We start from the raw sequence: 134907 nt of genomic DNA, 5'->3' as shown, positions 1-134907 counted from the left end.
TCTTCTCCAGATTGACTTTTAATTTAATTTAATGTTTAATCTTTTATCTTTAACCTACAGTCTTTAATCTATAGTACTTCATACGTAATCGTTAATCGGTAATTTTAAAAATCGAATCATTAATCTTTCATATGTAATCTTAACTCGTTAACCTTCAATCTATAATATTTCATATTTCATGTTTAATCGTTTTTCTTTAAACTTTAATCTTTCGTATTTAATCTAAATCTTTTATATAAATCCGTCATCTTTAAACTTTAACCTTCAATGTTTAATCTTGAATCTAACATATTATATAATTAATCGTCACTCATCAATCTTTAGCCTTAATCATTTAATCTTTTATATCTAATATTATATCTTTAAATTTTAAATCTGTCATATTATATGTTTAATCGTCAATCGTTAATCATTGAACATCATTAACTTTTTCCATCTTCAACCTTCAATCAATTATCTTTCATATTTAATCATTAATCTTTTTACTTTTATCTTTAATCATTTACATTTAACATTAAATCTTTAAGCATTCATATGTAATTGCTAGTTAATCGTTAATATTTAATCTTAATCTTTAACTCTCAGTCTTTAATCTTTAACTTATAACCTTTCATTTTTATTCAGTAATCTCTAAATTTTAATATTTATTATTGAGTCATTTATCTTCTTTTACGATTTAATCTTTAACGTATTTGTCATCATGAAACTGCCCTTCATGATGTGATAAGTGTAATGGAAAAATCCCTACTTTACAAACAATACAGCATGACTTTTCTTCATTTTTTGATATAGAGAAGTCTTTAATAATATAGAAGTAAGCTTGATCATTAATTCTCTGACACATGGCGGCTTAAACGACACGGTGTGCAGATGGATACAATCAATGCTTAAGACGGTGCTGCAACACAAAGAAGTTATGTGAGTAGAGTGACTCCTCTCCCCGCTTCTATGGGTTGTAACGCTGAACAAAATACTACTCCAACTAAACGGAAAGAATACAAAAAGCTTATAAGGCCAACTGCACTTGCAGGAGAATCGTTAGCAGAAATTAGGGCCTTAAACCTAGTAAAATCATGTGAATGTATACGGCTGTCATTAGACCTATGCTTACATATGGAGCACTGATATGGTGGCCAACGCTAAAGAAACAAAACAACATTAGAAAATTAAATGGATTACAAAGAGCAGCTAGTGCAGGTGTTACTGGTGCAAACAAGTCATGTCTGACGCGCTTAATTTGATCCTACATCAACTACCCATAGACATCATATTCCCAAAATAGCAGCATGTTCTGCAATAAGAATAAAAGAATTGGGTGGTTGGAATCAGACGAACTATGGACATAGTGATATCCTAAATCAACTCAGTGTAAACGTCTATAAATCAGACTACATTCTCCCAATGCTGGATTTCGATAGATATTTTCTGGTAAGGATACATTCTAGACGAGAATGGAGGAGGGGTATTAATAGCGAAGGAAGATACCTTATCAGTCTATACCGATGGGTCCAAAATGGACTGCGGAGTAGGCAAGGGAGTATATTCCGATGATCTGGACATTTCTCTCTATATTCGTCTACGGAACTCGGGTAATATCTTCCAGCGGAAGTACAGGCCATAGAGAAGACCTACGAAGCTCTATTGAATAACTATGAAAGGATACATAAAGCAACAATACATACAGATAACCAGACGTCTCTCCTAGCCTTGCCGTCGCCCATGACTAATTCTAGCATAGTTCTTAACTGCAAGAAGGCACTGAATTCATTAGAAGAAAAGCTGAACCTAGACTTCATTTGGGTTCCCGGTCACAGGAATATTTTCGGTAACGAAAAAGCAAACGAGTTGGCAAAGGCAATAGCTTTCCCAAACGAATCCGAGGCAGAGTTAATACCAAACCCGCTAAGATCGATCAGCAGAGAGCTCAATATACAATTTCAACAAGTAGCAAATAACAGATGGAAAAATATAACTGAATAGATATGGCCAATATTTGAAAAGAAAAGAACTAACGACTTATTTAACAGGTTCAGGAAAAGTATCTACAGAATAACTGCTACCGTAACAGGGCATTGGACATTTGGAGAATATGTCTCCAAACAACATCTGCCGAGGCTGTGAACTATTAGGGAATAAGGAAACAATTTTCCACTTTCTCTGTGAATGCCCAGCCCTATCGCAGATCCGACACAGAATACATAGAATCCATGAAGTACCAAACCTTGAATGAATGTGTACAAAAAGCATAACGGACATTAGTAGCTTCATCGAAACCACAAAATGGTTTGAGCGGAAAGATGAAACATGATAAGCAGTAATAAAAAGGTCTGCGATTAGTGCATCACCTATCACACCTGGCACACCTAGTACTAATTGAGCCGGAAATCCAAAAGAGCTGCACTTCTACCTACCTACCTATTATCATGAAAGTTCTTTAAGCTTTGTCTGTCCTTTAAATTGATTATTTCGTATAATTTCTATTATTTGGTATAATTTAAAAAAAAAAAAAAGATTAAAGATTGTTTTGTGATGACTTAATGATTAAAACAATGCATACCAACAAAGTTCTTTATGAATTTATCCGATAACTGGGAATATTATGTATTATTAAAAAAAAAAAAACAAACAAAAACAAATTAAAATGATTTTAAAACAAACCATTCAAACGGTATTCCTTATAGAAATCGCCTCACTGCCTGCGCCTTTGCAGCATAAAGCAATGAGCTTGCAACAAGTGCAACTAAGCATAATTCTGTAATTTCGCTATTATTGTTATTGTTGTTCGAAATACAGATGCCGCACAGACGGTAATGCAACCGCTTTAAATGCCCTCAAATTATATACATTTTAGGCAAATTATTACCGCTATTAGCATATTTAAGCTCATTGAAGTGTGAAAGTTGCAAGACAAGCGAGCGGGCGATGCCACAAGTGTAATGACTGCATTCCAGAGGCCAGAGGGCGAGGTGGAAGAGCGCAGTGCGCATTTAACTGAGTTAAGTAAGTAGATAAGTATGCAAGCATAAGCGTTTAAGCAAGCACACACATAACAGTAAATTAAGCAAATGTGTGTGCGTGTGTGTAACTACCAAAACAATATCGCATAGCCACATAGTTGTATGTGTGTGTGTGCGAAAAGTCAATTTGTGTGAATTTAGAAGCAGATGTCTGCATGAGTGTGTGTGTGTGTGCATTAACATGCGTATTAATAAATCGTGCCATGAATTATGACTGACTAACTGACGTGAGCACACAGCTGTCACCAGAGCGCGAAGCAAGCAAGGCTCAACTGCTTAGTTGGCTCTTTGACAACTCAGCAGGCACACTTGTGTGTGTGTGTGTATGTGCGATGCCTAGTTATGCATGCGTAAGTTCCGGAAATGTGTCAATTTGTACATAATTTGCTGTTTATGATTCGCCGCCTGTCAAGTGCAGCCACTGAGCGGTGTCGCTTCGCCCGACGGGTGGTGCAGTGCGCCAAGAGGTGCCACATTAACAGACGGTCTAGGGGCGGCAGCTGCAGCGGTGTCAGTCATGCATGCAGCGTGACAATTGCAAGCTGTTATACACACACACACATCGGTTGGCTACACGCATCTCAAGTCCCGCGAATTTTTAGTGTTTCGCGGAAGCCTTCCTTCAGCCCCTCCCTCCAGCCGGTCGCGCCGCTAGCACCGGCTCATTAAGTGACTAATAAACTTTTGCATGCCACGTCGTGCAACAGAGCGTCCCGCCTCCCCAAGTGGCGCTTGTGTGCCTTGATTTGTCTGCGTTTGCATGCTCGTGCGCTGGGAGCTTCCGCTACGCGACACTTTGTGTTTGTTCGTTTTGTTTGCATTCGCCGTATTTCCAGCACTCAGTCGCAATTTGAATTATTCGCGAAGTTTTCGCTTCAAAATATTTATGTATTTGCTTATCACACCTCGTAAACACTAAGTGAGCATGCGAGGCTTCGCCACAAATATATTTAACGGTGAAATAAGTTTATTTGTCCTTGCCACTCGGTGGATAAATAAACGAGAGAATGCGTTTTGTTGCGAAGCGAAATATACAGGGTGCGCTAAATTTGATATCGATGAGCAATCAGTGAACAACTTTGAAAAAACAAAAACATCCTATATTTGAGATATTTGTACCGTAAACAGGGTATATTAAGTTTGCCACTAAGTTTGTACAACACAGAAGGAAACATTGGAGACCCTGAAAACGCTTCCGTTCTGGAAATTTCGATGTGAAAGATACACCTCACTCTGGTCGACCTATCATTGAAAAGAAATTGACCAGAACCGTCACATAAGCAGCCATGACTTGACTGAGGAACTTAACATTCTTCATCAAACGGTTTTGAACTATTTATAAAAGACTGACTACTACGCTGTTTTGGGAACCACATGAATTGTCTGTGAAAAATTTAATGGACCGAATTAACATCTGCGATTCTTTGCTGAAACGAAATGAAATCGAACCATTTCTGAAGCGAATGGTAACAGGAGACAAAAAGTGGATCAAATACGACAATAATGTGCGAAAAAGATCATGGTCCGCCCAAGCGTGGTGAAACTCAACAAATGGTCGCAAAGCCAGGATTGACGCCTCGAAAGGTTATGCTGAGTGTTTGATGGGATTGGAAAGGAATCATCCTTTATGAGCTGATCCAGCCTGATCGAACGATTGATTCCATTTTACTGTCAACAACTGATGAGATTAAAGCAAAGAATCGAAAAAAACGGCCAGAACTGATCAACAGGAAGGGCTCGTCTTCCACCAGGACAACGCTAGACCACACACATCTTTGATGACTCGTCAAAAACTGGGAGAGCTTGGCCGGGAAGTTTTGATGCATCCACCTTATAGCCTTGACCTTGCACCATCGGACTGCGATGTTTTGGTCAATGCATATAACTCCCTTAATGGAGTAAAGTTGGCAACAAGAAAAGCCTGTGAAAACGACTTTTCGCAGTTTTTCGCCGAGAAACCAGAAAAGTTTAACACTGCTGGAATAATGTCTCTAGCGGGAAAATGGCAAAAAGTGGTTGACCAAAATTGTACATATTTGGTTCATTATAAATATAAAAAAAAATAAGTTGAAGTTTGATTATAAATACGAAAATACTTTTTCGACTAGCCAATATATTATCTTTATAAAATATAAATACTTTTTCAGTTCGATTTAAAACTTGTTTCTATCATACAATATGGTTAGAGAGAACCAAAACCGTTAACCGTTAGATAGTTGGTCGGTTACGATTTCAAATTTAGTTATACAGTTATAGTTGCTATAAGAAATAAACCAGTGAAGAATATTATAGCTTCGGTGCAGTAGAAGTTGACGTTTTTCTTGTTTTTTTAATTTTACCTTATACAGTTTTTCTTTACTCTTTCGAGCATCTCTGTCGGTATAGCAAAAAGTTTGGCATGAACACAGATTGCTAGCACACATAGGAGTTTTCAAAAAACTTAAAAAATTTAAGTCAGTCGAAGAGAAATCTGGAGATGTTGGTAACCAAGTGTCTCGTTGAAGTTGACTAATTTCAGTGAAAAGTGGCGCAATTTCGGGCATTGTTTTGGAGACAAATGTGGTTAAAAATCTGTTGATTTGAGATTTCCGAAAAACATAAGTCTAAGGTTTAAAATTGTATTTAACATAGAAGAATGCACACCCTTCGAAAATAACACGTAACAGAAATTAGTTTTTTTATAATTGATATAAGTTTTATATTAAGTTATTTGCACTACTAAAAGCAAGTCGATAAAAAACCACTCAATTTCACACTTCACTCACTTTTTTCACTGTTTGATTAACCACACATAAATAATTATTCTGGTTAATATCTCGTTTTCCATTAAAATCCTACAACTTCGACGACACTTTCAATACGCGAACTGGAGTAAAAGATAGTCCGCATTATATATACTCGCAGTGTCGTCGATTCGAACATTTTTAATTTGTGTAAATGCTAATTTCGAAATTTTAATTTATCGAACTATTGAAATTGCACCAATAAAAATTTTGTGCGTCACTTCGTCATGTTGAAAGTACAGCGCGAGAATGAGCCACTATTCCACAATATTCAAATTATATTTAATTAGTTTAATTCACTTAATTTTCACGGCGACTTTTATGGCCCAAATCCTTTCGGTGCCCTTAATTGCTTAATGCCCGTAAATATTTGTTGTATTTTGGTGTAATCAATAAATAGCATAACAGAAGGTATATGTGCGTGTGTTTGTAGGTACGTATGTGTGCTGAAATATTTCCCTGAAGGAAGCGCGACTTTCGAAGTCACCAACTTTGTGAGTTATATTGGCCACTTTGTCAATAAAATGTCTATAATTTCATACTTTCGTACTTTAGTGAAATATTGTAGTTCAAATCATATATAATTTAAAACAAGTAAGGAAGGGCTAGGTGCAAGTACAATCGAATATTTCACGTTTTTGGAACTTGCAAGCATCAAACCCAGAGAAATACCTTTATGTATTGGCAAAACGTCATATTAAACAAGTAAGAAAAGGCTAAGTTCGCGTGCAATCGAACATTTTGTACTCTTGCAACGTGCAAGGATAAAAGCCAGGGAAATATTTTAAGGTATAAAACCAATCATTTAGAGTAAAGTCAGCCGGATGTTCGAAAATCCTGATATTAGTTATATAGGGGCTAGGTCAAGTTTTCGCTCGAATTTATCTATTTTAGGCACAAAGATATACTATTATGAGTAAAACACACTCTCTCATTTTCATTGAGATAACTCACATATTGGCCGATATATGCGGTACAAAGTCACCCGGAAGTTCGAAAATCTTTATATTAGACATAAGGGAAGTATTGGTCCGATTCAACTCATTTTGTTTGCACAGTTTTGGTTAGATTTGAACAATTTTTTGTCATCAAGTGGCATCATTCGTGCACAGTTTCATACCGTTATATTCAGAATCAGTGGAATTTATAATTCTGCTATACGGAAAGTAGGCGTGGGCCGTTTGCATCCATTTTCATACTGTGACATACAAATAACTGTATAAGAAGAGTTCCACGTACTGAATTTTGTCGAAATCGATTGGTCGGCGGTGCCACGCTTATCGTCCAATTTTCCTACCGGCTCCCAGAAAGCCCTCTCATACCATCTCGGAGGTTAATTTTAATGTCTCTGGCATATTGACTTATTCATTTATTGCGCTTTTCGTAGTTTTTAATAGCACCGTTATTTGGGGAGTGAGCGGGGTTATCTTCCGATTTCATCCATTTTCACACGGTCGGTAAGACTGCCTATAATATTTGAGCTGAGAGAGGTTGTTTGCTTAACTTTAGTCGTTTAGGAGATATTTACATTAAACTTATTATATGGCGAGACAAGCCCACTTTTACCAAAATTTTTGCCGATAGGTGCTCCTTGTTACTAATCACGTTTGTTAATGGCGATTTGTAGGCCAGTGGTCCGATTTTTTGTACTAAGGAACCCACATACCAAGTTTTATCTACACAACTTAATTTTTAGTCAAGTTAAAGCCTGCATTGGCGGACGGACGGACAGACAGATTTCAATTTTTCTCATCTTGTAAAAGTTCCAGAGTTATTTATGATCATTAATCATTTTTTTAAAAAACCTCTTAAGAGCAAAACCTTCAATAGTTTTAGAGGTATTATGAACTATTACCTGTCTTCAGCGAGCAATCTAAACAGGGTACAAAGGCTCAGTAATGCTGACGATAACTTCAATGGAAAATCGGTTCGGGTTTACTATGGAAAAGATTCTAATAATTGTAAATACAGTGAAATCTCCCATAGATCATTTAATATTATATTAAGGACATGAAGATACTGTAAAAGTTTCAAGAAAACACCATTTATGATCATTACTGAAGGAAAATATTACATCAAAATTGTCATTAATTTAAAAAATGAAAAAAGTTAAATAGCAAAACCTAATCTATTTATTTATTAGAGAACAATAGAAACTTCTCTTATGAATCTTCTCAATACATTATGGTTAATGTTGTGGGGATGAAGCGTGCCATTGCTAGAGTTGTACCAATAGGCCTGAATCTTCCGCAATAATTTTTTTTTTATAAATATGAAGTTGAAACTATCGATCTGCAAAAATAAGCAGAAACCAAAAAAACCAAAATTCGCTGAAGGCCATGCCTGCGGGGGCTTTTCAGAAATGTATGGCAAATTGGTTTAAGCATTTCTCAGGAGCCTAGTCTGAAGACTATAATAAAAATTTGTATTAAAATACGTAAAAATGTTGTCTTCGATGTCTGTTCGGATCAAATTTATAGTTTTTATTTTGATAATTAGTCAAAATAGATGATTTTTAAGTTAATTCATGCATGCAATTTTTTATGTTTTTTTGGCATTAATTTGTATTTGTCTTGGAAATTATAATTAAGTACCGCATAGTTGTTTACTCGTTCATCAGCAATTGCACTTATACACAACAACAACATAGTAAATATTTGCAAAACACTTCGTTCGCTCACTTAAGCCCAAATCACCAACGTCTCGCCTCCTTCCGCTCCTCTACCTCCCGTGCTCATCTCTCTTCCTTAGCAGCACACATACAGACTGTCGCAGTCGTAAATTTGTATATGTATGCTTGTCAGCAATGAAATTCCGAAGTTATCCGTTGTCGCTGCGTCTGCTGCTGCTGCAGTCATTACTGCGAATGTGTCCGCTTATCGCTGCTGCCGCTGCCGCTGCTGCTGCTATTGCTGTTTATCGCACTCCCAGCGACGTTCTCCTAAGTGATTATGGGTTTATTGAACAGCATTGGCAACATTTGTATTCAGTAATCGATGTAAATGACGCTTAGCCAGCCAAGCGGTGGGCGGATAACGATAAGTGGCACTGATGAGTTGCAATGAAGCTAGAAGTGGCGCGCAACAGTGTAACGGTTATGGGAAACGTTTGCACATCTCGACACTTGTGTGCATTGCTGGTTTAGTTGTCTTAAAAGCTATAGATGCTGCAGTTATGGGAAGATTCTCAAGCGAGTTGTTTGAATTGAAATATTGGGATTTTGTGAATTCTCGCTTCAAATGCTCAGTAAAATAAAACTGAATGATTTCAAGTCAATATTGATTTTTCTCATTCATATGTATGTATATATAAATATGTATGCATGTACACAACAGTGAAATTGTTTTTATTTTTTGAAGCTTAACCCAGCAGTTGCAAATTAAAGTTATTTTTTTGATTTCGAAAATTATGAAGATTTTTTGATTACTTTTCCAAAAAAATGTAATCTTTTTGGTATGCTTTACAATTAGAGTTAGAACGAGAAAAAGTGTTAATTTCGGCTGCATCGTACGTAGAATACCCTTTACAAATACAAAACTTTCCATAAAAGAAATTAACTTTGCTCGATCGGTTTGTATGACAGCTACATGTTATAGTGATCCGATATGAACACTTTGTTCAGATATTATTGCTTGTCTTTGGACATTAATCTGTGCAAAATTTCGTGGTCATAACTTTGTCATATAAAAAGTTTTTCATACAAGGACTTGATTCCAATCGTTCAGTTTGTTTGGCAGCTATATGTTATACTTGTCCGATTTAAGCAATTTCTTCGGAGATGGTAGCGATGCTATGAAAAATTAGCCATGCCAAATTTTGTGAAGAGATTTTGCCGAATAAAGAAGTTCTTCATACAAGGGCTTGATTCCGATGGTTCAGTTCGTACGGCAGCTATAAGCTATAGTGGTCCGATATCGGCGGTTCCGACAAATAAGAAGCTTCTATCTCTAAAATTGAGGGATTAGTTCGCATTTACACAGTCGAATAGACGGGCAAGGCTAAATATTGGTTTAAAACTAGCGCAGTGCTACACGGCGTATGAGTAACATTTCTGTATTAGCTGGCTCTACGCTTTGTATATTATTTATACAACAGCGCTGATTGTTAACCCTCAAGAAACATCTAAGCTGAGCTTAAACAAATATCTCAAATCATAAAAAAATCTCTTTTCAGTAAGAGATCGCTCTCTTCTGGAGAGTTTAGTGCGATATTAGAAGAAACTTCCCTTTCTATAAAGGCACATATAACATACAAGTGTATGTATAATTTCAGAAAGCGAACAACTCGGCGCACTCCATTGCAACTGAGCATCATTATTCTCTTTCGTTCGATTAGTTTTCAATGAGTTTTCAATTGAGTGCATCGCAGCGGAGGAGTCGAGTGCCTGCGAAGGACCTGCGAATAATTCCACTGCGTTCGATTGCACATAAACTTCCGCTGCAAACACGAAACGTATATTGGAAAACATGAGATCATGAAATAGTAAAAATTGTGCAGCGTAAAAAAGGACGAGACAATATTGCCGAAATTCGCAAAGCTGTGCGCTTCAAAAATCGAACCGAGACTGGCTGAGCTGCCTGCCAAGATCTGCGCAGCGTGCGACTGCTTCAATTTCACTACTAATACATATGTACTTAAGCATAATAAAATTTCTGCCACAGCGCAGGCGACTCAATAAAAACACATCGCATTTGTTGTCAATGCTGCTCGAGTTTTTGTTGTACAAGTGCTCATTATTCATAATCCGCGTGCAAAGTGTGCGAGTTAGAGTGGAAATAGATGAAGCGCAGAGGATAAAGGAACGGATGAACCGCATCGATGGCACTGAAAAAGATGTAAATAAAAAGACGTTGTGGCATCTTAAGGTCCTTCGAAAGGCGGAGCGGATAGCAGGCACTCGAAGAGCGCAGCAGCGTGGAGTTGAACGCATTCGTCGACACTTGGCTTGCTGCTACAAGTGCAAAGGCATAAAAAGGAGCTGTTCGCCGTTTCGACTCATTCACTTCAAGCGCTGCAGCACTGACTTCTCAAGCTTCAAGCGCAAGCAGCACTTCTCGGCAGTGCACGAGTGCGGATGTGTGAGCGGCTTGCTTGTGTGCTCGCTTGTAATTTTCTATGCTTACTTAAGCTTTTTGAAGATTTATGCAAATCGATTACTTCTTGTTGCTGCAACATCGATACTTGAAATTACATTTAAGGACACTAGTCCATGCCATTGACTTGCTCTCTCGCCCGTTTTGCGTCGACTTGACTCGGCTCACAAATTGTGGGCTTCATTGTGCCATGAAAGTGACATTGTTATTGTTGTTGCGCTAGTGCATACATTTACAGTTGTCGTTGTCGTTGCAATTATTGCTGTTGTTGTCGCTGCTGCCGGGTGTGAAGTGCACATATTGGAAATTAATTACATTGAAAATTTATGTAAAATGGCTGACACAGCATGCTGAAGCTGATAAACTGCTCTGGAATCACTTAAAATGTACATATTTAATCGTAATTTCGTATTATCGGCCAATTGCAATTTGCCGTAATTTTGCGACAATTTGGTCATGCGAGTATTGGAATTGCTGAAATTAGGTGACATTTAAGACTTCATTGGAATTTAATTTCCACAGCAATAATCACACATTTTGTATATTACTCTATTTTTGGTTCACATTGAGAAGTGTGAAGGCGAGTTTTGCTTCTTAGAAGGTGCTTAGCTTCCATTGAATTGCAATTTAGAAAATAAGAAGATTTATTTAACGAAACGGCTGTATATGTTTCCGCCCACTTCTAGTGATCTTAAATATGTGATGTAGGGATATGTTGCTTCTTTGTGTCCGTATTTTCTGTTCTCTTCTGCTTCTGTATAAATTATTATGTAAAAGTTTGCTGTTCAGATAGTTTTTTACCCTACTTTCAGTATTTTAACTGTTTAATGGCATAGGGAATCGAGCTAGTAATTCACATGACCTCTTGCACTCCAATTCTGAACTTATGGTCCTCCAGTGAGCCCGACAAGCCGTAGTCAAAAATCACACTAGGTGTAGCTGTGAGATCTGTTCTGCCAAAGGTGAACCGTAAGAGGCTTTCTGAACTCGTTGCTTTCAGCGATTTCAGAAGTTTTGACTGAACACTATCCAATAGGCTTAAACGCTGGGTGGCTAAACAAAGCTGTATGGAGAAAGGCAAGGTGAAATCACTTAAATACTGTCTCCTCTACAACCCACCTTTGGTCAGACTGACAGTGAAACTTCTCGGTAGACACATTCTCGGCGAACATAATGAAATGGCTGCGGTTGATTTTAATAGCTGAGATAAAATCTCCCAAGCGTAACTTCTGCTTAAAATAAATGTCTTTGGCTCCTAACCCAATCTAACCGTCATGAAGTAATATATTTGAAGCAAAACAGAGAGTCCTGCAGTGATACCACTTCGGCTATTTGGCCGAATTTCTTCACTTAGTAAAGAATACTCTTGTAGAACCACTAGATGTGATCTGGTCACTGATGCTCAGAGCATACTAAAATTATGGAGTGAACACTTCTGCAGCCTGCTGAACGGCAGTGAAAGCATAACGAAAGGAGAAGACGAACCCGATTCCCCAATCGACGACAATAGAGCAGATCGAGCTGCAGAGTTGAATCGAGAAGTCACACTCGTTTATAAAGGTGTACAGCCTCTGGCGTAAGCTGATGATATTGGTAGCATTAGCCTCTACAACCGCGCCGTTAGTTCTGCTTTCTCCAGACTAGGTTAGGAAGCCAAGCAAATGGGTCTGGTAGTGAACGAGGGCAAGACGAAATATCTCCTGTCATCAAACAAACAGTCGTCGCACTCGCGGCTTGGCTCCCACGTAACTATTGACAGTCATAACTACGAAGTCGTAGATAATTTCGTCTATCTTGGAACCAGTATTAATACCAACAACAAGGCGAGTTTCGAAATCCAACACAGAATAACTCTTGCCAACAGGTGCTACTTTGGACTAAGTAGGCAATTGAGAAGTAGAGTCCTCTCTTGACGAACAAAAACCAAACTCTCTAAGTCATTCATTATTCGCGTCCTGCTATATGGTGCAGAGGCGTGGACGATGACAACATCTGATGAGTCGATATTACGAGTGGTCGAGAGAAAGGTTTATAGTTTTTTGAGCGTTGGCCATGGCAAATACCGCAATCGATGGAACGATGAGCTGTACGATGACATTGACATAGTTCAGCGAATTAAAAGACAGCAGTCACGCTGGCTAGGTTATGTCATTCGAATGGATGAAAACACCCCAGCTCTGAAAGTATTCGACGCAGTATCCGCCGATGGAAGCAGAGGAAGATCTCCACTCCATTTGATATCAGTTGGAGCGGGACCTGGCTGCACTCGGTATCTCCAATTGGCGCCAAATAAAAGAAAAAACGATTCGCGCACTGTTGTTAACTCGGCTATAACGGCGTAAGCGGTTTCTACGCAAGTAAAGAAGAAGAAGAACCACCAATCTTAACAGCCGACAATTGAAACTGCCGTTTCTATTTCATATTAGTAGTTATTTTCCCTTCAAAGTTACCTTAACTTAAGCTCAATCAATCAAACCAGTAATTTCGAATAAAGTAGTGATAATAGATATTTGAAAGAAATCATATTTAACCTTTAATTTTCAGGAAAAAACTAATTTTCCCAAAATTTGCTTAATTTGCCTGTTTAAATTGAAAATTTTCATACCAAATAGTATCAATGGTAAACAATTAAAAGCAATTAACTCAATTAAGCAAAAATCAAAAAAGGAATAATAAATCAAATTTAATTGTAGATATTAGGCATCTGTCATTTTTTTTTTAATTTAAAAGTGTAAAGTTGAAATTCAGTTTCTAAGCAAAGAAAAAATTGCTAAATTAAATGCAATTATATAAAGTTTTCAAAGAACTCGCAGCAAATGTGTGCGAACATAATACCTTTCCATTTTAACCTAACAATTACTCAGCGAAAAGCAGGACAAAACATAAGTCAACACCAATATATAGTGGTGCACACATATTTATGCATAAAAAATGTAAATGCTCGAAAATGATACCCTTCAGGCATTAAAATACAAAAAAATGGATTTCACAAATATTCCACACTGAATGAGACAGTTTTAAGACAATTAAACACACGTCACGTAACTACCGGCGAGTTTTTGGGCACTGAATATATCTGCTCAGAATATTTAATTTTGGGTGATAGTGGATTTTTTGTGAGCTTAAATTAAATTTCAGTGGAGTTTAAACTTAGAATAAGCCTCAACCAACACAGAGGAAAATTTTGTATAGTTTTCGAAAACAGAAAACAAATTGTAAACTTAGCCATAAGTTGGTTCTGAGAAGCCTAACAGTTACCTTAAAAGAAGTGCATGCTTTTTGCATACTCTCAACTCGCTATAATGTCCTACAGGGCGTATACTCCACAAGCTACAAACTACTATATTAGGATAATTAAATCATCTCTTCCACAGCAACCGCTCAATTACACGAAAACATAAGCAGATACGCACAGGTAGATATGTGTAGTATGTAGATTCCAGTATTGTCTGTATTAAAATTGATTTATGGTTTTTGCACCGGATTTTATTAATTTACTGCCTTTTTTGTGTAATAAATAGTAATTTAATTTAAGTAATTGCCCTTTTTTGCAGGTTCATAAACTATTTTTTCTTTTTTGTTAATTTTTGCGTTTCTTACCGCTAATAATAATTACCATTTTATATGAAAAAACAGTAGTTATATACATTTTGCTTGATTAAAAGGCAGACTTAAAAAAGGGATTGAAGCTGGCTGTGAGTAAATATTTCGCAGTTTTTGTAAAAATAAATAAAATTAATAATAATTAATGAATTGCGTGAGTTTGACGCAAAATTCTTAAAGTGACGCAGTAAAGATTAATATGTGTAAAATATTTTTATCTTAACTGCGCTTATTTGGGTCGTGAATATTTTATGCTAGAAACCATGATGTATGCGGACTTGACCCACGGGCAGTTTCAGAATAATTCTTGAAGAGTTTATTTAAAAATCGTTTATTTATATTGAGAATAGGCTTTATTCGAAAGAATGTAACTACCACTATGTCAAATACGTATACCTATAGATAGAGAATAAGCAGAGCGACTTAAAATGAAATTACGTCTAATTGTGAGCATTATTTAGTGAGCTGAATTAAAATCACGTAATAAACCTCGTTTGGTATCGAACGGCTCCAAGCTTCACACAATACGTTCGATAGAACCTTATACGCGGTGTTAAGGAGACTTATCCCACGGTAGTTGGCGCAGATTGTGGGGTCTCCCTTTTTGTGGATTGGGCAGAGCACACTTAAATTTCAATCGTTGGGAATGCTTTCGTCCGACCATATTCTACAAAGAAGCTGATGCATGCTCCTTACCAGTTCTTCGCCGCTGTGTTTGAATAGCTCGGCCGGCAATCCATCGGCTCCCGCCGCTTTGTTGTTCTTCAGACGCGTAATTGCTATTCGAGCTTCTTCATGGTCGGGCAATGGAACGTCTGCTCTTTCGTATTCGATTGGGGAATCGCGTTCGCCTTCTTCTGGCGTTATATTTTCACTGCAGGCTGGAGACGTGTTCCCTCCATAATTTTAGTATGCTCTGTGTATCAGTCACTAGATCACTTCTGGGGTTATATAAGAGTATGCTCCGGTCTTGAAACCTTCTGGTAGTCGCCGCATCTTTTCGTAGAATTTTCGAGCTTAACCCTGTCAGGCAGCTTATCAAGCTCTTCATACTCACGTATTTCGGCTTCATCCTTTTCTGTCTGAAAATGCGTCTCGCTTCCCTCTTCAACACTCGGTATCTATCCCAACCCGCCAGTGTAGTGGTCGATCGTAACGTTGCGAGATAGGCAGTCTGCATTCTCTCCACTTCGACACGACACTCCTCATCGTACCAGCTATTCTTTGGGATTATCTGAAATTCAATGGTCTCGTTTGAATTCGAGTAGAAAATCGTTCAGCTGTCTGTTTTGATTGAATCTTTTAGACAACGAACTGTCCTTGTGTTTTGCTGCACAGAGGTGGGTGCGAATCTTGGCTGCAACAAGATAGTGCTCCGAGTCGATGTTAGGACCTCGGAGGGTACGCACGTCTAAAACCCTGGAGACGTGTTTTCCCTCTTTCACAACATGATCGATCTGGTTGGTAGCTTTTCGATCCGGAGTCAGCCACACAGCTTGATGTCGCCAAGCACAATTTTGACATCGTGGCGGGGGCAACTCTCATACGTACACTCCAAGCGGTCATAGAAGGCATCCTTGGTCACATTGTCCTTCACTTCCGTCGGGACGTGGGCGCAATGTTGAAGAACTTCGCTTTGATGCCGATTGTGGCCAGACGTTTATCCACCGGGGTGAATGCCAGTACTCGACGACGGAGTCTCTCTCCCACCGCGAATCCAACACCGAATTTGCGCTTCTTTGTATGGCCACTGTAGCAAATGCCACAAGGACCTACTCGCCTCAGTCCTTGTCCCGTTCATTGCATTTCTTGGACGATGCAGCTGGGCAGCGGTACCTTTCCAATGAAGGCACCGGACATTCCAGGTGCATGCCCTTAAATCGTTATCCTTACTGCGTTTGCTATGGTTTCTCTTCCGAGGCTGAATTTTACTTTTCATTGGGTGCCCAGCGCACAACCCTGGGGAGGGGATGTTTCGTCTTCGCACTTTAGCTCGCCTTCAAACGGATGTTCTTTGGCTACCCAGAGGACACTTGATCTAGGACCGGAAGTTGTATATGTAAAATAATCGTTTCTGGCCACTCCCAAGTGAATGGCGGTCAGAGAACTTTCTTCACTTGCGTGTATTTCTATTCAATAATAATATAATATATTTTTATAATTTCTGAGTCTGATCTTTCTAGCTTATCAGGAATAATTTTATTGTGCAATATAAGCACTGTTCGTCTCAAAAATAAAAAGGTTGGCTTAGACGAAATGAAAGCCACGTCAAAGAGGCCGCAATAGAAATCCGAACTGCACCGTTCTCTCACTTTCCATTGCATGCAGCGTTATTGCGCTGACATTCCACCAAAATCAGGTTGGGTTGATTTGCAAATCCGACATGGAAATAATAATCAAGCGTCGGCAAATAAGGGGTTCTGCAGCAGTCACGATGCAACATACAAACACGCTGCCATAACAGTGCTGTATGCAATATCGAAGTAGGTAGTCATGGTCAAATGCCGATTGCTTGCTGTTGACTACCGACTGCCGCCAAATCCGAAATGCTTTATGTCAAACTCAATGACATCTTTGTGCCACGGATGAGCTGGAGTCGATTATGCGCCTACACACACACACACATACCGTGGCATTCGCAAATACACATTTCTTGACGCACACGTACCGTTATGCTCGGTGTATTCAAATGATTGCCCCGTGTGTGTGCGAGTGTGTGCGTTGCAAATCGAGTGCGAGTCCTGATTTGACTTTCATGGCTGCGAATAGAGCCAAGCAGCGCTGGTAATGCGTGCAACATTGCTGCAACAACTGAGCAACCGAGTGTGTGCATGCAGTTGTCGGCTTTTGTTGCTGGCAAAGACGGACATCGAACCAGCAAATCCATTCGTGCAATATTTTGATTGAAGGTGGTGCGGTTGCAGCTGCACACGTACAATAATGATGCACTGAAGGCAATCAATATACCGTTATATGCGGCAGCATATCGAAAGCTAAGGCCGATAAGACATTGAAAGGTGGCCGAGGGATCGGTCGGTCGGCGGTGGCGGCGGAGTCAGATGAGGTGTCATGATCTGAATAAAAGAGCTGCTGCTCGCATTAATGTTGAACGTGTTGAAAATCACGAAAACGAATGTGCAATGAACATGCAAAATGTTATAGAAAATATAATCCAACCGCAGACGGCAGCTCCATTGTGAGTTGCGCAACAGGCTTCTGGCATTCACTGATTGGTTGCGATGGGAACGTGTGAAAATTGCAAGTATCATGTTGGCAGGTCGGGGCAGTTGTGAAATCTGCAATGAGATTGCTTGAGTCGAAGACTTTTTCATTAATTTTGGCTTTGCATACATGTGACTCGATTGGGTTTCATGCTATTTCATGCAATTTCGTCAAACTATATTTGAATAGTTCTTTGATAAATGCGCCGAAATGTAGGCTTCTTTTTCGAATAAGCTATTTTTTTTGGAAATAAAGAGGAGTCCATGACTCTGGCAGAATAGAATTTGGAGAAAAACTCTATAGTTTCTTCACATCAGCCAGATACAGACAGATTTTTTTTGTTTTCAATTTAAAGAATGTTTTTAGCTTCATATTTCATCCAAATATAAATTCCCCATTTCAATTGCGTGTTTCCTCAACTTTGACTTCCGTCTGAGAAGCGTGTGGTATATATGGAGCTAATGAAAGCCACAACCGAACAACCAATATTATTAGAGTTAACTTCTAACTGAATTTCACTTCAGTTGCATTGCATGCTTTAAGGCGGACAGCCATGTCCAAGCGATTATAAGCATAAAAAGTTCGAATCGGATACCTACACATACACATTTATATAAGAAATAAAGAAGAACAATAAAAACAATGATGCTTTGTTTTCGAGGTAGCGAAAAGTATGAAACGCGCATTGCATGCTTACAGACGCTTTTAAAATTTATTTACTAAACGCCCTTTGAATGCAGCAACCGCGGCGCGCTTTACACCCAACAACCGCTTTCTTGTAGTTTCGTGTATTATTTGCCACATTTGATGCTTTAAATGCGCTTGTAAGTACCGTTGCTGCAGTTGCTCGATCCGCCGGCTATTACCGTTGTTTTAACTGCCGTCCATAAATCGTATTCTCGCTGTAATTTTTGCTCATTCAACATCTGCCTGCCATCGTCCGGTGGCTCCGCTTCACTGCAACCGACTTTGAAGTCGTCGTGGCGATGAGAAAGGCCGGAAGTAGTGAGGCGAAAGTGGTTTGCGGGTGAGCGGTGGGGGGAGGTTGCTGTTTAGTGGATGTGTCTCGGCTGGCTGGCTTTGTTGCCAATTCAATAAACGTATTTATTAGCTAAGCACCTTGTGCTAGCAACAATATTTGTGTTGTTATGGTTCTCCCCAGTGGCTTTCAGGGTTCTCCCTTTTTAGTTTCGTCTTTATATGTCAGACTGAGTGGCTGGAAGTTTTGCATTGTTTTGTCTGCGAGAGATTTCCATAAGCTTTATAGTAGGAGACACGCTCAGTAAGAAAGGTGAGATATTTTATTCTGTACTTGGGATTTCTGAAGGGCATAAGCTCCCGACTTCCAGATATACTCAAATAGAAAGAGCCAAAGTATTGACTTAAAACCTACTAAACAAGTTCTCAAGCCAAAAGATTCAATGGATTGTAACATGTTCACCAAACTGGGATTTCAATAAATCGATTGTGACATGTGGTATGCGGCTTGTGGCGCCGTCCTATTGGAACCACATACTATCAAGTCCATATCATCCAATTCGGGCCAAAAATATTCGGTTATCATTGAGACGTTGCGATTCCCATTCACAGTAACGTGCTGGTCTTGATCATCACCGAAGAAGTACGGCTCAATGACGCCGCCGGTCCATAAACCGCACCAAACCGTACTTTTTTCGGGATGCAATGGTGACTCATGGAGTACGTGTGGATTGATGCCTGACCAATAATGCATATTTTTCATATTGACGAAGCCATTCAGCCAGAAATAAGCCTCATCGCTGAAGATGTTTTTCCGATGAAAATTCGGATAATTTTCTAGTTGTTGCTCAGCCCAATTCACGAACATTCGACGATTCTGGTGGTCAAGTGGCTTTAGTTCTTGCGTCATTTTGAGCTTATAAGGATTTAGGCCGAGATTCGCAAAATTCGCCCCAACGAGGTTACAGAGATGCCTAACGCTTGAGAACGACGTGTGAGAGACTGATTTGCGTCTTCCTCAATTGAGGGTCAAAAAGTTGAAGCCCTGATTACGAATTTCGGTAGCAATAATTTCGACTAATTGTTGGAGCGTATATAGTAAATATGGCGTCGTTTGTTGCTCTTATCAATCCCTTTTGAAAACCTGATATGTGGCATAAATTTAACCGATTGGTCTTAGATGTATTCACTATAAGATGTACAAAACTTCGTCGACAATCACTTTTAACTAAATTTGGCACCTGCATGCAGGTGCAAATTTATACCGTTATTTATTTCCACATCTAAAATGTTATAGAGAACCGTTATGTGAATAAATTTAGACTTTTTCTTCCTTTATCTAGTAAATATTTCCGGCTGGGTTGCTATCAAATATTTATGTAAATAATTTAGAAATTTAATAGTGCATACTTTTAGGAGCAATGTATGTGCACATTGTGTGCAACCTTAAAGCGAGGAAAACTGAAAACTAAAAATATATGTGCGAGCATGATTTGGTATATTAAATTCAATGCAAGGATGGAAATATTAGTAGTTGGCTTTACTGCTTAAAGCGTAAGCTCTCAGGCGCCTAAAAGCCGACAGCGCGCCGTTTTCAAATATGAAACCCCACACGCACACATAAAGCGTGAAACATTTACCTTGCCTGACCTGCGTAGACCTCAGGCCATAAATTCTTTTCTCACCATATTAACATTTCTTTGTCATGCTGCTTCCGCTTTCACAGTCCGGTTTCACAGTTTCGGTTTCGGTATCACTCCGCTTTTGTCTGCTAAAATAACATTTCGCCAAGCGCGTCTGATGCGCCTGCAAAAAAGCGTCTAAAAAGTGGCAGCCGCTTTGTAGTGGACGCAATGGAGATAACAAATTTTCGCCGGCACACATTCAACCGAAAAACATAAAGCATATTTTTGGGCGTGCGGTCTCGAGCGCCGCTGCGCCTCGTCTCGCTTTTCAGAGCCACTTGCTGCAGCTGTCATTTGGCGTTGGGGCTTCAATTGTTATGGCATTATTACGGCTTTGTTGTTTTGCTTTGACTTTTTGTTGTTGGCATTAACAATTTGGCGCCATTAGTTGATGTCTTAAAAAATTCAAAAATGATAATAAAATATTCATGGTAATCTGGGATTATGCTGTCCATAATACAAAGAGGAGACCGGGTGTTGGAGCAGAAAGTGAGTTTAAGCTGCGGAGGGCGTGAAGCGTGCGTTTTTGTTGTTGTTATGGCTGACCTACGGCTTGCGCAGCACAAAATAAGAGGATAGAGGAGAACGTGTACAAATTGACTGTGTATTTGTGAGTGTGTGGGCCAACGAAGGCGATGTAATGCATTTGAATAGATGGATATCAGCGCACTCGTCAGTCAGCGCCTTCAGTGGCCGCGGGCCATTCACATTTTATTTTATGCCCACATTTGCCTTGATGTTGGCGTTCGCCTGCTGCTGACAGCCGTAACGGAAATGAAAATGGGAAGTGTGAGCCATTGGGCTTATAGTGGCAGGGAGCACGGGTGTGTGCAAGTGGGGAATGAATTCACACACCTTCGATCGTACATATGGCGATACGCCCTCACTGAATTGCCGTTGTTCACTCCCGTCACGCAGGTTTTTTATGCCTTGGTTCGTTCGGCCGTGTGGTGCAATCAGTGGCATGCGGCTTGTTAGTTCTTGCAACAAATGCAGATGTCTGCTAGGCAATCGACTTCTTATTACTGTATGTGGAAATATTGGTTTATTCGGCAGCCATTCTAGATTATGTTGTTATGACTGCAGCTTTAAGGAACACGAAGGCAAAATTTAAAATTTTGTATTAAAGTGTTTTATAATCGAAAAAAGAGTATCAATTTATCGGGTGTAGAGTTGGTTTAAACTCTTAATTTAATTCCATTCTACATTTTATGTATTACAAAGTAAAGTTTACCTTCAAGTTCAGAGCAATGACTTCTGGGAATCGAAAAAATATTTGATATTTTGCCTCAGTTGCTTTAAGTCAGTTTATCTGCTTAAAATTTGTACTTTCTGTTACTCTTTATATAATTTATACTTTGAATTGGTTGCAGTTCATATTAACGTCCACAGCACTACTTGTTGGTAGCTTTTGCTATTCTTCCGTTTTGAATCTTTCGATCTCTAGTATTTCCAGCTGAAAGAACAATGATCCACATCAAAGCGCCCCAAAAACAACACTCACGGAGAATAACTAAATTCAACGTTCTGGGATTGACAGACCCTAGTTTGAAAAGGCGCGTGATAGCTGAGGCCGAACGCTTTCCAAAGATCATGTGCTCATATTCTGTATGGTATATTGGGTATGAGAAAGCTGACAGCGCCATAAGTGAAGCAATTGCTTACTTTGAACGCCAAGTGCACTAGAAAAATACTTCATAGCAGTTTTTGTCATTGTTTGTGGGCAATCCAAAAGAGGACTTCAACTCATGATCCCGCTTCGAGTAAGGCAAACGCTGTTCTAAGTATTAAGTTCTCAAGTTCATCTTAGTAATAGCTTCAGAGGTTAAGTTAGTTGCGCGCTCAAGGTCAGCTTGTTTTCGAAACTGTGCTTTTAAAATCTTATTGAAATTATACAGAGATCTTCGAGATATAATTTACAAGGCCTTCAACGAAGGATCTTCTCTTCTTCAAGTATAATTATTTAAAAAACAAATACGTCAAGCAATTTTAATTTTTTTGTAAAAACATCTGCCAAAAGTACTTATTTCCACTTTTTTGTATTTTCCTTGCTCCAATACCTAGTTTATGGTTTTAAAAAAAGCACGTTATTTTCTTTTTACAGAGATATTTTTTTTCGAGGAACTGTCGAAAAAGACGCAGTTATGGCCGAGTTTTGAATATTTTCCTTTCAAAATTTCACAAAATCTTTGTAAAATATGTACATTGTATGACCATTCAGTTTAATCAAAGACATAAGCTAACGAATGGTACAAAGCCTTTAAAGACGGTTGAGAGCTCGTTGAAAGCATGCCTCTTTCTGGATGACCTTTGACCTCTTCAACGGATGAAAATATTAAATAAGTGAAGGATATGGTGCTTGAAGATCGTTAGGCAATGTTTCACGGGTCCGTTCGAATGATTTTGGTGAATATTTTGGGTATTAAATGCGTTCTTAATCGACTAGTCGCGATAAAGCTGAATTTTTTTCAAAAACTAAACTGGTACATTTGGACATGCTTAATCGTGCGAGTTCCGATCCTATATAAATTTTAAGCATTATAACTGCCGATGAGACATAGGTTTATGAGTTTGACATCCAAACAAGTCCACAAGCATCGGAGTGGAGAGAAAAACGAGCCGAAAATCAAGGTGATGTTCATTAATTTTTTCAATATTCGTGGTATGATGCATCATGAATTTGTTCCAAAGGAACAGATGGTCAATAAGGAATTTCATGTGGCCGCACTGAGGCATTTGCGTGAGAACATCCATCGAAAACGGCCAAAATTATGGGAAAACAATTCACGGACTCTTCTTCTTTACTGGCGCAGAAACCGCCTACGTGGTTATAGCCGAGTTAACAATAGCGCTCCAGTCGTTTCTTCTTTCTGCAAGTTGACGCCAATTGCAGATTCCAAGCGAAGCCAGGTCCTTCTCCACCTGATCTTTCCAATGGAGTGGAGGTCTTCCTCTTCCTCTGCTTCCCCCGGTGGGTACTGCGTCGAATACTTTCAGAGCTGGAGTATATTCATCCATTCGGAAGGCAAGACCTAGCCAGCGTAGCCGCTATCTTTGAATTTGCTGAACTATGTCAATGTCGTCGTATATCTCATACAGCTATCGAATGTGATATTCGCCGTGACCAATGCGCAAAGGACCATCATTTTTTCGCAGAACCTTTTTCTCGAAAACTCGTAATGTCGACTCATCAGATGTTGTCATCGTCCATGCCTCTTCATCATAGAGCTGGACGCGAATAGTGAGTAACTTATAGACTTTGGTTTTTGTTCGTCGAGAGAGGACTCTACTTCTCAATTTCCTACGTAGTCCGAAGTAGCACCTCTTGGCAAGAGTTATTCTGCGTTGGATTTCCAGCTGACGTTGTAGTTGATGTTATTGCTGGTTCCAAGATAGACGAATTTATCTACAACTTCGAAGTTATGACTGTCAACAGTGACGTGGAAACCAAGCCAAGTATCCTCTGGGAAGCTAAAGAACATCCATTCGAAGGCGAAAGATCCCCTCCACAGGGTTGTGCGCTGATTTTGGAACCCGCCACGTAAAAAACGGCCCTAATGAAAACTAAACTAATAGCATATTTTCATAAAGACTGGCAACGAAGTTCCCAATAAGAGCTTTAAGAGAATTTATGCACGTCTAATCGGCAACTGCATTTGTTAATATGTTGGCTGCAGTGCTTTTGATGCAAAAAACTCCATGCGCTTTCAGCGAGGCGATGACTGACCTATGGCTGTAATTTTCTTTTGAAGTAAATGCCAATTATCGGCCGACTCAAATGGCTTTCAATGCGGACATTTAAAACTTTTTGCGATTTAATTACTTACCTATTTATTATCACAGCATTATGCTCCCACCTTCCACCATAATTTGTATGTTGAGAGATAAAATATCAAATAATGAGCGAAAAAGGGCTTCCATTTACAAACACTTCACAAAGCCGCGTTAATGCCGGGTGTACGATTTCGCAAAAGCCGCACACATTTAAAAAAAAATATTGGAAATTAATTAACAACACTTTGCGCTTTGCACGTTGCGGCATAAAGGCTGAATTCCGAGCAGGCCGCGCTTTGTGAATTCGAGAGCTGAACGTTTCTCACATACCAAATGTACATATGTGCGCATGTATGTGTGCTGGTGCGCTGCGCCACCTCATTAAAGCTTCATAACTCCGTGCATAATACAATAAATATTTCGCAGCCGATTATTTTATGCGCGAATCGCGGATTAACGCCTTCACTTCACGTGCATTTTAATTAGTCGCAAACGCGCTGCGGCTGTGTGCGCGCTCGTGCCGTGTGTGCGTGAGTGGACAGCGGACGGCGGCGCTGGAAACCTACAGTACGCGACATGAAGCATATGACATGCAACACATGTATGCGCAAGAGAAGTATCATGTTGCAGCCACATGTAGCGCCTGCAGTGGCATTCCGCTCCAGCTCGAGTTGGTCGTGCGGCGGTGCGCTTTTGGCGGCGCATTTGGCGTGCTTTCAACATGAACCAGGCGTGGTCCGCCGCCATTTTCACGCGCCGCTGGCCAAAGGCATTGTTTCTGAGTGGCACACACACAACTATGCGTATATATGAAAGCCCACACTCATACACATACAAAAGTGCGTTGTATGCGGCACTCCGCAAATTTATTTGTGCAAGAGTTTATTTTCATGTATTATTGCGGTTTTGCGGCCAAATAACGCATCGGAAAACAAATGAAATTTCGCTTTTATGACAGGCACACAGGCACACATGCACACACAGACATAAATTAGCATGCGCACACATGTTGCATGGTGCTTAGCGTCATGCGCTCAATTTGAAACCAATTACATAATTTAATAGACATGACACTCGCTCTGTCACGCCAGCCAAATGTTTTCCAAAAACTATTCGCCAAGGTAACACTACTATTATAACCACGCTGCACGCGGTGCATTTAGGCGTAAAAGCACACTCACACACAAACACTGACACAATGCGTGCGCGTTCATTAGGTTCGGCTGACTGAACTTTGCGCTTATCCGTTGGCTTGACGTTCTGCAGTTGAGCTGAAAATTGATGCATACTTTTGTGCGTTCGCACTGAGACCAACAATTGCCATAGTCCAATTTTAGGTGTTTAGCCTATAAACCGTTGTTGTTTACTTTGTTTCGTCATTATTGTATTGAACTCTGGCAGCTAAAAAAATTAACAATGATGCATGTCCACGTCAGCGGCTTTAGTGTTGTTGTAAAACAATTGAAATTCAATTTAAGCTTATGAAAAATCATTAGATGGAACCGTGGTTTATTAAAATGTTTATCTTTTAAGATTTAAGATTTTAAGAGAAGATGTAAACATTTTTCAAAAATAATGGTATGAAGTTACATTAGAGGGGAGAACGGGGTCATGTGTAGAGGTTCTCGCAAGTGAGGAAAGTTCACTGAGCTTATTTCACTTGCGAATGGCTAGAAGCGATTCTTTTACAATTGGCTCAAGCAGCTCACGACTTACGGTCTTAGACCAAGTATCCATTGGGTAACCAAAAAACTTCCGTTTAAAGGCTAAAGAGAGAAGAGATGTTTCCTCTCCTCCTCAGGGTTGTGAACGGCAAGTTTTATGCGGAAGTCTTCAAAAGACTCAAACAGAGGCTCAATCGGGTCCGACAAGACATCGCAGCCGATTGGAAGTTGCACCACGACAAACGCCCCGGCTCACACCGCCTTCTTGTGAACAGCTACCTAACCAAAGCCAGCATCCCAACACTTTCGCAGACGTCCTACAGTCCACATGTAGCTCCTCGAGACTTTTTTGTTTCCTTGCCTGAAAAGGCGGATGAAAGGCAAGCATTTTGAGACGACAGAGGAGATCCAAGCAGCATGCGCCTCGGCTCTCAAGGCTATTCCGGAAAATGCTGAAAACACTGAAAGCGATGCATCGGCGCCGAAGACCCTATTTTGAAAGTTTTTAAATAATTGTAACGATTGGTTCAATATTTTTTTTTTTAATCGATTCGGTCCTATTACTTTCCGGACAAACCCTGTATACAAGTAAAAATGTTTTTAGTTCACTGAATTCCATTTTAAATGCTAATTAGTTATTTTAAATGACAATGGGCTTGGACACACAAACACCGAGAACGAAAAATAAACACACTCACTAATACTTTGAAGGTTTTACCCAAATAGTGTAAAATTCGGCGCCCAAAGTACATGTAAAGTGGTCTCGGCATCAACCAAAATAAAACCGAGATGGTTTTATTCACTACAAGATAAGAGATCCGGGAGGCACCGCTGCCGCTAATGGGAGACATTCCCGTGCAACCGGCAGACACAATGAAATTTCAAGGGCTCATCGTGGATAAGAAGAGGAAGAAAGGCATCGATTGCCCTATACTGCTGTAGAGGAGCCGTTGGCAAGAGTTGGGGCCTCTCACCGAAAGTAGTCTTCTGGCTCTATGACAGCATAGTTAAGCCCTATCTATGGTCTATGTCTATGGAGTGCATGTGTAGTGCACTAAGGTCCACTCAAACCATGGCACTTAATGCCATTTTGAACATAATGCCCGTGGACATTGCCGGAAGGTGTATGGCTGGGAAAGTAGCCATTAGACTCAGAGAACCTGGGTCCTAAAACGACGCGTAATTGAACACTCGGATATCCTCACACACTTTGACTGCATACCGGAATATCTAGATCATGGAGTTGCCAAACCGAACTCTGCCGGCACCTTTTCTGCCCATATACCGAAGAGGGAGCTAGTGGTAGGAAGAAGCCGTTGGAGGAGAGGGGCAGTGAGCTTCTTCACGGATAGGTAAAAGCTTGGGGGAAGGCTGATGGAGGGGTTTACTGTCGGAAGCTCTCGTTCAACTCCAGCTTCAGACTGACCATTCACTCAGATAGCAGAGCGGCGATACTAGCTTTGAATTCATTAACAGTGCGTTCAGGGTTGGTAGAAGAGTGCCTAACCTTGCTGTCAATAGCATTGAGTGTCTTTGTGATAAGACTGGTATGGTTGCCGGGCCATAGCGGAATCGCAGGAAATTGCAAAGCTCATGAGCTAGCAAGGAAAGGCAGTTTGCTCGAAGCCAAAACCTTTTTAGCAGTTCTTTTATCCTCACGATTTTCTCTACCAATTACAAGAGAGAGAGCATCCTGTGGGGTATATGAACAAATCCGAAGATAACAGTTTTTTTTAGAACTTTCGAAACTAACAGTAAACACATTTTGGCTAAATAGTCGCTCAAATGAGAGGATTCTCTACCCTCTCACCAGTTCGGCATTGCGTTGGCAATTTTAATTTGTAATTAGTTTTTGAGCAAATAACCGCAAAGAGATTTTTCACGCCAATTTTAATTTGTGCAATTGAAAATCAACAGAAATTACCAAATGTTATGCAGCTGTTTGTCGGAGAGACGGGGTAAAACGCACGTTACATAACGGTCAATGGCTGTCTCTGCAAGAGTCTGTGGTGCGGTGCGTATCCGTTCAAAACGCGTAAGCGAGTGTGCTGTGTGCGCTGTGCGGGGGTACGCAGGAAATGAAAATGGCGCTGAAATGCGGAGGCTGAGGGGCTCTTACAATTTACTAACGGAAATTACAATTGCATATTTTAACGGTTTTAGGCCAAATATTTGGTGGGTGTGGCGAATGTTTGATGATTTCCAATGATAGCGTGCAAATGACGGGAGGTGAGTGAGAACGGGCGGGAGCAGGGATGTTTACAGACGAGGGAAGCGCAGCGGATGCGGCGTGTGTCTGGCGGATATGTTGATTAATTAATGGCATTGCATAGTATTTGTATTTTAAATGCATTCCATGATTATATTTCGCAAAGTGCTTGAACCCCCCAAAGCTCATTGGTAAATTGACTAAAAGTCAAATAAAAATTTACTATAATATTTGTGTAATCAGTGTGAAATGTTGCCCTTCCATTTATTTTTGGCTGAAATTTTAAGTGCTGTTTGTTTTATGGAAATATTTTCAATAAATGTGAATACTAAAAGGAGTTACTTTAGTACATTTAAGGGTTAGAAAATAAAGTAGTAGGTCGATGGTCATCAGATTCAGTAACAAAATTATATGAGAGCTCTAGATTATAATTATGAGCACTCTTTTACAGACATCAAGGAGTTCACTGAGTCAACGAGGCTGTTAGAAATCGTAAAGGAACAGATTTAGTTGTGAGGTTAGTTGAGGTTAGCTTCAAAACACCAAAGCGAAAAATGTTGGGCAAGGATCAAAGATGGTCATATCAGCTTCCGATTCAGTCAACACTTGAAAAGTGCAGTAATTTGCACTTCTGTCATCAAACAAACAGTCACTTTCGACAATCATAATTTGGAAGTTGTAGATAGTTAATTTCGTCTATCTTGGAACCAGCATCAACACCAACAACAACATCAGCTGCAAAATCCAAAGCAGGATAACTCTTGCCAACAGGTGCTACTTTGGACTGAGTAGGCAATTGAGAAGTAAAGTCCTCTCTCTACAAACAAAGACCGAACTCTATAAGTCACTCATTATTCTCGTCATGCCTCTGCTCCATAGGCATGGGGGATGACAATATGTAATGAGTCGACGTTACGAGTTTTCAAGGGAAAGATTCTGCGGAAGAATTATAGTCCTTTGTGTGTTGTCCACGGCGAATATCGCATTCGATAGAACGATGAGCTGTATGAGATATACGGGGATATTAACATTGTTCAGTGAATTAAAAGACAGCGGCTACGCTGGCTAGGTCTTGTCTTCCGAATGGATGAATATACTCCAGCTCTGAAATTATTCGACGCAGTACCCACCAGGGGAAGCAGAGGAATAGGAAGACCTCCACTCAATTGGAAAGACCAGGTGGAGAAGGAATCACCAATTGGCGCCACATTGCGAAAAGAAAAAACGACTTTTGCGCTCTTGTTAACTCGGCTGAAACCGCGTAATCGGTGTCTACGCGAGTAAAGAAGAAGAAGAGTATCCGGGAAAGAAATCCAAGTTTTTGCTTCAACTGTATTTTTGCCCTTCAAAAACCAATATTTTATCAACAGCCGAAATTACTTTTTAATACTTTGTTTTCTAGTTTTAGTAGCGCTATGTATGTGTCAAGCCGGGGACTTTTCAATCGAAAGCAATCAGAGTATAATTTTTATATTAGAAAGATGAGAACTATATATAATGAAAATTGAGAGTTTTTCTTATTAACAAGTGATAGTCAAATGTTTAGTCGAATATAACCCAGATTTCCTGTGAGGTATACTTCCATAGTTGCTCATTGACACCTTAAAATTACTTCTAGCTCTAGAGCTACGATCGAAAAATACTTGTCTTTGTGGAAAAGTCGGCAATTTAGTTTTTAGTTCGAACCGTTTGTTTATTCCAGTCACTTCTAGAGACCAAACTCACCTGAAAGCAGCCATTGCAGTCCAAAATAGTGAGAAAGTAATCTGATTGCGCATACAGATATCTATCATATTCGAATCAGAATCACTTTGTAAGCTTCACATACTTTAACATTTTCTTCAGGATGCTGAAATATAACAAAACAATAAAATACGCTCAAGCCATTTGATATAATTTTAGTTTTTATTCTTTTCTCGTTTCGTTTTCGCTATGTTGCAGTTGACGTTTTGTGTTTGCAGCGTTTTACTGCCATTACTTTGGCTATAAACCCATCAACTCATTGCATATATAACTTTACATTCAGTTTCCTTCCTTATTTCATAAATATTTAACTTTTAGTTTTTGTCTGCTTCATTTGTTAGCGGTAAATATCAACTTATTAATTAATTAATTTACTTATACGCCATAACTAACGGAATAATCTTAACTTTTTGCACAGAAATAATTAATGCATTGCACATTTTTACAAGTGTCTAATAACTCATTACAAATGTACGCACCTCCAGTACATTATTAATCATATTTGCCTCGCAATTATATATTTAATGACTGATTTTTACATTAATTCATACACACATATTACACAGTTATGAGTTATTCGTATGCGAAATTAACCAACAAACACTTAAATAATGACTTCCTTGTGTCGCTTTGTTTACTTTGTATTTTGATTACTACTTTCCGATATTAAATATTTTCAACTGAATTGCACACATTTACTAACATTTTGCAGCCTTTGCACTACACTCTAGGTTCTTTAGTCACTAACGTACTTATCAGCTAATTACTAGGCGTTTTAACTTAAAACAAATTGCGGCCGCCTATTTTACTCACTGGGATTAATCTCTAATGGTTAGCGCCTACTGAGAGCAACACAATTCACTCCTCCTTTAAATACTTGTCTAATTTGCTTTTTTATTTAATTTACAGTTTCTATGTTAACATGAATTTTTACCGTTATAATATGCTATGCTGAAGGACAAAACAACAGTTTGGCGTGTATGATAATTGCTGAGGTTATGGATGGGCTTCAGAAAGGCCCTTAATACAGTATACATCCAATAAATAAAATATTGTCAATGAATTATATATTTATAAATTTTTCGAATTAAGGGGTATGCGAACAAGCACTTCGCCTAGTTGCGACATTTTTTGGAATACCATAGAACTTAATTGAAGTTTGCACCGCAACCTCGCCGTGTTCTCTTCTCTATCACATAACGGGTGATCCATCTACAGGAACTTTTTTCAATAGCCTTTTTTGACAGATCACGCGTGAGTCGTGTCAAGCAGTCATGTTATCTTGGTTCACTCTTGTATAGCACTTCTTCGCGGAAAGCCTTACGCCTGAACAACGCTTACAAATCATTCAACTTTATTTCGAAAATTCTTGTTCTGTGAAGAATGTGTTTTGCACGCTTGGCTCAACTAATGGTGAACATAATCGATCTACTGAGCGTACTATTCGCAACACCATCGCCCATCTTGAGACCCACCATTTACTATTGGATAATATTCGACCGAATAGATCACATCCAGCTCGCAGTGAAGAAAATACGGCAGTCGTTGCTGAGAGTGTACAAGAAGACCGAAGACCGTGGAGAGTTAATTCGGAGTCGTTCGCAGCATCTTTGACCGACGTGTGGAATGACTTGAATGAATTTGCGTCGAGATCTTAAATTGGAAAACGTACAAAATACAGCTTGTGCAGGAACTGAAGTCGCTCTACCTTTCCAAGCGACATTAGATTTGTTCTGTGGGCTTGTGAAAAGTTCCAAGAATATCCGAAGTTTTCGAGCCAAATTTTGTTCAGCGATTTGGTGTGGTTTATGGGTCAGTGGGATCATTGGTACATATTTCTACTAAACTGATGCGGGTGAGAACGTAACCATCAATGCCGACTGTTATCGCGCTATGATAACCAAATATTTTATGTCAAAAATTCAAGGTTGTGATCTCGGCGACCTTTGGTTTCAACAAAACGGCGGCACTTCCCACACATCACATCAATCAATGGATTTATTGAGAGAATACTTCAGTGAGCAAATAATTTCACGTTTTGTGGCGGTCGATCACCAGTCGAAATGTTCGAGCGAGCTGCTGGTAGGTAGCCGCTGCCAACATTTGAAAGCGATAATCTTCAAAAATTAATGCCAAAGAATGTTCTCCAGCTTCAAAATGGATCACCCTTTATATGCACAATGGCCTAGCACTCTGATGAATTCCAGGAACTTTCTGTGCGCTATGAGATGATGTGATCCTTATCCAGATAAATGAATTCAAAGACTTTGAGCCTGCATCTACATAATACTGTACAACCCTTTATGCAGATGCTCAGTAGTTTGTGGTTTCATGTCGCAAAACTGGCATTTTTCACAAAAGACCATGCCTATATTGGACAAGTGCTTTTTGAGCCTGCAGTTTCATGTATAGAATGCGATTAGTAGACGAAATTTGTCTCCGGGTCTCTCCTCCATGCGGAGCAGCTTCTTTATGTTGTTGGAGCCCACCTCAATTCTGTTCCTATCATCTTAGAAGTCGCCGATATTTTTGAGAAGTTTAAGGTTCATTACTATAAACCTCTAAAATTAATAGGAACTATCAGCTTGCTTTAAAGTAAATACTTTTTCTCTAAGTTAAGGGTTGAATTTCAACAAACATCTTGAGAATAGAATTTGAGTTCTTTCGTGGAAAAATCTGTATTCGGGAATACAATAAATTTGAGAATTTAAACCTTTTGCATGGGAATATGTTAGATGAGACAAAGTTTTTGCTATTATACAGTACTAATCCGCTAGGAAGCTTTACGAAGAAAATTAGAAAGTCACCAGGAAATATCTTCTGTATTCGATTCGAATACTGCAGGAGAATCGAATAACTTTTCAAATTTGAGTTTACAAATCGAACGTCCGTTAAAGTGACAGTAATATAGAACCAAAATATACTAAAGCAAGTCTACATAGCAACAACATCATGACACTAACTTTTGAAATATGCGTTCTGCTTGGCTACTTTTAATAGAGAAAACTGGTTAGCGGTTAGAGTGAAGAATGGTTCCATCATCTTGAAAATATTTACATTTAGCCTGCAGTTATCGATGATGTAGAGAATGCTGTGACATAGCACACTTCTGATTTTTAGTCACTGAATTCTCGAGCTGTCGCTGTCTAACTATCTGAATCCCGCAATGAAGAACTCGTTTGGATTTTCGCGGATATTTTTTTTCGCCAGCGCTTTTATGTTGTTCTAAAAGAGAAATAAAGCAGCTTACGAAATAACGGTAACACTACTCACAAACTAGTTACATTAGGGCTATAAAATTGATACATTACTTCATGCTTTACCTTGCATTATCGTTGCTGTATGGGTGATAGTGAGTATGAGTCAAGCAGAAGCGGTTAATTATACATAATTATAGTTCTGACTAATGAGTAGATTTATTGAGTATATAAGTATGCGTAGAGTTCGGTTTGCTGGAGAGTTTTTATTTGGTTTGGTTTGCTTTGTTTGCTTATACTTCGTAAGTAACTATATATGCACGTGTGTATGTATATGTATTTACGGTGTCCATTAATTAATTTTTGCTAGTTATTTTGTAGTTATTGTCCGCCCATACAGTTTGCATATTAATTCATTATTATGAGTTCTATTTAGCTACAATTATTGTATATTTTCTGTGTTGGAGTATAGGTGTACCCATACAATGGCTCAAAGGCGCACACACATGCGCACAACTGTTGCTGGGTATGCAGATAAACCGTTAGTATTGATTCATTTGCATTTCGTTCGCACATTAAATGCATGAAGCTTTCGAGTTGCGCGTAGTATACCTGATGCCACACATTTTCGTATGTATGTATGTATGTAATTTGTTAATTATTTTATTTTTTTTACATAGTGTTGCCAAACTGAATCGAATTACAATTTAATTTAATAACGAAAAGCAGCGAATATTTTAAATATGCTCCACACGAGGCATGCACCACACACACGCCGCTCACAAAAATGCATGTATGTAGGAGTGTGTGCATGCGCAAAGAATTGCATTTGTGTGCGTATCGGCATAATAATGACAAATGTGCGAAATTAAGCGTGGAAAAGCGCGAAGTTGGAGCGCGCGCTGGGCAGCGCTGAAATTGGCAGCAACAGTTGCAGCTGCCGCATTGGCGCATTCGCCGCGGCACTGCGGCTATCTTCGCGATTGCCGCGCCCCGCACGGTGGCCGTTATAACGAATTCGATTATTATCGCGCACATTTATTGCTGCACGCAAATTGCCGACACTCGCCGCAGCGCTCGAGCATATTGCTGTTGTTTGTCGTGTGCCATTGTTGCCACAATTAAAGTTGTCACTTGTTGCCGTGTTGCTGGTGTTGTTGCAGCTGCAATTCTGACCACAAATGCTGCGTTCATAATTATTCGGCATACAACGGCAATCTCTCAGCGCCCCAATGCTGATGCCGCTGTTGGTGTTGTTGTTGTTGTTATTTTCACAGTTACTGCTGTTGTTGTACGCATGCGTGTCGTAGTGTTTATTACCGTTGCCTTTACACTTATCGCAAATGTAGTGTATGCGCATGTCACCAATACTATTACAGTTACTAACGTTATGATTACCATTACCATTACCAGTATTGTTATTATTATTAATATTATTGTAATTTATTTGCATGTGCCCTGTGTTGGGTCAACGAATCAATAAGCCGGTGTCCGGTGACCAGCGATTCGCTCGGTAATACATGTCCTTGTACATGGTCGGACACGAGTTTTGATTCTGCAAAGAGTGGCAAGTAGATTGTGGCGGTTGCATTAATGTTTCATTACAATTTTTCTTTAAATTTGCTTATCGCAATATTTGTGTGTTGATTTGTTGTTGTCTTACTCACCTTATTACGCTTAAAGTCTATATTTGTCCTTACGGTTCTATGGTGTAGTCCCTGCACGGGACGCGCATTATTGCCTAGTGGCGCTTTCGGTGTACTCTCGGAGCCTTGCATCAGTCGTCGGAGTTGGTACAACTGCAATCAAGAGGAAGAAGTGTGATTAGCATTTACTTTTGAAAACAATTCTCATGGTTCAATTTCTAAGAGAGAGCAATTTCGTTGCTAAATTTTTCTTTCAAAAATAAAAAAGCAGAAGAAAAGGCGTGGAAATCTTCTTCCTCTGGGAAATTAATCGATTATCGACAATATATCTTTGATCCATTATAATGTGGTAGGTACCGATAGAATACCTGTTGCTCAAAGTGCGTATGATTTTACGATTAATAAATTTGAGATAAGAATATAGAAGTATGCTTCCAAAAGCTTAAGATATGGCCAGCTTAGTTCCAGTCCTTATCCCAGCTTTGTTCCCATGCAGACTTTTCCAAGGCCACTAATAGGCTATCTGACTTTCTTAACTTATACCAAAAATCTCACCATGTCTATACAGACTTAGTAATCGATTTGTAAGAGTAATCTTTAAAGATTTTAATCGAATTATTCTTTCTAAGGTAAAAATTGGTCTGATTTAGAACTAAACAGAACTAACGGATTTTTCAATAGGGATGCTACAAAAGTAGACCGATAAGGACAGCAAACGACGTCATACTTTTTCCGTTCTTTTGACATTTCTCTTTAGTAATGTTTGTAATTTTATCATGGAAAGATATACGATCGAAATTATTAAAATTTACCACCGAAATTCGGAGTCAGTGGCCTCAATTTTAAGACCGCTATGCCAAATTTATGGTCGGTCAGATCAACGATTGGCGTCTCTCGTGCCACTGAGAGTGCCCGTAGTGTCGATAACATTGCTGCAGCTAGCGCATCAATTGAGGAAGACCCAAATCAGTCTCTCACACGTCGTACTCAAGCGTTGGCCATTTCTGTGATGTCGTTGTGGCGAACTTTGCGAAAAGATCTTGGCCTACGACCTTACAAGATCAAATTGACGCAAGAACTGAAGCCGCTTGACCACCAGAATCGTCGTATGTTTGTGAATTGGGTTGAGCAACAACTTGAAATGAACCGGATATTCGCAGAAAAATCATCTTCAGCGATGAGGCTCATTTCTGGATGAATGGCTTCGTTAATAAGCCGTGCGTTATTGGTCAAGCATCAATCCACTTACTTCATGAGTCACCATTGTATTTCGATAAAATTACGGTTATGGGCCGGCGGCCTCATTGGGCCATATTTCTTCCGTGATGATCAAGACCAGCACTTTACTGCGAGTGTCGCTATCACCAATGATAACCCAATGTTTTTGAACCATTAATGGTCATAATATTCGTTTTCAGAATCAAATGAAATATCTTGGAGTAACCTGTACCAACTTATTTAAATTCTATTTTCATGCTAACGACATGGTGAAATTTGATTTTCATGCCTTATCAATGATAATGAAAAATACAAGTTTAAGCACAAGAACCAAAATTTTGAATTATAAAGTGGCTCTCCGTCCAGTCTTAATGTACGCTTTGCCGAAAGTCTGGTTTCATTTTTCGCCTTCTTTGATGGAAAAAATTGAAATATTTGAACGTAAAATTATAAGATTTTGTTTAAACAAAAACTTCATTCACTTTAAAAAGAGATACTCAAATAAATATATCTACTCAAATTCTAAAGTACTCCCTTTTAATAAATATGCAATAAGAGTAATATTAAGGTTTTTTGACCATGTTCGGAATTGTGACAATCCATTGATTGCCGATGGTATCATGTCGCAGTCGAGTCATACTTGGGTCAACAGCAGGTATTTATCTCCACTTGGTATTAGTAAAGAAAATATAATAAATGATGTTAATCATCCAGAAGCCTTCTGCTCATACTTTTATGTAAAATCAACACCTGGTTCGCACAGGGGCTAGTTTAAGCATAAGCTTTATTTGCTATTATAGCTTGTAAGATTTCTTTTTTAATTAGTTTTAAGTTTTAAGTTAGTTTTAAGACTGAGTCGTAGCCCTCAGAATACATTTGAAAATGTCGGGAGCAAGCATTTATTGTAATTTTTTCTTTTTTTCCTTTAGATTAAGATCTGTTTTCGGAAACGTTTGTTTAAGATAAAATATGTATAGTCTTAAGTTATATAACTTTCTACTTTTGTAAATAATTTGTATTTTTGTTTCTTTTTGGTCTCAATAAATGAAATTTGAATTTGAATTTGTTTTTGAACCGAATTGGATGTTATGCACTTGGACAATATGTGGTTCCAACAGGGCGGCGCCACAAGCCACACAGCGAATGTCCCAATCGATTTCTTGAAAACCAAGTTTAGTGAACGTTTTATTTCACGAAATGGCCCAGTCAATTGGTCGCCTCGGTGATGCGATTTGACGCCCAGACTATTTTCTGTGAAGCTACGCCAGTATATAGCCTATGCGAACAAGCCAGCGACGATTGATGAACTTCGTACGAATATCAAAGGTGAAACAGCCGCAGTATCGGCCGATTTACGCTTGAAAACCGTCGAGAATTGAGTTCAGCGTCTGGATTTCTCCAAGCGGGCCTGTGGTGGCTATGCAAAAGAAATCGAGTTCCATACATAATGGCATCGAACTTTCACAGGAATAAAGAATTTCATTGATATCCCAAGCCGTTTTTATTTTATTTAAAAATACTTTTGTAGTGCTCTTATTAAAAAAGCCGTTAGAAATTTCAAAATGTCGGCTACAATTAATCTCTTTATAGGACACGCATGAATAAAAGGCACAATTTGTTCACGTAATAAAAAGCAAAGTGCCAGTAGCCACATGTTCTTAGCGATTAATTGCGGATTCACTGCCACTATTTTTCGAGATGATCTCTAACCGAAACTATTACAGCATTGTAATGAGCGTCCTCTAGCGAATAGGCTTTCAAATGGGATAAGGAACTCGGCAAAGCTTCTGCCAGAGATATGAACGCCAATGCCTTTAATAGTTGGTGGGCTCACATCTTAAGTTACTTATACTCAAATGATCTTTATCTTACAGCTAGAGTATAGCAATCGTCAGAAAACAATTAGCAATTTGCTTAGACAGCACTTTTAAATAAATTAAAGTTTAAAGTAGTGTTGCAAGCATTTAAGTCAACTTAAAAGTGAATTATGTGGCACACATATACATACATACATATCGGTTTTTAAAGCAAATAATGCTCACACGCAATTATTTAAATTTTTTATTGCTTCGTTAGGCGCATAATTTATTCATTACGATGGTTTTTTTCGAGCCGCCCGAATCACTTCCGAGAGTGTAAATATTTAATTTTGAGCTTTTATCGGCCTATACTCAACAGCAACTTTTTGCCAATAACTTAATTTGCATTTAAACACGCGTGTGTGTGCGCATTGGGCAGTATTTTTGAATAAGCATGTGCATGTGTGAGTGTGTGTTTTGCTGATTGTAAACATTATTGAAATTGTAATTGTTGTGTGAAAGTATGAAAAAATCCCCAATAAAACGCTTTAAACAAATTACAAGCACTTAACACGTAATTACGTTTATATTAAGCGCCAGCGATGTGGTGAAAGTGAGCACACTGCACCACACACCACCACACATACACTACAGGCTACCACTTGGGTTGGCCTCGAACAAGAACGGTCGCAACTGTTCCATTAACCGCCTGCATTCGCATCTCTTATTCATCGCAAAAATGTTTGCTTGCACATTGTCGAAAAAGCCAGATGACCAGAACGTTTCAATTAAATACCACTTTACAGTTATGTACATTAAAAATACATATCAACGTACAGTTACGGATTTATTGGAGCACGAAATTTTCGGTTGAAAGGGAAAATACTTCGATGATATTTTTTAGATTTATTGTCAGAATGGTAAAAAGGTGATAAAAAATATTGTGTATATCCTCAAAACTTTCTTGACTGAGCTTTCAAGTAGTCCTATCGAACTTTGACTAGAATAGAGTTTGTGTAAAAAGGTAATATTTATTAGTGCTGACTCCGACTGTACAGTAAGGTTACATCTTAGCAATATAATTTAATAACTAGATGCGGCGACTAACAGAAGGTTTCAAGACCGGAGCATATTCTTGAAGAACCCCTAGAGGTGATATAGTGCCCAGAGCATATTAAAATTATTGAGGGAACACTGATCCAGCATGTTGAGTGACAGTGAAAGCAGAACACCAGGAGAAGGTGACCTCGTTTCCTCAATCAATGACGAAGGAGCACACGTTCCATTGTACGACCATGAATAGGTTCGAATAGCAATTACCCGGCTGAAGAACAACAAAGCGGCGGGGGTCGATGGATTGCCGGCCGAGCTAAGAAGCCAAGAACTGATAAGAAGCATGCATCAGCTTCTTTGTAGAAAATGGTCGGACGAAAAAATGCTCAACGATTGAAATTTAAGTGTGATCTGCCCACTCGACAAAAAGGGAGACTCCACGATCTGGGCGCCAATTATCGTGAGATAAGTTTCCTCAACATCGCGGATAAGGAGCGTATTGTGTGAAAGATTAAAGCCCAAAGCTAACAAACAGGCTTTAGACCTGGAAAATCAACAACTGGCCGGGATATTCACCATGCGCCAAGTCTTGGAAAAGACTCGTGAAAAGAGAATCGACACTCACCACATCTTCGTCGATTTCAAAACGCTTTTGACAGCACGAAAAGGTGGAGCTGCCTTTATGCCGCCATGTCTGAATTTGATATCCCCGCAAAACTTGTACGGCTGAGTAAACTGACGTTGAGCAATACCAAAAGCTCGGTCAGGATCGGGAAGGACCTCTCCGAGCCGTTCGATAGCAAACGAGGTTTCAGACAAAACGACTTCCTATCGTGCGACTTCTTCAATCTGCTCTTGGAGAAAATAATTCTAGCTGCAGAGTTGAAGCGAGAAGGCTAAATCTTTTATAAGAGTGTACAGCTGCTGACGTACGCCGATGATATTGTAATCATTGGCCTCGACAACCGCGCCGTTAGTTCTGCTTTCTTCAGAACGGATAAAGAATCGAAGCAAATGGATCTTATGCCGAACGAGAGCAAGACAAAATATCTCCTGTCAACATATAAACAACCGTCGCACTCCCGACTAGGCTCCCACGTCACTGTTTACAATCTTCGAAGTCGTAGATGGTTTCGTCTATCTTGGAACCAGTATAAACACCAGCAACAATGTCAGCCTCGAAATCCAACGCAGAAGAACTCTTGCCAATAGGTGTTACTTCGGACTGAGTAGGAAATTGAGAAGTAACTCTATAAGTTACTCATTATTCCCATCCTGCTATATGGTGCGGAGGCATAGACGATGACAGCAACTGATGGAAGTTGGGAGTTTTCGAGAGGAAGATTCTGCGAAAGATTTGTGGTTCTTTTCGTGTTGGTCACGGCGAATATCGCATTCGATGGATTAAGATTAATAAATGAAGAAGTCACCGCGACCTTAGGTCTGTTGCGCATTCGATGGAACAATGAGCTGTTTGAGATATACGACGATATTGACATGGTTCAACGAATTAAGAGACAGCGGCCAAGCTGCCTAGGTCAGGTTGTTGGAATGGTCGAAAACACTCTAGCTCTGAAAGTATTCGACGCAGTAACCACCAGAGGAAGCAGAGGAAAAGAAAGACCTCCACTCCGTTGGAAAGACCAAGTGGGGAAGGACCTGGCTTCGCTTCGAATCACCAGTTGGCGCCACATTGTGAAAAGAAGAAACAACTGGAGCGCTGTTATTAACTCCAGTAAAGAAGAAGTCTTCGATCATTGCATTTATTCTTTGTAATAGTCACTTATTTTGGTTTTGGATATGAGACAATTTAAGCAGAAAAATCTTTCTCACCGCCTGGTACCGTTTTTCGGAGATCCCCCAGGAGATCGGCCACAGGATCAAAGGAATAAAATATTTTCACACTTGAAACTGGAAGTAATACTGACCCTTTAAGATGAAAAGAGCAGCCTTTGTTTAATACTTGACTGATTATATGACAGTAGCCAAAGCAGTCGATTAATCGGCTTCTGGAGGCTGAAAATAGTTCATGAATAGACCTCTATACAAAAGAACAGTATACGAAGAGTGTAGCTTGGTTACCTTCAGCAAGCTTAAAAAACAATTAATTTATTGAACCTGATTTGTATTAAATAAATTATATAATATTAAGTATGATACGAAATAACTGCAATTATTCGATTAATATCGCCACTAACACGTACATAAGTGCATACACACGCAGTGGCAAGTTCGTAGTTGCATTTATAGCCTATTTATTTCTGCATTTATTCCTGCGCGACAATTAAAATTATACGCAGAATTCAATTTGTAATTTAACCACCGAAATAAACAAATTCGCTGATGCGGTTAATTAAGTTCAATTAGGTTGTAATTATGCCTTCATTGCGCTTTTACGCACTCACTCACACACATACACACGCATGTGATTATTTTTATTGGCCGCTTGGTTTTGCCAAGGCTTACGTCAAAATGATTAAATTTAGCGTAAATTTGATACATATTTAGTTAATTATCGCACCAGTGTAGTTTCAGTGTGGTCAAAGGCAATGCTCACCTCTTGCTTTGTGATATAAATGGGTTTGTTTGCAATTATCCAAACGGTGCTCTCCCAGCAGCCAGGATGCGTTGTGGATCCTTCGTAGGTGATGTAGTGATCCGTATTTGGCAACAGTGATCGCACTGATATGTGCCTGATGGGTGTGGAAAACCCTAAAAATTAATTAAATTTATGGTTATTGAGAAAGAAAATGTTATATATTGGTTATCATTTCGTTATAAAATGGTTATGTATTGGTTATTATATCTGACAGCGATTTTCGATTTTTTTTGATGATGCGCTGTTTTGCATTTTACGTGGCGATATATATTATGACTGAATTAGATATCAAGACGACGAGAAGAATTGTTTTCAGCTTTGTGAAAAATTTACTAGGTGGTGAATCACAGATCTTTTATAAACCCTCCAAAGATCAAAACCTACAGATCTCGATATGCTGAAGAAGCGATTTGAGTCTTTTACTAAACTATTGCTCGGTCGATTTCAAAATCTGTCTAGAAGTTTACTGCAGGTAACATATCAAAGTTGTTTCAACCTTATTCTAGGGAAGGCTGTACAGTCTAGTAGAAAAGTCTTAAAATATTTCTATCTCCACTGAAAATTGGCGTCTGTCAAATTTTCAGGCCCATCTTATGTATGATCATTGGACAACGTACGGTTAAAACACCTGCTAGTAGAGTTGGATTAACCTTGATAACGGTAAGTAGTTCAGTGGACCTCTGTCGCCCTATTCTAAGGTTCGAAAGTGTAAGTGTTGACCAGCGCTCTCAAGAGGACTTTCCAACGCGTTCTCGGTTTGGTTATAACGGGTGACATCACGCATGAGTCGTACGAAGCTGTCAAGTTATTTTTCTTTACTTTTTGTTCCGTTACACTTTTTCCTGTGGGCATATGTACAGTATAAAGTCTATGCGGACAATCCCGCTTTGATTAAGGCCTTGAAGCAAAACATCACGCGTGTCATTCGCCAATTACCAGACGAAGTGCTTGACCGAGTCATCGAAACTTGGACTCAACGGATAGACCATCTAAGACGTACATTTGAAAACGGTAGATCGGAAGTACACAAAGTTCCTATTGACACTCGATAGAAGAGACTATAGGAACATGATCGGAATACTAACTGGTCACTGCCTTGTGGCGACAAATGCCCACAGAATGGTGCTGACAGATCGAAAAGACTGCAGGAAGTGTTTAGAGCAGGTCACCAGGGAAACAGTGGAGCATATCTTGTCCACTTGCCCCGCATCGGCAAGACTACACTATAAGCCTACCTGAATAATCTAATCTAACCTTATCGGGTAACACATGTTCTTTGGCGAAGTAGTTTCAAAAAGACAAATAGAGAGTAAGCGAGCTCAAAACCGGTATTAACGTTCAGGTATCACAGTGAATATTCACATTTCTGCCGGCGAGTCAACTCCACTTCAATGTCAGATCAGTCTTCTGGAGATCTCGCGACTACTTAAGTCACTTTAACCACCTCAAGTTATTGCCGTGCTCAGTTTTTTAAAAGGTAGCGGTAAATTATCGTCCACATACACTATCGCTATTTGGCCTTTATTTTTTCTAATCATATTCCCATTTTTAGTTTCGGTTCCTATTTTCTATTTATTTGCCCATTTTTACACTTGTAACCGCGGTTTCTTCGGAGCGCTATTTTCTCTGCACTTTCACCGGCCATGCGATTGCACCTTGAAGGGGCCTGCCGTGACGGTACTGCAGGATTGGTGTTATGGAAAAATTTAACTGCCACTTTACGTTTTGCATTTGTTGCACGCCCAACAACAACACACAACAGGAGGCCGACTATTACCACTGATTGGCTTTTCTCACTTCTTCCTTTTTACTTTCCACTTTATTGCGCTGAGGCAACGCTAGCACCTTCAAATGACGGGAGGCGTCGGGCAACCAGCTGGACGCCGCGCACTTGCTGGCCATTTGTGTGGCGAAATGCACAGCGGAAGGCCGAGTGGCAATTGCAATTGTTGCTGCCCTGTTATTATATTATGAGCGGGCGTTTTTATTGCATTTGGCAGCGCATAATTTTGCGCCGACTCGAAGGTGGTAAGCGAGTATTAAGACGGTCGTCGACGAGACGAAAGCTTTGAGCGCGCGTGCGACACGCTTGTTGCTGCTATTATTGTGGGTGCTTTGAACCGCGAAAAGGGCAAATGCACACGTGCAAACATGCATAGAATTGTTGCTTTAATTTGTTTTTACTATTTTATTTCCTTTAAAAGCCGGCTTGTTTGCTTGCACGCTGCCGGTCGCCAACATTGAGACGCGGCTCTTTTACGGTTTGTAATGGCTGTCGTTCTGTACGGTAGAGGCTCGCCATATTGATGATTTAAGCGACGAGAAATAGGAAAGTAAAACGGGCTGCAGAAATAATAACTGCTACCGGCCGGCCTATATTTGGCGCCGACCTCCGCACACCCACGCCCTCCGCTGTTCTCTAGACTCGCTTGCGGTCGCTGCAGGGCGAATGCTTGCACTCGTTCGCACTCGTATTTGAATTCGCCTTTGCACTTTGTTGACCGGAAATAACTTCCATGTCTTGTTAATTTCTTTTTCGCCACGCACACACACACACACACACACAACTGAGCTTGGAATCGCATTTGAAGTGCATGTCGTTGACATTTGAAATCCCAACACACACTGCAGCACCCCCGCTGTGTGATTATGCAACACAAACACAAATTCAACACACTTACCTCGGTACAAAACCTTGTTGAAAGTGGTGGTAATAATTCGCAGTTCGGGGTTTGGCGTGTCCCCAATTTGCACCATGAGCGAGAGCGCCACAATGCCCTGTGACTTGTGCTGCGCCTCGGACATATTGTGATAGAGTTCCTTGTTGAAGCCGTAGATTTGTATCTGTGGAAGCAGAAAGAGAGTGCGCATGGATTAGCGGTAAAGTGAAAAATGCTTGCTTTAGCCAACAAGTTGTCACTAGTCAACTGTCAACTGTCAGTAGTTGTCGGGTGTCTCATTTACATATATGTATTTGTGTACTTACCTCGCCGGGGAAACTGTAACCCTGTATGTAGTGCTCTGACCCCCGACTGTTCTCAGTGCCGTAGTGTATGTAAATCTCCTCGAATTGATAGCGATAGGCAAGTGGGCCGCCAGTGATGTTCACCGGCTGCTTTGTGTCCTTGTCGACGCGGAAGACGAGCGATTGACCTGTGTTGTGTAGTGTACCGGAAACCTGTGCGATAACAGCCAACCAACGAACCGACGAGCCAAGACCACCAGCAGCCGGTTAGCCAAACAAACAGTCAGTCCGAAGAGTCAACCAGCGAATCAGTCAACAAAGTAAAGCGTTCAAACAATCAGCCAGTCGAGCGAGCAGGCAGACAGCAAGCGATGTGACGAAAATTTAAAAAAAAAGAAAGAAGAAGTCTGTTAGATATTGATTGTACACATGGTTTTTGAACGATTAGTGGGTTGTGTGTCTGTTTGTGGACAGTACGTCTTTCACTTTGTGGAAAAAGACCAAAATGGAAATGATATCACAATGTTTATGCTTCAAATGTGTTCTTGTGTTGTACTTGTAAGGAGTGTTACTAACAGAATTTAAAAGATAGCATAAATGTTATATAACTTAACCTAACTATAAAAGTCTGCATATTTTGGTGCAAACACATTTTTTTTTGGTATTGATGGAAAAGCAACCCTGTTTTACAAATAAGTGACACCATGTGCATTATGGCAAATCAACCACGTTGCGAGGGGGAACTACAACTAGTTCTAAATATGCCCCTGAATATATTTACGATTTTCAATATCAATAAAAATGATCTTACCTTGTGCTTATCGATGTGCAATGGCCGCAAATATGGATCGAAGAGTAATTTGTCGGGCACTATGTCTATTGGTGACTGGCGTCGACCTTTGTTGCACATATTCCATTGCGGATTGATAAGGCCCCAAAAACTTGGTCCTATTAAATTGAAATAATAATAAAAATAATTTAGTTATTCATTTTTATCATTACAAATAAATAAATTGACTGAGTTTTTTATATTCTTGGTTTTTCGAACCGCATATAATCACTAATCTAGTTGCGGAAATCACTTGTAGTAGAAAGAAGATAAAGGTGATTAGAAGAGTTATAAATGGAATTTGAAATGCTGGAAACATGTTGTGACTTAGGGAAGTTTCTGAGATTAATATGCGCTATTGTTTCGAAATTGGTTTAACAGGCATTAAGAAATTTTACAAACAAGTACAAATCAAAGGGGAAGTCGATTCGTGAACAAAAATATTTAGGGTGATCCATTTCGAGGTTCCCTGCTTTAAAAAAAACATGGAAACTTCAAATTTAATGGAGAAAACCCGTTGTTTTTTCTGGATGAAATGAGAACTCTTAAATCTCTTCAGGTTGCTCTTCGTCCCAAATGCGACAATTTTGCTTGTTTACAAACCCGGTGTGCCAGAAATAGGCCACATCGCTGAGAAAAATTTGTCACGTCGGATCTTCTTGGAACTTTTTAAGAATCCATAGAGCGAACGATGTCGCTTGGGAAGGTCAAGCGGCTTCAGTTCTTGCACAAGCTGTATTTTGTATGCTTTCAGTTTAAGATCTCGACGTAAAATGCGCCAAGTCGTTCGTCAACGTCATTCCGAGTTGCTGCAAACGGCGCCGAATTGACTCTCCACGGTCTTCGTGTACACTCTCAGCTACAGCTGCTATATTTTCATCACTGCGTGCTGGATTTGGTTTATTCGGTCGATAATGGTCCAATAATGAATGTTGGGTCTGAAGGTGGGTGTTGCGAATTATACGCTCAATAGGCCGATAATGTTGATCATAAGTTGTGCGAAGCTCGCGAAACACATTTTTTATAGAACGTAAATTTTCATACTAAAGTTGAATGAAAAAAGACTATTGAAAAAACGTACTTCTACTTGGACCACCCGGATCATTTCCAGGTGAGGATATCTTCTAGACGAGAATGGAGAAGGGGCATAATAGAGGAGGAAGAAACCATCTCAGTCTATACCGAAGGTGCCAAAGGACTGCGGAGTAGGCACAAAAATATATTCCGATGATCTGGACATTTCTCTCTCTATCCGTCTACCGAACTCGGCTAGCATTTTCCAAGCGGAAGTACTGGGCATATGGAAGGCCTACGAAGCTGTATTGAATAACTATAAGAGCTTGCCGTCGCCCATGACTAATTCCAGCCTAGTCCTTAATTGCAAGAAGGCATTGAGCTCACTAGAAGACAAGCTCCACCTAGACTTGATCTAGGTTCCCAGCCAAAGAAACATTTTCGGTAATGTAAAGGCAGACGCGTTGGCAAAGGCAGGAGCTTTCCTAAACGAATACGAGGCAGAGTTAATACCAAGCCCGCTAGGATGGAACAGGAGAAATTCAACAATCAGCAAACAGCAGATGCAAACATACAACAAAATGAAATATAACTAAATATGGTCAAAATATGACAAAAAAGAACTAGCGACTTATTAAATAGTTCCAGGAAAAGTATTTTTATACTAACTGCTACCATAACAGGGCATTGGCCATTTGGAGAATATGCGTTCAAAATGGATATGCCCTACAATAACATCTGTCGACGCTGCGAACTAGTAGGGAATAAGGAAACAACTTTCTACTTTCTCTGTGAATACCCAGCCCTATCGCAGATCCGACACAGAACACTTGGAATCCATCAAGCGTCAAACCTTGAATGGATGTCCACAAAAAGCATATCGGACATTAGTAGCCTCATCGAAACCAGAAGGTCCACGACTAGTGCATCAAAATGGTACAGCTAGTGCTAATTGAGCCCGAAATATAACAGGGCTGCACTCCTACCTATCTCTTTCACCGTTGAAATACCTCTCGATAGAAAAAATAAAATAAATTTATGTGTTAGACGTGCCTACTATCGAAGAGCTTAGCTACGATTTGGATAATTTCTCTACAAAGTTCCCACTGCTACAGCCAAAAATGAAGTGCCGACTGGTGTGCTATTGTGAACTCGCACAAAATGTCTTGGTCAGTTTAGAAAAGAGAGATATTTCCAATGCTAAAAATGGTATATAAAGTGTGAGCCCCTAAATGTATATTATTTATACGAGTATTCAAAATATTTCGAAAGAAATGCTCTCTTCTACACTATACTTCAATAACCCATTTTAAGCGAAACTCTCATATCTTTAACAACAGCTTCATTTTACATACTATATACTCGTATACTAATGAATATATCATATGCATAAAATACAAAGATCCTATAAAAGAGCCATATTTTACATGTTTTATCAAAGTGAATTGAATCGGCGCCTTTAAATAACCACTTTTAATTACTTCCAGTTTAAATGCAGTCAATGGCAAATTCAATGGCGCACATGTCAAGGCGGCAATGTGAAAGTCAGTCACTCACTGTGCGGAAGTTTATCCAATGTCAGTTGCCGGATTTGCAGGCCACGAACCGCAAATTGCTAGCAGCACCGCTAACTCCCAACTTCGGTGACAACAGTTAGGTGAATGAAAAGCGCTGCTGTATTTTATCCGATGCCATCAAAGTCAACGCGCGCGCAAATGGAAAGCTACGAGTGGAGTAGTGCGAATGCTTGCCGCTATAATGCATATACATAGTTGAGTGCAACTCGGCCAAATAGGGTTCTGCGAATGGGATGGGTTGGTCTTCTACATTTGCGATGGCTTTTTGTGCCATTACTAATATTTGCTTATCAACTTTCAACTATCTGGAAGACACATTGGTATTAGTTCCTAAGGGAGACAGTAGACCAAACACATTGTAAGTCTCCTTCACTCAGTGGTTGGTCTTGTTAGGTGTTTTCTTGTGACGATGTCGATCAAAGCTTGTCAGGTGACAAATAATTTTTAAATTTGCTGGTTTCAAATATTTAAATCTCGAGCTCAAGTGTGGCCTCTCAAGCTATCGGAAGATCCCTTTTCGAAAACCCTTTCATATATATACGAAACATTAGCCGGCCTTTCACTGAATTTCCACAAATGCATTTTTGTACTTTTATAGCGGAAATATAAATTTTTTTATTCATTGCACGCATATCCAGCTGTCATTTCTATACGATTCAGCCGACGTTTGTCGCTCATATTTTCGTCACTCGCTGCATTCTCCTCCCACATGGCCCACCTGTCGTGCTGTGTTGGTTTTTCCCGTATACACATACACACATACACAAATAAGTAAACAAATAATTTTTGTCTGCACGCAAACTTCCCGACAGGTCACATGTCACTCACGTCAATTTAGTTGCGGCTTAGCTCAATTGTGGCAAATGCAACTACAAACACACCCACCAGCTCCATGCATACACGTGTTTACCTACATACACACAAACAAACTTACGCATACATACACATGCTTATAGGTGTGCAAGCACTCACAAATAGTCACTTGTATTTGCAACCAAAGGGGGGTGAGGGCAGCTGTAGTGACTTGTCAAAATGCGGTTGAGTCAGTCGCTTAGAATACCGTTATGCTGCACATAGCGCGGGCGGAATGTCGCAATGGGCGGCGTTTGTGGTGCATGCAACAATCTTGTATGCAACAATTTCAAGTTTCCGCGCTTATTACTTCACTTTGACTTCTGCCGCGGGCTTTAAATTTACAGGCAGTCCCCTGTGGCCTACAATAAATTCTACTTTTTATGGCAAAAGTGCTGGCTCTCTTAAAGTTTATATTATTTCTGAGTTTATACCTTTTTCACTTAGTTGTAATCTAAATCTGGTATATATATTGAGTATAAGAAAAATTTATTCATGGCTTTCTTAGTTTGGACGCCATCAGCCGAGTGGTGTCTTAGCACGTATATCGAAATTAGATCTTTGTTAACGATTTCTTCAAAATGATTTCTTATTAGGACTGTATAGTTAGACGCATTTGTCTAATGTATAGGGTGATTCATTTCGCGGTACCCTACTTTTTAAAGAAAAAACGCAGAAACTTCAAATTTAAAGGGGAATGTTTATTATCATTCGAAAGAACATTCTTTGGCACTTATTTTTTGAAGATTATCATTTTCAAACGTTGGCCGCTGCTACGTCCCAGACGATATGCCAAACAATACGGAACAAAAATAAAATGACACCTTGACCCGATTCCCCTGTGATCTGTCAAAGGAAAGCTATTGAAAAAAGTACTTCAACTTGGATCACTCTTTATATCTGTTTATAGATAATCAACGTGACGAGCTGAGTCGATTTAGCCATGTCCGCCAGTCTGTCAGTTTGTCTGTCCGTTCGTCACTTTATAAACCAACTACATAGTTTCTCAGATTTTGAGATATTGAACTGAAATTTTGCACCCGGCCTTTTCTTACCAAGATGCTACTCATTTTCCGAAACAGACCAGATATCAGACAACTGTAGCATACATATTGAACGAGCAGAATGAAGTGCTTGTATGGCAATGTTTTTCATTTGAGAAAATATCTAGGAAAACTTGACATGGTTATAATCAAAGTCATTGCTATAATCTCTGAAAAAATTTTGCAGATCGGATCACTATAAGATACTGCTTTACAAACTAACCGATTAAAGTTATTACAAAGAATATTTTGTATTTGTGAAGGATATTATAGCTTCAGTGTAAACGAAGTTAACACTTTTTCTTGATTTAATTTTTATTGGAGAAGTATGTGTGAGACAATACAGGAATGCTATTATTTATATTTTCTCACCATTAAATATTGTGTATTTTTTTTACTTAATAAATGATTTTGGTTATTAATTGCTTGTTTAGCAACCAGTAACCTGTTTTTTTAATCAATAATTGAAATAAGTGGGTAGCTATACCTCATTCATACCCATAATGTTGGCTGGGTTGTACGAGCAGCTAATGTTCGGCGCGCGTTTTCGCGTTGTCCCGTTTGATTGGTAATTTATGTTGCCGCACGTGCAGGTTATGATTATTCTCAATAACTGTCGCTTTGGATTGATGTTAATTGATTTTATGAAATGTGCGCGAACGCAAGCGATATCGAGTTCGCCAAATAGTCACATATTTGTATATACAGCTATATACTTATGGAAATCTGTAGATACAACAAGGTAATGAAAGCACCAAAGTGCAATGGACTTTGGACATATTGACACGCCTAATTGATTGAATTGCACGATTGTTTGTATATTTTGCATAAATACATATATACAAATACGTATACTTGTATGTTGTTAATTGAGTTGTTGAGATAGAAAAATAGTTTTCATATTTGCATGTGTTGGAATAAATTTACTTTTCGATCAGTTAACTAATATTACTCCACATAACTTTATTTAAATGTGTTGCGGATTTACATAGCTTTAATTTAGGGCGAGTTATATGAGTAATATTCTCTCAATTACTTTTTCTTGAATTGAGTTCACATGTTTTACTTAAATTTCATGTCTAAAGCAAACGTTTTTGAATTTCTCACATGGTAGTTCAAAAAGCTCTCATTTTCAGCTCAGAAGTGCTTTTAAAAACTATATTTTATATGCTTTCTTAAGTTATTTTTAACCTTACTTACCGGATATGCCATCATATGTCCACCATTCCTCCCAACTGGCTTTGATTCCTGCAAAGTAAAGGGTAGGAATTACAATTAAAAAAGTAAATTTTTTGCCTTAAACTTTTTCGGTTTGAATTTAAAACTTTGAGGTGGTAAAATACTTTGATTCTAAAGTAGAAGAAGATATAATATGAATGCTATTCGAATATGATTTAATATCAAAAAGCGCCACAGCGAATATCCTAGAGTGGTCAACTTCTTTTCAAAGTATTTCAGGATCAGTATTAAAAGTAAAGTATAATATAACTATATATGTATATTAGGGTGTTTTTTTTTTTGAACTATTAATTTTTTTCAGTCCCGTCACGAAATTTTCTTGGAAATACCTTTAAAAAATTCTCTGAAAATTGTAGCCCTTAATATTAACATTAAGAACTGGACCAAGGACTGTAAAAATTTTACATAGAAAATACACAACAATCGTGAGTTTTTATCTTTAAATTCCTACAGATCAGAGGTATTTTATGGCATCGCTTTGACTTTAGACGCATATTTCTCAGAATTGTTCACTCTACAAAAGTGCTCAGTACAACAAAGTCGTAACTCACACCGGCGAGGTAGTAGGAGGGTCTAAACCTGATTTTCCCATGAAATTCGCATTTTTTTGTATTTATCTCGTAAATGACAAGAGCTACAGAAAAAATTTTCATAACAAATTTGTAGGAAATTTTATTTGCTATAAAAAATGTCCGAGGTCAAAATCGCTATCATTAATACTTCTAGAGATATTAAGCTTTTTTATTGTATGCATTTTCATTTTTTTATACTTCGCAACAAAGTTGCTAAGGAGAGTATTATAGTTTTGTTCACATAACGGTTGTTTGTAAGTCTATTCAGATATATGGTTATATGTATATACCAAAGTGATTTTATTTTATTATTTTTTTTATTCTCAAGTGATCTTTCAAAATAAAAATTTCGCAGAACGTTCTGATATTCCAACTATGCCAGTAAAATCCCTGATTGTTAATCGTCGATAATTTTACATACGAACTAGAGTTGCTGTGACATATCTCGGAAAACAAGCAGAAGGCATTTCTAATACAGTTCGGAAGAAATCGGATAATAAGCAACTCCTTTATTTTATTGACGTGCCAATCATCAGTTGATGGCCGTCATGGATGTGGTACCAATCAAAAATATTTGCTCGCTACAAACAATTATCACCGAAAGCCGTTTCCAACATTCGGCTTCAGCATCAGAAATTTAAGTCCACACAAAAAATTGAATGGAACTTCTTTGGTGAATAATTTCACTCTTTGTAAAATTCGCCGAATATACTTTACGTATTTCAAAACGACAAGCGTATAAATTAATGATTATTTTAAGGGGAATCCAGCTTCGGCTCAACCAAAGTTAAGAATTTTTCTTGTTTGCTTTCTATGTTGCTTCATTTTAACCCACAAATTCGTTAGTTTACCTTTTGGATCACCCTAATGCACATTTGAATTCACATCAATAAATTCTTCGAATTAATAAACTTCAACTCGAAAACATTGAGATATTTGTATCCGCAATTTCCTTGATCTTCTTCTCTTATTACAAACTTATTACAAATAAGCGGACTTCCCACAAGGCATAATAAAAGCATATCCTGCTGTACACAGTCATAGTAAAGAAATGCATTTAAAATTGATGCCGTGCTTTCCCTGCTGCACTTCATTTACACACAAGAATGTCAACATGATCATTAATGAAGTACTTCACTGTACAGTGTTGTGCGCAGAGTTCATGAATGCACTTCATAAAAATTTAAATGAAATGAGGAAAAAATGTTAATAATAAATCCGAACGCGAAAGCGACTTCGGCAAAAGCCAATTACAATAACCGCCGAGCATTTCTGTCACATGGCGATAAAGTAAGAAATAAATATTGCGCCATTTTTTTTCATTAATTTACAAAACTCATTTCAGCACTCGTGCTTTTCAACGCTTTTAATCACAAAATTTACATGTGTGTGCGTGAGCAGTATTTATTTGTGCGCTTTTGCCGGCTGTGATTGCAAGCGATATTGCCGGCGGTTGGCGGCAGCAGTGCGCTGTGCCTGAATTGCAAAAGCGAAAGTAATCACAAGTACTTCTGTGTATGTGTGTGGGTGTCTCACTTGTGAAGGCGAACAGAAGGCAGCTGGCGCTGGCAGCGCTGCAGTGCAGCTTAACTTTAATGCTGAAATGAATTGCGCGAAATTATTTTTACAAGTATTTTTGTTTTTTTTTTTGCGGACTTAACAAGTTTGTGTGTGTAATTTGTCATGTTTACCGCGCTAAATATAATTTATGGCAGCTTTTTGCAGCGTGTCGTAATGTAATAGCTTAAAGCTTACGCAATAAAAAGCTTCGAAGTGTCACCGTGAGTGCCAGTTGACCACGCAGATAAAAAACGCGCATAAAAACTAAGCATTTTTTCGAATTGATTAAAAACAATTTTCGTAAAAAATCTGTTGACAGGCAGCGCGCCAAAAAAGTGTGTTCGTGTTTTTTTTCGGAAATCATTTATTATTTCATTAATTATTAAATATTTGCATGTAAATAAGTAATATGTAACTTTAAACTCGATTTTCTATCTTCTCGTGCCACCGACGTTAGCGCTTTAATGCCATGCAAACGCGCGCTGAGTGACACCGTGGCGTATGAGTGACGCGCGCCGCGCCAACACTGGCGAAAAACACACACACGCGCATGCATGGCGAACTTTGCGGCAAAATTTGCATTCTTTGTTTGTGCAATTCTGCTTTGTTGATGCAAATGGAGTCGATTGTGAAACCAAATATTTGCACAGATTTTGTGAAAATTCAACTGCATGTAATTCATAGTGCAAAGCCAATAAAAAACCCGCTTCATTTCATTGTCTGTCGAGTTCGTGCGCGTTCGTGTGTGTGCGTGTGTGTGTGCTTGTGAGTTTTACACATGAGTTTGCAATTTAAATAATCCATTTTTGTGAATTTTTTCGCTTTTGTGCTGCTAATTGTTTTTGTTGTGCTGACGTCCCAAAATCAAAGCGAAATTAATATTTTATAATTTCTGTGAATTGACATTGAATGCGGCAATGAAAGTGTTTACATACTCATAAACGACACTAACAACGACAAAGTCGCCATTGTGGATTAAAGAGTTTTATTTGAGTCGTGTGTTAGAAAAAGTGTTGCTGTTGTTTTCATAGCAACATCAGCTGCATTTCAAATTAAAGCTAATGGCGCTTCAGAGTCCAGTGGACAATTAAAGCTCAAATTTCAATGACAACTTGTTACTTTGAAAAGCGCTCTCACACAAAGGTTGACAAGAGTTCACAAAACTTGAAATGAAAATATTTTAAAATAATATAAAAATAATGCTGAATTGAAGCTCTGCATATTTTTTGCACTAAAGTGTTGCATAAATATTTTAAAGCATTTTTGTTGCATTAAAGAGTTGTGTGGAAAATATAATTTGAAAATTTTTATAGGGTGCAGGGTCAACTTTTAAGCCGGTATGTGCAATACCTTTAACGTTTTTCAGCCCCTTGCGTTATTTAAATGTGATTATGGAACTTCAACTCAGTGCAATTATGGACATAAATCGTTACAGATGGAAGCAGCGCGCCAAAATAGTCTCCTTTTAGAAGGAAAACAGTCGTTGAAACAAGCAATTTTCAGACAAAAATAGGATAATTTTATGACACAAGTTCCGTTCTACTATATTTGGGAACGTTCATAAGTTATATTTTGGGAATTTTTCATTTGAAATTCGTGAATCAGCGTCTATGACATATTTCTTTTTTAAACAAAATATTCAAATGAGCATTTTTATATCACAAAATGATACGTATATATGGCGGCTATATCCCATAGTGGTTCGATATGCGACAAATGAGCAGCTTCTTAGAGAGAAAAAGACATATGTAATATTTTAGGTTGGCGGATGAAGTCATGTGTAGAAGTTCACGCAAGTGAGGAAAGTTCTCTGAGCACCACTTACTTGGGAGTGGCCAGAAACTTTTATTTTGCATATGACTCAAGCAGCCCACGGCTTCTGGTCTTAGACCAAGTATCCTCTGGATAGCCAAAGAACATCCATTTGAAGCGAGTTAAAGTGGGAAGGCGAGTAGATCCTTGTGGCATTTACTACAGAAGCGCAAATTCGGTGTGGAATTCGTGGTGGGAGAGAGACTGCCGAGTACTGTCACTGACCCCGCATTAAAGCGAAGTTCTTCAACATATCGCTGATTTGTGGCCCAGCCCCGACGATGGAGAAGGACGATGTTACCAAAGATATGTCCTTTGAGCACTTGGAGCGCACTTATGAGAGCTGCCTCCGCCACTACGGCAAAATCGTGCTTGGCGACTTTAATGCCAGGGTGGGCAAAGATATCTTCTTTGGTACAACGGTTGATAAATTCAGCCTCAATGATGAAACATCCTCAAATGTGTCGAGGCTGATCGAATTCGCCGGGGCCCGAAATATGGTTATCTGTAATACCAAATTGAATCAGCTCTTTGTAGAATATGGTCGGACGAAATCATGCCCAACGATTGGGATTTAAGTGTGCTCTGCTCTATCCACAAAAAGGGAGACCCCACAATCTACGCCAACTACCGTGAGATATGTCTACTCAACGTCGCGTATTGTGTGAAGGATTGGAGCCCACCGTCAACAAACTGATTGGACCTTATCTGTGTGTAAAGAAATTTGAAATTGCGGCAATTTTAATCTTGCGTTAATTTTGGGACACCCTGTATTTAATTTCAATCTTGCCGTAATTTTAGAACACACTTTATTTTTAAATATACATAAAGGCGATTAATCAGTTTTCATTGTTATTCAATATTTATACATATGTCGACATAAAATACGACGCACCCTGTATATATTTGCATTTATAGTGCGGAATTGTTTTAATTCCAAACTTACAACCGACTAATCCCTCATCTTTATAAATATGTGTGCATTTTGGCAAACCACATGCTTTCTATTTACTTATTCTTGTGTTCTCATCAGTTGATCGGCACTAAATGTTTCTTCAGTGCTTTCCATCAGCTCTGACTCAGTGGCAATAGTAATGCATGAATTATTAGTTCTCAGAAGCAAAAACAAAAACAAAATATGAACTAACTGCACTAAAAGTAAGAACTGTATTATTTACGCTGATGACAACAATCGTCAAAAAACCGTTAGGCAGCCAGCCATCCAGCCAGCCAAAGAAAGTCAGAATTGCACATCCATTCATTGTGAACTTGGCAACAACAAACGAAGAAGTCTGAAAATACAACGAGAACTTAACTTCGCAAATAAAAAAAAAACATAATAAATAGGAAAAACAATCAATTTCAGGAAGATGTTGCCGAAGAGAGCCCGGCAGCATGGCAGCTCAGCGACCTGACGCGTCAGAAAGTCTGGCGCCACGAAGTTTTTAAGTTCCTCCACAAAGCCAATCGACAGCGAAGGGGAGACACAATTGCGGCAATAATACAAAAGCACTTCAAGACACAAACAAAATGTGTACATAATCCTGCAGCAAAAATTGTAATGCTTTTGAAGGACGGGTACTTTGCTTCGCCCTGCCGGAAGCTGGTGGTGGCTTGTCGAACATAAATATGTAGCGACTACGCGTTTTGTTATAACTGTATTGAAGTAGAGTATTCTAATCTTAGTTTTGCCTTATTGAGATTTAAATTTTCTTGCGTAGAAAAGTTAATAAGGATATATGAATTCGAAATATATTTATAGAATATACTTGTATATACATATATATGTATATGGTCTACGGAAAGGGGACTTAGGTGTCAAAAAAAGGAGAACAATTAATGAGATAACGAGAAACTGACGATTATTTTTAACAGCTTTTCCCAGAAAACTAGTTTTCGCACGTTAGCTCCGTTTTCGTAGACCAGGTCATATATATGTATATTTATTTAACGGTTAATCACTTACAGATGGTTGATGACAGAGGTTAGTGTTGGAACTATCCTTACTTTGTTAGACAGACCAAGAAAACAGGAAAGTTCTATAAATTGTGTACAAATGTAGTCACTTATGATTATTTACTCTCCCGTGACCTCAAAATGCCAAATAGATTCCTGAGCCTCTGTAGAGAAATCAAGGTGAATACACCTCATTAGTCGAAGAGTTCGTTGAGCAGTTTCTTCATCATATCCATAATCCCACATCATGAGAGCCGCGATTAATTAGTGCTATGTTATCCCTCACGTTAGTAAGCCTCTTCATGGTGACATTTTTACCATATTATTTTTACAAAAATTCCATTCACTTTATACTCAAAAAACCTGGAAAACTAAATGTGTCGAATCAAACAAATCTGGTTTAATTTTGCTTTGGCTTGCGAAAAAATATTTTAGCGAGTTTTGAAACCACAAACGGTTTGTGCCTTTACTTAAAGCTCTCCATTGAAATCTTCATCTCTCTGTTATAATCATGTCAAGAACACTACGTAGGGGTTAGCTCTGATGTGAAAATATCAGTTAAATTCCGAGCCTTTGACTATATGAAAAACTACTTTCTAAACCTTTGCTTTTTACATACATAATTCTCCAGTTTTTAACCCCAAAATAGCTTTACAATACAAAAGAAATCAGGTATTATCAAATAGTCCATTTGCATCACGTTAACGTCATGACATTATGGTAAAATAGAACTTGTTCGATTCACTGCTGGGATATCAATAAGTAATCCACGTTAATACAAACTCGCACACAAGTAAAGGGTGTTTTTTTTAGACCCGTGGTTTTCAATGACACTTTTTTTCGGAGTTGGTTGTTTTGACAGCTATTACTTGATTTATATTTAGTTGTGCTTGCCATTTTATAATGAGCAGACTTATTCAGAAGTAACATTCGTGAATGTGAGCACACAGCGAGTTGGCCACAGATTCCGCTTTTCACAAGAAAGTTTGTCCAGGACTCATTGTTCCATATTTCTTCCAAATTGCCATACTCTAGTGGTTTTTATGAATGGATACTTCATTATCCATGTCTTCTGTTTAGACGCTAATGACAGCCAAAGGGTGACACGTTTGCACTACGAAGCGGTTTTTGTGCGATTTCCACGCTCCTAGTAGGCCTATGAAGGCGATTTATGCCATTCAAACAATGAAATTATCAATTTATTCGAGGGTTAATTTGGTGAGCGGCTTTTGGTAAGCATATTGTCGTGAGCTATAGTATGGCCTCCAAGACACAAGATCGTGCGATTTAACACCGCTTGACTTTTTTTTGTGGGGTTATGTGAAGACGCTTTTCTGCGCTCATAAGCTCAAAGTGATTTACGCCTTGGAAGAGAATATACTGCTCCAATTCCTACAACAATTTTCGAAAATTTGGCCTCTGGAGTGGAATTTATTTGAGCTAGCCTCTGCAGCCACTTTCCCGAAATCGTTTTCAAAACATCGTGCCGAACGTTGATCTTTTTAAAAGAGTTAAATTCTTCTATAATAATACCAAATAAAATCCACTTAATTTCTTCTCGAGCACTACATGTCTAAAACACCCTTTATAACTATCAGTAGGGAAACCCGTAGTAGCGCGGTTAGTTGGCAAGCGAACCAAAAGTCTTTGCTACACATGTAGGTAGCTAGTAAGCTTGGAATGTATTTTTTTGCTTTGGGATAGAAAATTAAAAAAAAAAAAAAACAACAACCCCAAATGACAAATAAGCAGCAGCGGCAAAAATTTAGCAGTTGAAATATTAATAGCGACAAGAAGAAGCTCACGATAAAGTAGTGAAATCTAAAAATTGCTCAAACGGAAACACAAACACAGTCGGAGACACTTCCGCATCCGGCAGCAGTCAGCAGCCGACGCGTCACCACGCCGACTGCGGTGGCGCTTTGCTTTTGTTTTCGTCATAGCACGCAGTTGTGGCGCCCACTGCTGGCGCGCACACAGCGGATTTGGTCGACCGACTTGGCTGCCGTGCAGGCTGTGAGCCACCGATAAAAACAAAAAATATGCCGGGCTTCGTGTGTGCATGAAGCTTTACCGCTATCGAACAGTGGTTGCTATTGTTTTCGTTTGCCTTAATGTTAGCGTAGTGTTTGTTTTTGTTTTGCGCTGCTTGGAACGGCGTTTTTCTCGCTTTGTGCGCATTGCCTGGCTGCTTAGAGCTGAAAAGTATGCCATTAAATTGGCGACTAACTGACTGTGGAAAGCAAAACGAAGAAGAAGATGCTGCGCCAGAAGAAGGCAGAAAATAAGCGCCCTCCATTGCGACAGCGGGACCAACCAACAACAATGTTGCAAATAATAAAAATTTATCAGCGTCGAAATTGCTGTGAAATAGCACTTAGAGAAGACAGAAAAGAGCAAATGGGTAGATAAGGAAGGGAGAAGGGAAAGGTCAACTCGTAAAAGCGAACAGACGCTTAGTCTGTCCGGCGCTGGGCGCAGTCTTGGGGGTTGCAGGCAGGGGTATTTGCATTCGTCATCAATTGCTGCCGTTTTCAGCTTCTCCGCTTACTCCGCACGCAGTTTATTTTATTTCTATTTTACACACACACACACACACATGCACAGGGATGTGTCTGTGTTAGTCTAGTTATCATTTAAGCACTCGTTTCTCCATCTAATGGCAGCGTCGATGGCTGATGATAGCGTCGGCAGCGCTTCTGTTTTGTTTTATTATTGATCTTCTTCTTGTTGTTGCTGTTGCGTCTATTTATTTGAGTGTATCAGGTTGCACTCCATTCAATTGCTTAAATGCATTGCGTTTATTTATCATGTTTTCTTTTTTGCCTTTGTTTTTGTTTTTGTGTTTTTGGCGACGCTGACGCCAATGACTCGCCGATTCGGTGGCAACGATTGGTTAGCGGCGAGCGGTGGGCTGGTGGTGGTGGGTAGCTGTGCTGGGGCGCGCCGCAGTGGCGCCACTTTTCCGGTTATTGATGTTTTTCTATGTTGCAACAGTCAACTGCGACTCCGCTCATGTGTGCCTTTTTTGCCACATTTGGCTGCGGCGTTTGTTGTTGCTCAGTGCCGTTGCAATAGTCGTGTTGCCAAATCGGTTTTATTTGTCGCCAGCAATATATTTTCGGTCGTTTGCACAAAAACAACTCGAGTCCCAGCATTTGTTGTTTTTGGAATTTTTTTGCGTTGGCCAAAATAAATACTTAAAGCGCTCAGCGATGATTATGCCGCAGTGCTCTTTATATTTGCCGACTTTTATAAATTTAAATTCACATTTCATGAAGTGGACGCGCACTTTATAAATGGAGAGCTCGACGCCGAGCAATTAATTAGTTTTTATACAAATCTGTGTCAATTTAAGCGGCGATGCGTTCGTGAGTGATTGACGTCGTTATTATTCATAAAATATTAATTGAAAAATTAAGAGAAACAGCGAGCACAATTTGATAGAATTGAAATTTCAGTTTCGATTTTTCTTGTAAATTGTGAGGTTATGTCACTGCATGTAAAAAGAGTTCGCCAGTGATTAATTTCTTTCATCAATTTTAGCGTTGAAGTCTACTTTTTAAAATGTGTATTATTTCTGAGATTTCGAATATGTATAAGCCAAGGTAAAAGTCAGTAATGACTGAGCCTTCCGCCTACCAAAATTATATATTTCTTACATAAAAAACTGAAGACTGTTGTTGTTGTTGTAATAGTTATACCATTCCCACTTGGGTAGAAAGGTTCCGCTTTGTTGCCAGCAAATTCATGACATCTAAGGATAGGTTCAGAAAACGAACTATTTCGACGAAGTTAGATCATAGAGAAAAGGATGTTAGGTGAGTGGAGTTCTTTGGACAGCAGAGAGCTGGTTAGTGTCACGCTGGACAAATGTTTGTTATGTCAGGTTCGATTGTGGATAAGTAGAAATTTAACGTGCTACAGTATCCAGAACGAAGTTGTGCAAGTGTCACTCAAAATTCTCGTAGCAACTCGAGCTCTTTATCTGCAATGGGTGGTGATTTGACTCTGAGTACGCCATTCACTGAGAGGGAGTCGGTGAAGATGTTAACAGCTCCACTAAGAAGGCGGTCAGTACGTGTTTGAAGTGAGTTGCGACCGAAGTCTAGTCGGCGTACTGCTCGATGTCGTTGACGTAGTGAAGGAAGCACCTCTTTATGTGCCTAGCAGACAACTGCGGAGATGGTTCAAACAGAAACGGTTTGGAGAAGAGTTCGTTATGTTCCTTTATCGGCAGCATACGGGCTTCGCCTTGTAAATGTTCGACTGGAGACATCAAAATGCATGCTATGATAGCCGGAGTGCAGTGTTTTGACACGTCTCAAGCTTCTTCATCTGAGTTTTACTACATCCAGGCGACCAGTAACAGCGTTGTTTAAGACCGGCTAGCCGATTGCCTTGTATGTTGCCAACAACGTTTCATGGTCTCTTTTCCCCGTGAGCTGAGGAGTTTGTTGCGGTTCTGTACTTTGCCACAGGCTGTCGAATATTACATCTAAAATCGTAGGATTATTAACAGTCGGAATTTTAACGACAACGACTGAAATGTTGAGATACAGATGGTACTTCTTTATCCAATTCGTATATATGATCACTATGGACATCTGGGAGGGGAGAGTGTTAGGGAAGAAGTGAGAAAGGTCGAAGAGATAGCTGTTTAATTTTAAGCACATGCCATCGACTCCATTGCACGACGTCATTATCGAGCAATTACCAACGTGATGAAGGTGATGAAAATTCCCTCTGGTGATTGAGAGAATTTCGAAAAGTGGAAATTAAGCAGTAACGGGAAGTGGACACCACCCTGCAAGACCTCCTATTTAATTCTTTTAAATTTGGAGTTTAGAGTTCGAAACAGTTCGGCTGATTGCCGACTGCTCAGATAGTTCATTGTCCACCTCTTCAGCTCTGGAGGGAGCGTGGATTGTTTTATGTCCTCCAATAACGTTGTATGGTTGGCTTTTTACAAGTCCAACGCTAAATTTTGAAATATTAATTAAAACTTTTAATATAATTTATCAGGGTATGCAATGGGCCAACGTACAAGTATAACCTTGCATTGAATCACAAGTCAAATATCTACACTCCTGGCTATTCTGATAACATAGTAACACTATTAGTTACCTATTAGTTACCATTTTGTTATCGATTACACCATCTAATAACACCTCTACAACAGAATATAAGGAACATATTAGGAGCTCAAACAGTAATTATGGTAAATAAAAAGTATATCACAACAAAACTTTTACGATATCTGAGAATTCAGCCGATTGAGATGTATTATCTTCCACAACGTTGAGGTTGAGTAAAAAAAAGTAGAGAAGAAAAGGAAAGTAAAGAGTTTTCTGGGAGCAGTCTTAAAGATATTACATAGTGCTTAGTTGGATTTGTAGGAAGAGTAATCCGTGTCATTTGCCGGCTTACTCACCAGGAAGCTTCCAATAGAGTTGGAACCTTCTCAGCCACTATGCTTAAGGGTAGAGTAAATTAATGTCTTTTAGTATATCTGAGTCAAATTATTATCGAAATATACGGTTAAAGTCAATCATACAAGTAAATAAATATACTCTCTGCCTGACATTAGCACTTGCCTGAAAATATGAATAATAGTACAATTGACACTAATTTTATTGTTTACTCTATTCTGAAATGTGAATTTTTACACAAAAAGCGATTTGGTAAATCATCAATTAGTCAAAAAAATACTAGTTCTTCGGTCATTACCTTTAATCATCTTTTGTTATAGTAATTTTGTTTCTTTTTGAATATGAAATAATTTTAAGCAGAAAAGTCTATTTCACCGACAGACACCTATATTAAATTCTGTAAGTGCAATTTTATTTACTCATTTCACATAGCTCACATAACAGTACAAATATACGAAATATGTTCAGCGGGTCATGCGTGCATTTTCTGGATAATACAATAAAATACAATATTAATGAGCAACCTTCCTTGTCCCCACAATCCCTTCATGCTTTCTGAAAAGTTCATAACTCATTTTCGTGACGAAAAATAATTAATATGCAAAAAGTACAAGACTTTTCTCGCAGACAGACAGACATTGCAATGAAAATCAGAAAAAACAACGCGACAGACAAAGCTTAATAGAAAAACCGATGATAGCCGACGAGCAGAGAGGAAATGACAGCGACGAGAGGGCAAAGTCTACCAAAGAATTAAAAACCAAAGCGAAAATGAAATTAAAATTCAGCAGCCAAACACAAACACGAACAGACGCACGCATACCATTGCATAATGCAAATGCACAAACACACACACACACTTACATGCAAAAATATAAAATATGCTGTTTCAACGCGGAAGTCTGAAGAAACGATTAAGAAACGCAAAACGAATTAAGCGCGAGCGGCAGCGACGCCAGGAAACGCGACTGTCTGCAGGAGTAGAAGAGCTCAGCTTGTGCAGACGTGATTATCTTGGAACGCGAGCAGCGGCGCTAGGACAAAATCCACAGCAAAAGAATGCACTCATACACACACACACACACACACACGCAGCCACAACTATTGCCTGAAGGTTGCGTTTCATAAGTCGAGGCAAAAGTCAACAAAGTAATTCATCACTCGGAGTCGCACTGTGTACGCGCTTGTGATGCTTATCAGGCGACGATTAAAAACGGAAGTGGCAGCAATAAATTCACCGCACTAACACACACAGGCACACACAAAGTTAGTTAAGCAGACAAGCATACGAGCGCCGAAGAGACATTATCACGTGTGCTTTGGCTTAAATGTAAGTAATAATAAATAATGGGCTGCTACAATTGTCGAACGCCCAAATGTATGCTTCGGCGGCAAGTGAAACTATGCATTATGCGACTGTTGTTGGCAGATTCTTCACCCCAACCAAACCCTAGCGAGCGTACAATGTGTGCGTGTGCCTGTGTGCGCGTAGAAATTTTAATTAAAATCGATGACATAACGGTAATTCAATATCTAAATAGCGCCTATTAATTTCGATGTGCATTTCCTCTCCACCATTGAACCAATGTCAATATCTAACGCCTGCAAACACCATAACTCAACACATACACAACTGCACACACACACACACTCATACGCATTCGAATACATATATCAGAATATGGCTGTCGTTATGCAATGCCGATGTAATGAGTAATGAAAAGGCGAAATGGATTGATGGCATTAATAGTTGGCATTTGAGTTGGCTGGCGGCGGTTGGGGGGTGGGGGAATTATATGGCTGAGCGCAGTGATAATAGCGCGGCCATAATAATGTACTATTGATGGCGTTCTACAAAATGTCAATATCGTCTGGTCAGCTGTGATGGATATGTGTGGTGTGGCATGGAGAGTGTTATGTGGCAACATGCTCTTTGTGGGTGTGTGGCGCAGTGCTTGTAATGACAACAAGAACTAGCTCACTTTCCAACCATGTGCACTTACACACACTCGAAGTTCACACACATGTGTGTACATATGTATGTATCGTGTGAAGCGACATTGCGTGCCACATGCATTCATTGTCAAGTGGGTGTGTCCCGTGACTGTGTTACGCCTGTTCGAGGTTTTGTTTGTCATTTCTCATTTTGATTTTGTTAATTTCATTGCTTCACTGCTTTTCTCAGAAATCAGAGCCGGCTACGCATATATTTACATTAGCACTGCTGCCATTTTGCGACTGCTGCCTTGTCTGCTTTCGTACAAATGTTTCTATAAATACATATTTGTTTATTTTAAGGCATTTCCTTTAATAAATGTGATTGCCATTGTTATTGTAGTTGCTGTAACTGAGATTAATATAGCTTGTGTACATAATATTTCTTTATTTAATATTAAATAGATGCCTTTGTGCCGCGCCTAAAAAGCGTCTCGAAATATATTACCTAAGTGTTTAGTGTAGTAAGTGTTTTCAATATTATTAACTCTTATACATCAGTCTTTTTTCAAATCTGAAATATATTGCGTCACTTTTTTAATATCGGAATATTTGACTTATTAGGTAGCCTGATCTACTCTCAGCTCTCATGAATTTAGCTATTTGTAAATGCACTTTTAGATATTAGTCATTGCCTCATAGCATTCAAGCTGCAAATGCTATCGCCGAATATGCACGACTTCAAATTAACGCCATGAAACTTGACACTCTCGCTTTGTGCTGCGAGAGTTAAAATTAAGAATGATACTAAATTCGAGCTCTGACAGTTAATAAAGGTATTTGTGAGACCTTATTTGAAGAAAATTGAAATACTTTTATTGTGGCTTTATTTGAAGTGAAAGTAATGCGAAGAGAAACTAGAAAAACATGCGACTATGGACTAACAAAAGAACATTCTTAATAACAACATTACTTGTTAAATTTTGGGACTGATTTCAATACTCATGTGCATAACATTTTCAAGCATATTAACGACACCCTTTCAAAATGTACTATTTAATTCATGCTTAAGTAATTGTAAGCAAACTATTCAATGTTCCTCCACTTGTATTGATCGCTTTCGGTTCGCCCTTTTCCTGGTGCGCTCAATATTTGAGCTCTCCGCTGTTGTCAAAAAAATGTACATGGGGAAGCAATAAGCTGTTATAAGAGAGAGAGAGAAAGAGAGAGAGAGAGAGAGAAAAGCAGGGGCGTATCCACTGAGTGGTTTTGGGTTTCACATCCTGCCGCTCTCCTCCCCAAAAAAAAAATCGGAAATTGAAACTCAAATTCAGAGAAATTTACGAAGTCATATCAATATGGAAATTATAAAGGAAGAAAACCAGCCTCCTTCTCTACAGAAATTCTAGAACTTCTACACGAGAAAAGTGATATAAACTTTTACAAATCGTTTTGTATAAACCGTTGTGGCAGTTTATACCAGTTCGGCACAGTTTCAAATTTTTACCATACGTTATAAATGCGTATAAATTGAGAAATCACACTTTCACTGAAAGAAAATTTTTCGAAAAAAAGGGAATGATTATAAATGTCGAATATTAATTAATCATTTCTAATTCTATAAGCTTCGGCGATAATCTCTTTCAATTCGAGACCCATAAGGTCCTGACTGCACTTGGAATGTACAACTGGCTTGACCGTGCAAAGCATAGAGGTAACTGGCGATGTTTTGTTTAGACCGAACCAGTGTTGGTAGTGCCAAAGAAGAAGTCTATCTGTCTAATATTCATGCTCTTTATTTATATTGCTCATTCTTTTTTTTTTGTTTTTTAAGTAGCATCAAAATTCGATGTGCGAAACTTCAATCCGCTAAACCTAACCTCCTCCCAACTCCAGACTCTCCCACGGAACTACCTGATTAAGTATTACTTTGTAGTAGTGACTTAAGTCTCCTCCTCCACGGACTGATGGACACCTAATCTGCTCAATATGGCTCAGTTTAGTCATGATTGAGACTGCTGCTGTGCTGACAGCTTTCCAGTTCTCAGTAGACTGACACATGATTGTCGTCAAATTTTTCACCGTAAAACTAAAAACGAGTTTAGTTTTAAGATTTTCCCTTGTACTTAAAAAGAGAGGGCAATAAAAGATCACATGTTCATAATAGTCGACTGCTTTCAAAATAAGTCATAATAATTTTAATAAGATATTGGAACGCGTATGCCCAAGCTCTGGGAATAAGTTTGCCCACTTTGCTGAGTCGAAGCCATTCTTCACATTCAGGCAGATCAGCGCTCCTTTCCATCGCTTGCCACTTACAGCGCATTTCGCAGTGTCAACGACATTGTTTATTGCTTCAATGGTGGACCTCTTTTTCATAAACCCGTATTGTCTTTCAGATACTACGCCGACTTTCTGGACTGCTAACTCCAAGCGATTTCTTAATATGCTTTCGTACACTTTGCTAATTGTGTCAAGCACGCACAGAGGTCGATATGATGATGCTTCCTCCGCACGCTTTTTGATTTTAGGAAGTTGCACCAATAGCTGGACTTTCCATGTGTCGGGAAATACTCCTTTTTTTAAGCACGTAATGTAAATTTTAGCAAATAGTTTCGGTTTCAAAGTCATGGCTTCCTATAAGGCTCTGTTTGGTATGCAATCTTATTCAGGTGCTTTGCTGCCTTTAACTTTTCCAGCTATTGCCAATATTTCTTCTTCACTAGTTAGAAGTGGTGGCTCTACGACTTCGGTTCGTGGCTTAGCTTAAGAAATAAGGTGGTGTTTTGGAAATAAAGTTTCGACAAAATTCCTCATAAAAGATGCGCTTTGGGGTTTCTGTACCTTATTCTTGAAGGAAAATACATCGATATACAGATTTTGTATGCTGTTCCTTGGTTTGCTTCCTCAAAATGTTTTTCAAAATATTTTGTTACTGCGGCCAATGGCTGACTTAAGAAGCTTCTTCTTATTTTTTCTTCATTCTTTCCACCCCGCAATGGCAACAACGATAGCTTTACGGGGAGGGTAATTGAATAAAGTACTTAGAAAGTTTAAAAACACTTTAGGATGCCAGTTTCTAACTAACATGAAAGAGACCTTTTTAATGTCATAATCAGCCAAGCAGACATCGCTTTGTAGAATCAATCTTTTATCGGATAACAGGTGCGCATCCCTAGTGGAAAGCCTTGAAACAAATGAGAATAAAAATACATAATTTCTCTCCATTTCTTTAGAATATGCCTATATTTTAATTAAGAATTTATTAAAAAAAATTATAAAATTTTTTTTATTATTTATCGCTTTTAAATTTATATTTTGAGTTCGCATTAGCTTCAAGTTGCTTGAGTAATAAAATATGTATTATCTTGAAAAGTGATTTATCACTTTTCGCTTTCAATTTAAATTTATCTCAGGGCAATTAGGAAAATAGCAAAAAGTAAACAAAAGCAAATTAAAGTACTTTTGTGTAGTGAGTAAAGGATATTGGATATAAATCATAATATCATTTAAAAAAATAATAAGAATTATTTTTAAAAGATGGAAAAGCTTTATTACTAAGACACTGATCAAACCATATTATTTAGTGTTTTTCTCAGTTTATTATTGAAGGCTTTAGAATGAGAAATTGCATTGAATAAATGCGGATAAAAAACTGAAACTAACGAAAGCAAAACCGAAATTGCAGTTCGACGGAGAACAATGCAAATGAAAGGTCGATTTAAAATAAATTACCTTTCCATTTAAAATTCTAAAAATCGACGAAAACTGGAATGATACAAAACAGCGCGAGACGTATTGCAATTACCGTTAATACATGGGTATCCACTCTCGCTCTCCCATTATTGGTATTGGCGTGTGGTTAGCCGCCTCATGTCGCCTGATGAATGACTAAAAAGCGCACGTGACCTTTTTCACGGCTAACGGCAATGCAAGTACAAAATGGCAAAGCGCAAATTACAACAGCAGTAACGTGGACCAAGTACAAAAGCAAAAATAGACTAAAAATTAAATTCCTGCAAGTTAGTAGCCAGGGCCAACTAATAAGTACGAGTATAACATTCCTTGCTTACTCTCTCTCACCCCCCCACCTTGGTTGGTATGTGGTGATTACTTGCTCCGACCATCGGGCACGTACTACGAAATGGTTACTACTTTTAATCCTCACTAAATTGTGCAACCAACAACATTTTTTTCGGTCGGCAGCTCCAACAACATATCAACAACAGTGGCAATAATTCACAGCAACAAAAAGAGAATCCGATGAACAAAAAAGCAAATACTAGTGCAAGAACAATTGGCATAAACGGTTCAGAATTTATTTGTATCTACTGCTGTATGGAGTGCTGAACCAAGCGTGCGTAGAACAGTTGTATGTCAGGGTCACCCTTTAGAGTTTCTAAGGAAATTAGTCAGGAGTATATTATTTAAAACTCAACGCAAATTATCTCAACTAAACTATAGTAAAAACATTTGACCACAACAACTATCGGTTCCCTTTGAGTTCGGCCTAAGAACCTCTGAGGATTCTGCACGATTTTAGCACCTTTTAAAGAACTTAGGATACTTCTGTAGTGCTTATAGCTATCCCTTTTTAGAAGTAAACTGAATCGGAATGAATTTGGATTGTGCTGTATTTTCTTAATTTTGAAATGCTCTCACATCTGATCAAAGGTGAGAAGAGAGTCAAAAATTCAGTGGCATCAGATCATATACAAATGTATCCTTGAGTTTCTTCATCTATATCGCAAAAGTTGCAGTAGCTTTACAGTCCTTTACTAAACCTTTCCAGACTATACCCTTCCAGCATTTGTTTCGCTCGGCGTTGATTGGTGGTTTGAAGCCAGTGATTGTATTTTTGAAGTTATACTTCTTATACGAGTTCGGAAAAGGTTGCGATAGATTTAGGTTGCGCCACCTTGCTCAATATGAATCTACGCAACCTTGTCTGCGAAGATGTTCGAGCAGCAAGCGAAGCGGTGACAATCGGCGATCGTTTGTTCGTTTCTTTCGGCACAGCTCGGCTTTTCTACCAACAACACAATGTTGCCATGCTTATGCTGTTTTGTTTTTGTAGAACAATGTTTCAATTAAAAAATCAATTCTGTTGGGCTTCGAACTACGCACCTTCAACGTGCTTGTCGTCACTTTCCAAGCGCTTACCACCTCGACCACCATTGACACTTGAATTGCGTTGTCCTAATTATGGTTTGGTTATGCAGAAATAAATATACAATAGATCGCCGATTGTTAACTCTTTCCTTGCTGCTGCTGCGCATATGTATGTTTGTATCCTTATGCATTATTGAAGTTATACTGCTTTTTCTTTCCTTTGTCTTTCATTTCTGCGAATTCTCAACTATTTTATGTGACCTTTGGTTGAAATACTCTGCGTTGGTCCATTTTTTGGAAATCGACCTACGATGACGAAGTATTTTCGTTTTATCTGACAGCGTAAGGTTAAGAAGTTCATTTCTAATTTTGTCTTATGGCATATTAGAAATGTTGTTTCTTCGGAAATCATTCGCTTACAACGGCTAAAACGACTTCTGAGTGGTGATTCTAATGAATGAATTCCTTTTGGTTGAAACGCTCTGCGTTGGCCGTTGAAAAGTTAAGACTATACTTCTCAGGATCATTCATTTCTTCAAAGAAATTAATGACATTTAGAAATATGCATATTTGCATTATTTCGTTGTCGTTTCCATATTCGTAGCAATAGAATTTCTATGGCATAAGTAAAGTAATGCCGCCGATTGTCACACCTTGCCGCTGTAGCAGCTTCGCCTACAAACATGCGTAAATATGTATGTATGTATACGTATGATCGTGAATACATATCGACGCAGAGTGCGAGAAGCACCAGAAAGTTGTGCAATTTATGATTTTTAGCTTTTGCCATATAGATAATAAATTATAATAAATTTATAAAATGTGAATTTAAGTTTTCTAGTTTTCTTTCATACAAAATGATATGCATTTCTTGGAATATCACTAAGAAGTATAACTTCATCCGCGCGTAGAGACTCCACCTGTACCTTTTTTGTACAAACTTATCTCAGGATTTCATCCTTTGGGGTATATGTATGGATCCGCTGCGATGAAGTATTTCCATCCTATAACACGTCTTTCTAACATTATTCTGACATTGTGCTACAAGTTGAAAACTCAGTTTGTTCTATTCAAATGACAAGCATTTATTAGCCAATATCAATTGATTTGAGAAAGCAAATGAGGTATTCCTCATAATTACAGTACAACTACTTACTAATTGTGTGTACGCTACATTATGGCATAACTTCCGGTTTCATCATAGATCACGTAATTAAACTATAAAACAAAGTAAATCAACAATTTACTACTGCCCAGCAATTGGCAACCCTTTTGTTTGCGCTCCAAAGTGGTCAGCGGAACATATATTGTATGTAGTTAGTCTTCATGTGTGAGTGTGTGTGAACAATATTCGCATGGGTATTTGCACATTTATTGCAACTAATGCCAAAGTGTGCGAGTATTTCGACTTTACAGCAAAGCGCAAATAAATTGCAATAAGAGCTCTACAAGCTCATATAGATACAAGCAAATAGTTACCCACACATATACACATACATTTATATGTATAAATAAAAGTATATACAGATACTCTATGCATTCATTTGAAAATAACTTCTCATTGCAGTGCGCCTCTATTCAGTAATTAATACACACATCTAAACTTTTTCCTTTGTAACAAAATTGGTAACTTTCCATTTTGCTTTCGAATTTTTATGTATGTATGTTCAAGGCTTTTCTCAGAAAAAGTGTTTGGCACTTTTAGATGTTGACTTTGTTGGTAAAAAACATGTTTCACGAATACGAAGGTGTTTCGATTTTGATAACATTTCATTTCAAAAACGTTGAGAATTATTTGTGGAAATAACTTAATGAAGACATAACTCGAATTCAATCAGTCATAGAAGTTACTTAAATGTTTGAAATATTTATATGTTTGTATTTGAAAAAAAAATCCTTTAATATTCTATAAATGAAGTACACATTTATAGTTTTCGATGCTTTGGAAAATGTAATCGCAATAATTTTTTGTTGGCAACTTGTAAAGTTCATGAAAAAAATAAAAATTTGCCTTCAAATTACAACACTCTACCCTTTGAACATAGAGGCTTATGATAAAACGAATAGAGAATTAAATTTTCCGACAAACATAGACGAGACGTGATATTTTTTTTTAAATAGCAGATACTGCATTACGCTTTCCTTTCTTGGGCAAATGCATTTTTCCGAAAAGGAAGAAGTCGCACGGTGCCATATCAGGTGAATATCGTTAGTGGTTAATGGTTAAAATGTGATTTTTGGTCAAATACTCGTTCTTCGAATGTTGGATTCTTAGCAATTCTTGGTCGTCAGTCAATTTGTGCGGAACAAACCGTGCACACACCTTTCGTAAGCCCAAATGTTCGGTCAAAATGCGATAAATCGATGTTTTGGAGATGTTCAATTCCATTTCCATGAATTTCAATGATGATTTCGGCTGAATTTTTGATGAATTCACGCACAGTTTGGATGGAATTTCCGGTGATCACGGATATTGATTGGTCCACATGTTGATTGTCATTTATGTCCTCACGACCACTTTGAAAAATTTGAAACCACTCGTGCACTCTGCTGCGGGATAGACAATCATCGCCATAAACTTGTTTCATCTATGGAAACGTTTCGGTAAAAGTTTTACCAATTTTAAAAGAAAATTTAATGTTGGCTCTTTGTTCGAAGCTCATTTTCGCAACGATAACACAAACATACTGACACTTAAAACGCAATAACTTCACTTCCAATCAATGAAATGTCATGAAATTCTCACTGGACAATCGATAAAGATAGCAGATTCTAACGCGCTAGCCGACATGTAGATGACGCCACCAGGGGGCGCTAGATTCAAAACTTACTTTGGAACACTTGTATTTGATCGGTTAGTTTGTTTGACAGCTAATATGTTGTCCGATTTGAAAAATATATACGGAGATTATAGCGTTGTCTCTGGTAAAAATTAATGCCAAATTTTGTGAAGATATCTCGTCAAATGAAAAAAATTTCCAAACAAGAACTTAATTTTGATGGGTCAGTTTGTATGACAGCTATATGCTATAGTGTTCCGATCTAGAAAAGTTTTTCAACTATTATAGCATTGCTTTGGAAAATAAAATATGCCAAATTTCATGAAAATATCTCGTGAAAAGAAAAAGTTTTCCATACGAAGACATTAATTTGATCGTTCAGTTTGTATGGCAGCTATATGCTACAGTGATTCGGACCATTCCGAAAAATAAGTAGCTTCTGAAAAGAAAAGGACGTATGCAAACTTTCAGGTCGATATCTCGAAAACTGAGCTAGTTCCTCGCAAATATACAGACAGAGACACAAACTGACATGGCTAAATCGACTCGGCTCGTCATTTTGATCATATACATACTTATAGTATACATCTTATAGTCACTGACATTTCCTTTTGGGTGTTACAAAAATCGTGACAAATTTTCTACACACTGTTCGGGATATAAAAGAGGAAACTGAACTGCGGAGGAACTTTATATTAATATTAAGCTTTTAAGAGAAAATGAAGACATTTTTTTTCGAAATCTGTACAAGCCAATTTTGCAGAGCTTTTACTCACCCTAATGTCAACCACTGCAATCACTACTCAATGTTGGCGAAGCTTACCGGTCTCCTTTTATATTAAATTCTTCTAAGGACGCTTGCAATTTATTGCTTGATTTCAAGGCAAACAACTTCTTGTGTAACTAATCAAGAAGATATTTCACCTTTAATTAGTTACTTAATGAAAGTGGATACCTATATTTTTGGGTTATTTTGGTAATTCGATTCGATTACTGCGATTCAAGGCATATGGCTAGTGATCGTTTAAATGAAGTTGGCTTTTCAAACTTTAGCAAGGTTTCTTTAGAAATTTATAAACTGAACGATTTATAAGTACGAACACTTTTCTTTTTCATAATCGACCGCATTTTTCTTCCAAAAATGATTTTTACTTAATCACCCGCTCATGAATTGCGATCATCTATCAAACGATTGCTGAACTCAAATTACTAAATAAATTACTAAGTAAACAGATTTCTATATTTTCGCATTTCTATGATGCCTCGGAGCATCATTGTGGTGCATTCCGAGAGAAAAACAGACATACATACACTACTTATATACAGCGCTACATTTGTAAGTGTAGTTGTGTATTCCATTTTCTCATTGACAAATTTTCTTTTGTTGATATTTCCGCATTCACTTCACTTTTCGACTCTACGCTTTGGATACATTTTTTCAAGCTCCCAGCAATTTAATTGAAAATTGATTGATAGTTCGCTCCCATTGCAGTTGTTGCATTTGTATTTTGTCGCACAGGTCGCTTATTCGAGAAAAAAGTTGGTAGAAAAGCGGTAATTTAACATAGGGTAGGAGTTCATTTAAGTTGATTAAACGATATTGTAAAATACTGAGATTTTATATGCATATTAGATACCCTGAGTTGGTGATGTGTGTGGGTTATAGCTTAAACACCTTGGAGGGTTTTAAACAACCATCCCACTTGCTGTCAATTTTTCTGTTTTGCAATCTTTTTTCCGTCTAAAAATATACGCCTTACATGTGACTGATAATTTCGTTTCGCTTAACAGCAGAAATTTGTGAATTTCTCAAACTGTTAAAGGCTTATACTTGTAGGAAATAAGTTAAAATATTTTTATTAGATTAATTCTTACACTCTCCGACAAAGCGCATTCTTTAATTTATTTAACTTTGCCATATTATTTTTCTGCTATCCGGACTCCGAATCTATTAATAATAGCACTCAATAGTCTCACCTTCACTCAGTCGTCACTTAGTCGATTTTTTCATACTTCATTATTTTAATAAGAAATTTTTGAATTAATTTTTTCCTCTACCAAATATAAACAATTATCTCAGCGCGCGTGTGCAAACCTCGTCTCCAATAAAGTAGTATTCGCTGAGTCCATGAAATTTTATTAGAAAACAAAAACTAAAAAGAAGACTGCAGCAACTCTGCAGTGCTCACATTTAAATTCAATTAGCTGATGCCGGTGTTAAAAGTTTATCATGAATTTCGCTGTGCTATAATACATACAAATGAAAGTGAAACTGATTTTTTTTGGGCGCTTGCCCCTGCAATATTGCTATATGCGAAGCAGGAATGAATGCCAGGACGAGCGAGAGCGACCACTGCAGGCAGACAATAAAATTTGCCATTGCAAGCATCCGGGAAAGTTCGCACTTAATTAATGCGTGAAAAGTTTCATTTTTTCCTACTCACACACATACACATATACACATGGCTGTTGTTTGAATGTATGTGAATACATCTATACTTATTTACCTATGCAAAAATAATTGCGTTGAACCACAACGACTCTCACTGAATGTGTAGAGCATATATACATATGTATGTGTGTGTGTGGGTATGTATAAAAATTGTTATGCCGGTATTGGTAAATGCGTATGTGTGTTCGTTGATGCATTGGTTACGTAAACAATAAAATTTTATGCAACTTTATCATTCCGGTCGGTCAAAATAAAAGAGTTCAAAGTTTGCAGCAAAACTAAAAATAACTTTCAGCTAATTTTTTTGGTAGCACTAACTGATAGCATAATTGAAAAAAATTTAATTTAATTTTACTGCATTAGTTCGAAACCTTTAGGGACAACGAAAAGGCTTTCATTGCAAAAAGTACAACAGATAATCAGCAGATAACTGTTAATTTTAATTTTAAAATTAATTTATTTGAAAAGCGCTACAAATACAGTTAGAATTATATTGACGAAATTAAATTTGAATTTTGCGCGATTTTTCTTTGTATATTTTTATAAAAAAAACTAGAAATTTGTAATTTTTAATTATGAAATAATTTAAACACAGACACTTTCCATTGCCCAGCCTTTGCATGACTAAGGTTGAAACATCTCGGTAGTCTTACCTTCGACAAACCAGAAAACATAGCCGATTTGCAAGAGTTTTATGATTCATTATATAGGAGTCTTTTAGACAGCACAACGGACCGGCGTTCTAAGCTGTCCAAGTGAGTTCCGTGTTGGGATCGACCTCGTAACCTAACCTAAGCGGTCGAAAGTTTGAAAAATGTGGAAGACACTACAAATTCCCGTGCCTTCTCGACTCTTTCATAGTTTATTTAAGGTAACTCTTAATGTTGTTTAATTTGCTCTACTCAAATTAAGAAGACTTCCTCATTCAAACGAGTTACTCCAAAATCTCTTAAACGAATAAGTTTAAACTCAATATGTGTGACCTGATCTACGAAAAGGGGGCTTAGGTGTCAAAAAAAAGGAGAACTATTAATGAGATAACGAGAAACTGACGATTATTTTTAACAGCTTTTCCCAGTTTTTGCACGTTATTTTTCGTAGACCAGGTCACAGTATTTTCAGTTTCATAAGCAGAACAATGAAAGTGTAAAAATTTATAGTCGAAGGAAAACTTGCCGAGGACAGAATAATTTATGGTTCGATCTAAACAATTTGTTTGAAGATTTCTTTGAAGAATAATCTATGCTAAATTTATTGTTTCAGATTTCATGTATTTATACCTGTACTTTAGTGTGTCTCCAACGTTTCCTTCTGGATGTTCGGGTTTGAAAATTAATAATGCTTAGCCAGGAAATACTAAATATTCATTTCCCTAGGGAAGCGAGACGCATTTGCAGACAAAAGAAGAGAGAAGCCGAAATGCGATAGTACGAAGAACTTGACAAACTGGCCGACAGGGGTAATGCCCGAAAATTCTACAAAAAGATGCGGCGACTAATAGAAGGTTTCAAGACCGGAACACACTCTTGATACCCAAAGCATACTGAAATTATGGGGGAACCACTTCTCAAGCCTGTTGAATGCCAGTGAAAGTATAATGCCAGGAGAAGGAGAACCCGATTCCCCAATCGTTGGCGCCATGAAGAAGTTCGAATAACAAAGCGGCGGGGACCTATGCATTGCCGGCGGAGCTATTCAAACATGGCGGCGAAGAACTGATAAGGAGCATGCATCGGCATCTTTGTAAAATATGGTCAGAAGAAAGCATGCCCAACGATAGGAATTAAAGTGTACTCTGCCCAATCCACAGAAATGGAGTCCCCATGATCTGCGCCAACTACAGTGAGATAAGCCTCCTGAACATCGCGTATAAGGTTCTATCGAGCGTATTGTGTGAAAGATTAAACAAAATTAAATAAAGTCAAAAGTTCCATCAGGATCGGGAAGGACCTCTCCGAGCAGTTCGATACCAAACGAGGTTTCAAACAAGGCGACTCCCTATCGTGCGACTTCTTCAATCTGCTGCTGGAGAAAATTATTCGAGCTGCAGAACGAATTGAGAAGGCACAATCATTTATAAGACAGCTGCTGGCGCCGATGATATCATTGGCCTCGACAACCGCGCCGTTAGTTCTGCTTTCTTCAGAATGGATAAAGCATCGAAGCAAATGGATCTGATGCCGAACAAGAGCAAGGCGAAATATCTCCTGTCATCAAACAAACAGTCATCGCACTCGCGACTAGGCTCCCATGTCGCTGTTGACAGCCAAAACTTCGAAGTCGTCGATAATTTCGTCTATCTTGGAACCAATATTAACAGCAACAGCCTTGAAATCCAACGCGAAATAACTCTTGCCAAGAAGTGCTACTTCGGACTGCGTAGGCAATTGAGAAGTAGAGTCCTCTCTCCACGAGCAAAAACCAAAATCTATAAGTCACTCATAATTCCCGTTCTGCTATATGGTGCAGAGGCTTCGACGATGACAACAACTGATGAGTCGACGTTGCGAGTTTTCAAGAGAGTTTTCTGCGAAAGATTTCCTTTCCTTTTGCGTTGGCCAGGGCGAATATCGCATTCGATGGAACGATGTGCTGTACGAAATATACGACGACATTGACATACTTAGTTCAACGAATTAAGAGATAGCGGCTACGCTGGCTAGATCATGTTGTCCGAATGGACGAAAACACTCCAGCTCTGAAAGTATTCGACGAAGTGTCCGCCGGCAGAAGCAGGGGAAGAGGAAGACCTCCACTTCGTTGGAAAGACCAGATGAAGAAAGACTTGGATTCGTTTGGAATCACCAATTGGCGCCACATAGCAAAAAGAAAAAACGACTGGCGCGCTGTTGTTAACTCGGCTATAACCGCGTAAGCGGTTTCTACGACAATAAAGAAGAAGAAGAATTTGCTATTAATTCCAAATATCAGTCACATGGAATATTATTGGCATGTAGTAAGAAGAAGCATATGGGAAAAACTTTTCTGAAGTTCTTGTGAGTCAAGCGGGAGTTGCTTGCGTTGGGGCAAAGAAAGGCTGAGAACAAACGAAGTGCTTTAATTTTCTAAAATGTTCAATTATTTTCGATCATTGCAACATTATTTTTTTAATTTTTTTTGCAAATTTTTCGGAAAATAAGAACGGTAAGCCGCAAATAACTGAATTAAGGAAGTGCCGTGGTCTTTTTTGCCCTTTTATTTTATTTGTTTTTTTTTTTTTGCTTGTGTTTTTGCTAACAATTTGCTAAATTGAATTGTTACCGAGGGCGCTAAGTGTTCTGTGCATGTGTGAGTGAAGGAGTGGGTGTGCGCAAATGGATGAATGTTGATGAGAGGGAGGTGGGGGTGGTACTGCGCGCATGATGAACGAGAACTATCGCACTTGTAGTGGTTGTTATTGCTGTTTCAGTGGTTTTTATGCTTTTCGTACACACCAAATCACCGCATTCACACTAACACACACACACATGTATACATACGCCAGCGCTTATCCGCATAAATAAGTATGAATTTACAAACCCACAATGGCAGACGCACACACACCCACACGCACACATTCGTACACGTCATTAGAACGGCGAGCTGCAAACTCTTCGCACTAACGGTACTCAAATCCAACTTAAAATCCGGCGAAAATGGCACGAAAACGTAAAGCGAGAAACCATGAAATTGTTCCGTTGAACTTTTATGCATTTTTTCTAAATTTATTTGTCAGTGTTTATTTTACTTACACAGTTCTGGTTGCTGAAATTCTCGGACGAGTTTCTTTTTGCCTTCCGCCCCTACGAGTTGATGCATTGAAAAAGTTTTCATGTTAGCTCATCGCGTGAGCAGTTTTTAATGTTTAAAACGCAATTACAGTCGCATCCATCCGACAAACTCTCACCCACACACACACACGCACACAAATACAAATAATAATAACATTAAATGGAGTGATGACGTATGTAACGGCGCGTACTTTGGGCCCAGGTTCTTGCACTTTCCAGCGAAAAAATTACCTTTCTGTGTACAAAATGCTGTGACGCGGGAGTCATGTTTAGTTGGGTTCGAACTTCTGACACTCAGTTGCACAACTCAGACACCGCGCACAAGCACATTCCATTCGCCGGTCACTGCCGACAACACGCCAAATAGAAATCACTGTGTTTGCGCTGCAGCACTAAACAAATGTTACGAAGAGTCATGGCACGCGGGTCTAGGCAAGGCATGGCTTCGTCCGGCTCGACTTTAACTAAATAGTCGCCGGTCAGTCGCTAAAAACTTTGTCCTTATACGGCCATTCACATGTGACTCTGTGTGTGTGCTCTTGTGTGGGCAGTTATATTCCACTAAATGGCTAAACAACCGAAATGCCAGCGACGAGCGTCCGATCTGCCATGTGTGTGTGACTTTGTACACAACTCCCGTCCCGTTAGCATTCCAAAAGTTAGTGGCTGTTTGCTCGCTGCTCTGCATTAAAGCATTTTGGCCACTTGGCGGTCATTGCGTTCAACTGTCCCTAAACACCAGGCATGTTATGAGGCAATCTAGCAATCCAGCAACCGGCTAAACCCTCGTGGCCAGATATGGTCTGATAAAAAAGTAGAGTTGTGGTTTCAGCGCGTCGTGTCACGCGTGTTTTGGGAGTATTTTTTGTTGTGATTTCCATGTGGAGAAAAAAATTAAGCAAATTTAAATTGAAAATTAAATCATTACTCTGTTTCTGTTTCTGTTTCTCTTTTATATTTTGTTTTGCCATTTTCTCGGTGATTTAATTAGCGCTGAAAATGGTTACAAATTTCTCACTTTATATTTATTCACTTTGTTGAAATGTTGACAGTTTGAGAGGAATAGGGAACTTCAAGTCACAATTCTACAAAATAAGTTCGGTTCTAAGACACTTACCGCTTGAAGGTCAATAATTTCTGAATTAATAACCGCCTATTTAGTTTCGGTTAACGTAGAAACCTCTTGTTTCAGTTCTAACCTCCTTGGTAAATACAATACACCGTGTCTTACTTCCACAATGAACACCAGTTACAAAGTTAATGTTTAGGGTACAATCGCGAAGTTACTGATTATAACATAAGCTGTTTTTGATACGCCGAACTCCTCCCCAGATATTTTTGCGAAATGCTCTCGAGTTAAGTTCCTTCAAAAAAAATTAAATCGGATTCGTTCCGAAAGTGTCTAAGTCTGTCGCCGCACTACAATAGCAAAATGACATCAATCCATAATTTCCATTAATTAATTGTAGAATTGAAACTTTTTGGTTTGTGAATATATAAGTAGGTTGTCTTTCATATTTCGGGATTCGAGAACAACACACAAATTTTCTAAAATCGTTTTATTGTTTTTCAAAATATTCTCCATTAAGATCTATATACTTTTGCATGTGTCGAACCAATTGCCGAAGAACTTTTGCCATCCTGATTGAGGTATCTCCAAAACAAGCCTTTGAACGCATCAATTGCCACTATAGGTGGCGAAAAACGTAGTTCTCTTAGTTAATTTTTTACGAACGGGAATAAAAATAAGTCATTCGGTGCTAAATCAGGACTATATGGAGTATGACTCATCAAATCGATGTTTTCAGTGCTCAAAAATGAAGTTGTTTCAGACGATGTGTGAATGCTCGCATTATCGTAGTGAGGAGCGATTCGTTTTCGATGGTTGGTTTTCCTGGTTCTTGAAAGACAACTGGCAATCAAATGGTTGTGTATCACTAAGAATTTACTGTTCTGGGTTGTTCCAGCAATATGTTTGCGACATGCCCAGTTTTTCAGGCAACAGGCAACCATTTGTGCTTCATGCGCGAACAACTTTTGTTGAATTCTTCTTCTTAATTGGCGTAGACACCGCTTAAGCGATTACAGCCGAGTTAACAACAGCGCGCTAGTCGTTTTTTTTCGCTACGTGGCGGCAATTTGTGATCCAAACGAAGCCAAGTCCTTCTCCATCTGGTCTTTCCAGCGAAGTAGAGGTCTTCTTCTTCCTCTGCTTCCCCCGGCGGGTACTGCGTCGAATACTTTCAGAGCTGGGGTGTTTTCATCTATTCGAATGACATAACCTAGCCAGCGTGGCCGCTGTCTTTTAATTCGCTGAACTATGTCAATGTCATCGTATAGCTCGTACAGCTCATCGTTCCATCGAATGCGATATTCGCCGTGGCCAACGCGCAAAGGACCGTAAATCTTTCGCAGAACTTTTCTGTCGAAAACTCGCAACGTCTACTCATCAGTTGTTGTCATCGTTCACCATATAGCAGGACGGGAACTATGAGTGAGTTATAGAGTTTGGTTTTTGAATTCGGCTCTTCTTAAAACACCCATACAGTCGACTGCTGTTTATTCATTCATCACCTGTCACGGTGTCATAAAAGTCATCCATGCACTGTCATCGACACAAGTCTTTCCTTAAGCGTGTGACAAATTGTGTGGGATCCAACGTGAACAAATTTTTTTACAGTCAAATGTTCATGCGATACTGAATGTGCAGGTAGACTAGACCCACTAATGCCCATAATGGTTTCAATATCACGATAAGTCACACGACGATCTTGCAATATCAGTTTCCGCACAGCAACAATAGTTTCCGGAACGACAACTGATTTTGAACGACCTTCCCTAAACTCGTCTTGGAATGATCTATGATCTCATTTGAATTCACCATACCATCGATAAACACCGGTCTTTGATGGAGCTTCATTGTCTTAAATTGAATTAAGTTCATTTATGCACTGTTGATGAGTTAATCGACGTTGAAAATTGTAAAAAAATGATCGCGATTTGATTCCATTTTGTGGTCAAGAAGAATATTTTAAGTTACTGTAAAGTATGCGCACCATGAAAAATGCCAAACTTTACGAAAAAATTGTGAGTTTTCAGATTGAAACACCAAACCCGAATCATAAAAAGCTACTTATTGCACAACTACTACAGGATTCGGTCACGTGTTCCTATGACTAAGGCATACATTATTATAATAAACTAGTCCTACCATTCAATGCCGAATAAGAATCCAAGATATTAAGAATAGAATTTAAGATCTAAATTTCTCCTTGGGGAAAAAATAATTAATTTTCAAAATCTAAAGCGCAAAATGAACATTGTTTGGCTTTGAGACTTATTTATAGACATTACGAAAGTTAAACCAATAGAAAGCTGTAGCCTTCTGAAGCGGAATGCATTTTCTGATCTCGGCGTCATAGAAATATTTTGCAGCAGACACATTTTTCTATTAAATTTTCATGTCAAAATGTATGTATTTCCACTGATATTTTCAATGATCAAACATACATAATTTCTAGCAGGGTCACTAGACTGTAGTAATACAGCGCAACCGAAGAGTTTATCGTTGCATTGTTCTGTGCCAGGCTTCAAAGGAATATTTGCGTTTTTCTCAGTGACATCGTTTTGTAAAATAATATCAGATTAATTAGATTAGCGACTACGGAAATGTCATAACCTATAAAGAGTCTGATAATAAATGATGTCGTATATGTATTTCAGGTTATTAACTTTCAGTTTATTCTCCCTTTAAAAAGCAGTTCTCGTACAATTAATTACACTTTTCTGGAAAGATTCTTCTTCTTCTTAATTGGCGTAGACACCGCTTACGCGATTATAGCCGAGTTAGAGTTAAAGATTAGGATATTTTAATAATTAACTGCAAAAATTTAGACATTATTTAAATATTTTGTTCTTCACCTTAATATTAATAAATTGTATGAAATCAATCTCACTTTTTAACCATGCTGAAATATTAAAATAATCTGACCTTTTTTTTTCAAAAAAATTTTAAATGGAAGGAATACTTTCATAAATATGCCCTCATAAGTAATTCGCTAAATTTGAGTTTTACTGTCCCATCTTCCCTGATTCAATGGTATCTTGTTCCAGGAAAGGCGTTGTAATATATTTGTTTTTTACTGATTATGAACAAATCAAAAGCAAGGTTCCTCCTAAATTCACACGCACAAAGAGATTTGAGAAAAAATTGAAGATAAAACCCACAATTATTAACAAAAGGAACGAAACACAATGTAAAATAGAAAAATTAAAATTCTCACCGACAATTCTATGCGTTCTTCGTATGCGAATGCTGAACTTCTTAATTTGACTAATGCAGTCTAGACGAGGAAATGCAGACTTTTTCATGATACTGTTGTTGTACGTATTATATTTACGTGTGAACGCGAAAACGTTACTGTGTGTCGTGTACTTGCACTAGATATGTATAAACATGTAATTACTGCAACAACAAGCGAGCGTGTTACTTATAATTATAATCAGAGAAGAGTAGAGAGTAGTGAAGACTGGAGGTTATAAACTTGAACAACTTCTTTCTCCTAATGTGACAGTGATAATGAAAATGCTTACACGCATACTGCCACACACACATAGAGGCACATACAGTTAAGCACATATTTGTCAGCAAAAGCATATTCAGTGTTAACACACATACAGACACACATACATGTGGAGTTACAATTAAGTTGTTGGCAACCAGAAGGTAACAAGCTGCAAGTTGGCTGCAAAGGCGAGTGTGAAGCGTAATTTGGATAATAAATGAGACGGAATTAAATGCGAAAACATGTCAGTGGCAAGCAGCAAATCATTCATAGCGCACATCTACAATATGTTGTTATAACCAGAAGTGTGTGTGTGTGTGTACGCGGAATGAAGTATTAAACTAGCGACCATTGCGAGCTTGTAGATAAGAAGGGATTGCTGCCGGTGCGGCGCTTTTCACAACGCTAATGAGCAACAAATGTGAAATTTGCTGCAATGGATGGGGTTTGCGGTGGCGGTCGCTGCTATTTGCACTGCGCTTGACACTCACACGATGACATGATTTCATACTTAATTAAATTAGCGCAGAACTTCGGAGCTCCGAATAATTAAGCGGAAAAGCGGAAGTCTAACAGCTGAGCTGACTAATGAGTGAAAGAGAAGGATGATCTTTTCATGTAATTCCCAAACTCTTGTGGTCATTATATAAGAAGAGGTTGACATTTAATAAGAGAGGCTCGATTATTATTATTTTTTATTAATTATATTATAGATAAACTGAGCGGTAGACCTTTAACATTAAGAAAACGAACCAAATTCTTATGAATATGAGGATATTTACAGTTATTTACAAAATCGCATAAAACTGAACGGAACCAAATAATTTTGATAAATCTGAAATCAAGACTTGTACAACTATTCTGGACGAATTTAAATCGGTATCTTATGCAAAGATAATCAGGCGAAAAAGTGCAGAAGAAGAGAGATAAATACCTTTGAGATATCATGCGTTTAAAATTTTTTTGCATAATTTCCAAACCCGAACATTCCTGTTTATTCTGAATATGATCATTCCTTTTCACTAAATTTGTTGGTTATCTCCAAATGGCATACAGTTTATAATTTTAGGCCAACAAGTAGCAGTGAAATTGGAATTCGGATGTACTCTGAAGAGGTTTTTCTATTTCATGCATGAATCATTTCAATAGTTTTAGCAATATAAAGCAAAGTATTCCTAAAATGATTCATTTGAAATATTGCGAAAAAGTTTTAGAGTCAAATTATATTCAAACAAAGGTTAAGGCCTGTTAATCCTTTTGGAGAGTTCAAGTTCAGTTTGGAGATAGTGATGAGTTGCTTTGATAATCGGCGAAGCAGTATCATACAGACAAATATAGATGAAGCTAATTTTCCAAATTTATATACTCTCGCAACAAAGTTGCTATGGAGAGTATTATAGTTTTGTTCACATAACGGTTGTTTGTAAGTCCTAAAACTAAAAGAGTCAGATATAGGGTTATATATACCAAAGTGATCAGGGTGGCGAGTAGAGTTGAAATCCGGATGTCTGTCTGTCCGTCCGTCCGTCTGTCCGTCCGTCCGTGCAAGCTGTAACTTGAGTAAAAATTGAGATATCATGATGAAACTTGGTACACGTATTCCTTGGCTCCATAAGAAGGTTAAGTTCGAAGAAGGGCAAAATCGGGCAAAATCGGATTGCGTTAGGGAGGGGCATATTTGGACGTACTAAGTTTTTTGTACATATCTCGGAAACTACTATTGCTATGTAAACCAAACTCTATAGAGTCGTTTTCTTCAGGCATTTCCATATACAGGTAAAAAATGGAAGAAATCGGATAATAACCACGCCACCCTCCCATACAAAGGTTATGTTGAAAATCACTAAAAGTGCGTTAACCAACTAAAAAAAAAACGTCAGAAACACTAAATTTTACGGAAGAAATGGCAAAGGAAGCTGCACCCAGGCTTTTTTTTTAATTGAAAATGGGTGTGGCGTCGCCCACTTATGGACCAAAACCATATCTCAGGAACTACTAATCTAATTAATTTTACAGCAAAATAAAGAAATATGTAAATGACGGATAATGAAATCTCGATTATCACTTTATCATGCCAGAGTATAAAATGTTCGGTGACACCCGAACTTAGCCCTTCCTTACTTGTTAATCATAAAATCGCATCAATTTATAGATGGTAACAGAAAGTCCACATTTATGGAATGTTGCTATGCATATTTTGATACTTTCAGTTAAGATTTCCTTAAGGGCTTATAACCACTAGTAATATCAAAATTCAAACCACGATTTTGGCGTATATATGGACATGTTATTTGTAATAAACAAATTGAAAAAATTCTTCATTAGTCAGGATTTCGATATCGGATTGATCCTTACCAAAGAAAAAACAGCAAAAGTGACGTCGATTTGAAAAGTAAAAAATTTTTATTTTTTTGTATCATATTAACCACCTCAAAAAAAGTAGATTCGAGAAAAATATGTCACTTTATGCTATGTATACTCAAAACCAATTCAAATTTTTATAACTTCTCAAAGCAGGATCGAAACATTTATGACTTAATTTCAAAATGTTTCAAGTCTTAAACTTTTGAGTCATAAACAACCAGATTGAAATCATTATCAGATGTATTTGATTAATAAATTACAGTTTTTTAAGGTTGTCACTTTCAGAGCTCATAACTATGGGAATATTAATGTTTTTTTTTTCTATAATTCTAAAAAGTCAAATTTACATTTAGTCGTTTATGAGAGGCGATTAATCGACTTTGAGAGCTCTGAAAGAAAGCCGACTCTGCTATGAACAACTAATTCTCTTCCCACTTCTGCTCTTCCACTCCATTATACATCATATATACAAAACTAACTAATTCCACCTCCTTGGGTACTAATTACTAAAGCGAACTGAAAATGAAAGCAAATTTGTTGAATTAAATCTTTAACAAAGTCATTGCAAATAAGTATCGCATTCAAGTTTAAACGAATCGTAATTATACTACATGCCCATACATATGTATGCGTATATGTTACATGCATAAATGACGGTAGTTGTAAATATATTGCCCGTCATGCCGTCATTGCGCTGATCGTTAACTTCCAGCACACATAACTGTACATTGGTGTAGGTGAACTTGTTTTACACCCTCTGACATGGTCAGCTGTGAAAAACGAGTGAAAGTAGCTCACGTGCCGCTGAGTAAGTGGCAAATGCCTGCGGCTTGATTCCAGGCAGCACAAGCGCACGCACGCAGGGCGCAGCGTAAATAAACTGGCGCACATCCGTTTAACTAAATATATATATGTGCATGCCGTATCAAATGACGGCATGTGGGGCGATTTACACGTGTATGTGTGAGTGCATGCGTGTGTGTATTGGTTATAGGAAGCAAGCAAGCAAGCAGTCAGGCAGCGCACATGACGCCAGTGGGTGAGCACACAAAGCGATGGCGCCGCCCCACACTACCGCTCGTCGAACACTCGTTGACGATGCGAGCGCGTGACGAAGGGGGAAGATAACGGGTGGAATGCCGGCGAGCGCCAGCACGTCTCTGGGGCGAGTTTAACGCAATAATTTGCACAATTTGTCGAAAATGCCTTTAAGCTAACGCCGAGCGCACATCACCACCCACATTAAGCGCAGCACACGCACACACGGACACATATGCACACACATATATGCGAAATGTAAGTATGTGTGAGCTCATGCTATTGTATAACCGCACAAATAAACGGATGTGCTTGTGCAAATGCAACAACAAACAAATAAACAAATAAATATCCAGCAGATGCGGCACACACACACGTGCAGCGTTCACTAATATTTACATTTGCGTTTTTATGCATCCTTCACTTGAGCCTGCGTGTGCGTGTGTGTGTGCGGTTCATTCATGGCTGCCGAGCGTATTTGCGAAGCGACGACAAAAGCGACTGTGCCGCAGACAGAAGTCAATTGTTTGCGCTGATTTTAAAGCAGATTTGCGCATTGTTGTTGCTATTGCAACATTTTCGTCAGAATCTCGCATTGTTGCCACATCGCTTTGTTGCTCTCATTTTATCAGCGTTCTTCATTCTTAATGTTTCATTCATTTCTGGCAATTCACATTTGTCCATTTGACTCCATATCATTTCTCATATATGATGTATATATATATATATATGTGTGTGTGAGCGTGCAGCGCTCGTTTGCGTGCCTTTTGTCATATTTGCTGTTGTGGCGGCGGGCGCAGAGCGGTGCGCAGACAAATTAGCATGTCGGACATTCGCTAGACAATGACGAAGCACAATACATGCACCCTGTATATTTGTAGATATTTGTCATAATAATTAGACATTTGTCCTTTGTCTATTGTTCGCAGCCTTTTTAGGTGAGCCCATTGTGGCTGGAGTTGCAGCGCTTACATATGCCTTGTCTCCGCATTGTCTTTTAATGCCTTTCTATTTATTTGCATAATCTTCAATGCGTGTGTATGTGTGGATCAGTATGGTATTTGTGTGTTCGCTGAACTCTTGAACTACATAACGGCTTCCGCTGATATTTGTATAGCTTAAGCGATTACGCGGATAAATATGGAGTAACATTCTTCGGCTTAACTTCGTAATTTCACTTTTTTCGTGTCTTTAAGGCTTTAAATTTATCATATGGGAGTTTTTCAGGTATTCGACGGACTATAGTATATCATATGAATACTCTCAGGTGGAGAGTAAGTTGGTTTAATAGTTAAGTCAATAGCTTTATATCGGAATTACATTCAGAACATTTTTGTGTCATCATTTTCTACTTTTGCGGTATCCAATGAGTTCCCATTGGGCGTGAATCATCTCATGTCACCTTATATTAAACATGAATGTCCTCAGCTTTAAGGCAAATTTTGTGAAGATTTACTGAACAGTAATCACTGAAGAAGCTCAAAGAAAATTTAACATTCTTCACCTTTACAAATGCAGACTCTAAAATACCAGCAAAAGCAAATAAAAAAGGGACTTCCGGATTATCGAAATGCTGAGTCATAAAGTCCTGACCAGATTTACCTAGTGAAAAATGATATTTGTTTGTTCGAAAACAGTTATAGCTTTACAGTAATATCCAAGAGTGTTAATCTTCACGGATAATATTTGGAAAAATAAAAGCCAGAGGACATTCATACCAAAAGTTAGTCGAAGATTTACGTCAATCAACCAGCAACGTTCGAGGAGCTCGAGTACAACATTCAGCGCATTATAGCCAAAATTTCAACCGCAATGCTGCAGTGGCATGAAATTGGCGTAAATGTGCTATCTTTTTGATCGATATTTGGTTCTAACTATAAATGCCCATTTTAATCAAATTTGTTTGTTTTATTTAATTTAAATACAACGTCGTTCCTGTTCACAGACCCTGCATACATATTACCCGATTTGCCTGTAATTTTCTTATTACGGAATACTTGTCGAAGCAAAATATAAGAAATACGACTAATTATGATTAACATGCTTACGATTTTCCATCACAGGCAATGGTTCAAAAAGCCCATTTTGCCTTTAAAGCAATAATTGACACTTATTACCGGTGACTCGAATAGTACTTCTTTCTACTCACAAAGCTTGAGGTTTCTATGTGTCACTTAAATTAATTTTTTGGACTCGTACGTAGATTTCTTTCCAGGAAATCTTGAAGCCATATAAGTAAGCATAGTGAAAGGTTTGATCAGGAAATTTTGCAGATAGAACAACGCTACAATAAATAATGGTCAGCAGCAATGCTTTCTGATTTGCGCTGATCTATTCGCTTATAAACTCTAATTGAATCGATCTAAGGTGAGATGTTTTAGTGTTATATCTAAAACTTTTTTCGTAAGTCTAACTAAGTCAATGCTTGGTATAATATTACTTGTAAAATTGTTGAATGGAACAGTTTGCAGTTCTTTTCGGTTGTCTGAATTCAATCAAATACCGCGGTTGCATTTCGAGGCTATTTGGACTCCTAATGTTAAAATCTTGTAAATCAAATTTAGAACAAGGCAAACCATTTCGCCGCTAATTTTATGATTTTAGTACTCATTCCTGAAACATTTATATAAGACTCTACTTTCAATATTAAAAAGACTATATTGCTTTCTCTATATAAATAAAATCGTAACAATTTACTATAACATAATGTTAAAACTTAGCTGTGGGATTTTTTGTTTCCTTAACTAAGCAGTTTTATATTTCGATACTTCAGAAACACTCTTGCCTTTCAGAACTTTGCTAAATCCGCATGTATGTGGTTTGCGTTCCAAATGCAAGGTGCTTTCCAAAGTAAATAGGACTTAAAAAAGAAACAGAACAAATAGTTTTTTCGGCAAAATCAATTTATTTTATTCAAAATAGTCTCCTTTTGCTTCAATGCAGCTTTTTGCACGGTTCAGTATGCCGGCGCAAGTCTTCTGAATGGCTTCTACGTCTGCATAACGCTTTCCTTTCCTTTCATTGGCAAATGCATTTTTCCGAAAAGGAAGAAGTCGCACGGTGCCATATCAGGTGAATACGGGGAGTGGTTAATGGTTAAAAAGTGATTTTTTTGGTCAAATAATCGGTCACAAGCGTCGAATCGAATATTGGATTCTGAGCAATTCTTGGTCGTCAGTCAATTTGTGCGGAACAAACCGTGCACACACCTTTCGTAAGCCCAAATGTTCGGTCAAAATGTGATAAATCGATGTTTTGGAGATGTTCAATTCCATTTCCATGAATTTCAATGATGATTTCGGCTGATTTTTGATGAATTCACGCACAGTTTCGATGGAATTTCCGGTGATCACGGATATTGATTGGCCACATGTTGATTGTCATTTATGTCCTCACGACCACTTTGAAAACTTTGAAACCACTCGTGCACTCTGCTGCGGGATAGACAATCATCGCCATAAACTTGTTTCATCTATGGAAACGTTTCGGTAAAAGTTTTACCAATTTTAAAAGAAAATTTAATGTTGGCTCTTTTTTCGATGCTCATTTTCGCACCGATAACACAAACATACTGACACACTAGATTCAAAAAGTCCTATCTACTATTTTGTATGATCAATATAAGATCATCCATAAAAACAAAAAGTAGAAATGGCATTTTGCTTTGCATGTCAGTGTAATTAATTACTTTTCACGTAGCAGTATTGTAATGTAAACACTATTACAATAATTACACTTAAATTAACCATCGAATTAGGTATTGCCTAAGCTGCAGCACTTATGATTTATTTATTATCAATTGAGAGTCATTAAAAGCGAATACTTAACTAAGGAACAACAACAAATAGAATTATGTAAATTAAGTAAAAGGGCGCTTAATAGCTTCACATATAGTAAGTTTGAAGTTGCCGAGGCAAACATGTGTGTGTGGTGTGAGATGTTCTTAAATTGAACGCGCTTGATTGCACAAATATTATATAATATATGTGGCATAGATATGTATATACACGCCTAACATAAACACACGCATGTAAGTATATATACTTGCTTATAATGTTATGTTACAGGCATATTTCTACTTTCAGTCAGCACATCAACTTTCAAAAATAAAATCAATCAAATCTTTTTGTGAATTTTGAAAAAGCATTTATCCAGATTAACATCTGACCCTTACAATAACAACAAAATCATCCATTGCAAGGCATTTGTACATAAATTTCTTTTTGTGAGGATTTGGTTGGAGTTTCAAAAATCTCTGTAAATATCTCACTAATATAGTATTTCATTGGTATTTTTTATTCTTTTCGGTTTATTTTGCTTGTAGTGAAGCTTGTTGCACAAAGTCTCCTATTTAAGGATAAAGAAAAGTTGATATTGGAGCATAAAGAAAACAAAATAATTAATTCTAAACAGGGCTGTATGAAAAGTCTTGAAATAAATGTTAAACAACTCAACCTCCAAGAATTGGAAATTTGTAATAAATTGTTGAATTTCACTTTATTTTGAGTCTAACGGGGTTCTTTGAATATAAATTTGAATACAGAGCTTTTACTAAAAGTTGAGAGAGTTTTTTTTTCACCGCCTAGTTTAGAGTTGTTTAGCATATCCTTCTATGCTGCCACGTACTTTCTAGAGTTGAGTTCAATACTATACAGAGCAGGGTAGATAAATTGTGAAAACAAGAAAGTAGGATGACACTCACCAGAAAGGAAAGATAAAATAATAAGTATGAGGGTTTCCTCCTTAGTATTTTAATTTCAAAATATATGGTATGCTTGGGGCATAAGCAGGTAGGTTAACACCAAATGTCATGAAAGAAAAAAGTTGATAAGATAAAAATAACGAATCCAAAAACTTCGTTAACTAAATTTTACACATACATTTTGAGGTTATGTTATAGATCCTTTCATTACCTAGAACATTTCCATATAACGGTTTCCTATAGGACTCGTAGTTTTGTGGAAATCGAGAAAACCCGTTTATAACCCTTAAAATTTCAAGCAAGTGCCTCCCCTTCCTTTTCCCGACATCAGATCGCACTCAAATTATTTTTATACTCTTGCAACCACTTGCTACAGAGTATTATAGTTTTGTTCACCTAACGGTTGTACGTATCACCTATACCTAAGCAAGATAGATATAGAGTCTGCCCGTGCAAGCTGTAACTTGAGTAAAAATTGAGATATAAAAAAGATATAAAAAAATTCGAGTTCGTAGAAGGACGTAATCGGACCACTGTCACGCTCACAAATCGTCATTAACCGAAAACGTATAAAGTGCCTTAATTAAGGTCTTACTTTAGATATAAAACTGTAATTTGGTACAGGGGGTCGCAGTAGCAAGCAGCACCTATGGGAAAAATTGTTTGAAATAGTGGGTTTAATGTATATATCTCCTAAACCACTTAAGCTACAACAACCAAATTTGCTGGGTGTAAATCTAGATGAAATCGGATGATAACCCCGCTCACTCCCCATATAACGGTTCTGTTAAAAACATTAAATTTTACCTCCGAGATGGTATAAGGGAGCTTTATGGGAGCCAATGTGAAAATTGGACGGTGGGCGTGGCACCGCCCACTTTTTGGTGAAGTCCCATATCTTGGGACCAGACTGATAGATTTCTACAAAATTGAGTACGACTCATTCTTCTTACATTCTTATATAACATTGTGAAAATGCACGAAATCGGAAAACAACCACGCCTACTTTCCATATAGCACAATTTTAATTTCAATTTGATTCGCTCAGTTTCCAGTACACAAATCAGGAAGCAATAAATATACCGGGATACACTTTGCACGAATTATGTCATTAGTGTGTGCCACCTTATGACCAAAATTTGTTTAAATCCAATAAAAACTGTTCAATCCCCTAAGTACCGAGTATTTAGACCCCGGTACCTATAGTTGACTTTTGATCGGAAATATCGGTCAATGTGTGAGATATATAATTGAAATTCAGGGATAGTACTTCTCTGACAATGGTATGTCTGTATGTTAAAAATTAGTTGAATCAAGTCAATACTTTCCTGAGCTCTCATATACCTAATATAAAGATTTTCGAACTTCCAGGTGACTTTACGCTGGATATATCGGCTAATATTTGAGTTATCTCAATAAAAATTACAGAGCGTGTTTTACTCATAACAGCGTATATTTGTGATGAAAATAGATACATTTGAGCGAAATCTTGACTTAGCCCCCATATAAATAATATCAGTATTTTCTAACATCCGGCTGACTTTACTCTATATGTTTAGTTTTTTAGTATGTGGCATGTTTATAGTATGTGGTATTGGGAAAAATAGATAAAATCTGGTCGATACTACCCCAACTGCCTTATACTACATACATATGTATAATGGTTTTCGTTTTTCGAACAAACCTTACGTGTCTGTCAGTATAGGAGTTATATATAATATAGGTATATACGAGTATAAAATTTCTTGGATTTCGATCCTCAGGTTGGCGTTTTACATCATAAAGTATTTCCATGGCTTTGTCTCTTGTAAGTTGCAAGAGTATAATATGTTCGGTTGCATCCGAACTTAGCCCTTCCTTACTTGTTCTAATTCATTTTTATTTCATTTATTTGGAAGATAAATAAAAACTCTTTTATATCTTACTATTTTATCTAGAAAGTCTATTTATGCCAGGTTTATGTTCCATTCGTTACTCTCTAAGAACATAACTACTTTATTTTCACCAAATTATTATAGTTTACATTATTTGCGAAATCCTAATCGAGCTAGTACTACAAAAGCTTGCAAATATTTTTGAAAAAATTTCACTCTACATTTTCTTTGTTTAAATTTTAATAAATGCGCTTTCCGACCAATTTCGAACATTGTATTAAAAATATCAGATTTTTGCTCAACAAAATGGCAGCTCAATTAATTTCCGTTTTCACACATACAAATCTCAGAAGAGAATAAACTAGAAATATATTCATAAATGTGCTGAGTTTTACTAGTTTTTCTATGCTGAAAGGCATGTGTATTGTTTCATAAACAGAAACATCCACAGACAATAGCATTACTGGCGAATAAATACCAACAGAAACTAATCGGACTAATCTGTAAAGAAACACTATTCACTTGTTGTACTGCTAACAAACATTGAATTTGAAGCTATGCACACATCCAAGAGTATTTCGAGGATACCCTGCTGGAAAGCAAGCGTAGATTTTACTTCAATTTCATCAGTTCGTTATTGGTTAATGTAGTCATAAGTTGATGTAAAGCAATGGATAGCGTTACTGAGTTTTTTGGACGCTGCATATATATTTTTTACTATCTTGCACTACTTTGCAACTAGTTTCAGATATGCCATAACAAGCTTAGCACATACTCAGAGCTTACAATGTTAAATTTTATAGTTATAGTATAGAAAAAAAGCAAAATCACCAACTGCAGACAAGCTCACTCGCCTCAAAGCAGTTCTGAACAAATTCTTCATTTCTCTACAGGGCTTGTACTGCAATAGAATGAGTGTTGCTTGCACTTGACTACTTAAATGTGGAATCGTGGACAGGCGAGCAAATATGAGTAATAATATCCACAGAGATGTCTGTATATTTATATGTAGTTATGCACGTGAGTTCACTCGTGTAATCCGATGCCTTTGCCGGCAATGAAAGTAGCGGCGGAAGATGAGAAGAAACCTTTCGGTATATTCTTTGTGCTGAATAGTTCATAATGCAGCAAATGCAGAAATGAAAAGCGAAGAGTGGAAAGCAGTTGGCGGAGCAGTGGACGCATTGAATGGCAGTTAAAATGAAGAAGTGGGAAAGTCGGGAAGTCAGGCCACTGCGTGGGTACAAAGTTACAGCTTCATTTCTGCTGCGCCTCCACTCTTCTTCAGAGGCAACCGCAGCATGATGCAAATGTACAACTGCAAATGTGTGTGCCACATGTTTTGTTGCAAAAATACGCGCTGCAACTACAGCAACAAAAGCCACATATGTGTGAACGACTTGAAAGATACTACCTTGGCATAAAAGGGAACCGAATCAACAGGGACGAAATGTCAAAACGGATATGAGCTAAAAATCATATGCGTCGTAGCAAATGGAAATGCGGCACGCCAAAGTTGCGTTATGTGTGCGCTGTCGCAAATAACGTTGCCATATTTGGTGTATATAATGAGTATTTGCATAATTCCTTTAGATTCACCTTGGCGATCAGTTGTCGGGACACAATCGATTTAGCTGATCACTTCATACCTTGAATATAAGCTGTTTAACGGAGAAGGTTGAAGGTTTAGATAGGTCGGAGATTTCAATCGAGTTGGCATAGTTTCAGAGAGCATTTCATATACTTGATGGGGAATGCAGAAAGTTCAGTTTATATGGACTCAATGTTACCCGAAGTGAAATTCTAAACTTCATTTCGTCAGTTAAAATGCAAAATAACGTAACATCACTTTTCATAATTTTACAGGCGAAGGAAAAACGATATAAGAGAAACCACTATTATTGAAATTTGAGTTTCGGTTATATCGGTTATAAAATGGTTATGTATTGGTTATCATACACTCCCATTGAAACAAAATTAGAGTATTCGTTATAAAATGGTTATTTACTGGTTATTATATCTGACAACAATTTCAATTTTTTTTATGATACGTTATTTTGCATTTTAGGTGACGAATTGGTGCCTTTACTTAGAACAGTCGGGTTTACTTGAATTCAGGATCGCATCCAGCTAAATACTGTCACTTCAGTAGCAAATCCAAAATCTCTCCAAATGTTTAGAAAGGATTAACTAAGGTCGGAAATGAGGTTTTTTTTATCAGAAGTAAAGTCTGTTTTGAACACCTTCAGCGCAGGGATAGAGCTCTATCTTGACCACGAAATCTCACTTACTAGCTGTGTAACATGTGCAAAATCCAAATGTGGAACGCAAGTAACCTGCAGTGTTATCTGAATTAAGGATTATCTCTAAAGTGAATTTCTGTTTATTCCTTATATCCTTTAACAGATATGAATCTAAAGAACAAAATTCGTAGGCTATGGAAATCTAGTCCGCAAATCTGAAAATTCGAAAACATTTAGGAAATATATCCATTTTTACATTGAAAGCAGCAAGGATCAAAACTGTTTCGAATTCCCTTCAAGTTTAGAAAGCATGCAATATTTTACTTGGCGTACTTGAGATAATCTATTTGCATAAAAACACTCAATAGAAATTCAAGTTCGAGAACCAATCGAAAGCGGAGCGCGCTGACTTGGATATGCAGCTCTGCATTCGAACCGTGTAATGCGACATGGCAGACAAAAAATAGAAGCGGTGAAGAATGGCATGTGTGGAAGAATAAAAGTAAAATGTGCAGCATACTTCAAGGCGCACTGCATGGTTGGACGCATTTCAGCACAACTGAAACCGCATGCGGCAGCGCAAAGCCAATACAAACGAGGCGCTTGGCTGGCTGCTGCAATGCTCATCTCTGCTGCAAGAGCCTTTCTTCTATTTTAGATTGTGTTGCATAAAATTCAAGTGTGTGCTTGTGGTGTTAGTGTGTGTGTACCCCTTCAATGATTACATGAGCATGTGGCTGAGTGAATTTCACTTACCGGAAGTGCAAAGCAAAACGATTGCTGAATAAGCGATAAAGCCAGAGGCGCACGAAGGCGCCGAGGCGGACGTCGGTGACGGCATGCTGTTGCTTGTGCTGCAGTCGGCGCTGCACGCTAACGATGCGGTGGGTTCTGCCAATAACGGCGGCTATATGGATGCCACTACAAGTAGCACTTGGTATTAGAGTTGAGTAATAGTTGCTGCTTCAGCAGTGGCAGCTGCATGCCGCATGTGGCATGGCCTGCACGCGTGCCCGTTCGATTGCTCGCTCGGTTGATTGTTATGCAAAAAGTCTAAGCTGAAGTTGGTACGGATAAATGCTGGCATGCGTTCATGTGGCATGTGGCATGTACCACCGTTGCAGTTCGTGCGTGCCACTCTGTTGCTGGTTTTGTGTTGTTATTGCTCGCTGGCTGGCGTTGTTATCTTTTGTGGCAGTGACAGTGACACTCAACAACCACGAAGCGTAATGATATTTGCTTGCCACACGTAAGACTGTGGGTGGCAGCAGGGCACCAAGCTTGCTTTGTCGATTCTACTAGCCACACGGCTGCCGCATTTGTGAGCGACTGCGTATTTAATGCCACAAACAGCGTCGTCTACTACGCGGTCTAGGCGTGCACGTGCTTTGTATTTACCGTTAAAAAACACTCACGCACACACGCGTACTAAATCCGTTTTTTTGCGAGAAAGCGAAAATAGAAAGCACTATTCACTTATCACTTCGCGTCCAACACTTCTCACTCCTCAATTTTCACTTAACACTTTCCGCGCCTCCGTTGGCTGCAGGGCAAACAAGATTGCCTACGTCGGCGTTGCGGCGCCGCACAGAAATTGAAATTGCAGTTAGCAATGGTGTTGATTTGCGCAAAGTGTTTTCCCCGCTCTATTTGTACTTGTTGTTGTTTACACAATTTTTTCCACTTCGAAAGGCACTGAGCCTTCGCTTATGGCGTATATTTTTTGCTCAACGCAGTGGCACCACACACACATAAAAAACGCACTAAAGCCAGACGACCGCCTCCGTTGTGAGTGCGAAATGCTCGGCCTGATTTTTTGCGCCTTGGCAATCGGCACAAATCCACACGTTTTAAGCGCTGTGCGCCGAAAGCTCAGCCAGCGTTGAAAGCGAATGCCAGGCAATGCAAGGACTCGGCTCCTTTCACATGCAAATTTTAATTTCCTCTACTTGCTTCCTCGACACTTTGATGTGGCGCGCTGCTGGCTGTTGTCGGTGGCGCTTGGACGTTGCACAGGCGATGGCAAGGCAGTAGCTGTGGCGCCAAGTGTGGCCGAGGTGGCGTTGAAGAGCGGATGAGCTAAGCTGTCGTGGCACTTGATGCTGCAGCTGCTACTGATAGTCTCGTCTGTGTCGCAGCGTTCGTTGTTGGCTGTCGGCTATTGACTGCTGTATGACTGTTTCCATCAGGCAACGCCAGCAATGGACACAAGTTGCATGCTTCATTTCCGCCAATAATTTCACATATACTTTTTTGTTACTTTTTTTGTTATTTTGTGTTGTTGCACAGCTGTGGCACGTTGCCTAAAGAAGCTGTGGCTACTCTGACGCCATAGTCAACAATTTCGGCGGCGTTTTTTCTTATTTCCGCTATTTCCTTTGTATGTTCTCTGCACCACTTATTTGCACACGTTTGATTGCACTGCTTTTTGCCGCAAGTCTTCTTGCGCCGCTTTTTAGGAAAGCACTATTTAAACTTTCCTTTACTATTTTTAGTAGCCGCCTTGCTTTGAGCCACAACTGTACAGTGTTGTAAGCTCAGCTTGTTGTTGTTGCAGCTGGTCACCGGCTGCTGCGAGTTTGCTGTGTGGCCCCGGTGGCAGAAGCGTTGCACCGGCGTTGAGCGACCGCACTTTCGACCAACAGTAAATTGTGCTGCCGGCTGCGCGCAAAGCTGTGGTTAACGGTGCTCGTGCGAAATTTCACACAACTTTTTGGAAATATTTCGCTTTTTACGACTTTTGATTACACACTTTTACAACGCGTATTTTTTTATAAAAAAAAATTATATAAATTACTTATATATCTATATATACTTGAATACAAACAGTTTTTGTCCCGCGCGCGCTCGTACGTACAGCTGTCGCACTTGCTCGTGACTTCCGTTTCGCATGTCCTTTTGGTCGTGCGTGCAACATCAAACTGAATTTTTCATTGCCAGTCGGCGCCGACAAAGCACAACAAAGCGCACACACAGCTGCAAACCCACAGCGTGCCATGCAACTTCAAAGTAAAAAACGGGTTTTTCAAAGACTGTTGGCATTTCCCACTATTGTGCGCCTGAAAGCGCGCTATACTCATATGCCTGCTACGAGTGCGCTCATACTTCGACTTACTCTCACCAAATCTCCACTGCCGCTCACTTGCACTACGTGCTCTTCACGTGAGCCGCACGCTCTTATACCGTTTGTTTTGATTTTGCACGCCGCCAAGCCGCAACTGACAGCCGAAGGCCGCCGGCCGATTGGCACAACAACAGCGCGCGGTTGGCGAAATGCTACAGCTGACTCGCCGCATGCCGACTCGTGTGTGCAGCGTGGCCTCGTGCGAGCACTTTGTTTTTTGCAACGCCGCCAGTGCGGCCGACAGCTGTTGGCAGTTCCGGCACAGCGCCTGCGTCATGGCCAATTTCGTTTCCAGCGAATTGCAAAGCGTTGCGAACACGTGCCGCTGCTGCTCACCGCGTGGGCTGGTGGTGGTGGCTCGCCATGTGATTGTGGGCCTATGGCTGTGGTGCACGCTTAGCTGGGAGAGCGTGCTTCAGCTGCAAGAGTCTTTCTTTGTGTGCGTGGGTGCCAAGCTATTTTTGTTGTTGTTGCTTTGTTTTTGTATGTGTCATATTTTTATTGAAATACAAGCGTCAGTGCTCTTATCAGCACACTTGGTGGGTGTGTGTGTGTGCTTGTTGGCTGTTTAGTGTGGGCACTGGCCGGATCTTATTGGTGCTCCAACAAGCCTCGCACATTTTGCTTTATTCTCTTTTGTGCTTTTTTGTGATTTTTTCGTTTCCTTTGACATTCATATTTTATTGAATATGCTTTATATTTGGCAACAAATTGTGGCCACAATGGTTGTGTGCGCCAAAAGTGTGTTTAAAGTCTCTACTTAAGCTTTGTTATGGTTAAACTAACGGTTATGGGCAACGACTTGGATTTGCGCCCGTAAATTGCTAGTCACGCCGTCGTGCTTGTTTAAATGTAAATTTAGCATGAAATTCAATTTGCAAGTGTTTTATCTGATTTGTGGCGCACGCCACTTGCGAGTGACAAGCAACTGAACTTCCAACTGAAATATCACTCATACGCCCCAACCGACCACCTCTACGCCTTCACACCTGCCGCCTGCTTTGCGCTGCGTTGCTAAAGTGAGTTGCATTCCTAAAGTGAATAATTATAGTTTTGCCCCGAAGCCGACACTCAGTCAGACAGACATCGGCCGCGTAAGCCAACACCGTAATTTTCAACTCAACACAAATTTAATTGGGAAAAAACGCAGCATTTGTGTGGATGTGTTTTTCTAAAGTAAAACAATTGCTAACCGAAAGCAATAATTTAAATTCTATTATTTTGGCTATAAAAACAACAAACCAATAAGCATGTAACAACAACAAGGCAACAACATTAGATACTTTGAACTGCCGACTATGCTACGGTGGTGCAGTTTCACACAAAGAGCAAGGAAAATTTGAAATAAAAAATTGGTTGGGAGAAATGTGTAAAATAATTTCGATTTTAATATATTCAATTAGATTGTAGATTCCAAAAAGTGTATAAATTGTAGCTTGCTCTAATTCTGCTAACTTTTTCCGTTATTTTAGGTTCTGCAAGCAGTTCTTGCCACCTTGTATACACTGTCAAAAATCAAAGTTAAAATTTAGTAAATTGAAGATTTGTACATCTCCACTTTACAGATCCAAGTAGTATTATGACATATTTTAAATTTAAACCGGAAATTCATAAGTACTAAACTTTTTTTAAGACTATTTGATTATCTCTCATCATATACTTAATATTAGTTACATTTTTATTTCTGATCGGATATAACTACCACATATATAAAAGCTTGATACACAATCTAAGCCATCTCAAGCCGTATATATTTAAGGAAGTATTTTAGTCTAGAAATGAAAAATCAACTTTTTTTTATATTTTCAAAATATAGCTCTTCCTTAATATGTCTAAAGTATATTTCAAATTTCAAATTACTTTTGGAGATATACTAGTACATTGTGAATAAAAAGTGTCCGGAGATTGTAAATGAAACGAAAACTATCCAATTATTCAGCAATAATTATTTTGTCGCCTTCAAAGTAATCACCACCAGATGTAAATTGAAGATAAGCACGTTTTGAGATGGCCCTTAGCTCTTTCAATGAGCTTTCCTGTATCTCCTCGATCGACTGAAAATGGACTCCATTCCGATGATTATTGACTTCTTTGGATGTCAAACTCATAAGCCTATATCTCAGCGGCAGTTTTAATGCTCTCCATGAATATGGGATCGGAATTCGCACGATCATAGTTCAAAGGAACCTGTTTACGGTACTATTTTTAAAAACAATTCAGCTTTATCGGAACGAGTCGAGCAACAACGTGTTTCATACCCAAAATATCCACCAAAATCATTCGTACGGCATCGCGAGAGATGTTGATGATGATGACTTTCACTTCTTTTAATATTTTCATCAATTGTAAAGGGTCAAAGGTCACCCAGAAGGAAGCATGTCTTCAACGGTCTGTCTAACGTATTTAAAGACAGTGATATTATCGGATATATTGGGTAGTCGAAAAAGTCTTTTCGTATTTTGTCAGTAGATGTCGTTGCAGTCGTATACGAGTATCTCCAATGCTACTAATCATATATTGTGTCATACCATATACATAGTGTTGGACCAGGACCGTCACATAAGCAGCCATGACATCGCTAAGGAACTTAACATTCATCATCAAACGGTTTTAAACCATTTAAAAGGGCTGGTTGTGTCTGTGAAAAATTTCATGGACCGAATTAACATCTGCGATTCTTTGCTGAAACGAAATGAAATTGAACTATTTCTGAAGCGAATGGTAACAGGAGACATAAAGTGGATCAAATACGACAATAATTTGTGAAAGAGATCAAGGTCCAAGCGTGGTGAAGCTCAACAAATGATCACAAAGCCAGGATTGACGGCTCGAAAGGTTATGCTGAGTGTTTGGTGGGATTGGAAAGGAGTCATCCGCTATGAGCTGCTCCAGCCTGATTGAACGATTGATTCTACATTTTACTGTCAACATCTGATGAGATTGAAGCAAGTAATTGAATCGGCCAGAACCGATGAACAGAAAGGGCTTCGTTTTCCATTAGGGCAACGGTAGACCACACACATCTTTGATGACTCAACAAAAATTGGGAGAGCTTGGCTGAAACGTTTTGATGCATCCACCATATGGCCCTGACATTGCACCATCAGACTAATATTTGTTTCAGTCAATACAGAACTACCTGAATTGAGCTAAGTTGGCTTCAAGAGAAGCCTGTGAAAATTACTTGTCGCAGTTTAGCCAGAAAAGTTTTACACTGATGGTGTAATGTCTCTAGAGGAAAATTGGTAAAAAGTGGTCGACCAAATGGTACATATTTGTTTATTTATTTATTGGAATAAATATAAAAAAATAAGTTGAAGCTTTTTCGGCTACCCCATATAGGCTTAATGAGCTTTGAATGAATTTTTCTCGAATTCTTTTTCAAGGGTCTATCTGGACCATTTAACTGTCAATTTTATTGCGTTTTTTTACAGACTTGTCTAGCCATTGACTAAAATTTAAATGTTCATTGTACACAAAGTGCTTTATTTTCAGACTGTTGCCAACTTGTGGCTTGTAGTTCCAGATATTGCGACAATATTCTAGATTAAGAATTTTTTTGGTTTCAAATTGCTAGTCGAGTTAAAATCGTGTAAATGGTCACCTGCTAATTTGTGAAAATTTTAACTTTTCTATTGTTTATTTTATTCCTATAAAATTAACAAATAACTAATATAAAATTGTTTTATTTTAGTGTACTCGACACAGAGATCCCGATGAGCACACTTGGATGTTAATCCAAAATATGTTTCATTTCAAATTCCATTCGTAATTTTTTCGCCACTGTACCACTGTGCGTGTGTGAAATATTGTTTTTGTTTGTGTTTCACATGCACGCCCACCGACATTAGCATAATTAGTGGTTTCAATACGCAGACTTTTTTCATAGCGCTGTTCAGCTAAACTACGGCTATTTCTCTTTTAAAAGCGCTTTAAATAAAATCAGAGATTAGTTGCAACCAACCACAGATAGCAATATGTTGTCTTTGTTTTTGTTTTAGTTTATTTTTTCCCCACAAACAGTTGTAAATCTGTATTCAATATACTTTTGCGAAATGCCTATTGAATTCATCATATGCTTGTATGTATGTGTGCGCGCTGTGCGGTCTGCTGCTCTGGTGAAATTACCCACACATGTATGTGTGCAGCGGTATTTTCGTATTTTGTGGATAAGCCAGGCGTGTAAATGTGCAGCGCCAAATGTAAAAAAGCCGAATTGTTTATCTACAATGGTAAATTGTGGTTAAACTTTGCTTTCGCATGCAAATATTGCCCAATTCACACTCAGTCACACACATACACACACTATTATGTATTTGTTATATTTGCAATTATATCATTATATAATTTTCCAGTAACCAGTATACTCGTTTTGCTTGCGCTTTTGTTGCTGATTTATTTTTAACCTTTTCTGTGGTTTGAAAATTACTTTGCTTAAACACAAGCTTTTATACACACCTACATAACTACATACAATACACAAGTTATAGCTACAATATTTGTATAGCATATAAATTGCGCTAAATTAAAACAATTGAATTACTTATAGAGAAATGGAAATTCGCAAACAACAATGGTTTGGTGTTCTAAAATAAAGTTTTCTAAAAATATTTATAATAAATTGCTAAAAGTATCGATACTGACATTTGCATTACGTATTTTCAAGGATAACAAGAATATGGATGCAAACAAAGGTACTTTCAAAATTATGTAATATTTGCCAGCCAAAAGTTCAAATCGAGTATTCAAGGTAAAGTCCTGTAAATCGATGTAATTCCTAAAATTTTAGATAGTCGAAAAAGTCTTTTCGTAATGAACCGAATATGTGCCATTTTAGTTGACCACTTTTTGCCATTTTTCCGCTAGAGACATTATTGCATCAGTGTAAAACTTTTCTGGTTTCTCGACAAGTAATTTTCGCAGGCATCTCTTGAAGCCAACTTTGCTCCATTAAGGGAGCTCTGCATTGACCGAAACAAGTGATAGTTCGATGGTGCAAATTTCAGGGTTTTATGGTGGGTGCATCAAAACTTCCCGGCCAAGCTCTCCCAGTTTTTGCCGAGTCATCAAAGATGTGTGTGGTCTAGCGTTGTTCTGATGGAAGACGAAGCGCTTTCTGCTGATCAGTTCTGGCCGTTTTTTTCGATTACTTGCTTCAATCTCATCAGTTGTTGACAGTTAAATGTAGAATCAATCGTTCGACCAGGCTGGAGCAGCTCATAGTGGATGATTCCTTTCCAATCCCACCAAACACTCAGCATAACCTTTCGAGGCGTCAATCCTGGCTTTGCGACCATTTGTTTAGCTTCACCACGCTTGGACCATGATCTTTTTCGCACATTATTGTCGTATTTGATCCACTTTTCATCTCCTGTTACCATTCGCTTCAGAAATGGTTCGATTTCATTTCATTTCAGCGAAGAATCGCAGATGTTAATTCGGTCCATTAAGTTTTTCACAGACAATTCATGTGGCACCCAAACATCGAATTTCTTTTTGTAGCCAGCCTTTTTTAATTGGATCAAAACCGTTTGATGATGAATGTTAAATTCCTTAACGATGTCATGGCTGCTTATGTGACGGTCCTAGTCAATCTTGGCTGGGCAAACGATAACATGAATTGACCTTTCAGATTTGATCTAAAAGGACATGCAAACAAGTTAGGAATTTGTTATATTCATAAAATAGCTGTTCTTTACAAGTGAGTTTTGTTTGAGCAAAAAAAAAAAAACAAAATGCATATGTAACGTAGACCATTGTTGGTTCCATTTCGCTAGATATAATATTGGTTTAGGATACTTTGGTGCTGACAACTCATGACATGAGTTAAGTTTTATTTTAATTTTTCATAAAAATAGGAAAACATTAAACCAAATAACAGTTATATATATAACATCAATTTAGTTTGGAATAATAAGAATTCGTCAAAGTAAACATAGAAAAAAATTTTCCTGAGTTCTTCTTTTATGATTTCTCATTTAGCAATCTCTCTTCAAGGATCAATAATAATATGCCATGTTAGGTGATCAAATCAACCTGGATACCTTTCATTCATCGCTTTTTGAATATAAAGAGTATCTGTTTCTCACTACAGTTGACTAAATTATCCGAAAATTAATCCAAATGATCGCGGATTTAGTCTATCTGGATACTCTTATTTCCTTTTAGAAGCTCAAAGTTGCCAGCATATTTTCAAAATTTCCCTATAATTTGGGGTTTCATGATTACCTAGGGAAATTTCGATTTTCAGTACTAACATTTGAAAGTTTTACTTTCCGAAGCGGTGATAGCTTTGATAAATCTGTATCTTTCACGAATTTCCGTATCTGAAGACCGAAAAATCATACAGCTTTCAATTTTTCATTACCAAATTTCGGAAATTTTTTAAAAATTTATATAAAACAATGTCCTTCTATATTCAACTGTGTGAAAAATGTGGGCAGAACCCTAATTATGATTCGAATAATGAATTGCATTACTCTTAAGCCGATCATTGATATGGTAAATAAGAAATGATAAAAATATTAAAAAATATCGACACTACGCGAAACTTTAAACGCGTTTTCTCAATCATTTACTTGAAATTTTTATGGAGTATAGGCTGGTCCCCAAATTTTTATTTTTATTATTTTCAAAAAATAAATAGTCCATCCAAAAAAATTTTTTCAGGCAGTCAAAAAAACTTTACCACTTTTCCGTAGTTCCGGCCATTGCAATTCTAGATTAATAGGTTGAAATCATGGGTATGTTCACGTGGAAATTTTTAGAGACCCCCCACTTCGTCAGCTCATAATTTTTGAAATTGTTTACTTTTTTTAGTTTTTAATTTTTTTCTGTACTCTTCTAAAATTAACAAATAACTAATAAAAAATGGATAGTAAAAATATTAATAGACCGGAATACCTCCTTAACAAAGACCACATTCAATACTTTCGTGAATAAATTCTTAATTTGAACACTTGAAACCATCGAAATTTGCTAAGCCATCAAGGGCAATATACAAAGATGTTTTTGTTTTCTGTAGAGCTGTGTAATCAAAATTTTTATTATTTTTGCTAAAAAGTAATGCTTTCTTATGAGTTCTTATAGAATTACCCAAAATGAATAAATACCGAAGAAGCAAACCATAAAATTCTGAAATGGAAATTAAAGGATGGAAATTCATAGATCATTGAAAAAGAATTCACATGACGATAAATGTCGATTCTCATTACATGATTTTTTCGTTTAATGACGGTAATAATCAAGATTATTTCCGGTTTCAGCCATCAATAAATGCCTAAAGTTACTTAAAATCGTAGCTTCAACATTTTGTTTACGAACATGCTTAATTGGTTGATTTTACATAATTGTAGTATCATTTCCAGACAAACAGACAAAATTATGCAATTTTCATACAACATATTATATAAAATAGGTATGTATGTATGCATTCAGCTAATTGTTCCGAAAATATCAAGAAAAACAAATAAACTGGTGAAAATTATCAAAATTACAATGCATATTACCAAAATGCAAACAAAATTAGAAAATACAATAACAAGCATTTTATGAGTAATTAAATAGCAAATACCAACATTATGTAATATTAAAACAATATGCATGTTTGTGTATCTGAAATATGTCCATATCCATCTGCCTTGTTAAAATTATTTGGCTGAATTTAGAGTAAAAGTCTGTGTTTTTCTTTTGCAATTTTGCTTGTATAAACATTTTTGTTATTGTAACACACACACATACAAAACATTCATGCTAAGCGATTACATAACAAATATTAGCTTATACCATTACTAGCTAATGAAGTGTGGTGAATTAATGAATTATTCAAAAAGGCCAACAAACTCAGGTGGGACCAGAAACATGCGGCGGTAAGTGCCGCTAATGGCAGGGTAAATGTTTTCACCGAGTGTTGTTGTTAATACTATGATTACTAATTGTTTTTCAATATGTTTAATTATCAATTATTTGTAATTTGATCCAGCTTATTGATATTTTAAACATATACGTAAGTGCGTATGTACATACATACATATATCCAGCTTAAGTTTCGCATTAAAATTTATTTAAATACTTGAACTGCTCTCGCTCATGTCGCTAACTTAATAATAATGTTACTGGAAAAAATTCAAAATATATTTATTTGTGGTTTGGAGTATATAATATTACTTTTCTTAAGAAATTTTAAAGTTTTTTGTTTTAATAAATTAAAAAAAAAAATAAACTCAATTTTTCTTCTGACATTTTCGAAAAAAAAGATATATTTTTTTATAATTAAATATTTTTTAACTTTAAATAAATGCATTTTTTTATTTGAACGACAAAATATTATGATATCAAAATATTGCTTTAATTTGTATTTAGAAATATTAGAGTTTTCCCAGAAATTATTAAAATGAATATCGTCAAATACAATTCCTCTGATATATAGTATACTTCTGTGGGTAAAAAACAGTAAGACTGTTTAAAAAGCATTCGTGACATCTCACTGACATCTGCGTTAAATATCACGTCAAAAATTTAGTATGCGCTTGTTTTTGTAAAGTACATAAAGTGCATTCGGCGAATCTTTCGAGCGAAAAACTGGGATTGGTTGATTACACTGTGGAACTTTTTTGGGATTATTGTCTGGGGGGTGAGAAATTCCAAGTCAGGGTGATGGTACTAGTCATCAGTACAGTAAAACCCTCAAAGTGTTCGGCGTTCGTATTGTGTCAGTTTTTTTTTATGACCTTTTAAATTTTTTCCTTATCTTGATGTTTTTTCGCTTAGTTGTAACAGGAAGAAGGCGTGATTGTAAACCGATTTCACCCATATTTCGTCACGTTTATTATGCTTTATTATATATAAAAAGTTGTTCATAATTTATAAAAGTTAAAATGAATTGGTATTTAATTGAATAGAAGTTTGTTGCTGCTTGCCAACATCCCGCAGGGTGTTACCAACATTACATACATAATTCAATATCTAAATTATTGAATTATGAAAAAAATTTAATTTTTTCAAATTTCTAAACTAAAGTGTTCCCTAAAGAGTACCTTAACTGAACAATAATTTCATTTTCGTTATTTAGTGTGAATTTGCCAAAAAAAAAAATTATAGACTTTAGATAAAAAATTCTATAATATGAGTGAAAATAAACTGCAGCTTAATTTCAGGTTAAAGCTGTTCGAAAACTACACTATGAACATTTAAGTGTTCGCTTGTATTTAGCCTGTTACGTTAGCTTCTTTACAAATGGAATTTTACACATATTTTAGGCATTTTTGCAAATATTTCAAACATTTGCAGCTTAAAAGTGATTTATTTCACTTTTCTATGAATAGCAAGTATTAAAGCTGAAATAACAAAATCTGTTGTAAAATAGGAAAATATGCTTACATAACAGACATTTTTTTTTAATTCCAATTATTTAGTTTCAAATTGGTGTTTTAGGCCGTAATTGCAGGTATTAGCGCGTTCTCTTTAACAAAAAACAGCCAAACTAAAATTGACCGCACTAAAGCGCAATTAAATTGCGTTCTAAGCCACAAAAGCGCTTTTAACGCACTCGCCGAAAGACACACATATACATATACATATGCATTTATATGTATGCTGGAGGCAAAATCCAATGCTTGCATACACGTATTATCTGACTTTAAATTGTATAACAGTGATTTTGTTTGGAACTTGCTGAACCCGGAGTGGGTGTGGCAGTAGATCTTTGCACAGCAAGGGCAAATAGTGGCAAGTGAAGCAGGCAGCGCCACAATGCCTGAGCAACGTTAAATGCCGCTGCAAGCTGCAAGCCGATTTCAACGCAACAAATCCACTTCAGCACACACACACACATATGCACACACACAGGCATTGGGGCCTGGCTTTGTCACCGGAGTCAGAAGTTGCGCAAACTTCTGCATACACACAGCATCCGTATGTGCGCCGTTGCTGTTGTTGCATGCCACAAACTTGTTGAAATGCTCGTTAAGTCAACGAGCAGAGGGCACCAAACACCGAACTCTCAACGCCGAACACCGAACATACTCTAATTACATTTTATTTGGCAATTTTGACACCGGATATGCAAATGCCACACACAATCCCTCCAGAGCGCCGCATACCGACTGGTTGGTTTGTGTGCGAACGCATGTGAGTACAGTTTAATGTTTTTTATTTGCTTGTGTGGCTGCCATTTCGCTCGCACAATGCCACTCAACACACAATTTTGCGACTAAGTGGCAGTCATTAAAAGTTGCACGTAATGATGGAGTTAGATTTTTGATTTGAAAACTTTGCATAGACAACCGTTAGGGCTTATGCCTCAGTTGCGAACACATGAATACAGGCATGTTTACTTTCGAGCAAATAACAATCTAAAATGTTGCTCATACGCCTACGCCAACACAGCACAAGCGCCTGCTACACTACATACATTGCCCACAACCAGCATGTAAATTGAAGTTAACGGTTTAATTTCGCATGAATGTAATCGCATACAACTGCTGCTCACAGCGGTTGAAAACTTTTTTATTGCTCCCACCTTTGCGCACTCTCATCCATTCGCGGCAGATCGGCTTGTCGCACGATTATTGCAGCACCTCGGGCGTCAATCGAACAAACAGCAACCGAACAATTCAATCAATGCAATTTCCGTCTGACATTTCAATTACATTTCCGTAAGCCTGCTGGCCGCATGCGCCCTGTTTATAAACAGCAACAACAACAACGACAACGAGAGCAGCAACAAAGTGCGGGTGAAATGAGATTTCTCACAATAAGCCAACAAAGCGTTGATCAGATCAGTTGGCCTGCTTTGTCGCATATTGACTCCACCTCCACATGCCTGCTCGCAGTGGTCCAGGTATGCGGGCGGAGTACTGGCATACATTACACTGTATTATTTTCAACTTTAATATCAAATTTTTTTGCGTTCTGGAATGCGAAACGAATTTATATACGATACAATTTATTAAATGGTAAAATTTAAAAATGTATTAGTGTGTAGGTTTTATTTATTGTATAACGCTTTGTATTGAAAAACTTTTTTGTCTAACTGCCATTCAATGATTGTCTATTGGAACTATGTACTACGGATATTGGGGTACGTTGGAAAGATTACTTTGACAGGTTTAGTAATATAATAAAATCCCCTTGAGCGTTTAACATGTATCAGCAAAGAATTGAATATCAATGAAGGAGGGAGCATATAAAGTTTAATGTACCGCCTTGTAACTCCCACTTTTTTTAGAAATTACAGAACGGCTTATATTAATATTTTGGATATACCACATAGGGTTTCCCAATAAGAATGATACGATTTCTTTTCAAAAATGCACACTAATTTTTATGAAAATTCAATTTTTATTTAATCTGAACCACAGTCAATACATTTAAGTTCTGAATATAACATGATTCAAATGGCCTCCACGACTTCTATTGCAGAAACAAAACCGATGAAAATAATTTTTGAGTACTTCTTCCACTAAATCAAGTCGTATATGTATGTATGGCATTAATATGCCGTTCATTATTGAATTCTAAAGTTTGAGGGAAGTCTGATTTATTATATTATGATCAATGACTTTAAATAACCCTACAAGAAGTAGCCTAATGGTGTTAAATTACAACATCTTGTAGACCATTCAATGTCACAATTTCTTGAAATAATCGAATATCCGAATTTTTCTTGCAACAATTCGGTTGTTGCATGTGCTGTGCATCACGTGGCTCCATCTTGTTGGGACCAGATGTTGCCAAGACAAACTTCTTCCAATTTCGGCAATATAACGTTGGTTATCATCGACCTATACCACTCTTCATTGACAGTAATGGTATCACCAGTCCCATTTCGAAAGAAGTACCAACCAATGATTCCACCAGACCAAAAATCATACCAAACTGTTAATTTAGGTGAATGTAATGGTTGTTCAGGAATAATTTGTGTGAATAATTTGTTTTTCGCCATAATTTTCATTTTCTCAAAAAAAAAATCGTTATCGTTTTCAAGTTGTTCCAAGGCAAAACCAGCAAATTCACGACGTTTACGGTGGTCCAATGGCTTCACTTCGTGAATGGGAACAATTTCAAACAGATACATGCCCAAATCCTTTCACAACGGCAGCAATATATTAATTACTTCGAATCGTTCTTTGCCTTATTGGCATTTAAACATTATGTAAAGAAGTTTTCAATAATTTGATGAATAGCAAATACGACCAATAAATGGCAAAAGCGCACGAAAAGTTGCAATTGGAGAAATATTATTTTAATAATAAAACTGAATAATATGTAAACGTTGTACTTGCGTATATCTTTCCATGATGAAATTGTAAATATTCCTGAATACAATGAAGAAAAATTGCAAATCATTACATATTAAAGATGGCCGAAACGACACTTAAAAATCATAGCATTCCTATTGGAAACCCGATAGTTCTTAATGTGCATTCGAAATGCCTTAGACGAGAATGCATAACTTTAGAATACAATTACTGGATCATTTTACAAACAAGCATATGTACATAAGTTTCATTTATGTAAACAAAAAAGCATTAACTTCGGCTGCAATAAAACTATAATACCTTTGACAGGTGCTTTTTTTATAACATAAAGCGCTATAAAAATATTTTTTCCTTCATTTTAATCAGTTAGTTTAAATGGCAGCTATGTGCTATGGTGCTTCGATCGGAACAATTTCTTCGGAGACAATAATCCAGGCCAAATTTTCTGAAGATATCTCATAAAATGAATGAGCTTTCCGTACAAGTACTTGATCCGATCGTTCGGTTAGCGTGACAACTATACACCATAGAGTTTCGATATCGGCTTAGTTTGCAATATATACACTCGCAAAGAAGGACGAACAGACGGGCATGACTAAATCGACTCAGCTCGCTGTGATAATTTCTATATATCGGGTGATTTTTTAAGAGCTTGATAACTTTTTTTAAAAAAAAAACGTATAAAATTTGCAAAATCTCATCGGTTCTTTATTTGAAACGTTAGATTGGTTCATGACATTTACTTTTTTGAGATAATTTCATTTAAATGTTGACCGCGGCTGCGTCTTAGGGGGTCCATTCGGAAAGTCCAATTTTGGGCAACTTTTTCGAGCATTTCGGCCGGAATAGCCGAATTTCTTCGGAAATGTTGTCTTCCAAAGCTGGAATAGTTGCTGGCTTATTTCTGTAGACTTTAGACTTGACGTAGCCCCACAAAAAATAGTCTAAAGGCGTTAAATCGCATGATCTTGGTGGCCAACTTACGGGTCCATTTCTTGAGATGAATTGTTCTCCGAAGTTTTCCCTCAAAATGGCCATAGAATCGCGAGCTGTGTGGCATGTAGCGCCATCTTGTTGAAACCACATGTCAACCAAGTTCAGTTCTTCCATTTTTGGCAACAAAAAGTTTGTTAGCATCGAACGATAGCGATCGCCATTCACCGTAACGTTGCGTCCAACAGCATCTTTGAAAAAATACGGTCCAATGATTCCACCAGCGTACAAACCACACCAAACAGTGCATTTTTCGGGATGCATGGGCAGTTCTTGAACGGCTTCTGGTTGCTCTTCACCCCAAATGCGGCAATTTTGCTTATTTACGTAGCTACGTCAAGTCTAAAGTCTACAGAAATAAGCCAGCAACTATTCCAGCTTTGGAAGACAACATTTCCGAAGAAATTCGGGCTATTCCGGCCGAAATGCTCGAAAAAGTTGCCCAAAATTGGACTTTCCGAATGGACCACCCAAGACGCAGCCGCGGTCAACATTTAAATGAAATTATCTTCAAAAAGTAAATGTCATGAACCAATCTAACGTTTCAAATAAAGAACCGATGAGATTTTGCAAATTTTATGCGTTTTTTTTTAAAAAAAAGTTATCAAGCTCTTAAAAAATCACCCGATACTATATACATTGTAGGGTTTCCTTCCTTACTTCTTTCTCCGAATAAAGTGAAATCCATCTCAAATAGAAGTCCGTTGAGAGAAAGAGATCGTCCGAGTAAAAACTGAGCTAAGCATTACAAAATGTTGGACATGAATGTAGCATTGGAAACTTTCAAAAAATGTTAGGAAGAGCTTCCAAAAAATCGGGGGAAAAGCTTTCATTTTTATATATTTCAAAAAAGTCTTACCACCAATTGAAAAATGTTAAATTCAATAAGATTTTATAAAAAAAAACTATCATGAGATTTTTGGACGCACTTGGTGTTACCGCCTTAAAAACGATACTTTTTGGCATTTTTTTTTTCTTAAAAGAAAGATAACTCCATTGCTGAAATAATTGAGACCTTCGTCCAAGTAAAAATCAAAAAACTAAAAATGATTATTAATCGGTAAGATATAACAAACATTGAAATCTGGTCTTTAGGAAGCACATAGTTGGAACTGTTTATTTAATTACATTTTTAATTTTCTTTGTCACCTCTGCTTAGTAATGGACGCGAATTGGGCTTATATGCCTGGGGGACCGTCACCGAGTACCTTTTTCACCGCAATTAGAAAGTCTATTACATTGCGGGGCTTTTATTCTGCGATGCAGCTTTTGCCCAGAAGAGTCACCGCACAATGATCCACGAAGGCGAGACATCTTCTTCTTTATTGGCGTAGACACCGCTCACGCGACTATAGCCGAGTTAACCACAGCGCGCCAGTCGTTTCTTCTTTTCGCTACGTGGCGCCAATTGGATATTCCAAGCGAAGTCACGTCCTTCTCCACCTGGTCCTTCCTGACCTTATGTAACCTTAGTTAGACTTTAAAGCTGTTTATAGCATCTTCTTCTTGTTGGCGGTGAGTTTGATTGCGTTGAAATCACTGCACTTTAAACAATTACGAAATTAATTAATAGCAATTTACAAAAAAATAATAAACGCGTAACACTCAACGAGCTATCACGCGCTACTGACCTACTTCCGAAAAATGTAGGTCGAAAGCAAAAATGAAATGAAAGCTAAATAAAGAGCAATTACACACATTGAACATAAGCAAACAAACATAGCAATTTAATGCTTTTAGTATGTGTGTATATTGTATGTGTATCGCACAAGCTACCAATTCTCAGCAATGAAAAACAGGGACGTTCAAAATTCATTCAATTGCTGAAGATCGGGAGCAGAGTGGCTCAGTTGATACTTAAACCCCTACCAGCATCTTTGTAGTCTGTGGTTTGTCTTTGAAATTTCCATGAATACATACATATATAGGGTAGTCGAAAAAGTATTTTCGAATTTCTAATCAAACTTCAACTTATTTTTTTATATTTATAATGAACTTTAATGAACCAAATATTTACCATTTTGGTTGACCACTTTTTGCCAGTTTTCGCTAGAGGCATTATTCCATCAGTATACAACTTTTCTGTAACAAGTAATTTTCACAGACTTCTCTTGAAGCCAACTTTACTTCATTAAGGGAGATCTGCATTGACCGAAACCAATGATAGTCCGATGGTGCAAGGTCAGGGCCTTATGGTACATGCATCAAAACTTCACTGCCAAGCTCTCCCAGTTTTTGTTGAGTCATCAAAGATGTGTGTGATCTACCGTTGTCCTAATGGAAAACGAAGCCCTTTCTGTTCGATTACTTGCTTCAATCTCATCGGTTGTTGGTCAATCGTTCGATCCTGCGAGGCGTCAAGGCTGGCTTTGCGACCATTTGTTGAGCTACTCGAAGCTAGGACTATGATCTTTTTCGCACATTATTGTTGTATTTGATCCACTTTTCGTCTTTTGTTGCATTCGCTTCAGAAATGGTTCGATTGCATTTTGTTTCGGCAAGGAATCGCAGATGTTAATTCGGTCCATTAAATTTTTCACAGACAATTCATGTGGTACCCAAACATCGAGCTTCTTTTTGTAGCCAGCCTTTTTTAAATGGTTCAAAACCGTTTGATTATGCTTACCGTCCTGGTTAATATTTTGCATAATTTCATCAACTTTTTCAACGATATGTAGGTCGACCAGAGCGAGGAGCATCTTGCACATCGAAATTTTCAGAGCGAAAGCGAACGAACTATGTGTGATTGGTTTTAAGTAAAATTTAAATTTTTTTGATGACAAAGACAAGATTCTAAAGCACATAATCGTAAGAGATCTCGAGCAGGAATCCCCTTATAATGCGATAATTCTGGATAGTTTCAAACAAACTCCAGTTATTTCAAGGCTTATGTAACAATTTCTAGGCACACATACTCCAGCATTGTTTGCATTCTCCTGTTGACCACTCTCGCAGTCCTTGCCACTTTTCTATAAAAATTTTTAATCTTTCCTTCTTTTTTCTGCAAGCAACGTCGCCAGCAGCAATCATTACATAAATATATACCTATATATGTTTATATATGTACATATATTTCTATAAATGATTGAATACAACAAAATGCAGAATTTTACTCCAAAAGTGCATGTTTATGCTTGCAAGAGCATATTTATGCACAGCTTTCAGTTTCAGTTTCCATTTCAATCAGTCAATCAATCAATCAGAAAGCTATTACATTCTGGGCAGCGATGACGTTGGAGAAAAGCATAGAAACAAGCTGAGAAATATGAATACAATTGCATATTTTTGCGGTGAAAAGTCGAAACTTGTTCTACGGGGAAATTAAAAGTGAAGAGAGGAAGAAGCAGCAGAGGTGAGTAAATGAATAACTGAGAAAACACAAATATTCTTGAAAACAGAACTAACTTGAGGGCAAATTACAACGTATACATAGAAACATAAAATCAAGGTTATTTATAAATAGATATATATATAAGTTTATATATTAGGGTGGGCCAAAAATACGTATATTTTTTTTCGTAGATTTAATTTTTATTTTAATTTTTAATTCTTAGAATATCTTTCGGCATATTCGATAAGTTCTACAACAAATAAGATATTTTACGATTAGGGGTGTTATTAGGGTACAAAATTTTAAAAATTATATTTTTTGATTTTATGTAAATCTTTAAATTCCTTTCAAGGATGAGTTTTCATTTTTACTGTGCAATAATTCAAAGAGCTCAGACTGTACCAAAACATTTATAGTCTTTTCGGAATAATTGACATAAGAAAAAAATGTGTTTTATTTGGCCTACCCTAATGTGTACACATAAGTATATATGCATCAGCATATAGCATTTTCAAGCGTGTTCGAGGAAAAGGATACAAAATAGCAAGATTCTTCAATTTATTTTTATTTTTTATGTAAACATATCATACAACAACAAAATTCTTCAAGTTCAGCACAAAAAAAAATTCCAATAAATTCACGCAATGCGTAAATTAAAAATATTTTACATTTATAAGCAATAATAATAGTTTTTGGCTGAGTTCTTGATGCCAAGCTCTATTTTCTACTATTTGTCACTTGAACTCTTATTCCTCGGTGTTGTTGCCTGAAGGCGTTGCTATTCGATACCAAGTTGCTTGCCTTAAGTTGCTTCACTTCCATTCAGCTTATCAAATATTTGCTTGCGAGTGCGGAAAATTTGCTTGTACGACGACATACGTCCGCCCAGCAGTCAAAGCAACAATAAAATTCCTTACACATACACATACACACACACACACATACAGAACACATATATGTATAACCAGCTATTGATGGAATCGAAAGCTGCGCCCGCGATATTTCCAATAGTCGAAATAAGCCGGCCGCCCACTAACTTCCGTACCTCGAACACAGCAGAATTGCTTGTTCTTCCTCCCTGTTTGCTGTGTTCGTGGCGTCTCCTTTTTCACCCGTTTTTATTATAGCGAATAAACATGCATAAATTGAAGCCAAAGTCAAGTCTGCCGAGGGCGAATTGGCGCTGGAAACCTTTTAGTTATATTAGATTGGAAACACTAGCAGCGCAGCCAGCGAGTAGTGGCAAATAAAAAGTAATGTTAAGCACAACAACTACACGCACTCGCACACAAACGCCATCTCCTTCTTGCGTGTGTGTGTTTGTGCGGATCGAAGGTCATCAGCGAGCGCTGCGTTGTAGCAATATTTCATAACAATCTCCAATGTGCCAGTGAACGTACATACATGTGTGTGTATGTATGTGTTTGTGCTGTTCGTAGCGTGTCGAACGCGCTTGGAGTTCACGCTGCTTGTCTACTTATACATTTTCCTATTTTCTTAATTTATTCCATTTCAATAACTTTCAGCCATAAGTAAAGGGATGAGCCTTTTTATGCGGCCAGTTTACCGACATTTACAAATCTATGTACATACATATAAATATATTTTTATAGTTATATATGTAGGTATACTGGACTGCATCTGCAGTTTTTTTGCTATTTTGTTCAGTGGTGCCCCAACGAAATGCTTTCTTACAAAAATAACTAAAAGCAGTGAAGGAGTGATAAGAAACAGATATTTTTGTTTAAATTTTTAAAGTGTAGTAAATCTAGAATACTAAGTTAGGTTAGGTCATAGGGTTGATCAAAAATCGATGGTTCTCTCTTAGAAATATATTTGTCCTTTGTGTTACCTAAAATTTCTTAAAGTGAATCACCTCATAGATCAAAGAAGCGTTTTGAGCTCACCATAAATTTGTTGATAAATCAATCCCCGCCACTACGTTAGGTTCTCCAAAAGTGTGTCTGGATATTTCAAACTCAGTCTGGCAAAAACCGGGCAATAGAGAAGAAAGTAACAAGGTGAATCCACCTCGACTGCCGCCGTATAGCTTTGGAAAAAAGTGGGCGATAAGATGTTCGTATGTTCATCCAGTCATGAGCAAAGTAATAGCTAAATGCAAATAGGTCGGAGGGTATCTTACGTTTTATTTTTTGCTCCTTTATGCATGGATCGAAGTAAAGAAGAGATTCTTTCGGGATCTCTCCCTTAACTCTACCAGACCACCGTTGAATCTTTCAGATGCAGGAGGCTGCCATAAATCACCGGAAACTGCAGAGTCGTTGAGCTGTCCTCTTGCCATTGTTGCAGTGGCTAAACTATTGTATAAACGGAATCGAAGTCCCGAGACATTTCATGTATACAGCTTCCTTTAGCCCAATAGTAGTATTCGCCGCAAATCACTTATCAGCTATGACTACAGGTGCAACGTCATATTGAAGTTGAAAATTGCACTTAAAGCCTGCAAAGAGATGAACAAATCACCCATTAGTAGAGCTGAAATATCGCGAATTCATATTGGCATTGAACTTCTTGCAATAACTCTGCTTGTTTTGCCAAATTGAACAATAGACCAAGCCAACTTGAGTAGCAAAAGCAAAAAACTGTCTGCTAGACTACAAACACACACACACACATAAACACACGCTTGTGTAGTGGAAGAGGGGCCGCAGCCATAATACGATTATAGACTGACTATTTGTTAACATTCAACTTAGCCCCGAATTAATTCTCCGGAATTGCTCTGCTGAACCCTCTTAAGCGAAAATGCCACAAAACAACAATTGAGTATGTGTATGTGTGTGTGTATGTGTGAATGCGCAATTACATTCACAATTACGCCAGGAGAGAGAGAGGGGAGCGGGTACTCTGTGGCGCGCATCAACAGCATCAATTTCAATTATTTCTCACCTGGTGGAATTAATTACAGTTAAAGTGAATAGCCACGAAGCCGCACTGTCACACACATACACATACGCCGGCTACCCAAGCATATGGGTGACTCGCAGTACAAAGCGTTACATATAACGGGATCATTGTAACGTGTTGATGGTTGCGGTGTGTGCGTCTGGCGCTGGTCGAGCCACATTCCGTTTCCGTGCTTTGTTGCTCTTTTGGGTATTTTTCCAACACATTTTCCATGTGGCACTTTCGCACCACTTTTTTGTCGAACTTGTTTGTTGCGCTTTAACGGTTGTTACAGTTCGCCACTAGTTTTTGGCGCAGCGCACAGCACACGGCTTACCACTTGTAATTGTTAATGGCCTTGGGACTTTTATTGTACTTCTGGTGCTGCAGCGCTCACACAAACACTCACACTCACACTAACACGCAAGCGCCTGCGTGCGGAAGTGCAAAGGAACATTAAGTGATATCTTCGGTGCGCTCGCGTTGACCTTTTGCACGTAAATCGAAAGTGCACAACCTAAATTGTAGCATACTCCACGGCGCTTGTGGGTTATTAGTGGCAGCAGGCACAGGCATTACCACTAGAAGGATGCTGCCTGCCGACATATAAGCGGCTATATATTAGAATCGCGCTGATAGTTTGAATCTTCGCAGAGGTGTGATCTAAGTGTGTGTGTGTGAACTGTGTCTGTATGCGTTCATGGCTGTGTTAATTCGTGTGTGCGTTGTCTGTGCAGGAAGCAAGTAATCACCGTTACCGTAATTGGACATGCATCCACGAGAGACGGGAGCAAAGCGTGCAGTACTCTTCGAAAATACTTGTACATGTGTGTGTGTTTATATGTGTATAACATAAATACAACCAGTACAAGTATGTGAAGCTATACATTTCCACGTAGGTATAGGTGTGTTCAAATCTATTAAGCAGAGTAAACGGCTGTTGTGGCATTGCGTAGGAAATGCCTGCTGCCATAAATTAATTATATGATTATACCTACGCAGTAATTGAGGAAGTGAAGAGCGCCCAATCGCTATTATGAAATTTGTGAAGCTTGCGTTGGTCTCCAAGACACAGATGCGTTCAAATATATTGTACAATGGATTCAATATAGTTGGGGGTTCAATTAGCGGTGTCACTGTGGTAGATATAAGTAGGTACCGTTAGCGAAATTCGCGACTAATAACAGAATCGCGCGAATGAATTGGATTGCTTTAAGCTTGAAAACTTAATACAGTTTTGCCACATTTTTACAAGCAAAGTGTTAGGTAATTCAAGTAGTGGGCTTATTGAAAAGGTTGAAAACCTTTAAAACTGGTAATTACGTTCCCATTTTGGGACACCGGCGATTTATTGCGATTCAAATTTGCTGTTCTTCGTTGCTGGTGAAATTCCTTTCACTCTACTACTTTTTAATGCTTTATTTTTGCTGAAAATGACAAATTCAAACTTTTACGATCTGTAACTTTCTAATCGAACAAAGTTAATTTTGGCTCATTGACTGCGCTTCTCTTTATGTCAGACTTATAAGGAAAATGTCGTTTTGGTTGATAACAATAATTAGGGCACAAATAGTTTCTGTACTTTCGGTGAACTGGTTAGGGAGTATGATTTCCTGCTCATCCCTTGTGACAGCCTGTTTTTTAGGATTTTTTTTCTACTACCAGTTAAGGGATGTCTTTCTTTGATCTTTTCATTGGGGGTGTTTTTTTACATGGGGATATCAAACCCAGCGGAAAACCCTGTCTTTCCGGCCACTCCCAAGTGAATGACACTCAGAGAATTTTCTTCGCTTGCGTGAATTTCAACTTATGGGTCCTCGATCAACACACACCACCTCTTCGTCGATTTCAAAGCTGCGAAACGCCTGTTTTGTTATGTCTGAATTTGGTATCTCCGCAAAACTATTATGGCTGTGCAAACTGACGTTGAGCAATATCAAAAGCTCCATCAGGATCGGGAAGGACCTCTCCGATTCGATACCAAACGAGTTGGTACTCTGGGAGAAAATAATACGAGCTACAGAACTAAATAGGGAAGGTCCTATCTTTTATAAGAGTGTACAACTGCTGGCGTATGCCGACGACATTGTTATCATTGGCCTCAACAACCGCGACGTTAGTTCTGCTTTCTCCAGGTTGGACAAAGAAACAAAGCAAATGGGTCTAGTAGTGAACGAGGGCGAGACGAAATATTTCCTGTCATCAAACAGTCGTCGGACTCGCGACTAGGCTCCCATGTCACTGTTAATGGTCATAACTTGTTGTACATAATTTCATCTAACTTTGAACCAGCATTTACGCAGGATATATCTTGCCAACAGATGCTACTTTGGACTGAGTAGGCAATTGGGAAGTGAAGTTCTCTCTCGACGAACAAAAACCAAACTTTATAAATAAGTCACTATTCCCGTTCTGCTATATGATGCAGAGGCACGGATAATCTGATGAGTCGGCCTTACGAATTTCCGACAGAAAGGTTCTGTGGATGATTTATGGTCCCTTGCGCATTAGCAACGGCAAAGATCGCATTCGATGGAACGATGATCTGTATGAGATTTACGACGATATTGCCGTAGTTCAACGAATCAAGAAAAAGCGCCTACGCTCGTTAGGTCATGTCGTCAGAATGTACGAAAATATTCCAGCGCCGAGAGTATTCGATGCAGTACCTACCGGGGGATGCAGAGGAAGAGGAAGACCTCTACTCTGTTGAAATGATCAGGTGGAGAAGGACCTGGCTTCGCTTGGAATCTCCAATTAGCGTCAAACAGCGTAAAGGAAGAACGACTGGCGCGCTATTGTAGACTCGGCTATTACCGCGTAAGAGGTGTCTAAGCCAATAAAGAAGAAGTTAAGAAATTTATATTATATTTCGATAGTATAAATAAAAATTTTAAGCTACAAATTTTGGGTAGAACATGAGTTACACCGACTCAAGCCTCTACCTCGGAAAAATTGATACGCGCTTCCTCTCAAATTTTACTTATGCGGAACAAAAAAAATTAAAAGCGGATCACTGTATGTAGTATATAACTGATATACAGATCGAACGATCAAAGTCAAAGTTTGGTATGGAGAAACAGAAGAGTAGGGAATTGTCGTTTTCAATAATAAAGAAACTACCACCAAGCGTAGTCTGATGTGAGCCGCGACTCTTCTTCGCAATAGAAACGTACTTAGTGCAATAATATGTTTCTGAAAATAATAAGCTAATCAGCAGATACTCAAATTCAACAATATTGCACACATTCTATACACACACACGTTTCCCCACACGTTGAATGCTTCCTGCTAAGATAAAAATGACAAAGTGTAGATGTCTTTATGTTGCATCTACAAGTATATTTTTCATAAGCAACCCAGAAACGCAGTCCACATTAGCTGATAAGAGCAGCGTGCGAAAAGCATCATTAGCGAAGAATCTCCATACGCCTGAGAATAGATTTCTATAAGGAAAGATAGATGAAAGCAAAACGAGGCAAGCGAAAGCGGTGCGCATAAGCAAGCAAGAATGGCTTGAGTAAGCAAAATCTGCGAATGAAAAATTGACAGTGAAAAATTTAACTAAGCAAAAAAATCACTTCAACAAAGCATCAGCCGAGCAGTTTGAGGGGACAGCGCAGCAGGGCGCTTTTGATGGGGGTTGAGTGTAAAAAAAAACAATCTTTTTGGTGTTAAGTGCAGATTGTCGGAAATTGTCACACGCGTGAGTTGATGATAAAACAAGCGCCTTCGCCCGGCGCCTCTCACACACCCATCGCCCACCCTCGCTTGATTGCGCCACACTGGAGGTGCCGCTTCATCTGGTCTAAGTGACTTTGAATTCGTTTGAGGGTGTCATAAAGCCTCGCCGGGGGCATGGCGGGCGGCGGATGGCGGATGGCGGCGATAAATACAACCGCAAATGTGTGGATAATATTTAATGCCACAGCAACTTAACTCAGCGCGACGCGCAACTCAATTTGGTAAATGAACAAATCATCAGCGAGTGACGTAAACAAGCGCAGGCGGCGGAGGGAAGCAAAGGCGCTGGCTTGTCTCTGTGCGTGTGTGTGTGTGCGTGTGCGAAAGAAAGCACTTAAAAGTTAAATCACTGATGAAAAGCGCAAATTACCAGCAACCAAGTCAGCGCGGCGGTCGAGGGGAGCTGGCGATGGCGGCTGAGCAGCGTTTCTTAAGACTCAGAACGTATTTTTAGCTTTGCATTTTAGGGGTGAACGCACGGGCATCAGATTGAGTTGGCGATGACAAGGTTGTAGAGCTGACGCCCTAATGACTTTGCAGCTGACGGAGTGACAAACTGACAACCATTCATTGATGGAGCCATCAAAGTGAAAGATAGTTTTGCAGCGATTTTTTTCTTCTTACATTTTATTGTTGCTGTTTTGAGGTAATGAATTTTAAAGTGTCAACACACATACATATTTTATTTAGAATTTTTTTCAGCACGCTTTGCTGTCGTCTTATGGGGAATTATGCGTTTTTCACACACGCTGCAGGGCCCGCCTGCGCTTGGAGGTGTGTTTGCGCCGAAAAGCGTGCTTCTCATAAATTTTGCTTGACGTTGCTCACGTTCGCTGCGCCGCGCTGCTGAATTTAAATAAAACATTTGTGTTGTTTGTGTGTGCATGTGTGCCTGTGTTGGTGTCGCTTTTTAGCCGTGGCCTGTCATTCGGAGCGCATTTATTGTTGAAGCCATGACAGGTTGCACGCTTCAAATGCGTCATGCTCTGCACCCAAAAGCAGCTTCTTGTCATTTTCGCGCCCCCGGTCCTCCGCCTTCCGTCGCAACACGACTTCGCTTTCAATTTCGCCGCGCAAATTGCACAAATTTGTCTTTAACCAGCGCATACAAGTGAGCACGCGCTCACGCCCCTCCACAAAACGAGAGGAGGGGTATTCTCAGTCGAACACACACACGAACGTGCCTGAATTTGCGTGACATATGCGGTGCCATCGGCAATTCTTCTGGCAGTTACACGCGAACACACACACACATGTGCCCATTTCAGCCTTTTCGCATATGTGTGAGCGAGTGTATGCGTGTGTGTGCCCAGAATAAACAGCCTTTTCCTTTATTCTTCGCTCGCATGCAGGCAAAAACACACTCACACAATCCTCGTTTAAGTGCATGTATGCGTGTGTGTTTTGTGCTGCCTTCCGTGGTTTTTAAAATGTAAATAAAATATTGCGCCCGCATTAAATTTCCATTTTGATGCGGTTTTTATTCGCTTTTAAAGATGATTGAATCACTTACGTTTGAGTAAGTGTGCGGAAAATGTCATTTATTTCTCAGCGAAGCCCTTCTTATTGTTGTTGTTGTTGTTTTGTGGTTTTTTCGCAGTTATGAAATATGTTATTTTGCGGTTATTATATCTGCTTGAATTACCCAGACGATTTGTCAAAGGAAAATGCAGGCTTAGCGCAGTCGGTTTGTCCTCTAAGGATTTACATGCAGTTGAGAGAAGACAATTTATTTTATTGCAAAAACAATTAACTTTGTGGGACACATATTTAATTCGCGTATGATGAAGTGATACCTCATTCTTCTGCCGTATTTTTAGAACAGAAACAAAGAATGAGTTTTCCTCGTATTCCCATTTTAATCGATGGTAAATATTTGAACATAGTCACTGACAGTTTTCATCTGTTTACAGTATTTTCAAAATATAGCTTATTTTTACCAATCGGTGGAGGGTCTTGTATATACGAGTATGTATTTCAGACCACTGGAACGGCCAACCAGATTTGAACATTTGTTTACATTGTTCCTATGATTTACAGCAAAACAAAAAATAAATAAATACAGGTTTCTTATCACTTGATTGCTAGTATAGAAGAAGAAGAATAAGAAGAAGTTTGTCACCTATTTATAGATATTAAAATTATAAGCCATTGTTTATGGCTACCATACCACAGTGGTTGAAGAGCGCTTACAACCGTTAATATAGGTATTTATGAGCTGGGTTACCTTTATACTAGTTTATAGTAAGCTTAGCTGCTGCTATTACTTGAGACCAACTTTGCCAGCTAAATGTATACGATTCTTTATTTTATTGGCACCTCATGCCTGATAAAAAACATATGAAAAATTAGGAAAGATTCAGAAAACTGACTTTCGAGATCACTTTGTTCATCTTTAGAACATTTCGGATATTTTATAATTTCGAGAACTTCTCTGGACTGTTAGTCTAGTGTTTTGTTTAATGATTGCTTTTAAGATTTCTAAATATTTATGGCAAGTTTTTGTTCTGAAATTTCCACTCTCTTCTTCTTAATTGGCGTAGACACCGCTTACGCGATTATAGCCGAGTTAACAACAGCGCGCCAGTCGTTTCTTCTTTTCGCTAAGTGGCGCCAATTGGATACTCTAAGCGAAGCCAGGTCCTTCTCCACTTGGTCCTTCCAACGGAGTGATGGTCTTCCTCTTCCTCTGCTTCCCGGCGGGTACTGCGTCGAATACTTTCAGAGCTGGAGTGTTTCGTCCATCCGGACAACATGACCTAGCCAGCGTAGCCGCTGTCTTTTAATTCGCTGAACTATGTCAATGTCGTCGTATATCTCGTACAGCTCATCGTTCCATCGAATGCGATATTCGCCGTGGCCAACGCGCAAAGGACCATAAATCTTTCGCAGAACTTTTCACTCGAGAACTCGCAACGTCGACTCATCATTGTTGACATCGTCCAAGCCTACCAAGCCTTATGAGCGACTTATAAAGTTTGAGGTTTTCCTTTCAATCCTAACGCACCTGCTTTTGGAGCAATGTTGCTCAACGTCAGTTTATCTACAACTTCAAAGTTATGACAACAACAGTGACGTGAGTGCCACGTCGCAAGCGCGACGACTGTTTGTTTGATGACAGGATGTCGAATCATCTTTTACGCAGCTCTTTTCGAAGATGCTGTCAGCAGCTTTGAAATCGACGAACGGTGGTCGCCTGTGTCGATTCTCCTTCACGGGTCTTTTGGTGTTGCCCAACGTCAGTTTACACACACAAATTCAGATTTGGCAGCTCCTTTTCGTGCTGTCGAAAGCAGCTTGACGAATATGTGTGGTCGGTTGTTGATTTGGCACATGGTGAATATCTGGTCAGTTATTACTTTTCCAGGCTTAATCAGTTTGTTGATGGTGGGATTTAATCTTTCACACAATACGCTCGATAGAACTTTATTCGCGATGTTAAGGAGGCTTATCCCACGGTAGTTGGTGCACATTGTGGGGTCTCTCTTTTTGTGGATTAGACAGAGCACACTTAAATTCCAATGGTTGGGCTTGCTTTCGTCCGACCATATTTTACAAAGAAGCTGATGCATGCTCCTTATCAGTTTTCGCCGCCGTGTTTGAATAGCTCGGCCGGTAATCCATCAGCCCCCGCCGCTTTGTTGTTCTTCAGTCGGGTAATAATATTAATATTAAGAACTGCTTATATTACAAAGAGTAAGAGATATTTTGTCTTTAAAAAAGGTATAATATGTATATTACTTTAGACAATTTTGTAGCCGGAGAACACTCTGAGAGTAATTTTGAAAAAATGTCAAGAGTTAAAGCATTCCATGAAATATTTTTTTAAAACTTTAAAACTTGAATAAATTTTAGCTTTTAGAAGACTTTTCTATGACTCAGCTAAGAAAGATTGAAAGCTTAGAAATTGGAATTTAGGAAGAATGGCAATAAACTGGTCTTAAACACAATCTGATGCCGATAAAGTTTTTTTAAACCGATTTCTCTATTTGTATACTCTTGCAACCAGTTGCTACAGAGTATTACAGTTTTGTTCACTTACCGGTTGCGCGTATCACTTAAAACTAATCGAGGTAGTTTTAGGGTTAGATAAATATAAATGAGAAAAGTTGAAATCCGGTGACTGTCTGTCTATCCGTCCGTTCGTTTGTGCAAGCTGTAACTTGAGTGAAAATTATAAAAGGCTTTATGTGTCTGTCAGTGTATGAGTTATACATAATTGAGATAAGTACATACATATATGACAAAATTTTACACCTTAAAGTATTAACCCAGCTTTGGTTTCAAGTTGCAAGAGTATAAAATCTTCGGTTGCGCCCAAACTTAGCCCTTTCTTAGTTGGTTTTTTAATATTTATTTATTACCTGGATCTATTCAAGATATTTTGCTTGGTAGGCTGAAAAAAGAAGCGGAAGCGTGCCACGCTGCATTCGGCTGCACTTAAGCCATCATTAGGTCCATTATGATCCCGAATGATAACCATATTAAACCTTAACCAGAAACTTAGTGGATTTGGTAAAATACCAAATTTTTGTCCATCCCTGCTGCCTAGTGCCTCTTAAGTTTGAGAATTGGGAACCATGGAATATATCTCGCCTCATCCGGCTGAAGGCTGTGCATTCGCAAAGATAATGTTCCGGTTGTTTTGCTTCCTTCGAATCCAATCTTAAGGGTAGATGCCCTCTGATGACCACTACAATGTAACTAAGCTCCATTTTGCCTAGAAGCACCACCATCAACACAGTCCCAAAATAACTTTTTAGTATGCCCTGTGTTGTTAGTGTTCTAACACCTGAAGTGTTCTTCTAGGCTCCATTACTTCAAACAACCCTTGAAGGTGCTAAATGGTCTGAGCCAGCATCTGCCTTTTCCTTCTATACCTAAATGACTGGGTGCCTAGATGAGGTTAACCAAGTTACGCAGTGAGAATCTAGTTATTGCCTGCTTGCATAACCAAACGCAGTGAGACTTAGTATTGGCGCTACAGAGAACCTTCAATGCCACTTGGCTCTTCACTAGAAGATTCATGGACTTGTTAGTTAGAGCTAAAACCTAATTAACACCTTCTCTTATGTCAAAGATTTTGGGCTGAAAGATTGTAGTCAATTAGTTTGAAGCTACTTTTTATGTTTCACCCTTTGGTCCGCCAGTGAATATGCAGATTTTGGCGTTGGAGATGTCGACCACGAAACTTTTTCTGTTTTGGAAAATATTTTAAAATATTTTTTTAACTGATTTGCAAATAAGTTTTAGAAATGTCCATGTAGCAGGGGCAGTTCTAAATCTCCTTTGAACACTTGTCTCTCTCTTTTTGCGCTAATGAGACCGTTGAACAATAAAATAACGTTATTTAATAAGGGCAAAACACAAAAAAGTCACAGTACAAAATTTACAAATATTAACTATAAACATCAGTACGCCAGTAGCCATTGAGAGTAGTACTAGTATTTCTGTTAAATACTTTCAAAAAATTCACGACAGGTGTAAATTCAAAATCGCTCGATATTTCAGCTTTAAAAACTCTGTCGACTGCACATCCTTGACGCTTGGCTGCTATTGAACTTGATTTCCAACCGAGCCAGACTGAATTATCGCTCGTGTCAATCTGCAGGAAATTGAAAAGTTTCGCAACTTTGCGACCGCAAGTGAAAAAGCAGACTAAGCACCGAAAATTACAAGCTCACAACCAACAAAACACACAAATCTAAAAATAAATGTGGAAATAGTTCGATAAAGCGGGCGCGCAGTGAACGGTACATAGTATGTGTATTAAGTGAAGCATTTTTAAGCATTCAACTTTTTCTACCTTAAAAGCGCAGCAGAAGGAAAGCTTAAAGCATTACTCAAACTCTCTTATATATTTGTGTGTGTGTGTGTGCCAAAGCGGTAAGTAGCTCAAGTAGACGAATGAATAAATAAGTGGGTGAATGAAGTACCAGAAGAGGGATCAGCGCTTGATAGTGCGCTGCCGCCGAAAAAAGGTGGGGAAGAAGCGACGCAAGTGAGAAAAAAGGTGAAAGGGATTTAGAAAGATTGATATGCACGATAGTGGCGTCTAAAATGAAGTATTTTCAATAAAAGCAGGCGGTCTGGGGCCGAAAGGTTAACGGCGGCCACAACAGTGTAAGAGAGTGTAAATATTCAAAAGTGTTGGCTCTGCTTGGAAAGCATGAATGGCGCTTAAGACCAAATCCATCATTAAAGCCGCAATCTAAGCAAGCAATGCATGCCAGCCGAAATTTAATCAAGGCAATTTCATTAAAAAATCGATAATTGGAATTCTTGATTCGATTTCTTAAATCTAATATTGAGGTTTCGAATAGCATTTCGCCACATTTTTTCCGTGTCGTGCGCCTGGCTTCCTCTTCGCCACGCGCCGTACGTGTGTGGTTTATCAATTGAGCGAGCGCACCAACGGACTCGGAGCAACTCTGTGTGTGGGCGTGTTTGCCATTTTGGCGCCTTAAAGTATGCACGCCTGCATTGTGATTTCACAGCGGTCACACACCTCTTTCACGCACCCACACACACCCGCCGTTACCCGCGCCAACAGTTCACGCACGACTACCCGATTTTCTGCCACCTTCTTCTTCTTTGCTGCCAATGAAGTTTGTTTTTTTGGTGAATTCATCGAAATCTGCTTTGCATACTTAACTCGCTCGCTGTCGGAATGTGGCGCCCGTATACTCGTATATATGTATGTATTTAAGGGCACGCGGATACCCTCGTATATAGCTTTATTAGCATTTAATACACTATACTAGCGAAGAATATCATTGCCTTATTGGTTTAGGTGTGAATCGTACATTCTTGCCATTGGCTCTTCACTTCTCCGGTGGCATTGCGTGCGAACTGCAAATATTTGAGCAACTTATTGCCATATTTTAATGAGCTTACTGTCTGCATTGGTTATTTCTATAACTTTAGATAGTGATATCACAATCTCGACACTTTATTGTTATTGTTTATTATTATTTTTTTAAAGCCTTTATGGTTCTTAGCAATATTTTGCTTTTTTCATCACTATTAGGGCAAACTTATCTACGCATTAAGAGAAGATATAAAATTTCAATATTTAACGTGCGTATGAAACCCTAACAGTCCAATTGAAAAGTCCCAGGCCTACCATAGTTAGAGACAGTGCAGTAGCAAGGGGCATCTGCGAGCAAAAAACATTTAAAAAGTTGTCGTGTTTCCCCCTTAATAAGTTAAATGTACATATATCTAAAACCACTAAAGCTGCAACAACCAAATTTATCTGGCTCAAATATTATAAGAACTCCTACCGACAGTGTGAAAATGGATGACGGAAGATAACCCCGCTTGCTAAACTCGCTAAAACTTTGAAAGAATAATGTTCTTGAAGTATGCCACCTTGTGACCAAAAATTGTATGAATGGCACCAAAGCGGATCAAGCCATTGGGTACCGAATATGATAACCCCCGGTTTGTTTTTTTCTTCAAAATAGGCTTCAGTTTCGAAGATCACCTCTTCATTCAACGGAAATTTCCTCGCAGAGAACATTCTGTTGAGATCTGAGAACACAAAATGATCATTGAGAACCAGATTTGGAGAATTCGTTCGGTGCAGAAGCAATGCGATGCCCTATTGATGGATTTTTGCCATAGTTTCCACTGACTTTTGACACGATGCATTGTCTGCGTGAAACAACACTTTCTTTTTTTTTCAAATGCGGGCGCTTTTCGGCGATTGTATCATTCAAACAGTTCAATAACGCTATTGATTTTCTTTCCTTCTTCATGGTTATCCAAATACATATGCCATAACCTTGGCAGCCGCCTGTTGCGTTTTTCCACTGTTTAGAGCGGATTCATCGTATACAGTACTTCGGAGTTAAATGATGAAGTCATGTTTCATCCATGGTTGCACATTGACGCAAAAACTCGAGTTTATGACGCTTGAACATCACCAAACTCTACTCAATCGTCGTTGATTTTTGGTAAAAAGTGATCTCGCGCGGCAATATTCGTGAATGATATAATAAACACATTCAGTTGATATCTTTAGAGTGCCCGCTATCTCGAACAACTTCACTTTACGGTCATCCAAGATTATTTTGTGGACGTTTTTGATGTTTTTGGCGTTCTTTAAAACAGAGGTACGCGATTAAATTCTGTGTGAAAATCGCTAAATCAGCGACACAGACGTTTGATATCAAGCAGGCTTACCCAGATGTTGCTTTAGCAAGAAGTGGTGTGTTTCGGTAGCACCAGGGCTTTGAAGGGACGGGAAGAGGTCGCTGATGAATGAGCAAATCTAAAGTGAAAACGGTGCTCATTGTCTCTTTTGACATCAAAGGCATCGTCCACCATGAATTTGTTCCTCCTAGACAAACCGTCAAAGCCTAGTTTTACATGAAAGTCCTGAAGAGGCTCAAACGAAGGGTCAATCGGGTCCGACAAAATATCGCTGCCGATTGAAAGTTGCACCACGATAACGCGCCGGCTTAAACTGCCTTTCTTGTGCCAGCTACCTAACCGAGACCGGCATCCCAACGCTCTCGCAGTCGCCCTGCAGTCCAGATGTGGCACCCCGGACTTTTTTGTTTCCTCGCCTGAAAATGTACCTCGGCTCTCAAGGCTATTCCGGAGAATGCTTTCCGTGACGTCTTCAATGCTTGGAAGGTTTTCTGAAAGTTTTTAAAGATTTGGAACGATTGGTTCAATAAATTTTTTTAAATCGACTCAATCCTATTACTTTCCAGACAAACCCTGTTCTATATCTTTCTCTCATAACCCCACACACACAAATTATACCTTTTCCGAATATCAAATCCATTGTACTCTTCTTTCTCTTTATCGATTAAACAATATAAAAATCTAGCTAACGGCAATAAGTGCCGTTTTGCCACCGACTATTATTACAAATGGCTCACACTATGCGCACAATTCAAAAGGGCAAATATTCTCCGAAAAATTGCATCGCTTCAAATTGAATCGTGTCATCGCGTTGAGTGCGCAAATCCAATTTTATGCAATCAAAAACTGCAACTACTTGACAGCCAACAATAATTGAAAAATTATTGCAAAAATCGAAAACAAAGAATTAAAAATTTTAATTTCGCACAAAGCTTTGTTGTTATTGTGCGGTGACGAGCCTTTATTGGCAGCGGCCAGTGAATAGAAGTGCCTGTGTTTGACATTAAGTGCCGCCAACTGATGCTCAGTCCACTCACCACTCGAACCGCCGCTCCCATGCAACGCTGCAAGCATACATGTTGCTGTTATTACATGCAGGGTATGTGTATGTGTGTGTGTGAGGATGTGTGTATGTGTACGGTATGTAATTTTGCATTGTCCGTAGCAGCTCATCCCGCCACCGCAGTTGATGATTTGATGAATGTGTCAATATTTTCCGCGAAATTTTCCACACAAAATGCACACGCATTCGCAACTCACACACAAACACACCCACACAGGCACACTCATGATTAGAAACGTGCTTTTGCTAAATTGGAAATGCAAATCTCTTCCTATTTTCACCCGATAATTTGCTCAGCTTTCTGGTCCATTTTTCGATGACCATCGATGCCACTTCACGGAAGAATAAAATTGTATTTCCTCTCTTCGATTTTGGAACTAAATTTTTGCATGCGAAGCGTTGGGGTTATGGCAAATATATTTTATTTTTAGAAATAATAACAAAATTAAATTTTCTCCATTTAGAAATGAATAACTAGCATTAGACTATAAAAATATTCATTTAGCATTTAACCTCCATGGACCCTTTCAAACTTTCAGAGGATATGTCTAAAGCCCTCTTTTTGTGTGCAGTTTCCAGGCTGCAAGGACGCGGCAAGTCCTAACGACGAAGGGAGTAGTGCAGTAAACATTCCCGACTACATATTTAAAGTGAATAAGAGAGAATGGGTAATCCGCTTATTCGCCCTATACGGATCTCCCGGTAGGCACGGAATCATTCCAGCAATGCTACAGAATGCTTTTCGTCTATCCGTGGCATGGCTAAAGGCGATTTTTAGGGCTAGGGTAGTTTTTATACCGAAGACAGGTAGGAACAACCCAACCTACTCCAAAGGGCTTAGACCTTTAAGCTTAACTTCTTTCCTGCTGTCCTGCTGAAAACCCTAGAGAAAACATTGGACGAGCACATTTGAGCCGCAGCGCCTCTTAGAAGCACGCATGTACGAAGAGACTGCACTCCACATACCGGCATTTAATTTCGAAAGGGCTCTTGAATATAAGGAATACGGTCTTATAGCATTTCTGGATATTTTTGGAGTGTTCAAAAACGGTTTATGAAAGTAGAGATAAGGAGTGCTACCTCCGCTTCTGTGGATATTAGTGGTGAATAAGTTGCTAAGGAACTTGGAAGGCAGGGCTTCTAAGGAAGTGGCATATACGGACGGCATTGCCTCTTAATAATGGGTAGATGTCTACAGACCATTAGCAGTCTTGTACAGCAAACTGCTGTGGAATAACGTGGATGAAAGAGTGAAGAAAGCTAGCTTTGCTTTATATGCTTATAAGCAGATGTTCGGCACAAACTGCGGGCTGTCTACCTCTCTCATGCTCTGGTGCTACACAGCTATTCTAAAACCAATTTTGCTCTACGGTGCAGTAGTATGGTGGACGGGCGTACGGAAATCCAATTTCAATTTGAAATCAGGGCAGTAATCTCGTATAGCATATCGAGAAGTATCAGAAGTATCTTGGGAAGCAGGACGACAGTGGAAAGCGTTACCAGAAGAAACCAACTTCAATATCGAGGGCAAGAAAATAGTTGTCCAGACTGCCAAAACTGATGTACAGCTATCATCCGAAAACTTGATCAGCATTGGGAAACCCATGCTTTGTCTATACAGTGATCTCGACAGAAGCATTTTTAATAAAATCAAAACCCGATGGAACGAGCTACTCGGGTGCAAAACTGCAAAAGGCAAGTACAAACAAGGTTATTGGAAGTACAAAAAATTCCTATTGGCACTCGATTGAAGGGACTGTAGGAACATTCTGCATTGGATTTCAAGGCTGATATTGTTGTTGGTGTTGATGCTGGTTCCATGATAGACGAAATTATCTACGACTTCAAAGTTACGACTGTCAACAGTGTCTTGTGAGTCAAGTCGAGAATGCGACGACTGTTTGTTTGATGACAGGAGATATTACGTCTTGTCCTTGTTCACTACCAGACCCAATTGCTTTGATTCCTTATCCAGTGTGAAAAAGCAGAACTAACGATCCGGATGTTGAAGCCAATGATATCAATATCATCGGCATACGCCAGCAGCTGTAAACTCTTATAGAAGATTGTAATTCTCTATTTTGCTATGCAGCTCGAAAGATTTGCTCCAACAGTAGATTGAAGAAGTCGCACGAAAAGGAGTCGCTTGTATCGAACGACTCGCTCTTTTCCGATACTGACGGCGCCTTTAATTTTGATATTTTTAAACAAGTTTTATTCCCAACAATTACATATTATTATTATTTCTCCTTATGCGCATAGTTTATTAGTTTCTTACCCTTCTCATAGCACAGCATGTATCCCTATTGCGAGCAATATTAATATATGTAGAAGCCAAAATTTCAACAATGCGAATTTACTTCGTCCTTTTCCAAGAGCTTGAAGCCATAACTATGTACATCACGAAACTTTTCTAACAGTAACACTACTCACTTTTATGTGTGTAAGTGCGCGCACAAAGCATCTCGAACGAAAGAACATTCCTACCCACATGAAAAGTGCAAGACAGCCTCAGCCCAGCTGTCAGCCAGTCTGTCCAACTGTGCAGCTATGCAAGAGTTTGCCGGGCAAAATTAGCTTCTATGAAGTTAATACACATTTTGTCGCAAAACTTTCGCAACTCCAAACTGCTAAGCAGTGAGTCTAAGCCAATCTAATCCACTTAAAAGTTGTCGCTTCGAGTAAAAAGTGCAGCTGGAAGCAGCACAGAGGACGAAGGGGCTTCACTTGCGCATTTCGTCTTGCTTGTGGACTGTGGGTCACGCCCTGCGCACCGCAACGCAGAGACATCGAACTGCACCAATGACCTTAGCCTTAATAATATGGCCAGCGCTGTATGTGCTGGTATTAGCAGCGTTTTCGCTCTAATTGTCGACAATTCAACGCTGCTTTATGCATGTGATGGTGTGTGTGCTTGCTGGCGCTCATTTGCAGCGGCGCATGATGCACCGGGGCGTATACGTAATCTTTAAAAATTGCTTTCCTTTACATAAACAAACAAATGCTTTACATTTTGCCACAAATACACACACACATATCTGCACATATTATTTCGTGCGTCGCTCATTAGAATATCTTTCTTCTTTCTGTTTGCGCATTTTTTGCGGCACTCGACTGAAGGATGTGCTGCAGTGCTGCCACCCTTAAGTGGAGCATTGTGCTCATTAAATTTACATTATCGTAATTATATGCACTTTTCACTTTATTACAATTGTACTTGCGCTCTCATTTTCCTACCATCTTCGTCTGTATGTGTGTGAGTGAAACATATGTATATGTTTGTGTGTGTGTGTCGCTTGCTACGCAAATGACCTTAAATAAAATCACAAAAATTACAAATTGCAACGTTGCAGCCATGACATCGCAAAAAGCACGCATAACAGCTAGAACGCAACAACAAAAACAAAATGGCAATGACGCATTTGCCAACCAAAAAAGCATTCGCGGCAGCAACGGCAAGTAGATGTGCCACTGTGCAGCTGTGTTCGCCTTACATAAGGCCATAAAATAGAAATATGCTTAGAGCATTTTTGTTGCATGCCACTTGAAAGAGTGCACTCCTCGGCCGCCTTATTGCCACTGCCACGGCATTCTCACTATTTCCGGCCGTTTTGCATTTCACAACTTCCGCCGGCTGCCTGAAATGCTTTGCTTTTGTCTCTATTCCGCAGCACCCCCCTAATCCACCCCTGCGGCATGAGTTGGTATGCTTAACGCGTGGCATGCAACGTTGCATTCTTAATGAGGTTTGTGGCCGCTTTTATTTACATTTGTCATTCGCACTTTGTTTCACTTTTGTCTCTTAGTTAATTTTCACATTTTCAGCCAAACACATACACACACACACAGAGTTTGCGTGTTTGTTGCTGGCAAATAGCAGTGAAAATGAAACTAAAATTAGGTGTCACATTCATTTTAAATGTTGAGTGTGACCTTCATTTTCCGCTTCGTTGCCTTTGATGTTGTTGTGCCCTCTAGCGGTGTGTTTAACTTTTGTTTTTAACAAAGCATTCGCGGAGTACATGCAAGCCACATTTTAAAATTAAAGCCTTACAGTGATATTGCCATTATAGTATTTAATGTAGCAAGTAGTATAAAATCTGACCAAATTTGTGTATTAAAATCATCATCCTGACCGAAGATTTGCAGTTTTCTTATGGATTGACTCAACACAGTTTCATTAACGTTTTTTTAGTGAAGATTCATTCAAGTCATGGCGTCAAGCAGAAGGACCCAAAGATAGGCTTGGTTAAACGCGTCATTACTGGAAATAACACATGAGTTTCTGAATATGAATATCTCTTCAAAAATGAGCTGAAACCTAAAACACGCTGAAGGCAGCGAAAGCCTTTCCAG

General features: G+C 38.5%; 1 protein-coding gene across 1 annotated transcript; it reads right to left on the bottom strand.

The window, feature by feature from the left end:
• Positions 1–29914: 29914 nt before the first annotated feature.
• LOC126758434 (carbonic anhydrase-related protein 10) lies at positions 29915–97868 on the bottom strand. Its single transcript, XM_050472696.1, has 8 exons — positions 95726–97868; positions 50764–50811; positions 45060–45196; positions 44270–44461; positions 43965–44127; positions 41242–41396; positions 34636–34767; positions 29915–34523 (listed from the first exon to the last, which is right to left on the bottom strand). The coding sequence occupies exons 1-8, from the start codon at positions 95808–95810 to the stop codon at positions 34437–34439; spliced, it is 999 nt and encodes a 332-aa protein (XP_050328653.1). The 5' UTR covers positions 95811–97868; the 3' UTR covers positions 29915–34436.
• Positions 97869–134907: the final 37039 nt, after the last annotated feature.

This window comes from Bactrocera neohumeralis, chromosome 5 (assembly GCF_024586455.1).
Source record: "Bactrocera neohumeralis isolate Rockhampton chromosome 5, APGP_CSIRO_Bneo_wtdbg2-racon-allhic-juicebox.fasta_v2, whole genome shotgun sequence".
NCBI lineage: Eukaryota > Metazoa > Arthropoda > Insecta > Diptera > Tephritidae > Bactrocera > Bactrocera neohumeralis.
Note: the sequence above shows the minus strand (reverse complement) of the source record. Positions and strands in the feature narration are given on the sequence as shown.

What these genes read in the sequence shown, in the direction of transcription:
- LOC126758434 (XM_050472696.1), bottom strand. Translation starts at nt 95,810, where the DNA reads ATGCCGTCACCGACGTCCGCCTCGGCGCCTTCGTGCGCCTCTGGCTTT. An exon ending in TGCACATCGATAAGCACAAG is followed by an intron (nt 44,462 to 45,059) that starts GTAAGATCATTT and finishes GTTATCGCACAG; the next exon opens with GTTTCCGGTACACTACACAA. An exon ending in CAACAAGGTTTTGTACCGAG is followed by an intron (nt 41,397 to 43,964) that starts GTAAGTGTGTTG and finishes ATTAATTTTTAG; the next exon opens with GGTTTTCCACACCCATCAGG.